At 30.9% G+C, this 141,513-nt stretch overlaps 2 protein-coding genes across 3 annotated transcripts; one reads left to right on the plus strand and one right to left on the minus strand.

Annotated features, from left to right (window-relative positions):
* Positions 1–1,200: 1,200 nt before the first annotated feature.
* LOC136977680 (uncharacterized) lies at positions 1,201–2,221 on the minus strand. The gene is made up of 4 exons (XM_067273226.1): positions 2,154–2,221; positions 1,591–2,024; positions 1,450–1,504; positions 1,201–1,364 (listed from the first exon to the last, which is right to left on the minus strand). The coding sequence occupies exons 2-4, from the start codon at positions 1,975–1,977 to the stop codon at positions 1,330–1,332; spliced, it is 477 nt and encodes a 158-aa protein (XP_067129327.1). The 5' UTR covers positions 1,978–2,024; positions 2,154–2,221; the 3' UTR covers positions 1,201–1,329.
* Positions 2,222–11,294: 9,073 nt separating this feature from the next.
* Positions 11,295–116,850, plus strand: LOC136977663 (alpha-mannosidase 2C1-like). Of its 2 annotated transcripts, XM_067273195.1 has the most exons (17): positions 11,295–11,731; positions 11,860–11,974; positions 25,706–25,887; positions 33,787–33,917; positions 37,256–37,475; positions 44,826–44,953; positions 52,865–52,993; positions 54,282–54,441; positions 57,417–57,562; positions 59,600–59,997; positions 68,350–68,604; positions 72,939–73,165; positions 73,780–73,953; positions 87,708–87,818; positions 101,964–102,153; positions 111,506–111,666; positions 115,226–116,850. In XM_067273195.1, the coding sequence occupies exons 1-17, from the start codon at positions 11,486–11,488 to the stop codon at positions 115,490–115,492; spliced, it is 3,240 nt and encodes a 1,079-aa protein (XP_067129296.1). In that variant the 5' UTR covers positions 11,295–11,485; the 3' UTR covers positions 115,493–116,850. The 2 variants fall into 2 exon arrangements, with proteins under 2 accessions (XP_067129296.1, XP_067129297.1); XM_067273196.1 differs by lacking the exon at positions 101,964–102,153 and having other exon boundaries at positions 115,226–115,362.
* The last annotated feature ends 24,663 nt before the right edge of the window (positions 116,851–141,513 follow it).

The following is a 141,513-nucleotide window of genomic DNA, read 5'->3' on the forward strand; positions in this document are numbered from 1 at the left end:
AATTAAAAAAGTATGGTAACTTAAAAAGTGCGATAACTTTTTTATTTTTCGTCTCCGGTCCAAAAATAGGGTACCGTTGAACTCGTCTCGGTCCCGTGAGTTCAAATATATAATCAAAGTACTGAAATTCCATAGGGAGTAATCTATAGTACACCCGTCGTCTGTGTGCCTCCTTTCTCCCAGTCAACGCTCTACCGCATTTTTCGTCGTCTGAGGTCCCCACCGATGACTACGGTCACCCAACATATAATCCAAACGACGAACACTCTACTCAGTCCTATACAGCAGATTCCACCCATTAGCCACTGGTAGAGAGCCATTTGACTAAGTTTGAATTGTTTTAAGATTAAAAAAGATGTTATGTTATTTTTATGTATGTTTCTTTACAAAGCTATATTTAATTATAATTCTCTTTAAAAGTATATTTGTACAATTGAAGAATATTTTTTACCAGTTATGTATATCCACCGCACATTTTATTTCACCAAGTAAGTTTTTATAATTTTATTTCTAATCATGGCTTATATCATGGCTAGCGATATCATTTTTAATCATGGCTTATATCATGGCTAGCGATGCAGAATGTAATTGCGATATTGAAAATTTATTTTAAAATAGCTTAGGCTCAAGACCATATAATGAAAAAGAAAACATTATTAAAAGAGAAAGACCAATGCCTTACCGTCGTTCTAGAAAAAGAAAATGAAGGAAGACGGTCACGTGATCGGGCGGGCGAAAGGCCATTGGTGGAGAATAGCGGTTAAGCGCGTCCACAGTCGTTGACGTTTCGGAGTGAAACTGATCGTCGTACAACTTAAGCTTAGTTCACACTGAACGTGATTCGCTGGCGAAAGCGAAAAACAGAGCGAATAACACGTCAGACATGACGTCGTTTCCGGCGAATTTTACCATTTCGCGAATCGCTTTGAAGTTTGGAACCGTCGAGCTTTTTCGCTAACGAAAAAATTTCGCCACCAATCGTATTCCCGCTAGTTGTCACGTGGTTCTTGTTTTCAAGATGGCTACAGAAACTTCCTACAGCAATATAAATTTAAAAAATATATGGAGTGTTAAGCCTTAATCCCGTCCCTCTCCCCCGTGGGGAGGAATTCAGTAAAAATGTATGTTATATTTATTTGCAATTTAAGTCACATAATATCAAGAAAAAAATTATTTTACTGAATTTTAGCGTTTATTTAAATGAAGCGAATCAAAATGATAAAACTTAAATTTTGGTGAAATTTTAAATAAATTTTTTAAAAAATAAAAATTAAATGATTTTGATTTCTGCTCATGAAAATTTTCGTGAAATAATTATATTTCAGGCCATTATAGATTGCACATATTGGATGCATCTTGTACAGCTGTAAAAATAAATAAAAATAAATTAATTTTAGTAAAATCTACAAGAAAAAAAATAATGAAAGTAGTAAATATTGATAAAATTACTTTCTAAAAGAAACTCAATAATGTTTATTCCAAAATATATTTCAATTCCTTGGCACTGAAAGATAATTATATTTACTCAAAATACAAAAAAAAATTAATATAGATAAATACAGTAATTGCTTATTTTTTCATTTTACTTACGATTAAAATAGTAACCAATGCAATGATTCCGGGTATTTTCCAAAATTCGCAAAAGTCACTCTCTCTTACAGTATTATATTGCTTCTGTCTTGGATGAACAATTTTTAGATCTTCGGGCTTTAATTTTTGCTTCATTTTTGCAATATTTTCTTCCAAAATACATAATAATCTATAGATCCATTCTTTAATAATAATCCAGGTTATTTGACTCCATTGGCAAATGATACTCGAAGCTACGTGCATCCATTCGATGAAGTATTCTTGTGCAATGAATGTGTATACTTGCAAATGGAAAAGAAATTTGCAGAAAATATATTTTGTATTATCTAAAATACAGCTCAAGTTTTCTGTAAGCTTACTGTAGAGTGGTGCGAAATAACTCTTCATGCAAGTAAGAAAGCTCAAAATGGATCTTTTAATATTTTCAAATATATCTAGAAATGTTAACTATTATAATTTGAGATTTATATTTAATAATTTACAATGTTTTAAAACAAATGTTTAATTCAAAACTCTGTAAAATTAATTTAGATAATATAAAGAGTAAACATTTAAAGTCTAACCATTAAAATCATCGCACGGCAGCTTTTGACTTTTGCACGAGAAGTAAGATCGTCGTTTTTCTGTTTTCTTGCCTATATAATAATAATAATGTAATTGTCATTATTATAATTAATGTTTATGAATTTGTTTGTATCAATAATCGTTTGAAATATATATATATATATATATATATAAATCACCTGGGCATCTCTTGAAAAGAAACTCAATGCCACAGCACAGAATGAGAAAAAAATTAACAGAAGAAAAATCTTTTTCATCAACTTCATTTTCTACATAAAAATAAATATAAAATATTTATCAAATTAAAAAAAAACTTATATATGAATGTATACGACTGGATGGTGATGCTGTTAAGGCGTCAGCCTACCGCCCTGGGGCAGCCAGGATTGAATCGGAGCCAGCAACATCCAGGAACGTTTCGTGGGTGATCAAATTCCTGATAATTTGAGTCTCGTACCTTACCGCCCGCTGCTCCCATTGTGGGCCTGACTGGACAAGCCTGACTGAATGGGTAGGGAATTTTTTTCGAACCCATTGCCAGTTCGGTCAAGTCCACCTTAGGGCGTTTTATTGCCCATAGGGCGAAAAGAGTTTTTAAAAATACGTAAATATAGTGTATAAAAGTCCAAGGAAAAATATTTTTGAATAAGTTTTATAATAATTTGAACAATTACGCTAACTTATATAGGGTAGCCTAAAGGTCAGTTAACAGTGAATATACATCGAAAACTGAGTTTAGAAACATGCGCTTTTCTTTTACAAAATCGGTGAAAACAGTTTAAACGCAATTGTTTTTTTTTTTTTTTTTTAGTTAATTTAGTTAATTGCAACCCTGCAATATTAAAAATTAATTAACGAGTTTCCTTAGAAACGAATATAACAGAAAACAATTCAATGATTTATATTCATTCCGTATTGGTGAAAATATTAAAAACTTTATTCTTTAACTCTCTTTTAATCCTGGTAATGATAAAATATTCATAGTCGCCATTATTTTTTTCTTTATTGAAATGTATGGATTTAAGTAAGCACCAAAGCATTGTATTAAGGTAAGATTTTAACGCACAATATATTAGCTTACATCTATCTCAAAGACATCTCGTCTCACCTTGATGCCTACCCTAATAAACCCATAGCACAACACTATACATCAAAGCTGACACAACCACGCCTTCATTGATTAGCTCTTTGTTTGCTTTGGCAATTTCTTGTTTCTATCAACTCCTCCCACGACACTAACTCTACAAAGTCCAGATATTAATTCCCATGAAATTTCTCCAACTATTAGATCGAAACACCCTCAAAACTACGTTAGTTTAACCCGTTTATATCGAATTTATCATAAATCCAGCTTATAAACTACAGTCAAACCTGTTTTTATGCGGGGGATAGGGACCGCATTAAAAAAAACGCATAAAAAAAATCTCACGAAACTTCACGAGGGCTATAAAAAATAGTTTTCGCAACACAATTAAAAAAATATTTTTTTACGCGGTCAATAGGGACCGCATAAAAAAAGTCTCACATAGAAAATAACTCAAAACCGTATGAAATAGAATTTATTGACAACAGATGTAACAGATGTCAGCACTTGACTGCATCGTCTGGTCTATCGTCTGTTTTACATATTTTTGTCCAGGTGGTGTTTTGTTGACTTAAAAAGTAAATAATTTCATTTTTCGCATATTAATACAATAATATTACTATAATAAGTGCATTTATGCTATAATAAGTTTATTTAGCTATAATAAGTCAACGTGAGACATGACAAATCGCACGAGACTAGTCGCCAACTATACCACACAAATGAAAAATCACACAAAAAACACCGCACAAATTAAAAATTCGCATTAAAAAAATCGCACAAATAAAAATTGCACATAAAAAGAGCGCATAAAAACAGGTTTGACTATAATCTTTAGACGAAAAATTAAACAAATTCGTATTATTTTGGCTCAACTTAACCTATTATTATCCCAAATTTATTGTAAATTAATGCACGTTCTATGGAAGTAATTAAGTCGAATTTTTTCTTACCTTTTATAGCTAAAACAACGAGATTCGCCTTCAATAGAACCGGAATTTATTGTTATAATCAACACTAATATATTTTTATTGTAAGAAAAGAATTAAAGAAACTACAGTCAAACCTGTTTTTATGCGGTCTTTTTTGTGCGATTTTTTATTTGTGCGGTATAGTTGGCGACTAGTCTCGTGCGATTTGTCGTGTCTCATGTTGACTTATTATAGCTAAATAAACTTATTATAGCATAAATGCACTTATTATAGTAATATTATTGCATGAATATGCGAAAAATGAAATAATTTATTTTTTAAGTCAACAAAACACCACCTGGACAAAAATATGTAAAACAGACGATAGACGAGACGATGCAGTCAAGTGCTGACATCTGTTGTCAATAAATTCTATTTCGTACGGTTTTGAGTTATTTTCTATGTGAGACTTTTTTATGCGGTCCCTATTGACCGCATAAAAAATATTTTTTTAATTGTGTTGCGAAAACTATTTTTTTATAGCCACTCGTGAAGTTTCGTGCGATTTTTTATGCGTTTTTTATGCGGTTCCTATCCATTGCATAAAAACAGGTTTGACTGTATTATCATTCATTGTTACAATAACAAAGAATACAAACAGACTTAATTAAGTTAATGTACAGTTGATGAATTATGTATAAGCGCTGCTTAAATATGATTATCAATTTTATTTCTGCGTAAATGTTTAATAAATATATCATAATTAACCGTATTTTAATAATTAAAAGCAATATTTCACTGCTAGCAGTTGAAAGTTAAAATCGTAAACTTTAACTGTTTCAATTTGCTTTTGTTTGAGGTGAAACGGAAAAAAAAGGTTTATTTTTAAGTTCTTTACTGATTCATTAAATGCAATTTTCGCTTAGAAACAGCTTTGAAAGTCACCATTCACTATTACATTAATAGGATTTTTTTTCTTCTTCTTCCTCTTCTTCTTCCTTCCTCTGTAGCCCTTTGACGTGTCATTCTAAATGCCATTATTCTTTCTTATTTCAGCATCAAACGATGGAGATGAAAGCTTAAAATTTTCTTTTATAAAAATACATTTCTAAAATTATTATTTTAAAATATAATAAATTTAAATAAACAATTCATTTTCGAAAGTAAAAATTTATAAATAAACTATGCATGTACTGAAAATAAACTGTAATTTACGATAAAATTTGTTATTTCTTAGAGTAAGTAATGATAAAAAATCTTTACTTAATGCTTTATATAAAATTAAAATAGAGTTTATAACAGGATAAAATAATTTTAAATCATTTATAAAGTTAGTTAAAGTCGTTAATTTAATATTGTTTCCATAAAGTTATCATTAGGATTACTGTTATCTTCCACGCATTCTGCACTCATTGCATTATAATTCTGATTTTACTAGCTTATAGTGATGAATTATACTATTGAAAATTACATAAATATTAAATGTTGCATCTCAAAATTATATACAAGTTATTTAATTTATGCTGAACTCTAGAGCTTCTTTTTATATTGGGGCGAAGCTTACTTTCAGGGGCGATTCTATACCTTATCGTGATTCAAAGCCTAAAATATTGTTATATTTACAAATTAATCGTTTGGAAAGATATAATTTCTCATAACCAGTTATTTTTTGTACTATTTAATTAAAAAATTAATAAATCAGAAAATAATTAAATATTTTCCTTATTTTTACCTCTCCAATTAATGCAAGAGTTGGGAAAAAAGTTTTAATTACGGAAGAAAAAAATGTTTCAAGGTAATTAACTAATTTTTGTAAATAATATCAAATTAAAAATCATCAATTTAACCGTTTATAAGATTAATTTTTTTCTTAATTATATTTAATTAAATGACAATTTCCGGATGCAAGTGGCGTAACGGAGATTTTAATTAAAATCAACGAGGGTTTCCCTTTCGGATAACCAATTATATGTTTATTAATTTGCTTTAATGAACATTTAAAAATTTTATTAAACAAATATTTAATGTGCTTAATTATTTGTCGGTTGATTAGAATCTAACTTTTAGCCCCTTTTACGCTCTCTGGCTCTTCACTCTTGACGTTTATGATGAATGATCAGCTTCTGTTTTCGTGCACCAGATGGCGTGCCGCCGTCTCTAGCTTCATCCCATCTTCGTCATCTGCTCCGTTTTATCAATGACAACCTCTGCCACCTTTCATCTATCACCCCGAATATTTTAACGTCACACTAAATTTTGTATTCTTATATAACAATGTTCGACGTTCGAAGTTCGGAACCGTTGAGCTTTTTCGCTAGCACAAAAATTTCGCCACCAATCGTATTTCCGCTAGTTGTCACGTGGTTCTTGTTGTTTTCAAGATGGCTACAGAAACTTTTTACGCAATAGAGTAAATAGAGTAATTACGGATGTTTAATATTCCTTCACCCAGCATCGTTTTCTTTTTGACGTATCATTCTTTTTCAATAAATAAACAAACGTAGTTAACGACGGAATGTCGGAAGCGACCATTTTGTTTTTCGAAATGACGTTTTCTCTCGCTTGCAAATGATTGGTTCCTTAAAATTCGCAATCGCTTTTCGCTTTTGGTTGTATAGGTCAATTTCGCCAAGCGAATAAAAATCGCTTTTCGCTTTTCGCATTCGCTTTCGCTATTCGCTCAGTGTGAATTAAGCTTCACTGTATTTTCTTTAATCGCAGTCGCATTTTAGAAAACAGAGAATCGGGAAGGTTAAAACTTCCTGGACGTTTCGTGGTTTCGTTTATTAAAGTGACCATCGGATCAGCCTTGCATTCGAGGCTGGTGCTAGGGATAGAAAGGAAATAATTATCGTGACACTGATGTCTCAGATTCTTAAAATCATTCTCTTCACTCGGACAAACTAGGGCCATGCATTTGATCATATGTTGACAAACACTTGCATTCACGTTGACAATATGGCCGACCTCGTACACATTGTTCGTGCCATATTTACAAATAAAAAAATAATCGATTTCATTATTTGCAGTCACGTTTCTGTAATTGATTTATTTTAAATATTTAAAGATCGACTATCGTAAATGTGTTTTTTTTTATTTATTTATTTAGTAACGTTATAAACCCGTTATTTTATTTATTAAAATATATTAAACACTAGTAATAATGCGAAACAATGAATTAAAAGACTAGTAATTAATGCAAAATACCGCTTTCTTTCCACTTTTCGAATGCTTATATTGCAGCAAACGCTTTATACAAAATCTTGAAATTTTTCACAGTACCTAAGAAAATAATTTTCCTTCGAACGACACTAGATATTGGAAAATACCATAGGATGTTTGGGGGCAAAAAATCGATCCCCGAAAATCAAAAACTCTGATTCCTGTATATGTTGTCAGTTAGTCACTTTTTTAGTGTCTTATATCAGGGTCACTACCGTGACTCCTGATATAAGACACTAGATTATTGGATCAAATTTCATCCGTTATTATTAAATACAGAACGTCCTCAATATATGTCATACTTAATTTCTTAAAACCCGCCGTGAACGAAACGGTGTACATCGAATATCAATTTCTCACCAAAATAATGTATTATGTGACATTGCCGATCAACTAAAAACAATTTATGTGTAAGTGTCTGCTGTACAATAAGAAACTGTTTATATGGAAGTGTCGCTACTTTCAACACGTAGAAAACAACGTGACAGCCGGATGTTTGAGCGATTAAGACTTCAGTCTACCGCTCTGACATGGAATTCGGGCTGTTGAAGAACCCAGGGCGGTCTGTACCTGATGTGTCGAGTTCCGTTCCATGCAGTCCGGCAGCCCACATTGTCGATCTTAAGAAACCAAAAATGGGTAAGATTAAGATAGTTCTCGATGAACAAAACCAGCTACCATGATGCTTGCAAGTATGATGAAACATACGATAAGCACGAAGATCTTTAACGAGTTAGCAATACTGAAATACGAGCGGGATTTGTGCGCAGATAATTTCTTACCACACTAAATTGAACAGAAAAATTCATCACAAAACGATTATTGATGCTAATGTGTGAAATTCCATTTAATCGATGCAAGATGTGTGATTACCAGAACCCCTTCGGCCGCTAATTTAAAAATGTGATTAAAATATTGCTGCCCAGCATTGTGATGATGCCACAATAAATAATTACTCGTTTTTTAACCACGTTGCATTTGGGAAACGAAGTCGGCAATTTTTTACAGTATAATATATGATAATACAAAGATTCCCAAATATTTTAAAATTGTCGCCCTGTTCTAAGTCAGCAATATTATTTTTTCAAAACTTAATCATTATTCTTTGGGTTGTAAATTCCCACTGTCGTTTGTTTGTCCGCCTTTCATTAATCTCGAAAACGGAGTTAGATAGATGAATATCGAGACAAGGTACGGCAATCTTTGAGGCAAGAAACCCCGATTAACTATAAACGAAACTTTCGATTTATACCGGAAGTTACGTGATTTCAATTCAAAATTTTCTCGAAACCGGAATTAGATGATTGGCATGATCGATTGTTATCAGAAGTATGAAGTACAAGGACAAGACACACTAAAATCCAGATCAAATATGGAAAGCTTAGGAATCGGAGATCCCGATTAACTGTACATACACTTCCAGTCTGGACCGAAAGTAACGTAATTTTTTTTTTAATTAGAAGATGATTAAAAATTGCAGTCCGGCATAATTGCTCGTTATACGCAGGGCCGGATTATCGAATAGGCAAAGTAGACAAATGTCTAGGGCCCGTAATTCGGGGGGCCCGGCTTCAGTGCAGAAGATTTCTCTGTTTGAAAACGAGTTAAAAATTATTTAAGAAATTCGATAGGACAGAAAAGGCTGTATTTAACAATTCTTACTAAGCTCCGCTCGACTAGCCATTACCTAAAAAAAAAAAAAAAAAAAAGTCAACAGCCACCCGTGCGTCAGAAGTAATGTACAGTACGCTACGGGATCTCTCGCGCCATCTAGAAATATTCCTAGGGCCGCGTCTCGTGGTAGTACTGATGTATGGATGGTTATGATTTATTTTCTAAATCTACACTTATACGTCGCGACATCGCATATTCGATATAGCGTTCAAGTTGCTCGAGTGCGAAAATATTACAATTCAATAGTGTTTTATAAAAGAGTTAAAAAGAGTGACACTACGGTGTGACTTGGGGTGAGACTACGACATCCGCACCGGGTGTCACCCATGCTAGCGACGCTAATGTCACATTATATAAGATTTGTTTAGAAGCAACTTATTTAAATGCGGCCGCAATTTAAATTTTGTCTAGGGCTCGCTAGAGGCTTAATCCGGCGCTGGTTATACGTATAACATAATTTTGCATTTAGTATAAGTTAGTATAAATACGTATTTTGGCCTTAAAAAGCATTGAAAAATTAAAATAGGTTATGATTTATTTTATGGCGGTGGTTGAGAATTTAACCCGCCGTATTAACGAAACGAGTATCTTACAAAATTTGTTGAAAACAATATTTAACACGTAAAAATATGTTTCTACTTTTACATTTTTTTTCCTCTTTTTTTCATATACCTTCTAACTTGGAAAGCTTAGGAATTAGAAAACAGCTGAAAACATTTAATTAATTTAAAACATAAAAATAGCTTAGAACGTTACTAAGTTTTTTCATAAATTAAGTCTCATTTGTAATCTGAAGAAATAAAGAATAAATAACTATAATTATATATTTAAGGTAACAAGTTATCAAAGTATATACTTTTCCTTTCACAACAGAGTCGTGCCTGTCATCTATCTCGGTGGTGCGCAAACCGTGGGTCGCGATCCCTCTGGGGGTCGCGAGAAAATTTTTCGGGGTCGCCAAATTCAAAGAAATTTATTTGACAATAAAAAATATAAGGCTTTTCTTCAACAAGTTTAGGTACCAGTAAAATAGTGAAATGAAATTATATTATTTTTAAAAATAGAAGTGCTAGAGTACTCCATTATCATATTCGCTACCAGGGCCGGATTTAGATTTGATAAGGCCCTAAGCTCTTTGAGATATAGGCCCTTTATAAGTCCAGATATTATATGTCAGTGCCAAATATAATTTTCGGATACCTAGAGGGTTAAACTGAAATACAATTAAGAAGTATATAGATAGGCTAGTGAAATAATAAATCTTTAACTTAAAATTGGGTGAAGAGTATGGGACGTTCCGGATGTGCGGCATTGGGACAAATAATGCTGCAGTAAATTTAAGTATATATGACAATTGCTCACTCGGACAATTTTTTTGGGGCCTCCCCAAAAAAGTGGGGGCCCTAAGCTATAGCTTATGTAGCTTATACGTAAATCCTGCACTGTTCACTATCACTATTTTATTCTTTCCTTAATGTGAAGGCTTCGTTAATCGGAAACTGCCCAACGAAAAACGCGTCTTCACCTATTTTGGCATTCTATCGCTGTTATTTAGCAATAGTTCCATGATTGAAAATAATAGCAGTGCTGGGACTAGTAAATATACAGACTATGCCCATGTGTGCACGAGTTAATGCAATATTGAATTTTAAGGTTAAAATTACTAATTTATATATTAATAATATCATCCATTAAATTTATTCTCCTATTATAATATAGTTTAAATTATTAATTAATTAATAATAATTTAGATCTTTAATAAATATTTAATAGATAATATAGATACATGAAAAGGCCGGATGGCCGAGCGGTCAAGGTGGCAGCCTACCGCTCTGGAGTCCCGAGATCGAATCCGAACGGGTCGAAAAATCCCCAGGAATTTTTCGGGGGGTGGTCCGTTCGGATATGTCGGGCACCGTCCCTCACTACCCGGTCGCCCCATTGTGGGCCTGGCCGAACCCATAATGGGCCTACTAAAAGAGGCCCTCTTAATGCCCACAGGGCGGAAAGAGTTTAAAAATATATTAAAAAGATACAAGAAAAATACATATTTTTTATGTCGGCGAAACCTGTAGATTTTCAATAAAGATGTTACTATTTAAAAATAAATTCTTTTAAATCTGAATTTTATAATTTATTAAAATAAATTTTTAAAAACATTTTAAAGTTGCATAAATTTTTGATTTACAGACGAAATGAAATCGAATTTAATTTTTTCGTTTTCAATGTGTAGAGTTTGGCAACACTATGGCAATGGGAGTACGAGATTTTAAATGGAGATGCGTGGATGTTGTCGTATTTACTCCGAGTTGTTTACGCGTTTGTTCGTGATCCTGATTAAATATACAAGAGGAAATTTATAGAATAAACCTATAAAATTAATATACTCCATGTAATTATAATTTTATTCAGTAGAGCGCATCATAACCGATACTTTAACATGGCGGCCATCATGAAAAATAAGAGGACGACCACCGAAAGGATTGAAAAGTTCATTTCTTCTCAATATTTTACCGACGCTAATTTATACGGAAAATTATATCCCTCAAGTGCCCAATTGTCTTATTTATCTCATTTTGCCGCCAGCGGACGGGTTCCTTTCAAAGAATCCGTTGAAATGGGACATTTCGTCGAAACTAAACCCGGGTCTTCGTTTGGACCCACTTGGTCCACTCATTGGTTCAAAGTACGTCTATCGATGAGTTCATTAAGTTATTTCGATAAATGCATAGCATAAGTTTCAATAATTTAGTTTCATTGATCTTGTTTTGATAAAGCTTTCTAAAACATTAAATTACCTTTTCAATTATTTAGATGGAAATTCAGATACCGGACAGCTGGTTGGGGAAGGAAGTGCACCTGAGATGGGATGCGGGATGCGAGGCCATGGTTTGGAGTAATGATGGATTACCTCTGCAGGGATTATCAAGTATGTAGTGTTGATATGCTTCTGATGTTAGTCATTTTATATACAGGAAATGTTCATTAATTTGAACTCTGATAGTTTGAAATCTTGTTAGTTCATAACTATACTTTTGTCCCGGATGATGATATAGAGATTTACATGTTAAAGAACTTGGTTAGTTCGAAATATGGTTAATTCGAAATTCAAAGAGAAAATTCTGTCTGAATTGTGATGTGTGTATATTAACTTGTTCGTTTTGATCAAAGTGTCTCCGTACTATGAAAGAACAACAGACCAAGAATAACTCTAATTTGTCTTTGCTTTTACAGTAACACATGGACTACCCTTTTTTTTATCTCGTAAAATATGGCAGGTATTTGAGATTGCAAGATTGGGCTGCAAGTAGCAGATTGATATATCTGTAGGGTTTTATGCTACTACATTTGGCTGACCTACTACTTTTTGGGCTACATATTAAGGAATTCTGCTTTACTTTACTAAAACCTATCTTGCAACCTGTGAGGTTCTCACTGCATACATACATACTATTATACATTTACCTGCAGTTTATGTATAATAATATTATTAACTAAATATTAATGAAAATATATTATTATGTTGGGTGTAGTGGGTTATACTCTGTTGACACCAGTGGCTGTGTACTATGCCGGACCAGAGTCAAGGCATAGCAACCAAAACAAAACTAAAAGTAAATAAATGTGTCAGTGTCAGTATTCAGGAATTTTCCAACAATATGGCATGTATTAAATATTGTGGCCTTCTGTAGTGTGATGTATGTATTTCTATTCAATTGTAATGTTTCCAGGCTTTTGTGTAGTGTGTGTGGTATCACACCTGTACATGAGAGAATGACAGGTACAATAAGCACTATCCATCCTCCACAGATGCCTTATTTCCTGGGTGAATTCTGTGTACTTGCTAATTTTTCCAGTGAATGTGTTTTGTACATTGTGAGTGTTTGGAATGGCTATGTCTATAATGTACAGTGGTACCTCGTATAACGTACGCTGCGAACAACGAAGTTTCTGTTTGGCCGTTACGTGATGCAAACAACGGACTTTTTGGCATAATTGGTGACTGCTCCATGGGTGTGTCCTTTAATAGCGGTTGCTCTCGCGTCTCCACTACTACAGGAGTGCGCTACTGTTTGTAGGCATTTAGGAGTGACAGTGAAAGAAAGAATGATGGCAGCACTCGCATTATCTATAGTATCGTGATTGAGGAATCTATAATTCTAAATTACGTGCTTTAAAAGGCAAAAGAAGGGTCCCAATTTAACCATAAAACGGATTATTTGTTGAAAGAGCATTCAAAATAGCCTCGAAAAAAATTCGTAAAGACACTTACATCACCGTGTGCGCTAACTCGCGCTTTCACAATTTCTAAATTCTCATTCATAAAACCACATAGTGGACCAGAAACGAAACTATCGTAGCCATGGAGGACGCCATGTTGCTTTCCATCGTAAACTACTGCTACAAGCGGCTGTTTTTGCCGTTCGACAGCGTGCACTCCCACTGGAATTTAGGAACGCATTCCGCAGGAATTTTTAAACGGATGTTGCTCGTGCAGAGTTATGCAGAGGAATAAAAGAACGCACCCCATGTTCATTTTTTTATGATACAGTATGGTATTTTATGCTGCGGAACGAATTAGATGTTTTAACATGTATTTCTATGGGAAAATGTGTTTTGTATAACGGACGTGCACCTGGAACGGATTAAGTACGTTATACGAGGTACCACTGTATGTGATTTTACTGTGTTTGTCAATGAGTGTCTGGTCTGTTGTGGTAAATTGTTTTATCTGTGATTATGGCTCTGTCGTAGTACATTTTGTGTGTGTGTTGTTTTCCAATATTGACTGTGGAATATACTTGTAGTATGGTTTGTGGATGTCTAATAATTTGTGTTTCTTTCAAGTTCTTGGTGTATTATATTTGCTACTTGATTGTGTCTATGTAAATAATCTGTCTGTGTGAAGAGCTTGCAACCAGAAGTGATGTGTTGCATAGTTTCTGACATGATGTGACATTTTCTGCATGTTGTCATTCATGAGTGTTGTATCTTTGAGTATGTGTTTTCTATAGTTTTTAGTATTTATGACCTGATCCTGTATGGCAATCATGAATCCTTCTGTTTCCCCAAAGAGGCATCCCTGAACTAACCAGCTGTTTGATGCAGTTTTGTCAACAAAATCCTGGGCCAGGTCGTAAGGATGCCTGCCATGGTGTGCCTTTTGAGCCCATGATTGCTTAATGGTGTCTATGCTTTTTATATGTTGTCATGTCCATATGTTGTGAGTGTAAATTTAATGGCATGTTATTTGAGTCTGCTAGAGTTACTGCTTCATGTAACTGTGATGTTTCTTGTTTTCTATGGAAAAACTCTTGCAGTGACTGTATTTGTTTGTGGTGAAGGTTAACTATGTCAATCAGGCCACGTCCGCCATCTTTATGTTATTATGGAAGATATTATTATTAATCTGTATACATATTCTGTTTGCTTAATGAATTACATGTGTTACATAGCATTTGGCATATTGTACAGAAATATGTAAATCTCTGATAATTTGTAATAACTCAATAATTTGTAGTTGCAATTATTTTGTTGCTCGAATTTAGAACTGATTACGATTTCTTATAGTTTTTAGCTAACTTGGTCACACATAATAAATAATTTTTAAAAATTGCAATCTCTGCTATTATGATTTTTTAAATGATTACATTTCCTCATATTTAATTCATATATGAAAATAAATAATATAAATTCAACAAATGTATTCTAAGTTTTATTTGAAACATTTTAACAGAAAAACCCAAGGTATTTCCTTTAAGTAGAAATTGAGCAGATTGCAGAATTTTGAACATAGTATTAGAAATTTATTTGGTATAGAAATGTTAGTTTGTATGCAAGAAACATACTGATGTGTCAATTAATTAAAAATCAATTAAATATGTTATGTATTTTACATAAAAGAAGTAATGAATGTCTACTGTAATACTACAAACAGTGCATTTAATATAATTACATTTGAAAGATCCTTAATATATTATCTGAGTGGATCAAAAAATTTGATCTGTAAACAAATCCATCATGTAATGTATTGAGTTTGCTTATTTTCTATAGTAGTAATAAAGATATGATCTTATTGTACAAGTTTTGGATTTTTACTATAGGGGAAAAAATTTAATAAATGATTGTAATAAGAAAATAATCACGAACATTAATATAAATTTGCTTTTCTGTTATATATTATTACAAATTTTATATTACTTTATAAGTAAGTAATAGCAGAATCTTCAGAGTGAGGTGCTATAATCTAGATTAATAGATACTAACATGGATATGCTACATGAAGTGAGGGATAAACTTATATATTGCCTCAATTGAATTACTTAAGATTATGTGACCAAAACAGGAGCTCAAATAACAATATTCTAACAATTTTTTTTATTTTTATACTGTATTTGGAATCTTTTATTTTTTTCCCCAACAGAACATCAATTTCAACTCCTTATTTTAATTAAATTTAATTTCTTAAAATTTGCAAAAATATTCATAGATAAATATAATTAAAATAGAGTTGAAATTGATATAAGATAATGAAAATAATGAGTCCCAGATTTCTAGTTATGATCAAAAAATATAATTAAAAGATTTTGACTCGGAAATGAAATAAATTTCTGACTTTATCATTATTGCATGTTTGGTCAAGGAAAATTTGAAATCTGTTTGTAAATATACATTGCCTTATGTATCATCAGTGCTTGTTTTCTAGAAATAAATTACTGCTGGTATATGTTTGTAATGACTAAAGTTCTGTTTTGGGCAAAATGTAACAATAACTAAAAAACAGTGTTTAATACTACTATTTATTTATTTTTTTATTTATAAATGTACACATTTATATCATAGCATTTAAAATAGCTTCCAAATTTTTTGTATAACTTTATCTGCACTAGGCCTACTTCCTTATTTCTTGTTTTGGATTTAGTGTCAGTTGTTAAATGGTGCCTTTTTAGTAACAATGTTTTTGCCTTTTTCTTTCAAAAATATCATTAATCTGTTTTTTGAGAAAAACATAATGGGAGTAGACAAGGGCATACCCAGCGAGAGGTGGGGGCAGCTGCCCTGTCTAGAAGAAAAATTAAGGTGTAGTAATTGACATACAGTCACAGTTAATACTGCCATGATATTGTTCCTGTCCCGAAGCCAGGCAATCTTGACGAGAGCAGACCCATATCCCTACTGCCTGTCCTCGGCAAGGTCCTGGAGCTGCTGATAAACAACAGACTTCTGTGGCACCTGGAGCACAACTCCATCCTCCATCGCTCCCAATTTGGCTTCCGCCCCCAAAAATCTACAGCCGACGCCATTAACGAAGTCGTCGGCAATATCAATCATCTCCTGGACAATCATAATTATGTCCTGGCCATCAGCCTGGACATTGCAAAGGCGTTTGACAGTGCGTGGTGGCCATTGATATTACAGAATCTTAGGAATATGAATTGTCCTGCAAACATTTACAAGATTCTAAAAGATTATCTTTGTGACAGATCAGCCACGTTACAGTGTGGAGGGCACACTATCAGCCGCAGCGTTGTTCGCGGCTGCCCTCAGGGTTCTGTATGTGGCCCAATACTTTGGGATATCATCTTGAATGACTTTTTGGTGCAGAATTTTGGGCAACACAACACAACTGCATATGCAGATGATGCCATGGTGCTCCTCGGATGCCGCTCTAGGGCAGACATTGAGAAAAACGGAACTTGCATTCTGGATAATATTTTAATGTGGGGTAAGGAACATAAACTAAACTTCAACGTGCAGAAGACTAGATGCATAGTTTTTAACAAACCTGGACACCGCAACCTATATTTGAGAGTCCCCACCATTAAAATGGGGGGCCATACTGTAACTGTTAAAAAGAATATCAGGTATCTGGGTGTAGTGCTCGACCACAGGCTCTTATGGACTGCCCACACGGAATATATAGCGGAGAGAACTGGCCGGATCTTTAATACTTTTGCCGGCTTTGCAAGAAGGTGGGGCCTAGCTTCTGATGCAATGTAAATTATATACAACCATATCTTTGTCCCTATTATCACCTATGCTTGTGGCAGCTGGGGATGGGCTGTCCGCAAGGTTCACATCAAACAGAAGCTCATTGTAGCACAAAGAAGCGCTCTTATCCACATCTCTCGGGCCTACAGAACAACATCCAATACCGCTCTTCATGTTCTTTCCAAAAAGCTCCAATTGACAAATGCATTAATCTTCAGGAAAAGATATGGCATCTTAGGTGGGGCTACAACATACAATCCACCGGCAACACTATTTATCATCAAGACCTCGAATGCGCCGTACATTTTGCCCATACTAAACATCCTTCTTCTCCCCACAATCTCAACTTTCTGCCGTCTGACTTCACAGACATTGAGATTTTCACAGATGGGTCCAAGAATACCACTAGTGTTGGCAGTGGGTACGTTGCCTACCATAACAATAAAGAAATTGCCTCGGGGCAGTACAGGCTGGGGACAGACTGTACTGTCTTACAGGCAGAAATGATCGCCATCCAGATGGCAGTCGCCTGGGCAGACTAACTTCACGCACAGGAGCATCGACATCATCTCAGATAGTGCATCGTCCATCGCTCTACTTAAGAAGAGATCTCACCATCCCATCTCTACCATAATTCACGATACTATTGATAATTCTAGCAATTCCTATCACATACTCTGGACACGTGCACACCAGGGTACGCCCGGAAATGAAAGGGCAGATGCCCTGGCAAGAACCGCAGGGGAAAATGGTAATCTTCCTATCACCTACAATCAGCTGACCATTAAAACTATCAAGACTATCCTCTGGAAGGACCTGATTATATCCTGGCAGCAGGATTGGGATACTTATAACCACCCCACCATGCATGACTTCATTCCTAACATCGAGCATTTCTTCAACTCTCGCTGGTATAGGCCCGGCCAGCATATCAGCCAATTCCTGACCAACCATGGAAGTTTCCACTCATACCTGAAAAGATTCATCAACAAGCCTAACCCCAACTGCTCCATTTGTGGGGTAATGGATGGCAGTCAACATTACATCTATGACTGCCCCATGTTGGAGTTGGAAAGATTTCAACTGAAGACAACCATCGAGGCACATGGTGGCACATGGCCAATTGACTGCGATAAAATCTTCGACAACAAAGATACATATGAAGCCTTCAGGACACTTATTAATAATTATTTTGTAAGGACTACTGTAAGTGTCTACAATTAGTTCCCATTCTGTCCACATTCCTTGACTCTGTAATTGGTGTCCCTGCTTGTTTTTGGTGTCTGTACTTGTCTATACACATACTTTTAGTGCCTGTATATTTGTACCTACATCTGTATACATATCTATTCTACTGTGAATGTTATTTTTATTTTACCTGAGATTCACTCTGTGACTGTGTTTGAATTTCTGCATGTGTATTTATGTATTAAATCATTTGTGTTTAGTTTCCCTCATTACTTTTTTTTTTTTTAATTATTGTAACAATCTCTATGTAACTATTTCTATATAACTAATCTTTTGCATTTTGTATATTTTGTTACAAACTAATTTTATTCTAGTATCTAACCTCCTTTACTCCATTTGTCATGCGTTAATTAAACAACTGTATCTGTAATTTGTTTCATTGTTTTGAGTTTGTACTGGGTTATACTTGTTGTGGCACCCAGATACATTGTACACAATGTGTTCAAATAAAATATATGTCTATGTATATATGTTCCTGTCAAGTCATTCCCTACTTGCTTTGATGATGATCCGAAGTAGTTTGTCCTTGAGTTTAGTTGAGATATTGCTCAACTAAACCCAGTCTATCATTTGTAAAAGTTTTTGTGAATTTTATCCATACCTACAATAAACATCTCAAAATCTGAAAATCATTATTTAAGCCTATTATTGTGTGAAGGTGCTTTTACAGGTTGATAATGTTAGTTTTATTAAATTGAATTTTGCTGGAATTTCATAGATGTTTTATACATCAAATACATAGTCAGTTTATATAATAAGCTGGAAAGTACTGAGATACCAAAATCAACTATTTAACTTAGGATAAGTTTGTATGAATAAGAATGAAAAAGAACAATAATGTAAATGGAAATAAAAAGGCAGATGATATAAGTAAATAACTAAATAAAAATTGTTGTGCTATCTCATACTAATTATCAAATAAACTGAAAAAATTTAGCTAAAATTTCTGCTAGAAAAACATAGAAACTTCTACTTATAGGCTACAAAAGATCAAAAATAGAGTGATGGAGATTGGGAAAGTTATGTGTAGACTGTTAGAAACACTTATTAGTTGTAAGAGGAATTGAGCTGAGCTTAGATGAAGAGAATTATCTGACATTTGATTTTTAATTTTTACATTTGAATGCGAAACAACCAGTATTTATATACAGTAGAGACATGCTACTAAAATGAGAAATTTACGAGGATGAGACTTAGTTTGTTCTTAGACTTGTTACTACAAGTGATATTAGAATCATAATTCTAATTTGAAGGAATATATCAAAAGCAGAAAAAAAAAGAAATGCTTATTGATTTATCTATATCAGGGATTTTAGCTGAATTACTATTTGTGAGAACCCAGGCTAGCACAGATTATTTGATTAGTAAAAACCTGATTTAATTTTGCAAATTTTGTTTTGTCAAAAAATCCATAAAGGAGAAAAGATAGTTCAAGAACTTTATAAACTTTTCCCACGGATAGCACTTCCTCTGTGAGTGACACAGCTTCCAAATAACTACTCTTCAAGGGAAATAGAAACAAAATCATGGATTGGAGCAACTGGCAACTTTACCAAAAATGGACATTAGAATGCCAGAGGGAGGACCTTGAATAAAAGGAAAGAGGTCAGATGATAGCAGAGAATTTGCCTGTCAAATTTTGTGTGCTTATTCCTGCCGTGCTCCACCACCTATCTTCTTGACCTTCCACCATTTTTATTGGACCTTAGCCGCTCTGAACTAATGAATGATTAATTGAAATCCACTGTGAATATTGGGATTAAATGTCTGTTGGATTCAAGACTCACCATAACCAGTGGGAGACTCTGCATCCTTCCATACAGGATGTCTAAACCAACTCTCACCGATCCAGGTATTTACTAACATGTATTCAAGTTTGTAAAGTCTCTCTCTCTGTTTGATGCACTTATAGAATAGGTTTTTTTCATTTATGTTACACTTGTAAAGTAGCGATGATCTTTACGAATAAATTGTCAGGTTTTTTTTTGTTTAATGGCATAGTGGAATGTGTTATTTCCGGATCCCCCTGTCACTCTAACTTTTCCTCCTCCATCTGCTCACATTCATCTTAAAATGTAGCTGCTGGCACACGTTCCACAAGTGTACAGAAAAGTACAATCAAAGGTTTCTGTGTTTGCCAGAAAACATAGTGGTGTCAGAAGCATAATAAGGGGATCACTTCTCAGATGCCACAATTACTATGATAGAGAGAATAACATTGGAATGATTTGGGAGTGAGATGAAGTTTTACAGGAGGTATGTTGACAGTGTATTAATTATTTGGAAGAAAGGTAATATTAAATATCCAAAAATTTTTCAATAAAAGTTTTTGGATATTTAATTGAGAAGTTTCATGAAAAACTAGACTGTAAAGCTAAAGTTAACAATGGAACAAGGATCAGAAGAGAGAATTCGTTTTTATGGATATTTGGATTGATAAAGTGATTGAAGAATATAAATCTCATCCTTGTAAATTATATGGAAAAGACACTTTTAGACCAATTTTTATGGCCAATTTGAAAGATTCTTTTTAACAAATATAGAGTAGCAGTATTTAAGAAGAGCATTAGTTTTATTGTCAATTTGGGCATTCCTAGAGAAATTTAAGGGATTTACAAAGAATGATGGAATGAGAAGAAATGAATTTGATAGGTTGATTTTGAATGAAGAAGAAAAATCTGGCATCTAAGGGAAGTAAAAAGATTGTGAAAAGTATTTCATAGCATTGTTACTCATGGGGACTGGTTTTTGTAAAGATCTAGAAAAATTTATGATTAAAAAGATAACATTAAAGAGGAATGCTACATTTTTAGTAAGCTGAGTAGTGGGAAAGGAAAGAAAACAATGGAAGAGTATAGTATACATGTTAGCAATGGAAGAGAAGTCAGGAGCAAAGATATTTCATACAAGAGTGATAAGAAGGTTTTAAGTTTTTTGAAGATTGTAGGACAGGAAAGATGATGACAGTTCTAGTGGGGAGCATGTTAAAAAAATATAGAGGTGAAATAGGACTCATTAGAATTATTGGAAGAGATAAGAGAGGAAGAAAATATATTGACAGCAGAAAAGTTATGGATTTGGAATAAAAGTTTGAAGTCTAGGGTAGTCAATCTCAAGAACAAAAATCATTGTCATTAACATTAAAATGGATGGGAAAGCAGGAAATGAGAAGAATAATTAAGATCTGAAAAGGAAGTGACTTCTGAATGGGTGGAAAGGTACTAATGAAGAAGAGAGATAAGACAGGTTAAAGTTGATTGGAGTGGAACCAACCATGAGATGGCTCAAAGTCCAGATGGCCCAACTTAATAGCAAGTAGTTTTTCTTTTTCAAGCATTAGTGATCCATTAATAAAAGCATTTTTGGCTCTCATTTGACAAAACAAAGTGATCAGTGCATTGGCAGTTTTTCATTGCAGCTCTTGCATTTTCATTTTCTGTTAATATCATTTTCTAGAGCTTTTTTTTTATCTCTTTTTCATCCTTTTTGATTTTAGAAATGATGCATTTATTGATCCCAAATTCTTTAGCAATATCAATTGGATATTTAATTTTTAAAATATCCAATATTCTCAATTTTTTTTTTATCAACTATTAAAACATTACCTTTTTGTAGACATAGGTAGGCCATACTGATTATTAAACCAAAAGTAAATAATTTTGGTTTCAGTTTTGTTTTAACAATCACAAAGAAAAGGATAACACTTGGATATAAAATTGAAACTTCAGCAAAAAACTAATAAAAGTAAGGAAGTCATTATTCTTGGTGCACATCAGTAAGGTAGTCATAACGTGGTACACATCAGTGGACCAAGTTGCCAATAGGCAATCAGAATCGACTGCATGATGCAATAATTGGCTTCTACTAAGCAGATGATTTTAATATCCGAGTTTCTATTATGTGAAGCATAATACTATACAAAAGATAGGCAAAAAATTGGGACAGAAGAAAGTTTCTTTTAAACAAAACACTAACACTTAAATGCTAATTCCAGCATATAATCTTTAATGTTTGAAATGTTTTTGGCCATTTTTCAGAGGCCCTCACTAGGAAAGAATGCAAAAACAGAAAAAAGAGTTCTATCATTTGAAAAGCCTTAGCTTTCGAACATAGCTGTGTTCCAATTTTTTTTTTTTTAACATTCAAACAATGTTCAAAACAAAGATCGTTACATATTACAACATATAAATAAATTAATTTTTTAAATAAAGCTATAAATAAATTATTAATAATACAATATATGGCATTGTAAAAGTTAGCCTGATGTTTTAATGTATAAAGGATGTCAAAAATTATCATTATGCTTTGTGGCATTGTAAATAATACTCCCACGATTGTGGAACTAGAATATAGTCGGAGTTAATGCAACCTTCCTTCATGCCAGTAAGCCCTTGAGACTAGGGCTCGGAATGCCTCTACCTTAAAAGGGCAAGGGTCTGCTGACTTAGCAGGTATAAAGAGGGGAATGTATGTGGGTTTGCGGTAAATAGTCGTTGGATGTCAGGATTTGTATGGAAAATTAAAATATAACCACGACTATTGTCTGGGAAGCTTATTGCTGCATGGTTTAGCCCTAAAAGCTTGGCTACAGCTGAGGCAGTGAATCTACTGATCCTCCTTTGTAGTTTATCCACGTAGTCCTTTCTGATAGATTAACATTTGGTGTTGGAGCTGTAAATCTCAAGTAATGAGATGTATGTGGATCTTTTTAATAGAACCATCTGCAGAGCCAGATTTGCATTTTTGGAATCCCTAGGACAAGCAATTGGCCCCCTAAAAATAATAATTCTCTGGAATTAATTTTATTTAACTTATTCACATAAGGATTTTTATAAATTCTATCATAAAATGCCTGATCTGATTTAAAAGTCAATTCTAGATTATCGAGTTGAGAGACAGTCGGTGAGGCTTTATGAAATATGAAAACTAACATTTAAAAAAATTTTTATTATAAAATTCAATGTGGTATAAAAATTAAAATACGTTTTACAAAAAATTTTTTCTACATTTTTCTTTGGCAAATTCATTGATTAATTAATAAATCAAAATCAGTGGATTTCATTTTATTAACATTGCAAGGTTATAAAGTGAAATTGTTTAAAGTATTCTGTGCCTTGATTGACCTTAGATAATTTTTGGTTAATTTTAATTTTGGAAAACCTCTCTCATTAAAACAGTTGGTAATCATCAAGCATAAATAAATTATTAAAACTGTTTCAGTGTTTGGAAATGCAATTTCCATATTCTTTTCTCTTATCTTATACAAGAACAAATGAGTCAAAGAGAATTCTCAATCTCAATAATTAATTTTGATGAAACTATGGACTTGCAAAACTTCACTACATAATGAATCATCAATATCTCTCTGATATTGCTTGACGATATTTTGTACATGTCTTCAGTTTTTCAATAGGAAAGTCAATGTTGATTAAAAATCCAAAATTCTGATTAATTTCCTTATAAGATTCATCTCATTGTTCCAAATTCATATTAATCTTTTTCAAGATTTTCAGAAAAACATTGTTTTTAAAGTTTTCTTTGGGACTTAACACTTTTTCATTTTATTAAGGTTCACCTGAAATTCTTTTTTTAGTTTGTTGTCTGTTTTGTATCATTAGTATCAGGAAATAATTGTTTAGCTTCTGCTTCGATTGTGTTAAACTGATCATTCAAACTCATTAGGAATCCACCAAGAGATGAATACGAAGAAAAACATGTATAGCGTGATTTTTGAATCTTACAAGGACTTGAAAACTGCATTAATTCTTTCTAGTATTATGTGTGACATGAGAAATGTTTTATTTGAAAAATTTTTAAAAAGAAATAGCTCTTATTTTTTCTTATTAAAAGTTTATAAAAGTTGAAAACAGATTGATAGTTTTGGGGCCCCTAGAATCATGGGGCTCTAGGACGTGGCCTAGTCAGTCTACAGATAAATCTGGCACTGGCCATCTGTTTGCATTTGTCAGCTTTAATTAACATTATATCATTACATTTTAGCCATTTCTTGCTTTCTTAGATTTGGACCCATGTGTTTTTATCTTTTTGGTCACTCTTTCTTTTTTGCATTTCAAAGACAGTTTGCCATTTTCAGAACTATTTGTGTGTCATTGTAAGCATTTTTAGACTGGGCTAGGATTTTATCTATGTTCGGAATGATGTTTTTAGCTCTTATCTTGGAGAACTTCAGTGCATATATTGGTCCATACTGGCAATCTTTAATTATACAGTTTGGTGGGTTAATGTGATCCCAACAGATGAGAGTGTTGTTAATTTACGTTTTGTTTTCTGACAATAAAAGATCCATTTTAACTTCTTTCTATACTTCTTACGTAGGTTTCTACTACTTATAGTTTAATTATGCGTGCATTTATATTTGTGAGTAAGTTCAATTCTTCATTGTAGATTTGATTCTTTAACTTTATCAGGCTAGAAATATCTGTTGTAGATATATCTTTTGGATGATTGAATTGCTTTTCAGAGGCATACAAAACATATTTTTGGGAGAAGTGCTTCACATCCGTGTAGTAGTATAATTCAGTATGTCAACATAGGATATACCTTGTTCTTTTTGCATTCAAATAGAAAGTTTCTTTCCTTCTAAGCTTGAATTCCAGCACCACTTTGGGCTGATTCTTTTCTTCCAGAGTATTCTAAATTAAATAAAAGTGTCAGGGTACACTGCTAGTAATTTCATAAAAAGGACTGGAAATTTAGAATAAATAAATAAATAACAAAAAATAAAAATTCAGAGAACAAATATTTGTTCTTAGGAAAAACCACAGGAAAAATTTAAAGAATACGGGTATTTAAAAAAATTATGAATTAGTGAATTCATCCATAGGAACATTGAACAAGTTTGAAAATTATACATGGTTTCATTAGTTGGTGACATTGTATCATTGTATCATTAGTTGGTGACATTTGTATCATTGAATAGACTTGTTTCATCACATTTTACAGAAATATTTGTAACTGTTAAAAAAATTTTTCTCAAATAATGACAAAAGCAATTTTTAATAGAGTAATCTGTAACAAAGCAATTTAAAATAATTTATTTCAAGAGGCAATAATTACATTTCAAAAAACTTGAAAGTAGATGGGAAATTATGTAAATAAAAAGAAAAAACTTTTTCAAGAAAATTTGAGGCAAAAGAAGACAAAATTCAACAACAATGCAAATTCAAACACAAACATGTCTACAAATGCCTTACATAGATATAATAGTATGATCGTGTCATAAATGAATAAAGAAAATTATCCTTCTATTTATAGGATATAATTAAAAGATGTAGATAAATTTTATTAAATAAATTATTTCTTAATTGATAATATATATTAAAACTAATAGGAAAAAATATTATGAACTGTGCAACTATTAACTTTTCTTATATGAAATAGTTATTTTCAATATTTACAGGTGAAAGGAAGGACTTTATTATTTCGTATAATGTAACTTTAGAAGATCTCAGGCAAACTTATTATATAGAAATGGCATGCAATACATTAATTGGTGCTGGAAAACCAACAATGATATCACCACCTGATCCTGATCATTATTTTACTCTGAATATAGCAGAAATTGCTGTTTTTGATAGACAGGTAATTAGTTTTTGGAATATATTTCAAATTAATTTCAGAAGTAACAATTCATAATTTCATACATAGTTGAAACAAAATCAAAAAATTCATATCAAAATTAATAAATTATATTTTAACCAATTAGAAATTAATTATTCATGAACTTGACATTAGAAATAGGATATGGTACTATTTGTGATAACTTGATTAATTTTAATTAATACAATTTATTTAACCCTTAGCCTGCCGTTTGCCACGCCCCCTTATTTTGTAAAACGGCCAAGGTCAAAATAGGTGAATCAGGCAATATTATTTTAAAAATTCACTAAAAATTAAATTATTATTTTATTCATATGAAAAAAATCACATATATTTATCAATATAGTTAGTTTTAAATACGACACATTTCGATAATGTTTGTTTGAAAAATTTATGAGAAAAAAATATATATATATGATAACTGACATTCAGACTTGAAAATTTGTTACTATTTGTCAAAATTAACATTGTCTGGTTACTTCATTCTTATTGTCACTAAGCCAATACGATGTACAATATTGTTCTGTACAATTTGATATAACATTTATGCATGTACGTTTATTCATTGTGAAATAATCGCACATTATATCAAACATTTGTTTGAAATCTGAACTTTATTCTGCTTTCAACTAATATAATGAACTAATATACTTTATTCATTTTATATCAAACAAGATTATTTATTTTTGTAATAAACATATGATTACCAGTAGCAATAGATGTAACATTTGCTGATATTTTAGATTTAAAAAATAATTAAAAATTAAAAATTAAAAAAATATATAAAATATCGGAACTGAAGGTCATAACTTGAATATTTATGATGCATTAACATATTATAGCCGAATAAACTTATTATAGCATTAATGAACTTATTATAGTAATATTATTGTATGAATATGCTAAAAATAAAATAAAAAATTATCAGAAAATGAAAAATTAAGGAAAAAACATTGATAATTAAAATTTTTTACATCGACAAAACACCACCTGGACAAAAATATGTGAAACAGACGATAAACAAGACGATACCGTCAAGTACTGACATCTGTTGTCGATAAATTTTATAAAAATCGATTTTTAACAGGGTAACGATGAATCGGTACCCTGGCCGTTTTGCGAAACAGTTAGGGTAACGATAGATCGGTACCCTGGCCGGGAAAGGGTTAATAAGAAACTAACTATTGTTTAATTCTTAAATTATAAGATAGCATACCTAGTGAAAATGCTATTTTTTCCTTTTTAATTAAATTGGGATTTATAGTACATTAAATAATATATGTAACTCTTCTGGCTCACTATTCTGGAGAACTTCTTACCAGTTCTTTCCTTAAATTTTAGTTGCTAATAAACATCATTCGATTCTTCTTTCAACTTTTCATTTGCCAGAATGTATGAGTACATACATTTTTTACATTTTTGACCACTGTCCCTCATCAGCTGGCTTCATATATCTGCTTTCATATTAATACATAATTTAAAAACACCATAAAACTTTTCTTAAAATTTTAAAATTCTTAATTTTAAAATCTTAAAATTTCTTCAAATTTTAATTTCCTTGATTTTCTATTTTTTTTCAATGTTTATTTTTAATATTGGGTACCATGTGTATTCTTTATAACACAGTTGTTATTAATTTTGTTTTTAAATATTTTTTTAATAGTCTAAGGAAGACAGCTAGAGGTCAGGATCAAGGAGCATGTAAGAGCAATTAAGTATGTATGCTTATCACAACTTTGTAGTAGCAACTCATTGTAATAGAGAAAGTTGTGAAATCAATGTAAATGCTATCAATGTTTTAAAATCAGAATGTAATACATTTAGGAGAAAATTATACAAATATTTAGAGATTATAAAAATTAAAAACAAAGTGGACAAACTGTGGTATGAAGATGGATAATACATGTTACACAATATTAAAAATAGATGTTGAAAAAATAGAAAATCAAGGAAATTAATAATTATTTTAGAAGGAAAAGTTCTAATTTTTAGTGTTTTAAGAGTGTTTTTTAGGAAAAATTTTTCAGAGAAAGCAGGTAAAAAAATTTCACATGACCAAAAAGTTATTCCTTGAAGTGTTCAAAGGAGGGAATTGGTTAAGTGTTTGAGGTTAGGTTTTAAGAAAAAGTTTTATGGTGTTCTTAAGTTATGTATTAATGTGAAACCAGATGTGTGAAGCCAGCTGATGAGGGACAGTGGTCAAAAATGTAAAAGATGTATTGTACTCGTACATTCTGACAAAAAGAAAAGTTGAATGGAAAATTAAATGATGTTTATTAGCAACTAAAATTTAAGGAACGAACTGATAAGAAGTAGTGAAGATCCTTACGTAATCCGTTACGATCTTTACGATGATCCGTCTCGGGTTAGTTCTTACAACCCGAGAATGCTCTTACGTTGGTTCGTAGAAAACCAACGTAAGAAACCAACGTAGAAAAGTACACCTCCACACTCAGTTCAGTGAATATTTACAGTTTATTTACAAAACAAATATTTACAGGATGTACAAGTTTGACAACATTACACACACGATGCAACAAAGGTGTGATATCTCACGTCGGCTTGTCTATTGGGGACTGTTAGACTCCGGGAAAACTCAGGTTGCTTTGCAGAGTTGGCTCAACCGTGTGGCCGTCCGGTCTCTACACTAACCCTTCTCAGAGGAATTCCTAAGAGGAGAACGCTCTCTCTACACCTCCCGGGCTTCCTAAGTGTCAGAGACTACCATGTATCCGGTCTCTCGCCCTTCTCCCCGTTCCTCTCGCCACCCTTACAATTTAAGGGATTCCACGGCGACAACTTGCGACCATTCGGGTCCTTCCTTTCCCCTGGGAGCTTCCAAAGACGTCCGCCCTACTCCCGACGATGTAGCTTACAGTCGCGTCCGTCCCTTGTTTACATTTTTTCCAAGCCGACCCACACGTGGCAAACACATTTACGTGTACCCCTAAACGTAGACGCTACTCCTTTGTTCTTCCCGGCCGTTTATAGCCCCAACGCCAGGTGGGACCAATTATCTCGGTCGCGTGACTTTTCGACCTTCTACGCTAAAAGCGGACCTTTACAGAAGTCCTTCAGAATAGTGAACCATAAAGGTTACACATATTATTTAGTGTATTACAAATAATAACATCTTAAGCCTGATGAGTTTATAATATATCACCAAACGATCGCCTAAATATCAGACTACAATATGGCTAGTAAATGATTAGCGCAAAGTAATTTGTCACTAGAGGTAGATGTTAGGCACCATCTCTTAAGTAAATTAATAATTATAATTAAATAAATAAATAAATAAATTTAGAACCTTCTGGAATAAAAGAACTGACCCGGAGCGGGGCTTGAACCTGCAACCTCCGCTTGCCGTGCGGTACGCTTGCCAGTTACGCCACTCGGACCCCAAGCGAGTCTTCGCTTCCAGAAGTATAATAAACCTCTCTGGGTAAAGCGATAGCTGGCTGAGTGCCATTGTGGAGTTGGTATTAGGCCGTGGGCGTAGGAGTCGTCCCCAGCCAGCGCCATATTTAACCAAGTAAGGTTATATCTAAATTAATATACTTCTGGAAGCGAAGACTCACTTGGGGTCCGGGTTGCATAACTGGCAAGCGCACCTCATGGCTAGCGGAGGTTGGGGGTTCAAGCCCCGCCCTGGGTCAGTTCTTTTATTCCAGAAGGTTCTAAATTTATTTAATAATTTATTTATTTAATTATAATTATTAATTTACTTAAGAGATGGCACCTAACGTCTACCTCTAGTGACAAATTACTTTGTGCTAATCATTTACTAGCCATATTGTAGTTCGATATTTAGGCAATCGTTTGGTAATATAGTACAAAAGAAAGAACAACCAGTAAATTATAGAATGAGATATATAGTTTTGTTAAAATATCATATTCAAAGTTTATGATTATAATTAGACCTGCACAAAGTGGTAATTCTTATTGAAATAATTTTGAATTTATTCTTTTGCAGCTAAATTTTTACAAGAGGAAATAAGCTACAGTGTTTTATAAATAAGATTATAATTTTAAAATGCTTATTTAAGAAATAAACTATTTGTAATGAACAATAATTGCATGTGATACAACAGAAATTACACTCAGCACAGATAAATAATCAGAAATAATACTTAACCACCTTATGTTTGCTGAGAAATATTTATTTAAATATTGACAAACATTTTCAACCTATTTTATAGGCCATCTTTAGGTGTGGAAAACAGAATATTGACCATTACAAAATGGAGCATTCAAAGGATTTCAAACATTTTCATTTAAACATATATTTGAAATACAAATATGAATCATATCATTTTCTAGTTGAATAAACTTATCAAAATAACAAATAAATAAATAAGAAACAAAAATAAGATTAAAAAACTTAAATAAATAAAGAATACAAAGTATTGGGTTGTTCGGAAAGTTCGTAGCGATTTTTGATAGCCGACAGTTGAGACACCGATTGACGCAAAAATGATTAGAATTGTACAAATCAATGAATATTACAATAAATGACCTTGAGACGCGTCCGTTACAAAAAAACCGTTAAGATTATTCAAATAGCGTTTAATTTGGCTCATTGCAAAAATGGATGCGAACAACGTGCATTATCGACACTTGTTTCTTTTCTTTTTTCGTAAACGCAAAAATGCTGTACAAACAGCAAAAAAGATATGTGATGTTTATGGTGGGAGTGCTGTATCAGAATCAACTGTTCGAAAGTGGTTTGCAAAATTTAAAACGGGTAATTTCAGCCTTGAAGATGCTCCTCGCTCAGGAAGACCTCCTGTTATTGAAGAGGACCAAATCAAAGCATTATTGGATGAAAACCCTCATTACACAACTCGAGAGATTGCAGACATAGTGAAGTCATCAAACAGTACTGTATTTCAACATCTAAAGAAGCTCGGATACGTGAATCGTTATGACATTTGGATACCTCACGACTTAACGGAAAAAAACTTACTGGATCGCATCTCCATTTGTGATTCTCTTGAAAGACGAAATGAAAATGACCCTTTTCTGAAGCGTTTAGTGACAGGTGATGAAAAGTGGATCATTTATAACAACATCAGCCGAAAACGATCGTGGGGTAAGAAAAATGAATCACCATTAAAAACTCCAAAGGCCGGTCTTCATCCAAAGAAGGTCATGCTCACTGTCTGGTGGGATTGGAAAGGAATCCTGTACTATGAGCTGCTTCCACAGAATCAAACAATTGATTCTGATAAGTATTGTTCCCAATTGGATAAGCTGAACATGGCAATTAAAGAAAAACGTCCGGAACTGGCCAATAGAAAAGGCATTGTGTTTCACCAAGATAATGCCAGACCTCACACGTCTTTACGAACACGCCAAAAATTATTGGAACTAGGCTGGGATGTTTTACCCCAACCCCCTTACTCACCCGACCTTGCCCCGTCGGACTACCATTTGTTCCGTTCTCTACAAAATTCCCTTCATGATAAAAACTTTGATACTTTGGAAGCTTGCAAAAACCACGTGGATCAGTTTTTCGCGGAAAAAACTGGAAAGTTCTACGAAGAGGGTATCATGAAGCTGCCCCATAGATGGCAACACGTCATTAAAAACAATGGCGCATACATAATGGAATAAAAGTATATTTTTAGTATTAAAACAATTTCTTTTATTTCTCTTAAAAATCGCTACGAACTTTCCGAACAACCCAATATATTGTAAAAATGTAAGGGAATTAGAGGTTTTTATATCTGAATTTTTATTTCTTTTTTATGATGTATTTCCAGGCTGAAGATAACCCTTGTGTATGTGTCGCATACCTGTGTAATGGACAGATGCCTTAAAGACAACAGATACAGTATAGAAAGGTTATCTTCAACCTGGAAATACATCATAAAATAGAAATTAAGATATGAAAACTCCTAATTCTCTTACATCCTCACAATCTACTTTTAAAAACTTAATAAAATAAATATTACAATCTTACAAACTTAAAATAAATGAAGAACACAATCTTATTTTTAATGATCAATAGGGTGTTTCCCACGCCAAATATTATATTGTAAACTGAAGAAAAACACTGAGATCGGCGTTATACTTAGTATGTCCTTTTTCCGCAAGCACTTTCGACACACGAAAACGAAAACGAAACTTAGTGAAAAAATTGAATGGAAAATAATCCGACAAAGAACAGAACACTTAATAATTTGAATTAAAACTTTTTTCCAAACCGTTAGGAACACGCATCAAACCTTCAAAATGTTCAAACTAGAACGAACTGCAAGCTCCGTGACAGGCGTAGCGGCGCATGTGTGGATCCAGGCTCACCCTACGTGTTTGCTGTGGGATTTTTATCGTTGTTTAATCTCTTGTACAGCGTGACCCATACACTGGATAGGTCGAGTGTGGGAGAGTTGCATGCCTCCAAGGTGGTAGTTAGTAGAGATTCCCATATAAAAACAATTTTCCGATTATTACATTTCTTGAGTATGATTGACTGGGGTCATAGCGGGTTGTAACCCTGCTCTAGCACCTTCCTTGATAGCACCTTTCTTGAAACCACACAATATATCGGAGCCACTACTAGAATGCTTGCCAGCCGGCTTACGGAGCACCAAGAAGATATTATGAGGGGAAGACACACTGGAGAGCTATCAAGAAAGGTGCTAGAGCAGGGTTACAACCCGCTATAACCCCAGTCAATTATACTCAAGAAATGTAATAATTGGAAAATCGTTTTTATATGGGAGTCTCTACTAACTACCACCTTGGAGGCATGCAACTCTCCCACACTCGACCTACCCAGTGTATGGGTCATGCTGTACAAGAGATTAAACAACAATAAAAATCCCACAGCAAACACGTAGGGTGAGCCTGGATCCACGCATGTGCCGCTACGCCTGTCACGGAGCTTGCAGTTCGTTCTAGTTTGAACATTTTGAAGGTTTGATGCGGGTTCCTAACGGTTTGGAAAGAAGTTTTAATTCAAATTATTAAGTGTTCTGTTCTTCTTTGTCGGATTATTTTCCATTCAATTTTTTCACTAAGTTTTGTTTTTGCCTGATGATGACGTCCATAAGTGCGTCGAAAGTGCTTGCGGAAAAAGGACATACTAAGTATAACGCCAATCTCAGTATTTTTCTTCAGTTTATAATCTTATTTTTTTTGTTTCTTATTTATTTATTTATTTGTTAAGCTTATCAATTATAAAATCATATTAAGATTCATATTTGTATTTTAAATATATGCTTAAATGTAACATGTTTGAAAATTCCATTCTTCAAATGTTTCATTATGTATTAGTCAATATTCTGTTTTCCATACTTGAAGATAGCCTGCAAAATAGGTTCAAAATGTTTGTGAATATTGAAATAAATATTTCTCAGCAAACATAAGTATAATTGTTGTTACTGAACAGTTTTGACCTGGTCACCCACACAGGGAATGTTGTTTCAATGTGTTGCTGTTCTCTAAGACAATGGTCAACTTGTATTCTCTGCAGATTAGAGAAACATTAGCTTACAAAGCTAATGGTAACATAGAGAAGAGAGTGATCTCTACAAGTTTTTAAAATATACTATTGTGTAATGTGTAACAAAAACATCCAGCTTTACTACATTATGTTGTCGATGATTAATTATTACAGCTTGATAAACTTAATATCCAACACAAAAGTAAATGTTATTAGTTAACTAAGTAGTCATAATCAAATTTCAATAAAAGAAATAAGATTCTAATTTCTATCTTCTTTAATTAGAACCTTCTAATGGCTAATTAAGTTGGAAGAAAATATTGTTGTGTGTGTGAATTTTATATTAGATATTAAGTTTTAGTTGAAATTTGTTATTAAAAAGTTGTTATAATTATAACAACATTCATACATGTTATGTCTCTTGTTTCTAGGTATATAATCTCATTATTGATTTAGAAGTCATGCTGGACATGGTGAAAAATCTCTCATCAGATAATCCTCGTGGATATGATGCAATGCATACTGCCAATGAAATGATCAATATTATTCAAACTAATGAAGGGTATGATGCTAATAATTTTATCTAAATTTATTAAAATTTAGATAAAATTTATTAAAATAATTTATTATTAATTTATTAAATTTATTAAAATATTTGAAAAAGGAAATATTTATAAATACATTCAGATTGCTATTTTTGATTCTTAAAAGTAATTTATTTTCATTAATATATATTGAACCTGCATATCTCAAACATGTTTATCTTGAAAACCTCTTTATCTCAAAATTTATTTTTTCCTTGCATTTTCAGCCTAAATTCAATATATTTTCCAAGTTTATTTCAAATAATTTTTTCCCAAAACTTTTATATCTCAAATTATGGAATGAAGTGTCAGTTACAATTTCAAAGCCCAGCAATTACATTTTGATAGCATAAACTGTACTTGAGAAATATCTCTTGCAGTACAGTACATAGTTGCAATTAATGCTGCTTTTTCTTCTGATTGGCTATGTGTTTAGGTTGTTTAGGGCAATGTGACATATGGATGATGGACAAAACATAAGTAAAATTACAGTCAACAAGATACTACTAAACCCTGTCCTACTTGAGAAAGAGAGTTTACAAGTTTAAAGATATACTACCTCAGCTTGTGTAGCTAGAGTTGATTCTTGGTCGCATGCGGGACGTTGAATGGCGGTAAACCAGCGGTGAAAGTTCAGTGAGGAGGATGACTATGGGTCTTGGCGGGAACTGCGGTGCACAAATTAGAAGATTGTGTGATGAGTGACTTGGATTCGGGAGTCAAGAGAAATCTTGGCAAACTCCTCGATCGGAGAAAATTGTCCTTTTTCATCCCCATATTTCGACCAATAACAAATCTTGATTTTTGACTGCTAATGGGATGTGTTGGGGATGAGTAGAGGAGGTGGACAGCCAAATGGTGGTCAAACTTTGAAGATAAGGGATTGTAAAAGAGAAGTTATTTCCCTTTTTGTCATAAAAGTGAGAAATGTACAGTAGAGCGTCATTTATCCGAATCAATTGGGGACTGGAGTTGTTTGGATAACTGATTTTTTCAGATAACCGATTATGTACGAAAAAATATATTAACCTATCCGATGTTAGAATTTTTCTCTGTTGCGTGTTGCTTCGTGTTGAATTTTCATCGATTTTAAGCCTAACGAAAATTTTTATAATAATAATTGAGGCTATTGTATTGTTAAAAATTATTTATTTATTTTGTACAAACAAAATAAATATATTGAAAAATATAAAAACAAAAAAATTATATTTTAGAAGTTAATCTAGTATCAAAAACATTCGATTCAGCACGACACAGTCCGACTGGAAAGCTTTTGGATAACAGACGTTTCAGATAACCGGTTTTCAGATAAACAACGCTCTACTGTACTTTTTTTAACGTAAACAGCATGTGGGCGAAATTTATTTCTCATGCTAATTTAATACCAATTTTGAAGAAAAATATTACTTTCTCATGTAAATGGAGAAAACTATGATAAAATTTTTATTGAAAAAATAATGAAGGAAATGATGTAGAGTCTCCATTATGGGGGAGATTCTTGATCAAAACGACTCAAAAATCTAGGTCAATGTATTTAACTTCTTATTTAATTAAATTAATTAAATAATTTTTGTGCTTATTCTCATACTTTTATATTTTAGGACATCCATTTCAAGCCTTATTATGCTTTTATACAGTGAACATTAAGAAACTGACTGATTTTCAAAGTATGCTTTGGATCATTGGCATGCTGGAAAACAAACCCTTGATATCTTAATCTTACTCTGACTTTAATTTTCTTACTGATTTCTGAACATTGTTATTTAAAATCTATTTATACACATATTGATTCATTTTGCTATTTGCTATTGAAGAGTTCCAACAGTATTTGCAGACATACAACTCCAAATAGCACTAAACTGTCTTCACATTTCACTGTAGGGATCAGATTTTTCATTTTTAAAGATTCTCCAAGTTTTCTCTGTACTTCCCAGCAATCATTTGAACCAAACACATTGAATTTGGATCATCTGACCTCAAAATTGATTTCCAAAATGTTATTGATTTTGTATAAAACTCTTTTACAAACTTTAACCTCTACTGCTGTTTTTTTATAGCTATAAAATTTCTATAGTTACTTGCTTTTAAAGTTTTTCTGACAGTTTCTGCAGATGTACTCCACATTCTATAGATGTCTCAATAGCAATCTTAGGAGCAATTATTCTTGGATTTTTCTTCACTTTTCTGACAATTACATGAGACAGCCAACAACAGTTACATAGGACAGCCAATTCAAGCCTTATTAACTACACTATTTGTTGTAAGGAATTTCATAATGGTATCTTGAATTGTGGATTTTGGAATGTGAAAGTATTCTGCAAGGTTTTGCACAGATTTCCTCATTTGCTATTCCTTAATAACAAGCCCTTTAATTTGTTTGTTTTCATTGTTCACAATAACAAAATAAAACAATTTAAGTATGAAATAAATTCTTTAACTCATTTGTTGTTACAAGTTATTGTAAACATGTTTTTAAGCAAATGATATGACACAGATACTTTTGTGACCTAGTGTAGGTAATAGTTAAATCCTTTGGCATTACATAATAAAAATTAAATTCAAATAAAGTTTATAATAATAAATTACAATATTTTTATTGATAAGATTTACAGAAATATTCTTTTAGCAATGAATATCCAAAACCTATCATATCCACTATATATATCTTTTATAATAATAATGGGAGTTGGCAAATTGTTAATATGATGAAAATAAATCACCATTGAACAAACTGCACATGGACAGCCCAAAACCAGGATAATTTTATTATGATGATTTACAAATGAATTTTGAACACATTTCCATGCCATCCTTCTTCTCTATTAAAAAAAATCAGTAATAACCTTTGTAAAAACCTATTGTTACAACATTTTTTAAAGTAGTGTACAAATAGTGTTTTAACCTAATAAATTCAATGACAGTATTGATCTCAAAATACCACAGTACAATAAACTTTCTTTAGACATTTGTATGATATACTACTATTTAGTCCACTCTCAACAAAACTCTAGTAACATACCACAAAATTGTTTCTTTAAAAGTCATGGAAAACATTTTTAAAGAATATAGTTGTGATTACATATGAAACTCAACGATATGAACTAAAGACTGAATATGAATATGAATTTACAACTCTAAATTTACCAAACTCCCAAATTTTTGAATTTTTAAATAAAAGAAATTTTTTACTTTTTGTAAATTTTGTTTGATATGCCATATTTAATATATATTACATACATGTATATGTGCACTAAATTTTTAAAAATTAAAATAATAGAACTTTTACTTTATGAAATAAATATTTTTGTTATTTCAGTTCCACTGATAGTTTTGACAAAGCTAGGCATATAGCCAAACTGTTTTTCTCTCAAAGAAATGGTAATTCACAGCATACCATACTGGCAGTGGGAAATTGTCATATAGACTGTGCCTGGCTCTGGCCATATGAAGAGACTGTTCGAAAATGTGCACGAAGTTGGGCCTCTGTAATAAGGTTGATGGAAAAGTATTCAGATTTTAATTTTGCTTGTTCACAGGTAATTAAATTTGTAGAAATATAACTGAAATTATTCTGTTATTAAAAATTATTAAAAATTATGAATTTTGTAGTGCATTAGAATATTTAATCTAAAGTAACTTAAAACTAAAAGCTGTATTTATAACAAAAGTTTTAGGTTTACTATGATTCTAGAATTTAAATATTTCTGGAAATAAAAGTATTCAAATGCTTTCACAAAAATAAAATTCAATTTCTTGCTTAAATTTGGAAGATAGTAGGAGTGTTCAAAAAGTTTTGGAAATGAGTCAAAAATTAAAACAGGTTTGGATATAAATAAATTTATTAACAGTTTCCAAAATAATGCCCTTAAGCTTCACAATACACTTTCTCCAACAATTTCCCTTATTCAGAAACATTTAGAAAATTAAACTTTCTTAAGGATTGCAAAATACTCTTAATTTGTCTTGTATGAGTTCTATTGGCTCAAATTTTTATTTTTGAGTTAATAGAATTTATACATTTGTTAGTTTTGGGAAAGAGAAAAAGTCATTAGGAACTAGTAGTGAAAATTTAACCTGCTTTTTTCAAAGTTGAAAAAAGTTAAAAGGAAAATGGTTTCAGTCAATAGAACTTGTGCAGTCATATAAGATGAATAAAAGAATTTTTCTGTTCCTGAAAGAAGCCAATTAATTTAGATGTTTTCTAAAGTTGAGAAATTGTTGGAGAGAGTGCATTGAAGTTCAGTGATTATTTTGAAAGATTGTAAAAAATTTATTTAATATTTAACATGTTTCGATTGATTGATTGATTTCTGGAATCTTTAGAATATTTACATAACTTGAAAATAGAAAAGCTTTTATAGTATGTGTAGTATATTTATACAAATATATATTATTAAAAACCAAATTCCAATAACAAAAGTTCTTTAAATGTAGAAGAAAAAAAAATATTACTATAAAAAATATAAAAATATTTCCTGTATTAACCCCTTCCGCTGCGCTTTTTTTTAAAATTTTTTGAATTAATTATGTTTAATTACATTAAAAAATATTAAAAACGAAAAAAAAAACGAAAGAAATGTGTTAATTTTGAAGAAAACACTTCAAAGTACAATTTCCTTTTTCTCGCCTTAGCGCGAAACTTGACACCGATGAGTCATTGTTTACACAGCTGGATGACCTTGAGAACAGCTGGTGTCCTGTTTCGCGGGACATTCTCATGAAACTCTCGGGAGGAGAAGGGTAAAAAGTAGGGTGAATACTAGATGGCCGGATATTTCAAAACTTTTTTTTAAAATTACGATTTTAATTGAAATTTCCGACCCCCCCCGACTTAATTAAACGTAATTATAAAATCTATTAATTAAAAAAATTAAAAAACTATCGGATGTTGTTTTTACATCAGAAAATAGCTTTAAATAACTTTACCGAAGTAAAATCGGTGCGCTAGAAGTTTAGAAGGATAAATAAAGTTCTATAAAAAAATCCCATAAAAAAACAATTAAGCGTTAATTGCCCATCATTAAGGGTTAATTAAAATCGCAATAAAATTTTTTCGCGCAGGAAAAAATTTTTCAAAAAAATTGGGGACTGAAAATACATCCGAAAGTCCAAAAAAACATTTTTTTTTCGCCGATTTTTTTTCTCCGAGGGTCTAAAACACCATTTTCTGTGTAACGCTATGTAAACCGATCGAACTCAGTTCGATTGCGGGTACGAAGGGGTTAAATATTACCAAGTACAGTGGGTGATTGGTTAACAAACAGTTCAGACTACGAACAAATCGGATAACGAACACTTTCGCAAAAGATTTTTATGTTCAGATAATGAACACCTCACAGAACAAGCACAAAAAGTGACGTAAAATAATTAATACCGATTGGTCTTTCCTTGTCTTCAGGCTACAATTTGAGACTTTTTGGTGCACGGGATACGTCAACATTGATGCTCAACCCAGTATATACTGATCAGCAGTGTTCCTCTGACCTTTGAAACTCTCCCTTGTAATTCCAGCCTTTCATTTTTCTGACAGAAAGAATTTTTTATAGTATTCGCGAGACTGTCAGGCGGGCACTCGTTAAGTTTTGCATCGGTTTTTATTTTCGAAAGGTGAGAGTACAATAGCAAAGGTAGAGAGTGAGCAGAAAATGTCTGATGTTACTGGGCAGTATGGCTTGATCAGGTTTACAGTTGGCCACAGTTCAATCTTTTCTAAGAAAGATACAGTATAATCAAGAAGACTCAAGCAGCTAAAGGAGTAACAAAAATCACATCTGAGAAATAAAGAACATTGTAGGGCTCATAATGGAACCTGAAATGGATCTGAAGACAGAAGAATGCCAAGAACTCTTGAATGAAGAACACCAAAAAACTTGGCAAGATATGTTTCCTTCTGAAAAAAAGGATTAATGCCAATATCTGCTATTAAACATCTTTTAAAGAAGTGGGAGGATGTCAGAACAATGATCTTAGAATGGCATCTAAACCAGGTTGAAGTTAATAGGCTTGGAGATCTTTACAATTCCAATGCTATTAATTACTTCTGAAAAATCCTGAAGAGAGACAAGCAATTGACGTTAGACAGATTCTTTAACCCCCACAAATGGAAAAAACATTGCTAATAAAAATGGAAAAAATAAAAATACAAAAGACTGTGCATATATGTATTTTTACTATTACATATAAATAAACATAGTAAGAAAGTATATATTTTTTAATTTTTGGAGTCTCCAGAATGAATTAATCAAATTCCCATAAATAAATAATCGGTTAATGAACAATTCGGATAGCAAACAAAGTCTTGGAATGGATTATGTTTGTTAACCGATCACCCACTGTAATTTTACATAGCATAAAAAACTATGCTGTTAAGCATATATGCAAATATAAATATATTAACACTATATCTTTCACTTTAAATTAGTTTCTGTCAATTATGCTATTTTAAAATTGTGATTATATATTTAGGATTTTTTTATTAAAATTAATGTTTTTCAACAGTTTTCAAGAGAGAGAGAAGGAAAGCTATTACATGATTTCCTAATCATAATTTGAATTCTTTTTTACATAAATACAGTAGTCTCAATTTGTTGAGCTCAAAAGTATGTTAGATAATCAAAAAGTTAGATAATATTGAGTATTTGATAAATTATCAAGTAAACTGGATTTTTATGCATTAGCATGTATAATATATTCTATGATTAGGCTAGATCTATTTATTGGTTATAATGACTTTTAAATTATACAATAAAACAGTTTTATTTACATCCATATTTATTTAAAAAAAATGTATATCTATGATTACAATTAAAATATATATTATTGTAAAAAGTTACCAGAGAGAATTTTTTCAAAATGTCTAAAGTCCCTCTCAAATAGTGCACATTGCTCAACCGAGATTTGTGAAATGAACTGTAATTTACTAAGATTTATTAACAAAGTATTCTTTTATTATTCAACTCAGATAATTTGAAACCTTGATTAAACAGATCTCAGTTAATCAGTATTACTGTAATAATTTAGGATCCTTACTGTATACTAAATTAGAAAATAGTGTTCCAATTTAATGTAGAATTATTTGATAGTTTTCTCAAAGCTAATTCAGTTTGTCCATTTTAGTAGCTATTTAATCTTTATTCTCTTTCTATAATAATTCTAAGTGTGACATTATTATACTCAGTACAAGTAATAAACAATTGGATGAAAAGAATATTGGAAAAATGTAAAGAAATACATTTAAATTTAACCGTATAAACCACACTCGTACCCAGCAGAATTCAATATACAAAAAACTTAAACCAACACCTTAATGTTCGCTGAGAGATTTATTAATTTAACTAACGTTTTCGGCTTACTCAATAAGCCATCTTCAGGTTTTAACTTTCGAAAAAGAAACAATATCGTTCCATTAATAGAATACAATTGTTTGAAAAAATTCAAATCATTAGTAACGGAAAAAAAATAAAAACAGAAAGGATGAACATGGTAATATAAATAAATAAATATACAAAAATAAATAAAAACAAAAAAGGAAGAAAATGGTAATATAAATAAATAAATATACAAAAATAAATAAAAACAAAAAAAGAAGAACATAGTAATATAAATAAATATACAATAAAATCGTAAAAAGATACAACAAATGGTAAAACGTTTTTTTTATCTTACATTTGTTGTATCTTTTTACGATTTTATTGTATATTTATTTATATTACTATGTTCTTCTTTTTTGTTTTTATTTATTTTTGTATATTTATTTATTTATATTACCATGTTCATCCTCTTTGTTTTTATTTTTGTCCGTTACTAATGATTTGAATTTTTTCAAACAATTGTATTCTATTAATGGAACAATATTGTTTCTTTTTCGAAAGTTAAAACCTGAAGATGGCTTATTGAGTAAGCCGAAAACGTTAGTTAAATTAATAAATCTCTCAGCGAACATTAAGGTGTTGGTTTAAGTTATTTGTATATTTTAAATTTAACATTAAATTTAAGTTTATATTTTCTTGGCTTTTTTGATTTAATTAAATCTAAGCATCTGATTTTTCAAAGACATTAAATGAAATGATAAGCCTTCTTACAAATAGAAAATAACATAAAAATTTAGATTTACTATGGTAGAAAATTGGTTTTAAAAATTGAATGATATTACTATTAATAAAAGTGAAGTTTTTCTTTTGTTGTTTTTGTAAAAGCACATTCAAAAATTATTATACTGTTTTTCTTTTATTGATTAAAGAATAAAATTATTTTTAGATCAATTATATTACAATAAATCCTCATCAGTTTGAAATTTAGGGGACAAAATAATCACAACTTCAAAATATTGAGTTTCAAATTATCTGAGATTTACAAATTTTGGTACAATGTGTCAAATGCCATGCAACTGATATAATTTATTAAGAAAATGAATACAGCTATGTATATACAATGCTAATTTTTTAAATTAATAATTAGTAGGAGTAATATAAATACTGTATAATTCAATAAGAACAAACTAAAAAATATCATACAAACAACCTTTTCACTTTCCAGCACATTTATTTAATGATTGGACAAATGCTTTTGACCTGTTTTATAGATCTACTTTAGGTCTACCTATACATGAATGCACTTTTGTTCTGTTTCTGGAACATTAGAATATTGAAAATTTGTTTAGAATGATTTTTAAATTTTGGAATTTTACAAACAAAAACATAAATAAAAAAATAAATAAAATAATGAAATTTAGAATGCTTATGAATATGAATACATGATTCAACCAACAATCCACACCATACTGGAAATAATCAGCTGTTCCACATAGAACACTAGCAACAACATCTGCTTGCCAGAATGAAAAGAGCCATGTGGCCACATCTATCTTGGGTGATGTGAAAATTAAATTTTTTATTTCTGTCAAGATTGGTGTTCATTTAAATTTTAATTTTCAGCTTACTATTTATTGTTCAATTACCATTATATTATTGTGTTACATCAGATTTTTTTGCTACCACCCACTCCTGAAGAAAATTATTGTAAATTAAATGTTGATCAGGAAGACTGACATTTATTTCTTTCAAAGAAAAAGACAAAGAACAATTACTGATAGATAAAAAGAAATGAAAAACTACAATCTATATAGAATATGCTAAGGCAAAACTCTATTTCCAATTCATAAAAAGTATTATTGTTGTATACCAAGAAATTGTGTGTGTTATATTAATAAATTTTATATAAATAAATTTATTTGCTTTATTTTTCCTATTTATTTATAATTTACTGTAACAACAAATTTTATAGCAAATATTTTACTAGGTACAACTCGTGTGTTGTTGTTGTAAAATAAGAATATTTAATATATTTGATCAAAAAAAATAAAATTTGTCAAATTACATCAAATCAATAAGTCATACAAGTGAAAATTGAATTTTCAAAGTCAAAATTAGCATATAATTATTCAAACTTAAAAATTATCATTATTGTGAGAGAATTTATTTGAAGTATGTGCTTTGCCAGAAGTGTTTTATTTACAAATTTCTAATGATTTATAAATTATCTGGAGCAATCTAAAAATAAATTTGCAATCATAAGTACAGTAGACTGTCTATTAACTGGAACTCAGGCAACTGGCAAAAATTGAAGAAATAATAATTTAAATAAAAATCAAAATAAAATCAATTTCTAGCAGAAATTTAAGTTAAAAAAAAGAATTGTTAGTGAAGTTCATTAAGTTGAAGTTATTGACTACTATTTAACTAAAATTGCAGACTGCATTCGCAAAGCTATTTTATAATAAAACTGTGTTAGTCTTTGTCTGAATTTGCTTTTAATTACTGTTTCAATGTTAATATCAAATCAATACAGAGTTTATGATATAGTGTAGTGTGAGGTATAGTATTAGGCTTATTTTTAATAACAACTTTCAAGCAACCAGAACCTCAAGCAACCAGAAGCTACATCAATCTTGCATCTATCAATCCCCATGGATGCTGGTTAACTGAGAGTCTAGTGTATTTTTCTACATTTGAAATATTTTTGTAGCAGATAAAAGTATCAATTTATTCTGTTTAGTTCTTGTATGTTTAATGATGAAAATACTTTAGAAAATTAATTATATATAATAAAACCAGAAGAAATTACAGTGAAACCTCAATTCATTGCTTTTATCGAGAAATCCAAAAAAAATTATGGATATGGGAAAAAAACAGATGCAGGGCCTCTATAAGATGGAAAAAGTCACATTTGCCTGTTCGTATTTATTCAATCAAAACACACACCAATAATACTTTTTTTTACTGTCAGATCCAATATATATAATTTAGTCATTAATCTTCATTTGAGTAGTTAGGACTTTTTATTTCCAAGCTGAACAATAAACTTTCATTAATCATGTTTGCTTGTTCTCATTTGGTAATGTGAATATACAGAAATGCTCTCATGGAGTCAAAAGCACAAAGTACTTAGTAAAACACCATACTGGTTCAGGTTTGTCATTGTCATTGTTATCACCACCATCACCATATTGCTTGGCAGGTAAGATATATGCAAGGTTACATAGCAAACTATATAGAATCCAAACTACTACTTATTATACCATATTTCAAAAACATCAACTTCTATTATCAATGCATACTAATATTTGTGTGTGTGGTATTGCTCTTTCTTAAAAACAATCAGTTTGGTATTAACATTTAGGATTGAAAATTTTGAAGGGAAAATGATAAATCAAGGAATGATTGATGTGGGTTTAATTTCCACAGTTTTATAAGATTAGCTCAAAGATCCTAATAATTGAATAGTGCTATTGGAAAAGCAATACATCCAGGAATGATGGATCGAGGTTTCACTGTAGATGTATTCTATTATATCAATTTGATTTTTAGTATGCTTTTATTTGTTTTTAGGCACAACAATTTATGTGGGTGAAGGAAAATTATCCCTCTTTATATGAAAGAGTGAGATATTTTGTAGCAAAAGGGCGTTTTATTCCTGTTGGAGGAACTTGGGTAGAGATGGATGGAAATTTACCTAGGTATAAATTTAATTAATCTATAAAATTTTAAATGCATTTCATTAAAAATAATAATTGATAAAAAAGAAATCACTTGCAATTATATTTGTGGTTGTTTTTGACTATGTTTTTGAATTTTTATATATTAATGTTATAATTTCTGCACATATAATTTGTAATATAATTGTAAGATATTATAACTATGATAGCTATTTTGATGCAAGATTAATGAATAATAATCATATTTTTGTTTTAGTTTTGCAATCTTAAGTTTTATCAAAAATTTTTTAATTATTATTGGAAATGTATGCTTTTATTTAGCAAGAGGCAGATTCCCATTTTTTTCTTTCTAAAACTGATATCTTACTCATTAAGTTCATGTCCTCTCACTTGGAGAGTTATTTCATGCTTAAATATAATCAGTTTGCAGTTTTATTAATTGTTCTGAAGTTAGAGTTATTTTTTTTAAGAATAACTCGCTACTCACCACACCAGAATTACTTCAAAAAATTATGTACACAGAACTTTTTACGGTGTGATAACACATAAATATCTACAAATAAATGTTTTCGAACCCCTTCTGGACTCTGCATCAGGTTCCAAACCGTTTCTAGATGGATGTTCGATTGTCATTATTTTTTTTAATCTGTTGCATTTGATATGTTTAAGATATTCAAGACAAATCATTAGCATATGTTTAATTAGGAATTGCAAACATTATCAAATACAATCATTCCCTAACTTCTGAACATTTGTGCTTATGAACTAGTGTATGAAAAATTATTTTTGATACACTAGTACAATTTTAACTAAGATTATTTATTTATTGTAAATATTCATTTTTAATTTTCCCATATTTGTTCTGTGTTTCAAATGAGTTCTTTCAATCCTTTTAAAGGATCATCTTCAGAGTCTGCAAAGATAAATTAAGCAAGTGTTGTTATACAATTTCAATATTTCTATATTCACTAGTTATTGCTATTATAATGGGTAACTATTGAATTTGAAATATTGAAATTGAATAATACCATGGTATTCATGGTAGTCGTGAAAAAATAGTATAGGAGACATTTTGATTTGAAAAATCTGTTTCTTCACTTGTTACTTTGTAAAAGCAGTTTTCTATTTCTCTATACACTGTTGTTGGCTGTTCAGCATCCTATATTGTTTGCTTAAGGGATTCACAGATGTGAAATATTTCATTGAATTCTTTTATTACTGTCTTAATCTCATTATTTTCAATGCTATTACTCTGAGCTTCATGTGTTAGTCTGCATGCAGATTAATAAGTTATCCTATTTTGTCCACTAGTACATATCTGTTAACAGGAATTATTAAACTGGCTTTAAGGATACAGCAACTCAGTTTCACAGATTGTTGTTTTATTTAATTTAGCTGACTATTTAATAAATAGAGGACATTGAGGCATATTAATTTAGATTAATAAGTTCATTATCAGAAACCATTATCATGAAACTACAGCAATTCAAAAATAATAAATGTGCTCTCAACAATCATACAACTAATAATGCTGAAAGACAGTGTTTCTTGTATGCTTTTATTGGAAAATGTACTTTAATAATTTCATTAAAGTACATTTTATTTGTATGCTTTTATTGTATGTACTTTAATAATTTCATAAAACATAGCTACCTATGTTTTATGAAGTTATTTATTTGAAAGTACTTTCAAATAAATAACTTCATAAAACTGAAGATAACATTAATACAACATTGAAAGTACTTTCAATGTTGTATTAATGTTATCTTCAGATGAAGAACATACATAGAATGTCAATATAAACATTTTTTTTTTAGTATGTTGACATATTCTAAAAAAGAACACACATTTGAATCATACATAAGTCACAGGATTTTTTTTCATTTGAAAAAATAATAAAGACATTACAAACGATGTTTAAGTCCTTTAAATCCTTAATTGCCCAAAAACTCCACCAGAGACTTTCAGTTAATAAGTGTGATTATACAATGTGGATGCTGTTGTGCAAATTTTAACATTTTAATGTTTGGATCCTACAATGAAAGGTTGATGTTGAGATCATTTTTAATGTGTAATTTTTTTTAATGGTGTTTATTGGTCATTTATGAAGTTTTTGTTTCAAGTCACCTACTGTTTAGTTCCTGAATGGAGTATAAAGGATTTAAAGGACTTGAACATTATATTGCTTTCATTAATTTTTAACATATTTGAATAATCAAATGTAAGAAAAATTTAAAAAGGAAAACTCAATGACACGAAAGAATTTTAAGCATAAAAAATAACATATACAATAAAACAGGTGGTAGATCCCCAGAGCAATAATAAGTAATTATTAATCTTGTATTTTACAAAAGACCTTTTCCAGAATTGAAATATGTCTAGAACAATGATGTATGGCACTTAAAATGTTCCATACATCATTGTTCTTTGCATAAAAAAAACCTTTTGTCTTGATTTAAGAATCAATTTACTTTGAAAGTTTCTGATATTATTATGTATCAGAAACCTTCAAAGTAAATTGATTCTTAAATCAAGACAAAAGGTACATTACTACATTACAGTATTTATAAACTCATAATTAAGTCTTTTATTGAATGTTTCAAAACTAAAATAGATTTAAAGAATGTACTAGTGGAGCAACAATATATTATACTATTAAGGGAAAATGCTATATGTTAACTAATGGGAAAATATTAGTAGTAGTAAGACATACATTTGTAACATTATAAACTTTAAAAATACAAAGGAAAGGCACATAAATAAGGTAATAAATGTAGCATTACAATTTGCAAGTTCTGCAGTTTATTAATAACACACATATAGCTGTACATTGACCACATTATCAATGTAAGTAAATTGATAATACTGTCAATCAGATTCTCACAAACTGATTACTTCAAAATGAGAGTAATTGCTCATAAAATTTCCTGTACTCCTGCTTTTTATGCTGACATACGTCCTTCAAATCTTTCTTTTGTTCCTTTTTCTTATTTGTACTATATATGTTAGTACCCGGAAAATTAATCTCCACTCTTTTCTGATGTACGTCAGAAAAGAGTGGAGATTAATTTTCTGGGTACTAACATATATACAGTAGAGCGTCAATTGGGGACTGGGGTTGTTCCAATTAGTCATTTGTTCCAATTTCCGACTTTGTACGAAAAAATATATTAACCTGTTCGATGTTCAAATTTTTCTCCGTTGCATATCGCTTCCTGTTGAATTTTTCTCCGTTGCGTGTCGCTTCGTGTTGAATTTTCATCAATTTTAAGCCTAACGAAAATTTTTATAATAATCATCGAGGCTATCGTATTGTTAAAAATTATTTCTGCATTTTGTACAAACAAAATAAATATATTGAAGAATATAAAAAACATGAAAATTATACTTTAGAAGTAAATTTAGTATCAAAAACGTTCGATTCAGCACGACACAGTCCGACTGAAAATCGTTCCAATTTCCGGCCATTTCAATTACCGACGTTCCAATTAACGATGCTTTACTGTAGTACAAATAAGAAAAAGAAACATTTTATCTGACTCCATCGGTTTTAAGATAAGAGTTGTTTTGAATTAATTTTTATCTTTTACATTACTTTCTTTTGTTGTTGGAAGTAATCTGTTGTGAAGAGTGGAAAGCTGTAGAGGGAGGCAGAACTTGGTTTGTTTGGCTCTTCTTTTTCTCAGAATGACATATCACTTCCATTGTTGCAGTAAATTGTGACCTTTGCAAACATACACAGCAGAAGATCATCATGTAGAATTTGAACCATATTTCTTGTTTAATTGTATGTAATATTGTCCTAATATTAATTAATGTACAGCATTGTTTCAATCACCTGACAGGGAGGGTTCTTTTTAGCTACTTGTTTTCCTCTTTGGCTTTGGTATGGCTTTCCAGAGTCTCTCAGCATCTTCCTTTTAATATTCTTTCACTCAGACATGTTAATCTTTAGCTTTCTTGACTTATTGACATGTTTTAGGTTGCTGAATGAAACATGAATACTCTATGTTGCCATCTTATTTGCTATACAGCAGTGTTCCAATCAAACAGTTCAAGTGTCTAAGCACAAAAGCCATCTACAGATAGAAATTAGACCTGCTAGTATCTATTCTGTATGAAGAAAGTGCTATACATCAATGTTACATAAAAAAATCACGTTTCCCAAAAATTCGCTATATAGAATTGTTCAGTTTATGAATGCCAGAAAGGCAGTGAATCAAGCTTTCAAGGTTTTAAAGAGCATAATCCACAGCTATGAGAGTTTGATTGAAGGTTTAGTACATGGTTCAAACTTAGACATGTATAAGGTCTTCCAGATAAACTTAGTTGTGTGATCTATATGTTGTTTGAAAAGCAAAGTTACCATCCATAAAGGTACAGTACAAGGTCATATTATAACACATTCCTGAATAGCATCTGTTGTTCAGGATGTTATTGTGATGCTCTATTAAAGGTTTGAGGTGTTCTTGTCATGGCCCTTATGTAATATAGTTTTGAGCCTATATTTGGTTTTAGTAACGGAAAAATGCAAGCACCCAATTTATCTAAGATTGAAAATGTGTCCCTGTCATTTACATAGGATACTTTGTATCCTATGTAAAAGTAATTAAGGTTTAATTGGAAGAATGCCTAAATTTTTAAAAACTGTGCACAACATGAATGACTCTAGATATTGTATGGATGGGCTCACAAATGCTAGCCTCTCTCTCTTTAGGTGTAACATCATGAGTGGAAAGAGTGATTTTTGTACATGAAAATTGATATATTTGAATTTTGTATGTGAATATCCTGTTTTGTAAACTGTGGTAACCATAAAAGGAGTAACAATAGAGGAGCTCACACCACCTTTGTTACTCGTCTTTTTTCAGTTTGGTTCTAATGTTTATTTACAACAGAGAGGAGTCCCTAAGGGTAGTCCCATCTTGGCTGATCTCTGTGAATTTTTTTTTATGTCAGCTTAAACAGGATATTCCTTCTTTTCTTTCAAACATCACACTGTATAGGAGGTACTGTACATCAATGTTGTACTCATCTGGAAGAATAGATTACATTTGAAGGCATTAGTGTTACGCATAAACATTAATTCATGTGGGCTCACACTACAAGTAAACCAGATGAATGACAGGGAGATACATTTCCTAGATTTACTTATGTATTTGAAAGGTGGTAATATCCAAACCACTGTATACTACAAACCTAATTTGATCCATTTTACATTTCAGCAGACTTGCATGATCCATACCACTATAAATCTTCAGCATTTTCAGCACTTATCAAAAGAGCACATTCATCCTGCACCAGCAGGGTGGACATACAACTTGTGATAGACTGTCTTAAGAACATAGTAACCAATCATGGATTTTCTAAGTGAGTCATTGAGAACATTAATAGTAAGCTTTTGGCTGTGAAACCAGTACAGAATGATGATACAACACAACCTGAGAGAAACAAGAGGAAAGAACACTTGATATTGCAATGTAATTGTGCTTTTTTGTCTCTTATATACAACTAGATAGCCAGTTTCAAGAGGCACAGCATCACTTACAAAGGAACTTTGATGGTTTTTACTTAGTAATACAAAGGATCCAATAGATTTGGTTAGAGCCTCTGGGGTATAGAAGGGATGACAGATCAGAAGGAGATCTGATTTACATCAGCTCCAGCAAACAATTATTATCCAATCGTGTTAAGGAGCACAAATACAATATATTCAGCATGGAAAAATCACTTCCATCCTCCTCCATCTATTCATCAGAAGCTGGGATTGTCCTGTTTTTTTTCAACAAGCCTCCATGTTAAAATCATTGCTATGTGGGGAATACATTAAAGAAATGGATGCCCTTGAAATTTTCAAGGTAAACAGAGCAGGAAATTGCATTAACAATGAAGAAGTGTGTGTCATTCTAAAAAATGTGTCAGGCATGCTTTGACAATACATTGTGAACTGCCTATCCATACATTATGTGGTATGTGCATGACAGCTGATTTTAAATTGTATTCAATCCAAAATTACATTTTCCTGTTTGAAGATTCAATGAACATTCCATTATGTTCCAGTTTCCTGATGAAGACTTTCTGGAGTAAGTCAAAAATGTAAGAAAGGTGATAATTTTGATGACTGTTGGACTAATTTTGAAGTTGGTGGAGATTTTACTTACTATTATTGTTATGTCATGTTAACAAGAATAAGCCTAATATGATTTTGTATCTTAAGAATTAATCTGGCAATTAAAAACTATTCTTCTTAATATGTTATACAGTGGAACCTTGCTTAATGAGCATAATTTGTTCCAGAACCATACTCATAATGCAAAACAATTTTTCCCATAGAAATTAATGTAAACTACAATAATGCATTCCATACTGAAAAAAATACTCAAATATCATATTTACTTGCATATAAGACAAGGTTTTTATTCATTTTTCACTGCCAAAAACCTAGGTTGTCTTATATGCACAAGCGAAGGATCTTTTGCATTTTTGCAATAATTTTTGTGAACCGTGTATAGTTCATACTGCCATTATAGCAGAGTACTATCGAAGTCTAGGTGAATGTTGCTCTTAAAGAGATGATCTGAAAATATCTGATCACTTAGAAATGATTATAAATATAGTTATTTCATATTTTTTCTTTATAATATAAAACCATGCTTTGTACTTTGTTGCTTGAAACACAATTGAGTGTTACAAATTAAGGCACTTGGCAGTTTTTTCATCTTTTATTCAGTTGATAGGTGCATAATTACACATGTTTTGGGCCCATTATGCCCTTCATCAGCCAACTAAAATAGTAAAGGAGTATACATAGCATATATATATATACTGTAAAGTATCTAAAAAATTTTTTCTTTTCTTTGTGTATACATTGTTTTGATGTTGGACTACACTCATCATTTCTTTGTTTGATGATATCTGCCATTTCTATATTAATGACACTTTTTCTTTATAATCTGAAATCATGCTTCGTACTTTATTGCTTCATACACAATTCAGTGTTATAAATTAACAAATATTTTTATATTTATTAAATTGGTATTTTTAATGAATATTTGTACATTCTGAATCATTAAAAATAAACTTTTTCCTGTCACGTGCATTATAATCTTTTGGTTTTACTACATGGGTGTCAGGTGCATGGAAAAGCAATCTTCAAAAACTGGTAGCAGTCATTCAGGAAATACTGCATTTTAAGTTTACTCGACAGATCAGAGGACGATGCTTTGTGCAGTAAGAGTGAAAAAGAGGAGAACTGTAGCAAAGCTTCAGAGGGCGAATCCAAGTAGACGAAAGGTGATAGTGTCAAGAAAACATGGTTTTCCTTAATATGTGCATTTGATGATAATTTATTTGTGATTAAATGAAATAAAATTAGAATTATATTAATAAATCTAATTTTCTTTATTTTGATTTTTAAAGTCACACCTCGTCCTATATGCGAGATTGTCTTATGCGCGAGTAAATACGGTATTTTATGTATAACATTTATTCAAAGAAAATTATACAATATACATTGTTAAAGAGTGTGAATCATCATCTTTTCTTCTAGCATGGAATGAACCAACCTGGAATGCAAATTCAATTTGAAGAAAACAAAAAAATCACAGATGATAGCATGATGGAGCATGCGCACAATCCGGGACGTCCCCTCTCCTTGTCACTCGTTATGAAAAATGTTGCTCGTTGTGTGAATCACTCATTTTGCAAGGTGCTTGTTAGGCGAGATTCCACTGTATTTATGAAATGAATTCTTGTAGTTGTCAAATTGAATGTAATAAAAACTATATTGTTGTTTTTTACGTATTTTATTATTAACATAAGAATTAATAAATTTTAATATTGGTGCAAGGATACTTAGATTTAGTAACTTTTTATTACATTTAATAGAAAATAAAATGATTTATATTTTAACAAATGTAATAATTTTTCTAGTGGAGAGTCCTTTATTCGCCAATTTTTATATGGACAAAGATTTTTTGAGCAAGAATTTGGACGTAGATGTAAAGAGTTTTGGTTACCAGATACATTTGGATATTCTGCTCAATTACCACAAATTATGAAGTGAGTAAAATTTTTATTTGATAAGATTTTTTAATAGTAATGAATGAGATTTTTCTTTAATATAATTTATTAAACTAGTTTCTATTTTTATCAGTTTCTTTTATTATTATGTATTTTAATTATTTAATGTCAAATAATCAAAATATTTAATGATGTAGAAAATATAAAAGTTTTAATAATTATCTTAACTTGTTCATTACTACTATAAGAGAAAACAGTACTAAAAATAAATTTATGTATTTAATGCAACTAATAGTGTGCATTAGTTGCATAGTATATATCTAATGTGACTATTTAAAAATGGCACACATATAAATTGGAACTGTGTTGTTCAAACAAATAATACCTAAATGCAACTTCTAGCAAATAACAAGTAACAAATTTACTTGTTCAACGTCTCTGGCCACAATTTATTGGCTCTCATCGGGAGAAAAACCATTCTATCACTTGACTGCATTCCAATTTTTAAACATTGAAAAAAATGTTTGATTGAGACAGTGGTGCACTGTTTACATCATAAATAAAATAAGCAATTTTTTTACAAGGTGTATGATGTTACAAAATGAAATTATTAATAATAAATTCTGTGGCATTTATTTTCATTTAAAAAAAAAGATAAATGATTTATTAATTATCATTATTAATAAATATATCATTTAGTTTAGACTAGTACTGCTTTAAACTATTAATATTTAACATTTAAAGCAGTTGTTAAGACATAAAAATAACTGAAAACGATTGCCTGTTATCAGTTGTGTGTTGAGGCTGAGAGCTACCTTTGAATAATTAGGCCTTTTTTAAGTTCTTCTTTAAAAAGAGAGAGCTTAAAAAAAGGTCTAATTACTTAAAGATAGTGATAAAAATAATCAACTTCTGATTAAAAATAAGCAAAGTTTTTATAATGTATTTTAACCTGTACTTTTTGTAATATTGCTAATAGGCAGAATCTACTGCACTTCTAATTCCTATATTAGATACACAGGCTAAATGAACTCTGATGTAATTTATTCTAATATTGTCTCCTGTCACAAAAGCAAAATTTATCTAAATGAACTTAACTGATTTTACAGTTCTCTGTTTAATGATTTCTAAGTAGTGACTTAGAAATCTGATAAGGCTTCACAGAGTCAAATGCTAAGGCTCTGTAGGGATTCTTAATACTGATTTTAAGCAATTTAATTGGAAATATTTTAATTTATTATAAAAATATATTTATATAAATTAAAATCATTTTTAGTAAAAATTAATTTTTCTCTTATTAACAATTTCATTTTTTTTTTTTTTTCAGGTTATGTGGCATAAAGAGATTTCTTACTCAAAAACTTAGTTGGAATCTTGTAAATAAGTTTCCACATGATAATTTCTTGTGGGAAGGTGTTGATGGTAGTACTGTCTTAGTTCATTTTCCTCCGTCAGAATCATACACATCATCAATTAGTGTATCTGAGGTAAGATAACATTATATAATGCTTTTTGTGTTTATTTTGAATGTGTTTTGTTTTATTTTAGTTTTATTATTAAAGTTTTACTTTTTAATAAATCTGTATATAGTGTTATTTATTATGAAAGAGACTTCTTTATTGTATAATACAATATATCCCAGTGATCAAAAAGTGTCAGGAATGGTTCAATAAAGACCAACCACTGCCGAATTATCAGGCTAGCAAATGGCTATAGTAATATTATTAATATTACTATAGCCATTTGTTAGTTGTTGTTTATTTATGGTTCAATAAAACACAAAATTTGAGTTTATGCATTAAAATTTATTTCATCCCTTTTAAAATAATCTCCTCCCACAGCAATGCACTTATGCTATTTTCCAATCTTTGAAACTTACTTTAAAGTCATTTTCAGGAAACTCCTTCAGGACTCTCAGTAAATTTTGTTTTATGGCATCAATTGACTCAAAATGGTGATCACAAAGTGGAAATTTTAATCAAAGAAACAGGAAAAAGTCACACAATGCTATATCAGATAAATATGGAGCTTACAGAACCCTATTTGTTGAACTTTTAGCCAAAAATTCGTGAACAACAAGAGCATCATGAGAAGGTGCATTATCATGGTGCAAAATTCATGGTTTCCTTGCCACAAATCAGATTGTTTTCTACAATTTGTAAAAAAACAACCTGATTTGTGGCAAGGAAACTTGTGCTTCACACAAACAACACAAAACACTCAAATAATAATCTATGTGGACAGTTTGGCCAGTTAGAAAGAATTCTTAATGCACACCATGACAACAGTCAACATGACCTTGATTTTTGACTGACTTTAATATGGTCTCTTTGATCTTGCTTCATCATTCACTTAATTGTTGAATTGTTTCAGTGTGAAAAGTATAGTCATGTTTCATCGTCAAAAACTTTGCTACATTTCCAACATTTTTGTAGCAGTAATTCCATTGTGAAAACAAAATTTAATGCACATTTTTTGCTCAATTACACTTGACATTTTGAAAAATCGTCAGTACAAAAATTCTTTGCAAGCATTTATTTGCAAACAAAAACAGGTAATGGCATATGGATTGCTGCTAGATGTTGATGAAAGATGTTGTATTAAACAACAATAAAAAAGCAGCAGCAGCACCCTCTTGCATGCATGCAGTTTAAATAATCTATTTCCAAAACTTTTGATCACAGTAGTATTGTATAGAATGATTTATAGATAATGATACAAGCTAAAGAGAAATGATCCTTTTTTGTATAAAATAAAATGAAAGTGAAGAGAGATTTTTTTTAATAGAAAATTTTTATAAGTGAAATGAAATATTCATTTGTTCAGAAAAATTGAAAAAATATTTATATTTTGTAGGAAGTATACGATATGTATTTTCTAGAAGATTTATATGATTTTGTGAGTAATATTATTGGCAAAATGCTACTGTATATTATGCAACAGATTTAATTTTATAATGTAGAATATTTTCATTAAATTTTTATTACTTTTGTTTAAAAAACTATGAAAATGAATTTTTTTCATTTGTCTGATAGTTAGAAATTTTTAATTGAATAGCAAAAGTATTATTATGGTAACATTACCCATATATGTTTTTTTCATTAAAATATTATACTTTTGGTCATATATATAGGTATCTCTCTTATAAAATGGTAGATATGTTCCAAAAAAATGCTATGTTATGTGAATCTGTGCTGCATGAAACAAAGGACTAATGTAAAACATAAGATTATGTTCCAGAAGTTAACAAAAGTATATATTCTTTTTTGTTTATTAAAGGAATCAATAATTTTTTTCCAATCAATAATTTATTAACTAACTAGCACAATTAAAAGTACTATTAATATTAATTTTAGTTAAACAAGGGCATTTGCTTTTTCAAAGTATCGTCGTCATCTGAGCATTTTTGTTGATGCTGATCAGAAATATCAGCAACATCATTGTTTTATTTTTGTCATGATTTTCTACGGATGAAAAAATAAAAATATGTTATTAATTAACAATTTGTTCTAGCAGGTGATGTTTGTTTAGTCAAGTATTAAGCAATTTTTCTTTCTCCAGAATTTATGATCAATACCAAGTTGTTCCAGTTGGGAACACTTTGAGTATGGAGTTACTGCCATATTTCGGTTGTCATTTCTATGAATGATTACTTACCTATGGTTAAAATAAATTTAATAATACTTACGTAAAAATGTGAAAATAATTTTTACTAAATACTAAGATTAATGTATAAAAATAAAACACAGTGACAGTCTTAAGTGTTAAAGTCTGAAAGCAACAACAATGACACCTGGTTGATAGGAAAGTTACATGGAAGAAAAAATTGTACTATCAGTTTCCATTAAAGTAAACCTGACAAAAAGCACAAAACAAATTGAAAATTTTCAATATTCTAAAATCTGTGGGCAAATTTGAGACAACATGCATGCTTACTTAAATGAAAAAAAAAAAATCGAATAATGAAGTTTACACTTAAAAATTCTGAAATTTTGTATGGATTTTCAAAACTGTGTTTAGAGCAAAACCATGTTGTAGAAGTACTGTGTTGTATAAGGGATATCTGTACATAGACATATACATGCAGGGGTTCTCAAATTATGCATGAGTTGCATTCTAAATCATGCATTTTAAATTTAATGTAATTTGAGCAAAATTTTGTTTTTTGAAGTAATAATCAATGCAGTAATTGCAGTCTGTGTGTGATCTAATTTTGCTAACACCATAAATATGGATGGTGTTAAAACTGTTTAATATTTTTAATACTATTCATAAGAATTGTCAATTTTACTATTCATATGAAATATTAAAATTAATATTCAGTATGCAGATGTAATGATATATTAATTTGATTAATTCTATTTTAACTTCAGTGTGTGTGTGTGTGTGTATATTTTGTGAATATAGAAAAAATATTTGATTCTGAGAATTGTAAGGTTAATTTTATTTATAAATTTTTTAGGTACTAGATACAGTCAAAAATTTGAAAGATAAAGGTCGTGTAACATGCAGTATGATGTTATTTGGTCATGGAGATGGTGGTGGTGGGCCCACAGAAGATATGCTGGAACGACAACGTCGATTAGAGGATGTTGATGGAATACCTAAGTAATAAATAATAAATATATTTTTAAGATTCAAATTTATTGTTTTTACTTTATTTATTAAACATTTGATAATATATTTTTATATTTAGCATTTCAAAATTAATTGTTATTTGAAAGTGTATTTTTATTTTGATCTCTATAATCTAATTTAGTACTCTAGAACAGGGGTGGCCAACATACGGGCTGCGATTAATTTTTCAATATTAGCTACTTAACTTCCAATAATTGGTCGAATGGATGATTTGTGATACTTCATTTTTTAAAAAAATTCCATTGTAGAGATTTACAACTTTTGTATTCATCTGTTATAAATTATCTGATTTACAACTAATGTATTCGTCTGTTATAATCTATTTGAAGAACGAAAGACCCCACACTCACTGAAACTCATCTGCCATTCCGCCACGTCACTCTGTTTATGCTGACGTGTGATGCACAGTACCGCCTGCCTGTTGACCTTTTTGTTTTGCTTGTATGTTTCTTTGCATTGTAAAATGACATTGCACATGCATCAGGAACTTCTGTTCGAACAAACCTGACCTACCGCCCGGGTCAGCATATTTGTATTTAACATGATTTAATTTTAATATTTCATTTGGCCCGTGAAAAAATTTTTCTTTCCAATTTGGCCCAGGGCAAAAACTGTTGGTGACCCTTGCTCTAGAATGTCAGTCTTTATTGCTATACAAAACTTTTCTGCAGCTTTATTGCTTTATTTACAATGTACAAAACACATGCACTGAAAAAATCAGCATGTACACGGAACTTGCCTAGGAAATAAGGCATCTGTGAAGGATAGCTAGGGTGCTTATTGTACCTGTTGTACTCTCCTCTACAGGTATCATACCACACACACTACACAAAAGCTTGGGAACATTACAGTTGAATAGAAACATACATCACCCTACAGAAGGCCACTATATTGAATACCTGTTATATTGTTAGGAAATTCCTGAATACAGACACACATTGACACACTTATTTAATTTTTATTTTATTTTGGTTGCTATGCCGTGACTCTGGTCTGGCATAATAAACAGCAATCAGTGTCAACCGAGTATAACCCACTAAACCCAACATAATAATAATAATAAATGTTGTAATGGATTATATTTTTTTGTTATCTTATAAAAAGTTAGATTTGAAAAATGTTCTCAAAAGAATAAGAATTTGGAAAAATTTTTAACGATTTATTTTTATTATTTTATTTATAATTGTGAACTATTTAATATTTACAAGTTTTACATAAATAACTTCTTTTGTCATGTAAATAGAAATATCCTTAATACCATGAAAGATTAAATAATTTTTGAAAAATGATTTTCAAAAAATTATTCTTTCTTTGAGATGCTAGTTAAGTGAGATACACAAATTGATAGATTATAGGGTCAAATTTTAACAATTTTCTATGAAATATTCTCAGTAAAAATTGAAAATAAAATAAAATTTATATATAAAATATTGTTTTCTACACTAAATATGTTTTGATAAAATAAAATTTTAACCTTTCTTTGTTACCTCTAGCAAAATCCAAAGTTTTGCACTCAATTACAAGATTGTTTTATCAGTTACCATATTCACAGATTTACACAATAAAAATTAGAATGAATTATTACTTCAAAAAAGTTAAAATTTTCTTTTTTTAAACTAATGTGGACTTTAATTAAAATTAGAAAAACTGTTAAACATATAATTTATTTAGAATAAGATTTTAAATTAGCAAGCAGTGAGTACGAATATTTTCTTAATACATGCAATATTTTCATTTATTACCATTTAAAATCTGTATCTTCAGTACTCTGTATAAATTAACTGAAGAAAGATTTTAAACAAAATGTGATTTTTTCCCTCCTCCAATATAAATTATGAATCATAACTTGCAATTTTGTTTTATTATGTTTTATTTTTAGTTTACTGTCAAAAAGTTTATATTATTTTTCCATTAGTAACATAGCTAAGTTATGCTTAAAGTTGTTTTTTTTTTTATTGGAATTTATTTTTAATTTATTGAAATCTTTAATGAAAGTTTTCCTTTTAGGGTTAAGCATTCTACACCTGACTGCTTTTTTAGCCACGTGGAAAAATATGATATATCAAAATTATGCCGTTGGGTTGGAGAATTATATTTGGAGTTACATAATGCCACTTACACAACCCAGGCAAAAATGAAACAGTTAAATAGAGAATGTGAATTTTTACTCCGTAATGCAGAACTGTTTCACAGTATTCTTTTGGCTGCAAGCAGAGATGAAGAAAAGAAAGCCTATCCTGAACTTGAAATAGAACGTCTCTGGAAGATATTATTATTAAATCAATTTCATGATGTTCTCCCAGGATCTTCTATCGGTGAAGTGCATAAGGAGGCTGCTTACTATTTTGTTGAGGTCCAAAAAAGTGCTCGGAGCCTTGTCTCAACAGCAATTCATAAGTTATTTGGTATTTATTAAAGCATTTATTAAAACTTTTATTTTAAAATTTTATAGAAACTTCAATGTTAACAAGAAAATTGACTCCAAAGATCACATTTTAATCATAAATATTTTTGATAATATGTCATTTATCAAAAGTATTTGTAAGTAAAATGTGATTGTTTTTTAGTCAGTTTTGTTATTAACACTGAAGACAGTTTCTCATTATTCATAATCATTTTTTCTTACAAACTTTTTTCAATGAAATATTCTCAGTAAAAATTGAAAATAAAATAAAATTTATATATAAAATATTGTTTTCTACAAAACAAATTTTTTCTTACAAACTTACAAAATTAAAACTTTTATTATTTTCTACAATCATTTTTTCATATGTATGAATAAAATACTTATATTCAGTCATTTATAGAATAACACATTTTCTTTCTTTTTTGTTGACAAACTTTGTATCTGTCTATATAACTAAAATAAGACCTAAATATTATATTTATATTATTTTGATGTTATCCTAAAATGTAAGAGTTGTTAAAAATGATCTTTCCAAGAAATATATTTGTCATTGTTTCAATTATGTGTGTAATTTTCAATTTTTTGTGACTTTAATTTCAAACAATTTAATATTCTTAAACATCTGCAGATGTAAAGGACATATTTATCAAAGCACAATTTTGTAACACATTACAGTTTGTATTTAATGATGTCTTATGTATAATAGAAAAATATAGTGATTTTATTTATTTATTAATGGAAAAAATGTTTTTGGGAAGAAACTAAAATGATCTTTTTAAATAAAACAGATATATTTAATGAACACTAAAATTTACACTATTTGTATTTACTTTATCTCACTATTCCTCAAGTTTATTATTCCATCTGCATAAAAATGTTTTGGTTTTGACTCAAAAATGATTGTATATTATATTTATCATCATTATATTTATTATCATTATATCATATAAAATCATGAAAGAACTTGACAAAATTTATTTAAATTTTTTTAAACTTTAAATTTACTCTGCAATCTACCCCATACTTATCATCCATACATTGTCAGGTCTAGACTGGGTTTTCTGATTTTTAAAGAGCATATCAAATACTTCAACTGTTTGCACGTTCTATAAATATTTTAACAGAAATGTACAGTTGGAGTGGCTATGTTTAAGAATTTCTCAATGGAACTTTTGTAACACATAATGTGTTTTTACTCCCTTCTATAGACAAAGCATTTCTCAAAGATCATACTTTTATTGCATCTCTTGTAATATGATAGATTTTGAAAATTTACTACACAAAGATTTTAGTCATTTTATAATTCTTAGTGTTTAATATTTTTTGGTCCTTTTGTTATCTTATCAACTTTTTTAAAAACATTTTCTTTATTTTCTATTTACACTTGTATTTTTATGTATTATATTTTGTATCTGGGTTATACTGTTAATTGGGGATGGAAATTTTTCATTATATACACATAGGATTGATGGAAAGACAAAAAAATCCATAACAGTTGCTAAATGTTATTTAAAATTAGCAAATTTTTTTAACTTAAGTCTAGGCAATTCAAAATGATCCAAGTTCTACTAAAAACTACTAACTTTGATTTTTTTTTTTTTTTTTTTTTTTAATAAACTTTATAACATTTTAAATATTTCTAAATATCTAAGTTGCGCTACTTTAATCTTTCTTTTCTATTGACAAACTTTGTGTCTGTTACTAAAGTAAGTGTCAGAGTACTTTAAATTGCAAATTAATAATTAAAGATCAATGATTATTGGGCAACTGTTTAAAACTATTTGACAACATTTTTTAACTATTTTTAATTAATAAATATTTAGCAGTATATAAAATTTTCCATTTTTTTGAAAAGGTACATGGACTGAATGAGGTTTGTCACTGCTGATCTAAAATTTCCAAATTCAATTTCTTTATTTTTTATTGCATAATCAAACTGATGAAGGCATGTATTATCCTGGTGAAAGATTATTTTCTTTCAATTGACTAGATTTGGAGGTCTTTGCTTAAGATGTTGTTTACTCAATCTATAAGTGCTGACGATAGATATCAGAATTTCTTGTTATATTAGGTCTAGAACCTTGTAATAAATTATGCCATTTATCTCCCATATGTTAGTTTTTAAGATCGTTCATCATGTGACTAAGACACTTCCTATTATGATTGACCAATGAAAAGTGTTCAGAATGATATTTACAAACTTTGTTTATAATAGATTTTAATTTAGGATAGACTATAGGATGATTCTCTTTGTTTAGGGATTATTTTTCATTCTTTTTTAATTTAATCCTCTTTCAGTTTTGTACATAAAAATTTAAAAATAGTTACATTCTGAAAGCAAACATGCACAAAATTTGGAGTCTTTTTACCACTAGAAGCACCATACCAGTCAATTTGATGATTTTATATGCTTCTCAAATCTTCATCTTTCCTTACATATAATTGTGTCTTTCTGACTTTTATTGTCTATTTTTTTACCTAGAATAAATTTCTAAAACATTTTGACAAAATTTTTGATAATTAACAAGTATTACACATATTTACCTAAAAGTGACAATTATGGTCATAATGACCAGTATTGAAAACATTGTTTCTATAGCTGTAAAGAAGGGTTAGACAAGTTTAGGTATGCACATCAGTATATGTACAGTTCATACATTAATATAGGTTGAGTTTTCAAATGGTATAATGGCAATGATGAATAGAAAATGATTACTGGATCAGCATTTACAATTATTGCAAAATATTGATAAAGGGGATTCTGATGATGAAGTAGAAGAAAATTTTTATCAGGAAAGTAATGAGCTAGCAAATTTTTCTAGTACAATTTCAGGTGATGATAGTGACACTATATCCTGGTCCTTCTAAAGCAAGTCAGTATGGTCATAAGAAGAATTTGAAAAATTTAGCAATTTTTAAATTTGGAAGTCGACTAATCAAAACATACAAAGGTTTGGGAAGTTGTAAAACTAGAAAATTTAAGCAGGATTGATAGGATAAGGCAATGTGGGCAATTTGCCAAGGGAATGCCTCCTGGGAAGACATTCTATGGTTGTTTACTCAATCTATAAGTGCTGACGATAGATATCAGAATTTCTTGTTATATTAGGTCTAGAACCTTGTAATAAATTATGCCATTTATCTCCCATATGTTAGTTTTTAAGATCGTTCATCATGTGACTAAGACACTTCCTATTATGATTGACCAATGAAAAGTGTTCATGGAGATTCCTTCATGTTAGACACATGAAGGAATCTCCATGCAGCCAGACTCTTGACAGTGAGTAGTCAAAAAAAATATTTAGTGTATTTTCTCTGAGGTTTAGTTCTAAACGGAAAATGCATGGTTACAACTATAACCTAAGTAATTTTTATTGTTTTATAAAGAAATGTTTATAAAAGCATGTATTGTGCAATCAATGGTGTTGTGTCAGTTATTTAAAACAAAAAATATTCTGTATATGACTGTTGCCTATGTTTTTTTTTTTTAATAAATGGAACATTTTTATACTGGTGATATTGACTGGTATTGTCACTTTTATTCCATGGGTAAAACAATTTCATAGTATTTCTAGTGTTAATATGTTTCTTTTCACATGAAAATATTAAGAGTTTTTCTTGATTCTCTTTTGTTATGAAAAATATCACATTAAGATGATGCCATTAAGATACATTATTTGTATTTGTTATTGAACTGCAAACATTTTTGAGTAAATCTCTGTCTTTTTCATTGTTGTATAGAACAGAAATTATTCATATTTATGGAGGAAAGTAAAAATGTAAAATTCCTTATGCTTTTACTATAGTTTAAATATAAACAAGTTAGAATATAGAACAGATCAGGCATATACCCAAAATATTTTTCACAAATCAAATTAAAAATAATAATTATTTGTATTCAGTAATACCTGTGCTGGGAGTTTACAAAAGATTTAGTTATTACATAAAAATATAATTAAGCATAACATATTTGAAAACTGAAAATTAACAGTTGATCTTAATAGTTTAAGCAGATTATTAATAATAAAAAGTAACAATGAATAAATCTATACATTTATATTAAATCAAGAGATAAAAATCTCTGGTCATTTTTTTTGATCAATTACCATACTTTTCCTCTGTTATATATAACAGTTGGGAAAATAAAAAATAGTTAATAGCTTGTGTTCACTTTTTTAAAAATAACTTTTATAACATATTACTATAATAATAATAATTTTCAATAATAATATAATTTAGAAATGTAAATAAGGTTAAAAATGAAAATGATGCAGTTTTTACTGAACTACATTGTACATTCAGCTGAAGTCAGCTAATGTACTGTACATCATTGTACATGTTTTAGCTGAATTTGAAATGTACATTCAGTTAAAACTAAAATTAGCTAAAAATCTATAAATTGATAACATAAAAAATTAATATTATCATTTCAAATTACAAAAACAGAATTTAACATTAAAATAAAAAGAAAAGTTATGAGAGTTACAAGCATGCTATAATACTCGTGTCTTTAAATAATATAGATTTTAAGTGTCAAAGGATAGTTATCAGATTGTGTCCAGAGTGGAGTTTAGCAAAGCTCAGCTCAGCTATTTGAAAATACCAAGCTCTGATGTGAATTTGGGCCATAGCTGAGAGCTGACAAGAGTGTGTAGCAGCAAAGCCTAAAAATTGGCTTTGCTGCTACACACTCTAACACCCCAACTCAGCTCTCAGCTCTGGCCCAATAAAATTTCATCTGCAATAATAACAAATATAAAGTATGTCAAACATGTTTTCATTTATCTGTTGGTAAAATGAGAGCATTCAAATAAAAACTACTTGAGTATTAAGTAATTGAACCATAAACAATTTTTCGACTAAGAAAACTATTAAAAGTAATAAAGGATATAATATTTTAAAATAATAACAATTATTTCTAGCAAAAATGTGTAGTACAGTTTTGATAATTCAAAGTGGATAGGACTGAGATGGCCTCGAATTAAAAAAATCTCAGAATTTTATAGAAAAACAGGAAGAATCTGAAGAGATGTAAGGAAAAAAACTACATATTATAAATTCAAAAACTAGGCAATAAATTGTATTTACTTTAATGAATATTAAAGTAAATACAATTAAATATCAGGTTGTGTAAGCATAAAGTAAAGAAATTCATCTTGAGGTGAGCTCAGCTGTGAGCCAAATTGCAATTCTGGATTCCAGTTGAGAGCTGAGCTGATTGTCAAATTTTCAGCTGTAGCTCAGTTCAACTCTCCTCATTTGGTCGAACTCTAGTCCGGGCTTAAACATGCCAAGAAGCTCTAATGACAGAGTCTTTGGATCTTAAGATACAAGTTGTTTAGAATCCATGGGTACTAGTGAAGCATCTTTTTATTTAATTTCAACATTTTTAGGTTGCAATCAGATAGGCATGATTTCTGCCAAGGTTGCTATAAACTTTTGGTTGGATAAAAATTGCTTTGGTCTTACCAAGACAATCCAGCTAATAGTAAAGATGTGAAAGTTTGCATTGGAGATCTCTGAGTGAGCCAATGTCTAAGCAATGATTATTAGAGGATTTTTTTTGAGCAGTCTTTTGTTATTAGAAGTGAAATTGTCTTTAGTTTTTTAGAGAATTAAATCAAGAGCTAAATATATAGAATCTATACAATTGGAGGTTTTATGGTTGGATAAAGATCAAATAGATTTTAAAGAATAGAGTTGCTAAGTTGGAGAACTTAGATAAAGATGCAGCTTAAGGTATGGATCATATCAAAACCATATCTTTCATACTTTTTTAGGTTGGGTTTATTTAAAATAAATAAATGAACATTTTAAATTTATTTATAAACCTGCTTCAGGTTTAGCATTAGCATTCGAAAAAGAATCAAATCAAAAAATACATCAGAATGATGTATTTTTTGAATTTGATTCTTTTTCTAGTGCCTGGATGTTCTTTGATAACTTCTATAAACAAGGGGCAGCTTTATACAGAGAAATAAACTATAAAACACCAATGGAGTTAAATTTTAAGGATTACATTTTTAGGTTTTTATGCAAGGAATTATCAGTGAATGATATGCCATAGAAGGAAGATGTATGTTTGTTTGTTTTATTAAGTTATTGCAATGCAACACTTGGGCAATCTGCCTAGGGGTATGCCTTCTGAGAGGTCTTTTTAAGGGTAACTGGCCCCTATTCAGGCATTACAGACATGGAGAAAACCAGGAAAACTCCACGTGGCCAGCCTGTCCTGGCGAGGTGCAAACTCACATTCAAACTCCCAGTGTTCAGGGAATGGAACTGCTTGGCCACTGGTGGGTCCCATGGAATGAAAAGGATGTAAGAGTTTTCAATTTAACCAGTGATAAATTTATGGTTTATTGAATTAAGGTTTCTTTTGTGAGATTGAGAAATGGTTTTCTAAGATGCTTCATAATTCTTTAAGATCATAAGTTTAAAAATAAAATTATCATCAGAATATATAGAGTTCTGTTCAAGAGTGTATCTTTAACTAAAATTGATTATTTCAGACTAGTGGCAAATTCAAGTTGTTTTATTTCTGATTAATGATAAAAAATATTAAAACATAACAGTAAAAAATTAATAAAAAAAAATAGCAATTTAATTGTTAATTTTTATTATTCTACTAAACTCCATCTCAACACCGGAAAATAATAACAACTACCTCTTAACCTTTTACCGGTGTGTAATCCCTCTTCGCCTAAACTCGTAACACAAACAGGTTTATACAAACGTTTTCGAACTACAAACATCAGTTCTTCCAGAATTTCGTTGGAACTGCTGTTCGAATCACTTCAAATTCGTCGAAATTATGTTCGAATTCACGTTTCCCGTTTACTTAATACTGACGCATGCGCATTAGTTGACCAACTTGGCTAACATAAACTATCATTCATAAGGGCCTGCCACGCTAGTCAAAGCGTAATCTCGTCCTTATAATTAATGCACCGATTTTCCTTAAGGCTGGCTAGGTATATGGTGGCCACCTCCAGCCATTTGATATGTTGTGGGTGCCGTGCGGTGCAGATAATTCTGGCTTTAACTAATTCAGGGTGAACATCAAGATTGGATGCGTACGTTGCCAGCGCTGTCGTGTTTCTTTGCCTCTGAATATCCGTGGCGTGCTCTTTAAGTCTAATCTCAAGAGATCATCTGGTGGAGCCCACATATATGAGCTAAAGATCAGAAGGCTGTCTTTCGACTTAGCCCTTATATGAAAAGGAAAGGAGGAGGGGTGTAGAGGGTTGGATAAAAGTTGAGAAAAGTTTGAAAAGAGAGGGTTGGGAGGGGTATCTCATGATTGGGAGCCCACATATAGAAAGTTTCTGTCCCATCTGCTATCCATAAGCGGATTGGTGTAGACTCCGGCCAGCTTATCTCTATTTGGTTCATTCTTTTTGTTGGTCAAGATGTTAAATCAAGATGGATCTCTTGAGATTAGACTTAAAGAGCACGCCACGGATATTCAGAGGCAAAGAAACACGACAGCGCTGGCAACGTACGCATCCGATCCTGATGTTCACCCTGAATTAGATAAAGCCAGAATTATCCGCACTGCACGGCACTCGCAACATATCAAATGCCTGGAGGTGGCCACCGTATACCTAGCCAGCCTTAAGGAAAATTGGTGCATTAATTATAAGGATGAGATTACGCTTTGACTAGCGTGGCAGGCCCTTATGAATGATAGTTTATGTTAGCCAAGTTGGTCAACTAAGGCGCACGCGTCAGTATTACGTAAACGGGAAACGTGAATTTGAACATAATTTTGACGAATTTGAAGTGATTCGAATAGCAGTTCCAACGAAATTCGTATTACCTGAGGAAGAACTGACGTTTGTGGTTCGAAAACGTTTGTATACACCTATTTGTGTTATGAGTTTAGGCGAAGAGGGATTATATACCGATAAAAGGTTAAGAGGTAGTTATTAATTTTTATTATTCTCTAAGTAATAGCATCTTGAATAATAATCACTTACATTTTTTCTAGAATATTATTTTTAACAAATTCAATTGAATTGTTATCTAGGTTCAGTTAAACATTTTGTTGTTATAATCACCAAACAGGTAAGATGTAGCAATTAATATATGATTATAAATTACAGTATAAAGTCAGAAAATAATATTTTTGTATACAAAATTCAAAATAAAATTATTCAGTATTTGTCTTTTATTAAGATACATTTCAATTTATCTTGAAAATAATTTTTCCAAATTAAAAATTTGTTTCTTGGGTTTTTTAATATTTCTGTAAAGTTAAATTTAAATGAGTTTAATATTAATTATTTAATACTATAAATTTAGCTTATTGTATTTTCCTATATTTATTCTGTTAATATTCTTGTAGGTTTAACTCCTGGTACAAGTGATGAAGATGAGCTAGTTATGGTAAATGTATTGTCTTGGCCTCGAACAGAACTTATTCATGTACCTTGGCCTCAGGATAAAGTGTCAAGACGTGTTTGGATTGAAGGAATTGGAAAGGCAATGCAGTGTATTAGGACTGAATCTGGAGAAGGCACTCTTGTACCTGTTGTTGTTGGGCCTATGGGTTATCAGTTATTGAGAGGAATATCAGCTACAAAAATATCTGTTTCTTTAGGTAAAATAATTCTCATTTTAATGCAATTAATTATAATTGGATAAGAAATTTTTGGTTACATTTATGTCATCTTTAAGTTCAAAATGTAAAATAAAAAGCAGAGCAAAGAAGTCGCAATGTAGAATATTATATGGCAATTCCAGCAAACGTGTCTGTATTCAAGTTAAAAGATTAATGAAGACCAATTGAAAACAAAAATATAAGGTTAACATGTATAAATATGAATATAGACCATAAAAAAGTGAAATGGCTATAGGCCTAATTATTGTTATATACATGTAGATAAACTGTAGGCTTGTAATAACTTTCGTGTGTTAGACAAAAACAAAACTATGACCATAACAATTAGTAGATGATGTCTACAATACCTTAAGTAGGTGGGTTTGGTGATTTGGTAGCACTAATGTTGGAGAGTTTATTGACTTTAGTTTTATTAAGAGTATTAATCAAATGATGTAGCCAGTGATTGTGTCATGATATGAATATGGCTGTATCATTTGATTAGTAATATTTGAATAGTTTGTATATACAGTGGGTGATCAGTTAACGAACATAATCTGTTCTAAGACCATGTTCGCTACCCAAATTGTTCATTAACTGATTATCAATTTACCATACATTTTTATGGGAATTTGATTAATTTGTTCTGGAGACCTCAAAAAATAAATTAAAAATTATATACTTTCTTACTAAGTTCATTTATTTGTAATAATAATATATACATGCACAGTCTTGCATTGTTATCAGTCATGGTTTTTTCCCATTTGTGGGACGTTAAAGAATCTGTTCAATATCAATTGCTTTTATCTTTGGGATTTTTTGGAAGTAACATTATCATTGTAGAGATCCCCAAGGCTATTACCCTGAACCTGGTCTGGATGCAATTCTAAGGTTGTTGTTCTTCAATCAAATGTTGGAAAATTGTATTTCAATGTTTTACTGGAGGTTCTACGTGATTCAAACAAGATTGATGAGAAATGTGCTGTCAAAACAAAAGAACAGTATGATATACTCTGCAATAAAGTGTCCATAAAATCCTATTCTATAAAGTTTGAGGACTTCATATCTGAAAGTAGTGATGATAATGGTCTGGACATATTTTATTGTGAAATTATGAAGGATGATAGGCAACTGCAAGATCTATGGTCTGTTATCAAAATTTTTCTTTTTTTCTCACATGGGAATGCAAGTGTTGAGAGTGGTTTCTCTGTTAACAAATCACCATTGAGTGAAAATCTTAAGGAAGAAAGTTTAGTTGCTCAATGCTTAGTTTATGATGGGAACAATTTTGCCAGTGGTATTGATCAAATAAATATAGATCAGAAAATGTTGTTAACAGTCAGAGGATCTAGATGTATATGCTATATATTTCATCTCTGCAACAGAAAAAAGATATTCAGAAGCAGAAGGCATTGAGGGCTGAAGAAAAAAGAAAACTTACACAACAACTTAAGAATTTAAAGCCACACAAGAAAATGTTAAGAAAAGATCACATAAAGGAAGAAAAAGAGATTGAAATGAAAATAAATACACTTGATGAGAAAAAGCTAAAACTACATTAATATAATAGTTCTTGTGTTTTGTGAATTGTAATTAATTTTTTTATTTTCTAATTATCTGTGTTTTGAAAAAGAGAATTAATACTAAGAAATTTCTCTGTATTTTGATTGTTTATTTTGTAAAAAAATAAAGAGATTTTACAATAAATTAGATGCATTTGTTAGAGAAGCTATAGTATAACCTTACACCTATCCCTCTTCATATACAATCTATTTTTATGCAATTTTGAAATAATGTGGTTGACAAAAGAAAACTAATTCTCTTTTTACACGATCGGTTTTTTTATGTAGGAAAAAATGCTTTATTTAAAAATTTTTTAATTTAACTTTTTGTTAAAATTATGTTGCTGTTTAAAAAAAGTTACTTTTTTTGTTGAAAGATTGGTTTTAAAATTACATGTTTCTAAGTCAAGAGTTCATTTTAAGCACAGTACAGTACTATTTGTATATCAAAGAATACTGTTTGTTGATTTTATGCTACCTTGTATTTACTAGATACAAATAATAATAATAAATGATGATAAAATAAAAAGCTCATGTTTTGTTTGTAAATTGCTTATTTTTTTATTACATTGAAGTTGTGGATTCTATCAAATATTTTTCTACAGGATGTACGTACTGTATTTTTTTTAATGTGGCAGTCTTTGAAACATATCAACTGTGCAAAAAGAGGGATAGATGTACTCAATGTTCATAGTAAATGTTGTTTTATTATATCGATTATATCCACATTCCACACTGTAAGAAATGTGAGGGTCAGAATTTGGACAAAGTTGGTCAAGGAAAGTCAGGAATTCAAAACAAAAATTTGAGTATGAACCCTGTATGTAAGATTATAATATAATACTCTTCTTTTGATTAGTCAAAAAGTATTGCCTAGAAATACCAAATTTAAATACAGTAGTCACCACTGAACTTAGACCAGGCTGCAGTTAACATGTCATCCAACAAATAGGTTTTAAAAAAAAGTAGCTTTGATTCATTGCATGAACGTTTTACATAATTTAAAACAAATATACAGTAATTAATCTTTATTTTTGCTAAATATCAACATGATATCTTGCAAATTTAACAAAATTGAGCCAGTTAAACTTGAGTCATAGGCATCAAAAACATAGACCGCTGCATCACCCGTGCCAATGAACATAGACCAGCTGATAATTTGAATTTAAATAATGTCACAATTGCAGTATTTCTGAGAGTATTTTAGCCACACTTTAGCCTGCAGTAATCCTGTAAATGATATAAGGTGTTTTTTTAGTTTATTTACAAACCTTTGCATTATGTCTACAATGACCAGTGGAAAAGCTATTCCAGAAGATTTAAGGAATGCTATCATTACTAAACAGCGTCATGGCATGTCTGAGAAAGTTATTAGAAAAAGAGCTAATGCTAAGCAAGACAACAGTGCACCGGATTATTGTTTATTACACTAACCATGGCCATGTTATACTTAACAAAGCTGCTGGACATCAGTGAAAAACTTCAAAAATTGATGATAGGAGTTTTAAAAGAATCGTAAAAAACAACCACCATGCCACAGATATTGTATGTAACTATAATATGGAATGATACAACTGGACAGAATGTATCTGTTTTGGCAACACACAGGAGACTGCAAGAAATGTATTTCCAGTTCTATACAGCACATAAAAAACCTTTACTAACAGCACATAAAAAGAAGAAACGGGTACATGAACCAAAGAACATCTTTCCTGGTCTCAACAAAAGTGGTATGAAATTCTGTGGTCTGATAAACAAAACTTTGAATTATCAGCAACAGACAAAAACAAACGTGTCATTCGATCTGCCAGTCAAGCTAATGATACATCGTTGTTAAACCACTCAGTGAAGTTTCCTGCCAGTGTCATGGTTTGGAGGTGCATGAACACCAGTGATATGGATCAGTTGACATTTGTTGATGGAACACTTGCTTCAGAGCAATACATTAACATTCTACAACAGTATTTACTTCCATCCATAGCAAAGCTATATCCAAATGAAACCTGCATTTTCCAGCAGGATGGGGCCACATGTCATACAAGCAGAAAAACAAAACAGTGGCTTGCAGAAAAGAACATAGAAGTTCTTTCTTCGCCATCCAACAGCCCAGATCTTTCACCAATTGAGAATGTATGGAACGTTATGAAGAGACATCTGCAAAAAAACATGCCCTCGGACAGTTGAAGGAGGTTCATTTATAACTAGAGTATATATGGTAATTTTACAATCATAGTGATGATTAGGTAAATTGGTTGAGTAGAATCAGAAGCTAGTCAAGAAAGAAGGGACAGTCCCCAAAAGGAAAGTAAGTGATAAATAGACCTGTAATCTAAGCATGTAGTAAACTAATTATCCAATGGTCATAAAACTAAGTAACCTCTTCTAAGAATTTAGTATTGCATTTCTTACTTCTTGAACAATTAAGAATGTTCAAGTTCATAGCTACTGAAAATTTACTTGGTATATCCATGAAATACCCTTGTTATAACAATGAGAATGTGTGGAAATACATGTAAATTAAAATTGTTATGGCATTTTTCTTGTTACATTCATGTTTGTTATAACTGAGTTTGACTGTATTTCAAATATGTTTAAATTTTTGATATCCTATATCTATACAATTTAAATTTTAAATTTATAATAAATTATTAAATTAATGGAATGAAATGTTAAAAATTTAATAAATTACTTTTGAATTTTGTCAAATTGAGTTAAATTATTAAATGAATTATTGAAGCAAAATAATAATTTTTCATTTTTTTGTTTTTTTAGAACAAAGAAAAGATGGTTGTTTTGTTATACGAAATCAATATATTGAAGCAACTATTGATGAAATGGGTTGTTTGTTATCATTAATACTTCAAGGTTGCAGGAAGGAAGCAATCTCTCCTGGATGCCGAGGAAATCATTTTGTTTTATTTGACGACATTCCATTGTATTGGGATGCTTGGGACGTTATGGACTATCACTTGGAAACTAGACGGTCTGCTGTGTCAGAGGTATTTTAATCAAGAATTTTGAAAAAGTTTTAATAAGTCACTACAAATCATAAACTATGGGCCTTATCAATGTAAAAATAAATCCAAAAAAATTTTTTTGTATTGCTTAATCAGTTGGTTTATTAAATTTTAAATTTAGTTATTCTAGTAATGCTTGTTTATATACACAAAATTTTCATGTCTAGAAAAATATTTGTTTTTTTCTAGGTTTGAAAAGGGGTTTTTTTTATAACTGTTAAGAGATGGTTTTTTTTATAGATCTTTTTAATTGATCTTAATTGAAAGAGATGGCTGCTTCAATTAAGATTTATTGTAAAATAGTAGTTCATATTGAAAATTACTGTTTGAAATAAAAGATTAAATATCATAGTAATTGAATTTAAAAAAATAAAATTTTAAAATATCATTTTTGTTTTATCTCTGGAACATTAGATAAATTTCTAATGATTATTTTTCATCATTGATAAACATATTAAGATTGTTTCCCAAATGTGTTTTTTTTTTATTTTCTTTTTCTATGTATATAATTATATGATTGTTTTGTTTTTATGATATAATGATCAACTTATATTATTCAAATATGATGCATTTAACCTTAGTCTATATTTTTTTAGATTACCAAGAGTGCTAAGATTGTTGAAAATGGACCTCTTAGAGCTTCACTGAAATTTAGAGTTAGAATAGGAGAACATAGCAAACTTAGCCAAAAGATTACAATTGATGCTATTCATCCTTACATTCATTTTGAAACTCATGTTAATTGGCAAGAAAACCATAAGTTCTTAAAAGTAAGTTTATAATTTTTTTTTATTGATATATGTCATACTTAAATTTTGGTTAATTTTTCTAAATTTGGTTAAATAATTAAAATGTGCTACTACATTACTTCCTCACAGAATGTTCAACTCAACTTAGAGCAGTAGACTTATTTCAGATTTACTGCCTTGAGTAGTTCCTAGTCTCAGTTCTCAAATTGTGTGTGTAATAACACAAATCAAGAATTTAATCAAGAATTGTGCATGTGAGGATTTAATATGATAGGAATATGTTTGTTGAATTGTTTAAATAAACCTGATCCTGTCACGATATTCTCAATGTGTTCATGTTGCTATGTGTATAATTCAAGACTAAAGGCCTTCCTAAGCAGATGGCCCTTTTTAAGGCACTGTGCACACATTTGTGCTGACAGTCCTGATATGACAGTTGCTGTAGAGTGCCCTTAGTTTATTATATGGTATTTGATATTTGAAAAAAATAGGTCGAGAAAAAAAATTAGAAATTATGTTGTATAATGAAAAATTAGGAAAATAAGAAATTTAGAGTCACAGATATGAGATATAATTTTAATTTGAAAACCATGCTGAATTTTAAATTTTATTTTTATAAATTTAAATCTTATAATATAATAGAGATGGGTTGATAATAATAATAAGTGCAGAGCTCAAACGGTTAGGAGTTGAAAGTTGAAATTTGGTACACAGTTAGGGTGTGTCGTGAGAACGTACACTAAGAAGGGATTTTTCAAAATTCCCCATGGGGGAGAGGGACAAGTTAAGGCTTACCATGAAGAACTCTGCTTCTATTAGACTATTTTAGATGCGGTTTTTTGCGTTTTTGATTGCATTTTAATAGAGTACGCCATGAGAATGCACGTTAAGAAGGGATTTTTCAAAATTCCCAACACGGGGAGAGGATCAAGGATTACCCCAAAGAACTTGGCTTCTACTAGCAATATATTGCTAGTAGAATTAGATAGCTATTTTGGAAAGAAAACTTCAAAGATGGTAAGACTAAGGTTTAATGAAGATAGATATAATGGTCGTTTTGACGTATTAATACCTGAACAGGAAGTGGACATGGGAATGAAAGAAGTGTATTCCTTAACAATGGAAGTGTTAAGAGAAAGCAACTTGCAAGATTTACAGGTGCTGGGAGAAGAACTTAGCTTCAACTGTACTATTTTAGATGATGTACAGTACTGTATATGTCAAATTTAACTGTGATTGCTGTATCAGACTGCAGATCTCTCAGCACTAAAGTATTTAGAAGCTTTAGAAATATATAAGGCAAGAACTGGAAGGCAGTTAATTTTAAAGACTGATTTTCTCTCAGCAATGTAGCAAGCATGGTTTGAGCTCCTATAGTTCAACTTTTAATCTAATAAAATTATCTAATAAACAGAACATTGACAAATATATCACACTAACCATATAAAGCTTTGCAGAAATTTTTTTAATGTATCACAAACATTTATGGTCCACCCTAGGAACTTCTTTAGGTGGAGTTCTACTAGAGAAAACTTTTTCTGGTGTGATTCCGTTCTAAGTTCAGAAATTAGAACACATCGGAAATGGAATAGAATGGAATTGCACCAGAAAAGGTTTTTCTCTAGTAGAACTCCACCTAAAGAAGGTCTTAGGGTGAACCATAAACATTTGTGATACATTAAAAAAAATACCTGCAAAGCTTTATAAGGTTAGTGTGATATACTTTTAATCAATGTTGTTGTTTACAATATTTACATCTTATCCTTGTTAAAAGATATAATTTTACATTTTATGTTGTAAGTATGCATTTTTCTAAGGACTCTGCACTTATACTACTAAACATGTGCAGGTTTCCACTATCTGGAAACTTTTTATTTTTAAAGTAATTTGATAATTTTAATTTGTAATTTCTGTTCTGCATTCTATGTTCCTTATAACTTGCCTGAGAATGTTTGTTTTAAATGGACAAAAATGTTCATATTAGTAAACCTTATTGTAATATTGAATTGGTATTGGTAATTGAGTGAGTTTTTTACAAAATATATATTAAAATATTTTCAATTTCAAAAAATCTTATGAACATTGATTCTTAATCATGATAAACTGTTGTTAGGCAACTGTGATCACCATTTAATTATAAATTATTATGAATTAAGGTAAGACAAATTTAATATCTACCATTATTTCCTGTGTATAACTCACATCAGCATTCATGGGTATCTGCAGTGGGGTGCAAATGAAGCACTTGTTCCTCGTGGGATTGAGTAAAAAAATTCCGCAACTTATAATTGTAGAAGTGATTAAGATATGTACCCTTCATCTTGAAAATGGGATACTTTGTCTTTTTGTATTGATGCAATACTGTATTCTATAATCTTGTGAAAAAACCCCAATGTGATAGTTAAATAAAATGAAATAGTTAAATAAAAATGTATTGATGTAATTATCTGCCTCCAAGCTTTGTCTCCTGAAAAATTTTATGCAGATGCCCATGTCAGCATATACTCCATAGAAAATTGCAAAACAAAAATAAAAAATTTCATAAACATGCACTGTTGTACTGTACATCTCACTTCTCTAACATTGCCATTGAAAATGTATCATTTAACTTGTGTTTGTAGGTTAAAATGAATTGTCTCAGATATTATTTTTTTTCCCTGTTTCTGTCAATTCATTTTTGTTACTAATTCATTGTATCAAAATAAATTTTTTTAGTTTGCCATTTGCAGGGATGTTTATTACAGATATATAACATGATATGGACAAAGAGACATTATTCTACTATTTTTTGACAGTCTCCATTGACATTGATGCACTTGTCATACCACTGCACAAGTTTTAAGGATCCCTGTTCACAAAACTGTATCATATTCATATTCATGGATGAATGTGCTATGCCATCTTCAGTTTCCACATTGGTGCTTCCACATTCCCTTCTTCAAAGCAGGGAAGAAGTAAAAGTTTCTGGGTTCCAGGTGCTACCAGGTAAAGATGGCAAGATGAATGACTGTTGCTGCCACTGTGTGTGGTCTCACATTGTCATCTAGGAGGACAACACCTGATATCAGAAGATTAGAACTCTTTCTTTGAATGGTAGTCTTCACTCATGAGAACATCTGGCAGCACTGTTCAGCATTGATGATTCCCCTCTCCAAAAATTTTAACAAAAGGACATCTTTGTCACTCCAGAAGATGAGTCAAAAGCAGCTTGTCTTGAAGTTCTTTCTGACAGTGGATGTCATATGCTTCCACAGCCTTCAATTCAGGAGTGAAATGGTGGACCCAGCTTTTGTTGCCAGTCACAATCTGGTAAAGAAATCATTTTCCTCCCTCTCATCAATATGAGAGAGAGGAAAATGCTTCATGAGACCTGTACCAACAAGAGATGCTGCAGGGCTAGTTCCATTCTTTGAGACTAGTGGTCAGGAGTGAGTTGGCAAGGCACTCATTATGATGAGAACAGAGACTTTATGGTACTGCAAGATGTCATGGATGATTTCATAGCTGATCATGGCTGATACCAAGTTTAGTGGCAGTATCATCCACAGTCAAATGCCTTTTTCTTTAACCTTTCAACAGTGGGATTGTCAGGTATGCTTCTACCCCAAAGTAGTGGAGAATAAATGTGGGAAATTTTTTCACACATTTTTTCTCATTACCATTTCAGAAAAAGATTTTGTAAACAGTTATGTCTAGTAAAGAAAAGTCTTTTTTATTGTTACGTAATTCATTTTTTATGTGAATTTTTTGCGGTAGTTTTTGGCGATACCCCCAAAAGGATTTAACGGATATATCTATCCCTCACCATTGCCACACAATCACCCTTGACAGATATATCTGTCGGTCACTGCAGAGTGGTTAATCAGCTCATCAACTCATTTGATGTTCTCATCCATAGCAGCTGTTGATTGCTTGCTGGGTCTCATCATCTGTCACACTGGCACACCTGCCACAGAACTGCTTGGCACCATCACCACACCATTTGCTTTGAAATTATGTTAGGTGTGTACATTTCCACCAGGTGCTTGTGATTTTCAGAACAGGACATCCCATATACTTATTCATAGGAAACAACAGCTTGCACTTCATATTTTGTCTATGATCGCAATAAAGGTATGTTTTCCATGCCTGCAGGACACGTGTTGCTAAGCTCTTTCTCTCATAAATGCAGCACTATGCTAATGTCATTAAGTTTAAGATCATGAGTCATATCACAAATGGGGAATGATGGTTTTATCACCTCAATGTTTTGCCAACCCAACATCTCTACAGGTTCTGGAAATATGACTCACAGGAAATTTATTTTCCAACTGTCCCATATAGATATAATTATAAAAGAAGTGAAATGGGAAAAAAAACAGAATATTTGATATTTTCTAGTTCTTTAGAGAAATGACTAATATATGTGTACTGTGTTGATATGTTAACTTTGGAAATGGATATAATTTCTGTACAGTACAGTAATTTTTTTTATAATTGTGAAGTGGTTATTTAACATATCCTTTCTTGTAATCCATGTTGATCAGAGACTAATACAGAATGCAAAGAAACTGTTGAATTAATGTATTATAAGCCTGAAGAGGGATTGAAGAAATAATTTATATCAGTCCAAAATGCATTTCTGAATAAAGGGGGGGAAGAGTTTATTACATGTCTTGGTCTCTGATCAATACAGATTATTGGAAAGGATGTGTTAAATTATTAATCCACAGTTATAAGAAAAATTTACCTAGAATATTTGAGACAAAATTTCCTAAATTATATTAAATGTTTAAAATGCAAAATGGTGTTGAACATCATAATTTTTTTATTGTTTCTTTTCATTTCTATGTATTTATCAATTATTAATAATAATAATAATAATATACAAGTAACAATATCTCAATGCCCAATGAGTATATAATAGAACACCAAACGATCGCCTAAATATCGGGCTATAATATGGCTAATTAAATGATTCGTATATTTATACCAATCATTTAACTAGCCATATTATAGCCCAATATTTAGGCGATCATTTGGTGTTCTAATAATAATAATAATTAATAATAATTGCAAAAATAATATGCTCAGGCTGCTAGCCTTCCAAAAGTTAACAAACTGCCTGTAGAGAAAAAAGAAGTGTTGCTTATTCAACCCAAGTCAGGTGATGGGGAAGCTGAGGAAACTAAACAAAAAATTAAGGAATGCATTCAGCCCCATAAACTGAGAATTGGTATTAAGGGAATCAGGAAGCTCAGAAAGGGAGCTATAGCTGTTGAAGTTGACAAAGCGGTCGACAAAGCTGTTTTACAGGAGGCTGTAGGTAAAATTGATGGTCTAGAGGCGAAAGAGGCAAGAAAACGCTTGCCCAAGATCATTATTCATGGTGTTCCTCGTGATATTCAGAAATCTGAATTGACCGAGTATATATTTGAGCAAAATGCTGAAATAAAAAATAGTGGGTATACTGATGAGGAGTTTGTTAAGGTGTTCAACCCTCAGTTTCAGCTTGGTAACAGGGATAAACCTATCACTAGCTGGGTGGTGGAGGTTGCACCTTCACTCGGGGATCTTGATGGCCCTGAAGAAGATAAGCCTATACTGGGTGAGGTGTAATGTCGAGGACTTTATCCCTGTGATCCAATGTTACAATTGTTGCAAAATGGGCCATTTTGCAAAGGATTGTACTGAAGCAAAACCTACATGCAGTCAATGTGGACAGGACCATCGGTTCAGGGAATGCCCCAATAAGAATACTATCAGAGTCTGTGCTTACTGCGAGCACAAGAAGTATACAGACACTAGGCATAATGCGCTAGATAGGAAATGCCCTGTAGTGCAAAGAATGAAAAATTTGGTCATTAGCTGCACTGATTATGGACAGTAATCACAAGCCGAACTTGATGAGTTATAATGCGATTAAGATAGTTCAGGTTAATCTGCAGAGGGCAATTGCTGCAGGCTCCATGCTTAATAAAGTCATGGAGTCTAATGACATTGCTTTAATTCAGGAGCCTTATGTTGTTCATGGCAAGGTGGTCAGCTTGGGGCTTAGGCTAACAGTTATTCATGCTAGTTGCGTTAAGCCTTTCGCTGTGCTTGTTTGCACCAATAGCGACATAGATATCCAGTTTTGTCAGGATTATAGCGATGCTAATGTGGCTTGCGCTGAAATGATTATCCAGGGTAGGCGGACTGTTTGGGTGAGTGTTTATCACACCTTTGGGGAGCCTATTAGGCGTACCCTTAATAAAATTGATAATATTGTGCGGCAGTTTCGTGAGCACGATATCATTATAGGCGGCGACTTTAATGTTCACTCCTCAGTTTGGGGCGGGGAGGAGCATGATGAGGATGCAGACGATTTGCTTGAGTTTCTTGCTGAACATGGTCTCCACATTATTAATGATCCTGATTCCCTGCCGACTTTTGATGGCCCGAGAGCGGCCAGTTGGATAGATCTCACCATGGTGCTCTCCTGAGTATTCAGGACTGGGAGGTTAGTGTGGAGTCGAGTATGAGTGATCATAGGATTATTCTTTTCCAGTGGTGGGCTGAGCCTACTAAAGAAAAGAATGTTCGTACCCTGTATAACACTAACCGTGCGAACTGGGAAAAGTTTAGTATTGCTTTAACTAAAAGCATGCTGGAACTCCCGATGCCTGAGATGAAGGATGGCAGGCAAGTCGTGGATTTCATTGATAATTTTATGTGTGTTCTTGCTGATATTTGTAAGGACTGTATTCCGGGTAGGAAGCCCGGTAAACATACAGTGAAATGGTGGAATTCTGATCTGACTTATATAAGGAAGCAGAATATATATCTCAGGCGGAGATATCAGCACTGTTATGATCCTGTAGAAAGGAACAGACGAAAAGATATTTACGTAAAATTTGAAAAATTTTACAAAGGCAAGATTAAACAGTACAAAGTTGAATCTTTGAGGCGCTTTTGCACTGACAATGTGTCTGATCCTTGGGGACTTTGTATAAGCTCAGCACCAGTCGTATTAAGACTAGGTCGGTTCTGACTTCCATTAGGACTGCTGGTGGTTCCACTAGTTCTTTGGAAGATACTGTTGACAAGCTTATGTCGCATTTTTTTCCTATGGATAATGAGAGTGATGATGAGGATTGCCATAGGGCAATTAGAGATGAGCTTAGTACTGATTACATCTCAGGTGTCGATCCTCCATTTACTAGTGATGAGATTAATCACAGTATTATGAGGATAAATGTTAACAAGGCCCCTGGGGAGGATGGCATTGATTGTCATATCCTCAGGGCTACCTGGGATGTGTGCCCGGGGATTCTTGAAAAAGTTTTTAATTGTGCCTAGAGTTCAGTACCTTCCCCGAGATATGGAAAAGGGCCTTGGTTGTGATCATTCCGAAGCTTAATCGGACAGATCGCTCTGATCCATCTAGTTTCAGGCCAATAAGCCTGCTCCCGTCTTTGGGAAAAGTGTTGGATGATTTGATGATTAATAGAATCATGTGGCACATTAATGACAACAGCGGTCTGAATAAGACGCAATATGGCTTCAGTAAGCAAAGGTCTACTGAGGATGCCATCAATAAGGTTGTCAATGATATCAATAACTTATTGCAGGACTACAAATATGTCGTGGCTATTAGCCTCGATATTATGGGTGCCTTTGATCATGCTTGGTGGCAAGGCATTCTCATTAAGCTCAGGAGGATGAGGTGCCCAAGAAATTTATATTATTTGGCTGCTGACTACTTATCTAATAGGTTGGCATATTATGAGACTAACTATGTTAGGGTACAGAAGCATTTGGAGAGGGGATGCCCACAAGGGTCCAGGTCGAGTCCTATCTTCTGGAATATTGTCTTTGACGATATTCTCATTAAGATTTGAGAGTACGGCATCCAGCCGTACTCTCAAATCTTAATGAGAATATAAGCCGGTCATATCATCGGCATATGCCGGTCAAGCCACGGCATATGCCGATGACTTGTTAATTGTCGTTCCCGGACAGACTTGTAAAGATATTGAAAATAATGGTACACTCATTCTCAATAAAATTTCTCAATGGGGCAGAGAGTTGAAGCTTGTCTTCAATCCGAGGAAAACGCTGGGGATAGTGTACTCTAATACTGGCAATACGTTGCTTAAACGGACACCTCTGATCAAGATGGATGATGCCTCCATTAAGATTGTTAAGAGGATGAAGTATCTAGGGGTTATCCTGGATAATAAGCTTAATTGGATTGAGCATATCAAGGAAGTTAAGCTTAAGAGTATCAGTGTTATGAACAGGCTGGCTCAAGTGGCCAGGAGCTCGTGGGGGCTCAGTTCAGAAGCCCTCGATGTTATATATGAGGGGCTTTTTGTCTCAATGTTGGCTTATGCTGCTTCAGTCTGGTGGCCGAATGCCTTTAAGGCAATTCAGGGCAGGCACTTGGCCAGAGCTCAAAGGATGGCATTGTTGAGAATGTCTAAGTGCTACAGAATGATTTCTAATGAGGCCTTGCAGGTTTTAACCGGAAAGCCACCCATTGAGTACATCATAGAGGAATACGCTAGGCGTTTTCTAACACACAAAGGCAATTTATCGATTACTCTTGATCCTATACAAGATACAGCCAATTGTGAGCTCAAAGTGTGTTACTGGAGGTTGCCCAAACCTAACATTAACTTTAGTGTTACTATCGAAGACACGGACTCTACGGCTGGTATCCACATATATACAGATGGCTCTAGGTCCGAGGATGGTGTCAGTGCGGCTTTTGTCGTTTACCGACAGCGTATGGAAGTCCATTATCAAACCTTTAAGTTGGAGAATTTTTGCTCCAACTTTCAAGCAGAGCTTCTTGGTATTCATGAGGCTATTAAATGGTGTATTATGGAATACAGGGACCAGGATGTATGCATCTACACGGATAGTCGTAGTGCACTTGAGGCCCTGCAGGATTGCAGGGCGCTACATCCGCAAGTTTATGATATTAAACGCATGCTTTTGGACAATGGTTCCTTCAGCCGCATTAAGTTCAAGTGGGTGCAGGCGCATGTTGGAATCATTGGCAATGAGAGAGCCGATTTTTTGGCCAGCAGCGGTCAAAAAAATCGGCGAAAAAAAAATGTTTTTTTGGACTTTCGGATGTATTTTCAGACCCAAATTTTTTGAAAAATTTTTTCCCGCGCGAAAAAATTTTATTGCGATTTTAATTAACCCTTAATGATGGGCAATTAACGCTTAATTGTTTTTTTATGGGATTTTTTTATAGAACTTTATTTATCCTTCTAAACTTCTAGCGCACCGATTTTACTTCGGTAAAGTTATTTAAAGCTATTTTCTGATGTAAAAAACAACATCCAATAGTTTTTTAATTTTTTTAATTAATAGATTTTTTTATAATTACGTTTAATTAAGTCGGGGGGGTCGGAAATTTCAATAAAAATCGTAATTAAAAAAAAAAGTTTTGAAATATCCAGCCATCTAGTATTCACCCTACTTTTTACCCTTCTCCTCCCGAGAGTTTCATGAGAATGTCCCGCGAAACACGACACCAGCTGTTCTCAAGGTCATCCAGCTGTGTAAACAATGACTCATCAGTGTCAAGTTTCGCGCTAAGGCGAGAAAAAGGAAATTGTACTTTGAAGTGTTTTCTTCAAAATTAACACATTTCTTTCGTTTTCTTTTCGTTTTAATATGTTTTAATGTAATTAAACATAATTAATCTCAAAAATTATAAAAAACAAAACGCAGCGGAAGGGTTAAACGCATGCTTTTGGACAATGGTTCCTTCAGCCGCATTAAGTTCAAGTGGGTGCAGGCGCATGTTGGAATCATTGGCAATGAGAGAGCCGATTTTTTGGCCAAGCAAGCGGTCAAAAACTTGATGGTTAGCTATAACAAGTTCCCGCTGAGCTATGTTAAGTGGAAGTTAAAAGAAACCACCTTATTAAGGTGGCAAGAGAGGTGGACAAATGGCAGCAAAGGTCGTTACACCTACAGGCTTTTGCCTAACATTGAGGAATGGACTTTGAACTGGGTAGTTCGTGATAAAGTCACAATGTTTGTGTTAACAGACCACAATGGCCTTGGAGATTATCTTTCTAGGTTTAATCTCAGGGATGATCAGGTATGCATTTGTGGTTATGACACTGAAAATACCGAACATCTTCTCTACGATTGCATTGCTTTCCAGAGGGAAAGGTTATATCTGTCCCAAGTTGTGGACAGTGTGGGGGCTAATTGGCCTTGCCCCCTATACAAGCTTATTCGTAACGAAGCTATGCTTCAAGAGCTACGGAAGTTTGTTCATGTTATCTGGAGGGCAAAGTCTGCCCAAATGTGTACTTAACTAATGATTAATTTCTTTTCTTTTAACTAATGTGTTTTTACTAACTTAATGTCTTGTAACATGCATTAATAAAGTTTCTTTTTGGTATTCTAAATCTCCGCTATGCTTAGCGGTGCGGGGAGTACTGATCCCTGTACAGGGAAATGATGACCCCCTAAATGAAAAAAAAAATGAATGAAAAAAAAAATAATAATTAATAATAATTGCAAAAATAATATCAGAAAATTTTTAAAAGATTTTAATGTTAATAATGTCTCTAGTATACTATACAGTAAGAGCTATCTGGGATTGAGCTGAATCTGTGGTTGCAACATTACCAATATTGCTCTTGGCAGAAGTGATTGTTTAACAGATATAAAATAAATCAGTGGTTAAATAAAATAATTTTTATTAATTTCATTTTGTTGGTTTTTACTAAGAAAGTTACTTATAATTTCAATATCCAACAACAAAGCTTTTTTTTTTTAATTCTTTCCATCTTATGAGCATTAAGAGGATTCAGTCCTATCAAAAGTTTGTCCAGATCTGTAATGAGGCAGCCAGCAAGTGAGGGTCAGAACTCAGCATATTGGGACAGACTACCTCTTGAAAAAATTTCTGAAGATTTTGACTTTGGATTTGACTCCAGATCCTCCAGAGCCATAAGCTGATGCCTAACTGCTTCACCATCTGGCAGGCTCAACAACAAGAGTTTGAGAGTTGCTCAATTAGCTCTTATTCTCTATAGCAAAACAAAATATATTAAAATCAACATTTAGCTTTTAAATAGTTCTCCTTGAGTTATTATATAGAAAAGGAAAAATGGAAATTTATCAGCTCTCATGATACAAGTCTTACTAGTAGTGTTTAATATCAATTAAAATGTGGAATGACATATAGAAAATGGAAAGAATTAAAGATGTGGTTTACTTATGTATTTGTTTGGTGACTTCCAGAAAAATTTTGATGGTATGTGAATATCAGCAATATGTAAAGGATTCTTCACATTTTTTAAAAGATGTTTTTGGTAAGTTTAGACAAAGGAAAAGCTGTTGGATAGTTCATAATTGCAGTTTAAAACAAATAAATAACCTTTGAATAATCCATTGCATTTCCCACATCCTCTTTCAAACTCCCATTTAAACACAGGTAACCTGCAGGTTATCCATAGGAAATTATGGAAGAATAATAAAAATCTCAGTCTGCTTTCTCTGCCATCTATGCTTAACTCATTGCTTTTCTTACTAATTTTTTCCTTATAATTTATTTCAATAAACATTGATATTTTCTCTTCCTTAAATATTCATTCCAGTTTTACATTTTATAAATATACTAGATGATCAAATGAAAACATTACTTTTAAGTTTAAGGAGGTAATGAATGAATGGTTATTCTTGTTGTTGCCTTTTTGTGTTATGGAGAAACCATTTTTCTTGACTAAATAGTAAATAAATGTTCAAGGCTTAATTAAAAATTGAACCTTGTAAGTAAATAAATCAATAGTACTTGATGAATCAGTCAGGTACTACTGACTTCTAAGGCTACATCCTACGTGGCAGCATCTGGTGACCGCAGGCAGAAAAAATCATTTTACGTGCTTCCAACTCACAAGTGACTTCTGTCCAGAGCGGACGCGTGTTGTTTACAAGATGGTGGCAAGAAGACTTCGTCGAATGCTACTATGGAAAACATGACAAGCATTAAAACAGTAAATTTGAAAGGTAAATGTTATCGCTAACTAGATACACAGCAAATATAAAGAATCTTTATAGAATAATAAGTTAAAAAAAAGTTTTATTTTTAAAACGTTACATTTATACAAAAAAAAATCAAAATTATTAAATTACATAAAAGATTATTAATTAAAGTACATACAACATATATGTACAGTACTATTTATTTGTCATTCTGTTTTTATTTATCTACAAAATCAGCATCAGCCATTTTCTTCTTTGGAAGCATGAGCAGTGGAAGCGGCAATCAAACTTGCTTGGTAGCTGCTTCTTACATGTGCATGTAGAAGCATCATCTGGTGATCTCTGCACACTAAACGTGGCTACTCCAGACATGCACATTTGCTTGAATCATTATACCTTCTTAAGCCTTTTTTCGAATTTCCGGTACTAAGTACTAACATTAACGACCACTTAACTAACGTTTTCGATCGCCTCCGCGATCTTCGTCAGGTTTTATTCGACGGTTTTCGAGATAGAATGCAATAGAATTCTTTCAAAGTTCAAACAATCGAACCTCTCGCCGCGTGCCATAATTGCAAACGATCCAACTTGTTTTTAATGCCTATAATATAATCATAAAAAATGACTGTGTACATCCGTACATGAATAGTACACTACTCTGATATGCTACCATTGCGGGTGTACTTCGGAGACATATCTCCACGCATATGATAAAACGTTTCCATCTTTGAAATTAATGCATTTCCCTGATTTAGACGCCTTGTAAATCTCAAGGATCTCCAAGGCCCTGATGCGGTCCGTGTCGAATGATGTTTTAATTAGGCTGGTTTTATCAAAATCTGCCTTTATATCGGGGTCGGTGGCGTAGGTCGAGAGGGCGGTGGTGTGTCTTTTCTTGTTGACGTCATACCTGTGTTCCGCGATCCTCTTTTTCACGGATCTCTTAGTAGATCCGATGTATATTAAATCCGTTTGGGACCTGTGATCCCTTACCAGGATGAATCAGTTTGTTTGCTCCACTTGGAAGCACGTTCACACTCGCGATTGCTGGATGCTGCCATGTAGGACACACCCTAACATAGCCAGGTCTTTCTTTTCAGTTAAACTATTAGTGTGATCATCCTGTGTGTGTGTATTCATGTTTTCTTTATCCCAGAAAACAGTTTTCTCCTGGTTCTTAATTTTGTATAAGTTTAACCTCATCTCATAACAATTCACTTTTTTTATTGAACGTAATATTTGTAATGTTGTTATAAGCATATTTATCAGAATAGAAATTAGAATAGTAAATGAGGAGGAGAGAACTTTACTAGCTCATTTTCTTTAGTTTATTCACTAGTTCATTTTTATTAGCTCATGTTATAAATGAAAATTAAAGAAAATGAGTTTATTATAGATGATGGAGAGAGCAGACTCATTTTTATATTTAGTATTTCATTATTTTTTAGTTAATTTAAATTTTACATTATCCTTGTTTTACTTAAAGAATTAATTATAGATGCCTGCAGATGGTTTATTGTGATTTAAAATGATAAAAATGAGTTTATTCGAATTTGAGAATATTCTAATATATGTTTAATTATTTTATAGCCTGAAGATGAACAGAAATATTTGAAAGCATTTGGATTTGTGATATTTTTATTAATTTTATTGCTCAATAAAGCAATTGGGTTGAAGCAAAAAGAATAAAGCAATTTTTGTTGTTAGTAGAATTGAATCAGTGTTTATAGTTAATGTGACCAAAATTTATGAAATGTTCAGTAAAAAATTTTCTTTATTTGTATTAGGTGGAGTTTCCTGTAAATGTACTCTCACGCCAGGCAACATTTGAAATTCAATATGGTCATATACAACGACCTACTCATTTTAATACTTCTTGGGATTGGGCAAAATATGAGGTATATTTCTATATTTAATTAATTTTAATTTAATTCAAATAAATTATTTTAGATGATGATAGATATCCAATAATTTTTCTGTTGCTAAATTTGTAAAGTTAAATAACTTTACAAATTTAATAGTTCTTTCCTCTATAAAAAACCAATTTGAAGTTTAACAATCTATAACATTAGATGGTTTTAGAGCTGGTATAATAATGCAATACTTCAGTCACTGTAATCATATAGCAGAAAGTTCAGTATTGGGGTTGGACAATCAAGCAACATTTACCATATTGTCCAAATTTCACTGATTACCAGTTATTTTCAACCAGTGTGTCATAAAATTTTTGAAGGTTATTAAATAAATTATTTTTTGAAAGAAGTCAAAGAACAAGTGAACATATCAAAATTAAAACCTCTTTAAATTGATTATACGAGTTTTTATTAAATCAAATAAAAGCAATGGGATCGGTTATTAAAATCAATAAAATTAAAAGGTTTAAAATACTTAAACAGCGAGTTAAATTCACTCAATTTTTCTGACTTTGAAGTAGTTAACACAAGACAAGTGGAAAGACTCTAAAGACTACAATACTTTTTATTAAACTTTTATCACCATATGCAATATGCCTCACAGCCTCTTCAGTAGTTATTCTGTTTAACAATGTTCGTGCTTTTATATTCAACAAATACATCCCAGCATGCATCTGTGCTGACTCCCATATTCAAATTGATAGTATTTGCATAACTACAGATACAATAATGTTTTACAAAGCATCTTATAAATACATTTTCTATTTTATGCAGTATCTTTATATTATTACGGTCAATAGTACAAATTTTATTACAACATGCTGGTACCAAGGAGATTCTATTCTTTTTAGACGTACTGCTGCTTCATGCTCCTTCAGTCTTATTCCGAGTTTTCTACCCGTTTCACCAATGTATATCTTCTTGTCTGGACATGTGCATTGTAGCTTGTAAACAACACCAGCTGTTTCCAAAGGATTCTTCACTGTTGCAGTATTTCCTTTATTAATTAAATAAACAAATTTACCAAATCTATTACATTGTTTTCTTATCAATTCTGTTGGATGATTATACAATGAGCATTTATATTTTTCATACAGATTTTTAATATAAGGTATATCGATAAACACTTTATCTATTTTTTTATTTTTGACATTATATCTATTATTAATATAGAAGTTATACCATTTATATAAAAGTTGTCGCGGATAATCGTTTAACAAATATTTTTTAAAAATGTTTCCAAGTTCAATATCTATATATTTCTGTAAAGTTGTTCTACCATATATTTTTTTGCAATTCCATAACAAAAACATTATGTTTAATTTTTTCGGAACAATATGATTTATAATTAATTACTTTATTAATATTGCATGTTTTTTCATACTTATGAAATAACAATTTTTCTTTCTGTCTCGTTATTATCACATCCAAATATTTAATCTCATTATACATCTCTCATCTTCATAGGTAAACTTGATATCATCATTCAATGTATTCACATAACTTTCAATATTGCTTGTCGTAGTAATGTCAGAATCATATAGAATCAGTATATCGTCAACATACCTTGCATAAAAGACTATACCGTTTAATTGAAATATTGTTTTGTTGATCAGGATCATACAAATTTCCGCCAACTTCGGGCCAACGATCGAACCCATTGCTATGCCATCTTTCTGACGATAATACTTCGTTGAGACTGCAAAATAATTGTTTTTAAAGATAAAAGATATAAACTCCAAAATATAATGCGGTAAATTAAATCTATTTAGATTTTCTATTATGAAATCCAAATGTATGGAAGGATTCATAGACTTCACATCTAAACTTACTAACCTGAAACGATCCTTAATTTGACCATATGATAGTCTTGAAATTAATTGATCAGTGTTTTTAACACTATATTTAGAATGTGATATACATTGTAAATAATCTTTAATATATTGTTCTAAGTTATATAGTGCAGTATGTCAGAAAAATCAAGTGAATTTAATTTGCTGTGTTTAAGTATTTTAAATCTTTTAATTTTATTGAATTTTTCATTGTTACAATAAATAAACATATATATTTTTTATTACATTATGTATATTCATAAGCAAAATTATATGTGCATAACACTGGGGTATTTCATTTAAACAAAATTTTTTTAAAATCAAAAATGTATTTATAATTGTCTATATTTAGTTCAAATTATTTTAACTTAGAAATTGCAGGACATTGGGCAGGTTTCTAGAGGCAATTATTATGCCAATTTTAAATGCAAATTAAGACATTGCATTAATTGCTTTTCTTATGCAAATTTTCATTTACATAAGAAAAGCAATTAAAATATTAATTACTTTTCTTATGTAAATGAAAATTATTAATTTAAATAATATTTGTTTAACCTGCTGCTATTTTAAGGAAATGTTTTATTTAATTTGCAAAGAATGTAGACAAAAAGAATTAGATTAAGTGGCAAGTAATATGGCAATAGAATGTTTAAAACACAACTTCATATCACATGATATTTTTTACGTAAATTTGTGCCACAGAAATTTAATTATAGGTTCAAGTGTTCCATGAGAAAGGTTGAAAAACACTGCTTTAGACTTTTAAAAAATTGCTTTATGGAAAACATTCTCCTAATGATGAAGTTCTAGCAACAGTGTAAACATGGATGCATGTGCAGTTTGAAGATTTCAGTGACAGTAGGATACAAAACTTGGCAAAGAGATGGAACAAATATTTAAATAAGGTGACAATTACTGTACAGTCAAACCTGTTTTTATGCGGGGGATAGGGACCGCATTAAAAAAAACGCATTAAAAAAATCTCACGAAACTTCATGAATGGCTGTAAATAATAGTTTTCGCAACACAATTAAAAAATATTTTTTTTATGCGGTCAACAGGGACCGCATAAAAAAAGTCTCACATAGAAAATAACTCAAAACCGTACGAAATAGAATTTATTGACAACAGATGTCAGCACTTGACTGCATCGTCTGGTCTATCGTCTGTTTTACATATTTTTGTCCAGGTGGTGTTTTGTTGACTTAAAAAGTAAATTATTTCATTTTTCGCATATTCATGCAATAATATTACTATAATAAGTGCATTTATGCTATAATAAGTTTATTTAGCTATGATAAGTCAACGTAAGACATGACGAATCGCACGAGACTAGTCGCCAACTATACCGCACAAATTAAAAATTCGCATTAAAAAAATTGCACAAATAAAAATCGCACATAAAAAGAGCGCATAAAAACAGGTTTGACTGTATTTACTTGCATATAAGATGAGGTTTTTATTCATTTTTCACTGTTTCAAAAACTTAGGTTGTCCTGTACATGCGAGAGAAGGATTCTTTGTGATTTTGCAATAATTTTTGTGAACCCTTTTTTTCTTCTTTTTTTTTTTTTTTAACTCTTTCCACTCTGTGGGCACTAAGAGGGCCTCTTTCAGCAAGTCTGTTATGGTTTGGTTGGTCCACAATGGAGGGTGGTGAGGGATGAGGGGCCAACAAATCTGATCAGGCCACTTCCTGAAAAATTTCTGAGGATTTTTCAATCCATCTGGTTTCACTCCTGGGTCTCCCAGAGTGGTAGGCCTTGACTAGTTTATAAGAAACTAGAATAGGAGACTAGAACAAGGAAGAAGAAAAATTGTACAATCAGTTTTCATTAAAGAAAACCAGGTGAAAGGCATGAAACAACATTGAAAATTTCAATATTCTAGAATTCATGGGCAAATATCAGACAACATGCATACTTGCTTGAATAACAAAATATTGAATTATGGTGTTTGCACTTAAAAATTGTGACATTCTGTACAGGATTGGCTCCAATTCTTGAATCATGTTAAGCAAAATTGTGTTTTACAGAGGATTTCCTTAATTCTTGAACTGTGTTGAAGTGAAACCATGTTATGTGGGAATGTTGTGTTGCATGAGGGATAACATGCTGTATGCCTGTGAAACATGGATAATAACAAAAATAAAAGACACTGTTATAGAAAGATCCTACAAATAGGATGGATGCAGAAAGTCACAAACAAAGAACTTTATAATAGGATTTATGAAAAAGAATCTCTTACAAAAAAATTATACAACAAAAACTTCAACTGTTTATCATTATAAGAATATCATAAGAATGAATGAAAACAGAAAAATTAAGACTCTAGTCTATGGTATTATGGTTGGATCTAACAAAAGAGGCAGACCATATAGAGAATGGATTGATGACGTGAGAGAGTCGTGTGGAGCAAATATACAGGAATTGAGAAAATTGGCAATGTATCTAGAGAAATGGAAGAAAATAGTGGAAAAGGCATATATATAAATATAATACACATCTCAAAGCCTGATGAGTTAATATAATCATCCAATGATCGCCTAAATATTCAGGCTGTAATATGGCTATAATCAAATAATTAATACAAATAAATTTGGTACTAGAGGTAAATGTTAGGTGCCATCTCTTATCTAAATTAATAATAATAATAATAATTTAATAAATAATTTAGAACCTTCTGGAAGAAAAAAACTGACCTGGGGCAGGGCTTGAACCCACAGCCTCCGCTTGCCATGCGATGCCCTAACAACTGCGCCACCTGGATCCCAAGCCAGCCCTTGCTTCCAGAAGTTTTTTTTTTTTTTTTTCATTGGGTAATCATCATTTCCCCTTTCGGGGATCAGTAACACCCTTGTACCGCTACTCGCACCACAAGGGAGACATTTTCTTTATTCGAACTTCAATTTAACACATAAAGCCATAATACATACATAAAAAGAGTTATTTACATATAAAACGTAGGCATCCTGCCTTTACAAAATTGCAGCTCTTGTCGCCAGGGGAGCAACTCACTCCCTCATTCACGACAGTACTTTCTGCGATGAAGGTTCTCACCTCTTGGATCATGTCTTTGGTCCGGATTATCATGTATAAGTCCAAGTTAGTGGTATTAATGGTCTCTTTAGCAAGGAGCTGTAACTGTAGTCTTTCTCTCTCATACTTTGTACATTCTTGTATAACGTGCTCAAGGCTGTGGTCACCTTTACCGCATTCACAAGATATTTCTTGTTGCTTGCCGATCTTTCTCAAATATTCTTTTGTGTTACAGTGGTTTGATAATAGCTGTGTAATGGTATAATCCTGTGGAAGCCATCTTAATTCGTTTATTCTCTCTTCAATATTTGGGAGCAGCCAGAATGTATGCCGTCCCTTCTCGCTATAACTCCACTCCTCTTGCCATTCATCAATTGATTCCTGCCGTAGCAGTCTTTTAATATATGACATTGGGATTTTGTCATAGGAGACATCAGTAAGTAGAGTGGCTTCTTTGGCGAGAGCATCTGCTCTCTCATTCCCTTCAATTCCAATATGGGCTTTTACCCATCTCACTTTGATTTTAAGATCGTGTTCCTCTATGATACTCTTGACTTCCATGGCCATTATGTTTTTATCAGTGAATTGCCGCAGTGTGTAGATTGCAGCTTGACTATCTGTGTTTATTATCACTGGGCCAGAAACACTGGTGGAGAGAATCCATTTTATGGATTGGAGAATGGCGAACAGTTCTGCTTGATACACAGAGCATCTATCGTCTAATCTATATTGAGCTTGATGAATTTTCTCTTTATCTTTTATTACAATGAACGATGCTCCCACTCTGTTCTCAACCTTAGACCCATCAGTGTAAATTTCTATTTCATCTCTATCCTCTTCTTCCGCAAGTTTAATAGCTTTGCGATTATAGAGTTTTGGTAACATGGTGGCCGTTGGCTGCCTCTCGTAATCCGTCTCATGATATATCTGGTCACTTATGCTTATTGGGTGTCCTCTTCTACACTTATAGCTTTTAGCTTTTTCCCGAAGAACTAAGTCTATTGGTGTTGTCCCGGCAATCACCATCAAAGCTTCCGTGGAGGTAGTGCGGAATGCTTTAGTCATTCTTAATAGTGCAACCCTCTGTGCACTCCTTAGCTTTCTTTTGATGGTTCCTTTTTCAGCGGCTTCATACCAAGCACCCGCTGCATAAGTTATCTTTGGTATAAATGCCCCTTTATAGATTGTTGCAATAGCTTCACTCTTTAGTCCCCACTTCACTTTGGCCACTCTTGCTAGAGCGTTAAATAGGCTTGTACAGATTGTCCGTACGTAAGTAGCATGTGGCAACCATGTTAAACGGTGATCCAACACCACTCCCAAGTATTTCATTTCTTTTTCCACTTTTATGTTGTGTCCTTCCATCTTTATTATTGGTGGTCTCTTATATAGGTCGGGAGTTCTTCCTCTTGTAAATATGATCGCTCTTGTCTTTTGGGGGTTAAAGTAGAGCTTGAGTTCTTTACCCCTCTTTGTTATTAGATTTAGAACTTTGTCTCCAGTGTTTTCTATTTCTCTTCTTGAGTTTGAGCCGTATATTATTATTGTATCATCAGCGTACGCTAACTCAGTAATGCCTTCTCCTTTGTTCGTTTTCAAGTAACTGTCGTACACTATATTCCAGAATAGAGGTCCCGAGTTAGACCCCTGAGGGCAGCCTCTGCTGAGTATCTTATGTATATTTGAGCCGTTAGCATTATAGATGACTTTTCTGTCGCTTAAGTAGTCATTGACTACTTCGTAGATGTTCACGGGACAGCTTGCTTTTCTCAGCGTCTTTAGGATAAGGGGCCACCACGCATGGTCAAAGGCCCCTTGTATGTCCAAACTTATACTGCAACAATACTTATTCTTGTCTAATGTACTTTTTATAGCATCGATGGCCTTGCAGATGACGTCCTCCGTTGACCTATTCGGGAGGAATCCGTGCTGCTTTGGACTGAGGAAATTTACGTCCTCGAGATGTTGAGTTATCCTCTGGCTGATGAGGAAGTCCAAGACTTTTCCCATCTCTGGTAGCAGGCTAAGGGGCCTGTAACTTTTGACCAGGCTCTTTTCTGCTTGGTCGCTCTTTGGTATGATGACCAACTTGGCTATCTTCCAGATTTTAGGAAAGATTCCAAACTTGAGGCATAAGTTGTATATTTTGCTGAGGTAACTGGGGTTGATATTCCAAATTTTGTGCATTATTTCTGCCACCACACCATCATGTCCAGGTGCTTTGCCTGGTTTGAGCCGTTGTACGGCATTGTTAATCTCTTCTTCGGTAAACATCGGGTCCATCGACCCTGTGTATGTAGTGCATACTTCCTCTCTTATTTGTATATGCTCGGTCGTGTCGCTTGCGGGGTCATCCTCCGGGAAAAACCCCGTCATCAACGCTTGTACTGTTTTCACATATCCCTCTGTATACTCTTCGTTTACTTTCAAGGCTGTAAGGTATTGCGGTAGCTTCAGCTTTCCCGCGCACGCCTTATAGATGTAATTCCATGGTTTGGTTGAACTGCTAGTGCAGAACTCTCTCCATGATTTTATTTTAACATCCTTTATCTTCTGCTTATAGGCCTGGCAATGGTCCATATATTCACTTCGCTTTCTATGTCTTTCTTGGTTGTTTCTTGTTCTCTGATACCTTCTACGGAGTTGATTGTTTACTCTCCGCATCTCGCCCAGTTCTTTAGTCCACCACGGGACTGCTCTCTTCTTGTTTAACTTTTTCGGAATAGTCTCATTGCATATGTCTATAACCCTGTTATGAAACTTAGTTATGCTGTCTTCTGCTTCTTTACTATTTGATATATTGTCCAGACTTAAGTTTTCTATCGTTTCTTCCAGTTTCATCTGGAAGAGCTTCCAGTCGGCCTTATTGATGGCATAATGTGCCGTTTGTTCCTCTTCCATCCAATTGCACTGTCCGATTTCCATAAAGATGTAATTATGGTCGCTTAGGCTGGTAATCGGAGCCACGACCCAACTTTGGATTAGTCTTAAAGCTCTGGTGTTGCACATCGTGATATCAATCCAGCTCTGGCCCCTTGGGCCATCAAAAGTAGGCTGGGAGTTTGGATCATTCACTATGTGTAGTTCATTAGCGCTCGCAAAGTCGAGCAAAAGGTCAGCTCGCTCATCGTTGCCGGGATCGCCCCACATTTGTGAGTGGGCGTTAAGGTCTCCTCCGATTATTATACTCTTATGTTTAAAGTTTCTAATCAGTTCATCTAGCTCACTTAATAATGGACCAAGGTCCTCTGTTATCGGGCAGTATACGGTAACCATAACGATACTACTTCTTCCGTGTCCCACTTCAATACAGGTCATGCTCTTGTTACTCCATTGTGCGTAGTATAGCACTGGGATTGATCTGTTGTTAACTATCATCAGAGTTTTTGGTGTCTCACTATTGTCAAACAGCGTCCGGTACGACGTTCTCAGGCAGCCCGGAGTGCCTCTACGACAGTAGGGCTCTTGAACAAGTGCGACATCTACCTTCTCCATTATCTTGCACAACGCTGTAGTTGCCCCTATTGATTTCTGCGTATTTACTTGTAAAACTTTGATCGTTTTAAACTGTTCTTGATTAGTTACAGCCATAGTCTATCTTAGAAATTATCATTCGTCTTACTTTTTGTATCAAGGGACACTTTTTGTCGCACGCATTGTGACCTGTTTCTTTAAGTTTCTCCCGCCTACAATTGCAGCATTCAGCACGGCCCTTATTCGGGCAGTCTTTGTACCTATGGTTTTGTCCACATTGGCTGCAGACTATATCCTTTTCCGTGCAGTTTTTAGCTATATGCCCGATTTTGCAACACTTATAACACTGGGTGACATTTATATATTCTTCCAAGCCACATCTAGACCAGCCTAGATTGATTTTCTTTTTGGGCAACAGTACTTGGCGGACCCTTGGGCTGACTTCAGCCACCCAATTGACTGTCCGTTTTTCTCGGCTACCATATTTAAATTTCAGTTCTACTTCACTTTTAAATTCATCAGTATTCAGATTGCAGTTTAGTATGTCATTCTGTTCATACAAACATTCCAGTACTTCTTCTTTCGGAGTGTCCCTGGCAACTCCATAGATAACTATTCGGGGTCTTCTCTTCGCTGGCTCTCTAGTCTTCAAACCAGTCTTTTCTTCTATTTCTTTTCTTAGCTTCTTCTTTTCTTCCTCAGAGCCGACTTCAATTGCCACGCCGCCGCGTCGCAGTTTTCTCATGGCTTGAATTCCCACTCCGAGCTGTCGTGGGTCTACGTTCTTCTTTAAACGATCTTTAGTTCGTTCTGGATCTTCACCCTCTTGTTCGGGTTCTACTAGTATTATTTCTTTGGGCTTCTGCTTCGCTGTCTTCGCAACCGCTTGTGCATAACTTTGCACTGGTGCTGCTGTTGGCGTTGTAAGGATTTTGTCCAGTTTTTGGTTAATGTCATCCATTGCAATTCGCAGCGGATCTTCTTCGCTCCGCCTTACCAAATCTATGATCATCTCGATCTTCTCGCAGATGAACGCTGTGTGCTTTTGGGTCATCTTGCAAGCGCTGTTTTCCACCATATATTCCTTGATTTTATCGCGGATACTTTCCGCACGAATCACTCTCTCTGACTCGAGAGACACTTTCATCTCGAGGGACGACGTCTCGTCGTCCGTTTCTGAAGATTTTGGCCTTTTGGCCATAGTCCTTAAAAGGACTCTTTTCAAACGTGTTGAACAAGCGCAGTTACTGATTAGTTTCGCCCACTAGGGGCTACTTGCGGGCAGGACCACTGGGAGGTTCAGTAACCGCTTCCCCTGAGGATTCGTTAAAGCGCAAAATGAAAGAGCGCAATCGAAAGGCACAATAAGCCTAAAATAGACGCACAGAACTCACTAATAAACGCAAACGAAACAAGCTGGGGCACCCTGCCCGCTTCCAGAAGTATTAAAAGTTTGATATAACCTTCCATGGTTACTAATAGTGCTGGCTGGAGACAATTCTACATGAACGGCCAATGAACATCTCCCGCCACAGAGGAGATGTTCATTGGCCGTTAGTAACTGTGGAAGGTTATATCAAACTTTTAATACTTCTGGAAGCGAGGGTTGGCTTGGGATCTGGGTGGCGCATTGTTAGCGCACTGCATGGCAAGCGGAGGCTGTGGGTTCAAGCCCTGCCCCAGGTCAGTTTTTTTCTTCCAGAAGGTTCTAAATATATTATTAAATTATTATTATTATTTTTTTTTTAAGTGAGAGATACTCGGTTAACACCGGTGGCTGTGTACTATGCCGGACCAAAGTCAAGGCATAGTAACCAAAACAGAAATGAAAGAAGTGTATCAGTGTGGTGTCTGTATTCAGGAATTTTCTCACAATATGACATGTATTCAAAATAGTGGCCTTCTGTAGTGTGATGTATATGTTTCTATTCAATTGTAATGTGCCCAGGCTTTTGTTGTAGTGTGTGTGGTATGACACCTGTAGAGAAGAGAACAACAGGTACAATAAGCACCCTATCCATCCTCCACAGATGCCTTATTTCCTGGGCGAGTTCTGTGTACTTGCTAATTTTTTCAGTGCATGCGTTTTGTATATTGTGACTGTTTGGAATGGATATGTCTATAATGTATGTGATTTTATTGTGTTTGTCAATGAGTGTGATGTCTGATCTGTTGTAGTAAATTGTTTTATCTGTGATTATGGCTCTGTCGTAGTACATTTTGTGCGTGTTGTTTTCCAATACTGTCTGTGGAATGTATTTGTAGTATGGCTTGTGGATGTCTACTAATTTGTGTTTCTTTACAAGCTCTTGGTGTATTATATTTGCTACTTGATTATGTCTGTGTAGATAATCTGTCTGTGCCAAGAGCTTGCAACCAGAAGTGATGTGTTGTATAGTTTCTGGCATGACATGACATTTTCTGCATGTGTCATTTGTGAGTGTTGTATCTTTGAGTATGTGTTTTCTGTAGTTTTTAGTATTTATGACCTGATCCTGTATGGCGATCATGAATCCTTCCGTCTCCCCAAAGAGGCATCCCCGTGCTAACCAGCTGTTTGACGCAGTTTTGTCAACAAAATCCTGGGCCAGATCATAAGGATGCCTGCCATGGAGTGCCTTTCGAGCCCACGATTGCTTAATGGTGTCTGTGCTTTTTATATGTTGCGTTGTGTCCATATGATGTGAGTGTAAGTTTAATGGTGTGTTATTTGAGTCTGCTAGAGTTACTGCTTTATGTAATTGTGATGTTTCTTGTTTTTTGTAGAAAAACTCTCGCAGTGACTGTATTTGTTTGTAGTGACTGTTAACTATGTCAATCAGGCCACGTCCGCCATCTTTACGTGGAAGGGTTAATCTTTCTGTGGCGGATTTAGGATGATGTTGTTTATGCTTAGTAAGTGTTGTTCTTGTTTTCCTTTGGAGTTGCTCAAGATCTGTGTGAGTCCAATGTATAACTCCAAAAGAATATGTGAGTACTGGGATGACATATGTGTTTATTGCTTTAACTGTGTGTTTTGCATTTAATTGTGTTCTGAGAATAGCATTTAACCTACTTTGGTATTCTTTAATTAATCTTTGCTTTATTTGTGTATGTTCTGTTAGTTTGGCCTGTTGGAATCCTAAATACTTGTTGAACTCGCCCTCTTCCATGGATTCAATAATGTCTCCATTTCCAAGTGCAAAATCTTCTTTCTTCAGGATTCCTTTTTCTATGTGAACTGTTTTGCATTTATCTAGGCCAAATTCCATTTGTATGTCCTTGGTGTATGAATGTGTGATTTGTAGGAGTTGATGAAGTTGTTTTTGTGTGGATGCATAAAGTTTTATGTCATCCATGTACATGAGATGTGACAGTGTAAACTGTGTTGTTTTTTCGTGTCTGATATTGTAACCATATTGCGTGTTGTTTAACATGTTGGATAATGGGTTCAGGGCTAAGCAGAACCAGAGAGGACTCAAGGAATCTCCTTGAAAAATTCCTCGCCTAATAAAAATTTGGTTTGTTTTGTATGGAAGTGTTATGAACCCTGAGATGTAGTGTTGTTCTCCAGTGCTGCATAGTGTTTTGAAAGAATGCAATGAGTGATGGATGTATTTTGTACATGTGTTAGAATATGTAGCAGCCAACTGTATGGAACGCTGTCGAATGCTTTTCTGTAGTCTATATATGCCATGTGTATGTTTCTGTGTTGTTTGTGTGCTTGCCATAGAATGACTGAATCTATGAGTAACTGTTCTTTGCATCCCCTGTGGTTTCTACGACAACCTTTTTGTTGTTCTGTTAGAATGTCGTGTTCTTCAACATGTTTGTATATTTTGTTTGCAATACAGGATGTCAATAATTTGTAGAGTGTTGGAAGACATGTAATTGGTCTGTATTGTGTGGGGTCTGTGGTATTGTTGTTTTTAGGTTTCGTGTAGGTGATGCCCTGAGTAAGAAAATTTGGCATGTCTTGTGGATTGAATGATGATATGTGTTAGATGTTTAGCTAGTTCCTGGTGCAGTGATGTAAACTTTTTGTACCAGAAATTGTGAATGTTGTCTACACCAGGTGTCTTCCAGTTGTGTGTTCTTGTTAACAGTGTATTGGAAATCATGTATGTTTATTTCAACACAGGGCATAGTTGGTATGTTGTGCAAGTTTCTGTTCTCCTCCTCGATCCAGCCTGCATCAGCATTATGCGTGACAGCACTGGACCAAAGAGAAGACCAATATGTTGTGAGTTCTTCTTCTGTTGGTGTGCCACTGTGCTGTGTATCAGTGTTTGCTTTGTTATTAATTTATCTGTAAAAGAGTTTTTCATTGTTTGTAAATAATTTATTTTGTTGTTTTCATAGTGTACATGTTTTGTATCGTTTGAGTCTACGTGCTTTGGCAGCAAGTTTTTGTTTTAGTGTATCAATGTATTCTGTAATGCGTGTGTTTGTGATGTTCATGTTTTGTGTGTGTTTTTATTTTCTTGAAAATGTTTTTGAGCTATTTCCTTAATTTGGGTGTTATGTTGTTTTTAGTGTATTGTATCAGCCTGCCTAATTGCTGTCTAATGTCATTTATTTGTGTTTCTATTCTTCTCTGCCAGGCAGGCTTGTGATAGAATTGTGTTTTCTGTGTATTTGTCTGTGATTGTACTTTCAGTCCATGGTGTGTCACTACTGTGACTGCCCCAGCATAAACTAATGTATGAATGTCTGCGAGTGTAGAAATTGAATGAATGTAGTGTGGTAGTAAGTGAGTGTTTACGTAATTTAGTGTTTTTCCTACTTCCTTTGACGTGTTGATTTTTGGTATTTGCGGTATTCGTGGTCGTTGTGTGGGATCTGTACCTGTATATTTAGTGAGTGTTTCCTGAAATATAAGTGAGAGCGTATTAACTAAATCCAAGTCTATGTTATCAGTGATGGATGAGGAAGTGTCTGTAGTATCATTAGTGGTAATTGTTGTATGTGTGTTATTATCAATGCTTGTTGCTGGATTATCCTGACAGGTTACATGATCTTCATTAATGTTAGATGTTTCTGTCTGTTGATGTATTTGATCAGCAACCTGTTGTTTGATAAGTTCAAGTGTTGTTTGTGAGATAAGGTTGTTGTGTATAATTGTTCTTTTTTGATCAACAACCCTTTGTTCGGTAACAGTGAGGTGAGGATATTGTTGTGTGAATTTATGGTGTAGTTGTTGTCTGTATTATTATTATTATTATTATTATTATTATTAATTTAGATAAGAGATGGCACCTAACATTTACCTCTAGTTCCAAATTTATTTGTATTAATTGTTTGATTATAGCCATATTACAGCCTGAATATTTAGGCAATCATTGGATGATTATAGTGGAAAAGGCATCAGACACCAACAGGCAATGAGCCCAGGGATGATGATGATGAGGGATACCTGTAATCACTAATGATCGACTTAACTCCTCCAAAATCATTCTTCTATATTGGTAGTAGTTTCCAAACTGCTGAGATATTCAGACTTTTCAAAAAAAGAAAAATAGTTTATGAACCTTACATACATGCTTTTGTGTGTGGGTGAGACAATCAAACTTATTTTTGTTTTATCAATATATATTACCAAATACCTTCTAAATGTAATCACAGACCCTCTACAAATAATCCGAGGATTTAGTTTGAGAAATTCTGTTCTAAATGTTCGTAATGTATTGAACAATTTAATTTTTATTAATTGCGAAATATTTCATTGTATTAATTGTAATAAAATTATTTTATTTTACATTTTCAAAATATTTATTAATAAAAATTTCAAATCTGTTATAAAATAGGTTTATGCTCACAAATGGATTGATGTCTCAGAACATGATTGGGGTGTGGCACTTTTAAATACAAATAAATATGGCCATGCAGTTCATTCCAATGTAATTCGGCTTTCTTTGCTGCGAGCCTCAAAGAGTCCAGATCCAACAGCAGATATTGGAGAACATAGATTTTCATATGCCCTCATGCCTCACACAGGTTTGTTTAAAGTTTAATGTAGAAATCATAATTAAAGAATTTTTTATCAGAAGTAATATATTATATAAAAATGTATCTATCTTTAGATAATTTTTTAATGCTTTAAAAAATGTATCATCATATTATTTCTGATAGTTTTGCTTTGTGAACACTAAGAGATTTTAATTGCTTTTGTTATGGATTTGGTTAAACTTGCATTTAGGTAGTTAGGTAGATGAAGAAACAGATCTGATATATCTGGAACAGCTGAGAAATTCTCAAGTACTCAATGTGAATTAAAACTCCAGCAGAACAATAGAATAGGCAAATAGCTGTGCATCCAACTTTTCTTTGTATTAATTATATTTTTGTGACTGAATTGAGTAAATTTTTATTTCATAATAATACTAACTGATATGTTTGTAAATTATTTATTTAAATTAGTTATATTAACATATTTTTGTTTGCATAATTTATGGCATCATATAATCCACAATGGCATACATCTGCAGAAAAATACTAAAATAATAATCAAATCTTCATATAAAATGCATCATCATATATCTCTGCGTCTTCAAAGGAGCAGACATTGAAAGCATGATATTGGTATGCAGTTAGAAGGTATATTCTCAAATATTAAAATGTTGTTTTTTGTTCTTCTCCACTTTGTTGTACAGTAAGACTGTGCTTAACGCTACCTTGATTAATGCTGATTCGATATAACACGATTTGCTCAAAGCCTAAAAAAACTCAAAATTTATGCTAATTCAAATTATCATGGCATTTCATTGATGCATATATAATACAATTATTTATGAACATGAACCAATCAGAAAAAGGTGACAATTTGTTGTAGTGCCATACTTCCCTTAAATCTGTTTTTGTTCAGTTTTGGAAAAAAATATAACATTGTGGATGCCATAGGAAATATTGATTTTGCTTGGCAAGAATTAACTGATAAATGTATGAAAAAAGTGTGAAAGAAGTTATGACTGAAGGTATTCAAGAATTCTCAATGAGAAGAGCCTATCGCTGTACTCGTTAGGTTGACCAAATTGTCAACTTAATCGATACAACAGGACTAGGAGATGTAGATGAGCAGGATATTGAGGAGTTACAGCAGGTTTCTGGTGAGAGCCTTACCCAACAACCTTCAAGAACTGGCAGAACAAGGAATTCGTGTAGAACTGGAAAATAATGATTCTGAAAATGAAGAAACCAAAGAATTTCTCTACAGATTTTCTTAGTAAAAGTTTGGTAACAATAACAGAAATCATTGATCAAATTGTAGCGAATGATCCAGATTTTGAAAGGAGTGCAAAAGCAAAATGAGATGTTTTGGATGCAGTCTTCTGCTTCTGATATGACATTTGCTTAAGGCAGTGGTTCCCAAACTTTTTGATTCTAGGCAGCCTTGCTAAATGCAGATTTTCCCAAGATGCCCTATATCAAATTCTAACAAGTACATTATACAATTTTGTGATGCCCCTGTGAGGAAGCCGCGCACACACCTTGGGAATCGCTGGCTTAAGGAAAGAAAAAAGAGTTACAAATGAAGCTACATGACTTTATCACAAAAAACAAGAATTTCAAAAAAGCCAGGACCTTCATCACAAAAAATGAACTTTACATTTCTGTTTTAAAGTACTATTTTTAGTATCTCAGAAAACCGACACTAACTGTGGCCAGTAAAACTTCCATTAGCCTAACAGGTACAGTACTTTACGCGGATTCGAGATTAGTTTGCCAGGCCTGGGCTTTTACGCATGCACCGAGAAAATTAGTAAGAATAACGACAAATTTCAAGTCATAGAAAAAAGTTTCAAATATATTTAATTAGTAAATCGAATTTAACTATGTACAAATGTCTATAATCCAAAACAAAATTTATTAACGAAAATCAACAAGTCAACCTGACAATAAAACTCAGCTACTTAGCTTAACTTAATCTTAATTCCCCTTTGAAAATTCGACAAATCAAATACTTAAGAACTATGAACAAAATCTCTTACGAACTAAATGCCTGTCTGTCACCTCACTATACTAGGAACCTGTTTCCTCAATCCTTTCGCTATCGTCAAATCGAATTCCTCTTTAAACACCTTGGATCGCCTAACTTTCAATCTGGACTTTTCCTCGAATGTTTCACTCAGTAGTACACCTTGATCAGGAATCACCTCACTCTGAAAATCACCTTGTTCTCTTCGGTTAGCGAGCTGGTTTTATGCTGTGAGGTGACGTCACAATTCAGCTAGGTTACTCCCCTTATTTACATACTTGTCTAACATCAAATTTTTTTCTGGCAGCTTCAATTCTTCGACAAAATCTTATAAACCGTTTACAAAGCATTTAGCACAATTTTCTGGGATGTTTTATGACGGTTTAGTAAGTATTTCTTTTTTAGTGAGTGTGGGGATTCCCCCTGCATTTTTTTTCTGCGGGCTGTTCATTTCCGCTGGGCAGCGCAAGTGTGCGTGATTTTTCCTACAGCACTCGTTCTTTCATGAGTTGGTTTATTATTATTATTATTATTTTTGGTTACTAAGAGAGTGGTGGGGAACCTTTGTCCTAACTAAATATAAGCCCCAGACAAAATATAATAAAACGAAAAATAATAAAATAAAAATAACACTCGGACTCGGTTCCTTACACTGTGTGCATATGTTTGTTATTTAACATATATTATTATGCAAATTAATATAAAACTAACTTAAAATTAAAATAAAATTTGTTTATTTTTGGTCATATGTTCCCTTTCCCTATTTACTTTATGCTAAAATGATCTCATTTAATGCTGTTTCATTTAGCACTTTGTCATCTAGGAACGCATCCCTTGCGTTAAGAGGGGTCTTACTGTAGATATTAATTAAAAAAATAAGTGAAATGAAAAAAAAATGCTGAGAGGGAACTTCCTATTTGTAAGGCACAAATGCCTATTCAAAGACAATTCTTTTACCATATTACTTCATTTCTACTCTATCAATTAATAACAATAAATGTTAAAATAAGCTCAGAAAAATTTAAATAGAAAATAATTTCAAAGTTTCACAATATCTAATGATAGAATGGAGAAATGATCACTCAGCTTTTGTGTACACATGATAAAATCATGTATGAGCAAAATGATTTTAAAAAGTGATTAAGTCATAGAAACGTTTAGTAATCTTTTTAACTGTTCTTAATTGAATATTTTTTTCAATGAATTATAGATTGAAAAATTGATCTTTTAACCTGACAGCTGCTAGTCTCAATAACCTGAAACAAAATTGCTGTTGCATATACGTTTTGTGGTTTTTATAGTGGTTTTTCAATTTGTGATATCTTTGTTAAAAATTGTTGTAGATCTGATCTATTTTTTGTCTTTTATCACACACATATCACACTTTACGATTGTTCACTTTAAAATAATATGTATGTTTTAAAAATTTATAAAATTTGAGATTTCAAAAAATCAAAAAAAATTTTTTAAATAAACATCCGATTAATCTGTTATATATGTTAGATAGATAGGTCTATATTCTCACAAATAAAAAAAAAACTGCAGCTTTCTAAACTGATGTAGAGAAATAATACAGCCTATAGATTATAATGCCAATCGGCATGGAAAGGAGTGGTGGATTTTCTAAATCTAGATCAATTCACTTTTTAGTATTGATGATATATATTTGATTCTACTAGCAGTGGTATATATCAAATGATTATTACTTTATTATATTAACGATTATACACATATTTTTTACATATTACAGAAGTACCACGATAACCGGAAGTACTTTGTTTTTTAAAAGATTTATGGCTGAATGGTTTAAAAAACATGCTTATTTGTTAAATAGGATAAATATACATAAAAATTTACTAAATTTGAGCTAAAAATAGATGAAAATAATGATTTATAATTGTTTGTTAACGTTTGTAGCTGACAATGTAGCTTCGAGAAGATATAACTTTTTCCAAGAAAGTTCCCACCTCACAAATGCAAGTTGATGCTTATTCATTAAAGGATAGTCATTTAACTAAAATATATCAGTTAGAGCTCAACAGGCATTCAAATGAGGATTTTATTATACAGGCATTCAAACAAGGATTTTATTGTCTAATGAATGAAAGAAAGATCTCCCATAGACTTAACATAGAAAGGAGGAGTTTTGTTGGTAAATTTAAAAATATGGGGTGGTAACAAATATTTTATTCGTTGAAACAGACAGTCTATGTAGATCAGGAGTGGCCAACCTCACGCCTGCAAGCACAAGTGCACCCATAAGCAATTTATTACGCACCCATGACACGATTCCCGATAAATTAAAATAATTTTTTAATTTTATTTCCAATCAATTTCATGATCCAGGTTTTAAGCAGAATTTTCTTGAAATTACTTATCACAGTAGAGCGTCGTTTATCCGAAAGCCGATCAACCGAAACGTCAGTTAACCGAAAGCTTTCCATTCGGACTGTGTCATGCTGAATCAAACGTTTTTGATACTAGATTAACTTCCAAAATATAATTTTTTTGTTTTTATATTTTTCAATATATTTATTTTGTTTGTACAAAATAAAGAAATAATTTTTAATGATACAATAGCCACGATTATTATTATAAAAATTTTTGTTAGGCTTAAAATCAACGAAAATTCAACGCGAAGCGACATGCAATGGAGAAAAATTTCAACATGGGATATGTTAATATATTTTTTCGTACATAATCGGTTATCCCAAAAATAAGTTATCCAAACAACTCCAGTCCCCATTTGATTTGGATAAACGACGCTCTACTGTACTTATTTATTAATTGAAATTTTCAAGTAATTATTTATTGAGATATTAAAAAACTCTATATAGATGAAAATTAGAATGATAGTTTAAGAGTAGCAGTATCAAATTACTCTCCTGATTTTGAAAAATTATGTCTCGAAATACAGTCTCAACCTTCTCATTAATTTTTCATGTATTATGTAATAAATGTTGTTCAATAAAATTGTTATTACACATTTTTATTATTATTTTAACCTATAAAATGAAATCAAAAAGAATCAAAATTAAAAATGACAAAAATTAAATGAAAAAAAATTTAAGAAAGTATAATTAAGAATTAAAAAAAATTAAAAATAACTTTAACAATAAACATATATGATGTTTTGGGTTCTAGATGAAATAAACACAGAATTTAACAGGTAAAATAAATTTATTTGGAGCTCTAGTGCAGAGTGTGTCAGCTGACCAGGAGACAGGGAAAAATCTAGGGGCACGGTAAGGTGTTGCCAGGTTGGCCACAATGTCATTACATATTGTTGTGCCCGCAACGTTCGTAAAAATTTTTAATTGCGCCCTTGCTTCCAAAAAGGTTGGCCACCGCTGATGTAGATAAAAGCCAATCAGTGCTTAAATCACTACTAATTAGTTAATTACAAAAAAATTGACACTTACTCCAACTGGAGTACTGCGCAACAGTTTAACTAAAAAAAAGTTGTTTGCGGTTTCTCCCATGGAGTACCACGCAAACAACTGGTTAAAAATTGAAAACAATTTTTTAATTCTTTTCTTTTCTTTCGAAGACACAATGTAGTGACGTAAACTTAAACACTGGGCGAATTTTTCATCCTTTTTATTCAGTTCGAATAAAAAGGATGAAAAATTCCAACCGAATAAAAAGGATGAAAAATTCGCCCAGTGTTTAAGTTTATGTCACTACATTGTGTCTTCGAAAGAAAAGAAAAGAAAAGAAAATACAAAACACGGTTTCCTCAAGATAGAATTTTTTAATTGATTAAAATATGTTTTTAGAATTGCCAAACTATTAAAAGTTTAAAATAAGATATTTTATTATAAAGAATAATTTATCCTATTAACTATAAAATTATCTGGCTTCAGAAAAGAGAAAAAAGTAAATTTTTTAATTTACTGTTTATTAGTAAATTCATGTATCTCTCATTACCTTCATTAATAAATCCTGTAATAATTATAAAAGTATAAATTTATTAAGTTTGTCTCTTAATAAGTGAATTGTAATAATTTCTGATTAGATTTTCTTCCAGTTTAACTTTTTAATTGCACAGTCAAAATTATTAAAATGATAAATATTACTGTTCAAATTACAATTACAGTATTTATCATTTAATGTTATCAATTTTCTATATTTGTTTCTAATCTGAGGACTTATCACACCTTTGGGGAATGTTTTCAGTTGATACCGAGAGACTTTTTTAGCTGTTCTATTTTATTAGATATGCATTTCAGACAGTATTGAAGTAGATACTTTTCAGGTTACAAGTTCTTTTATAATATTACTTTTTTTAAATCATAATTATATTACATCTATATATACAAAATTTTGATTTTGCTACATTGTATAAAAATATATTCACATTTGGTGAAGATTATACATTAAATATACATTTTTATTTTTTATTTTTATTACATTCATTTTTATTGGGTTTTTCCCTCCTGAGATCTTTTCTAATGATATCTTAGATCTATAAATATATATTATAAAATTGATTTTTTTCATTTCTTAATAAAATTAAATTTTAAAAACTACTCACATTCTAAAATAGAAATTTTAATTTTTATTTATTAAAACTCCAGAACTTTTCCTATAAATATGTAAATTGTGGTATGTTATAAACACATTTGTTCCAAGTTATTGTTTATGGTCTACTCATATTTTTACTTTTACAATGATCTATGGATCTTATTATCTTTTATTATTAAAATACAGGTCCCTTCATTACATGTATTTTCTAAAAGACATAAGACTTTAAAAATTATATTATTTCTCTCTCAAAACTTCTCATTTAATAAACTATTTATGTCACCTGAGCTTCTGTGATGTTTAGTTCTTTGATGATTTCTGTAGTTTTCTTCACTTTCTTTCTATTAATTTAATACTCATTTACATAGCACTGAAATTCTACTTAATTGCTTCTCCTTTTAGTGACAGAAGGATACCATGAATCATGCATTTGAAAATCTATATTGTCATTTATTCTTTTTTTTTGATTTTATTTTCATAATTTCTAGGTATTCAAATTATTTTCTTTTATACACATTTTTATTTCTGTTGAGTGTCTCTTGATTTTGCATTTAGTATTGTTGTAGTGTTTTGCTTCTGAGAAATTTATCATTATATTATATTTTGTCTCTTGATAACATTAAAAATTTGTTTCTTGTCCTTCTGTTCAAACTTAATTAATAGTATTTATCATTTTTTGCATTTTTGTTTTTATTTTTAGACTAGTTCATTAACATCTAAACTGAGGGTGGGAAAGGTAATTGTATTTATCTTTTTGTTTTAAATTTTGTCTATTCTTTTACGTATAAATTTTTATTTCAAATTCCATTGTATATAAATTTTGTATATTCTATTTAATGTTTATATTTTTTGTTCTTTTACTTTTTGTACTTTGTAATTATTAGTTTGTTAACTGAAGAAGGCCATTTAATTTGGTTTAAAATGTTAGTATTCTGTTAAACTTGTTACTGGAGTTAATAAGGTGTGAATTTTTTATTCCTAGGAGCATTTTTGCTATACTCGCCTTATCTTACATTTTTATAATAATTTTTCAGGTAAACAACTAATATTGGTTTTTAAAATTATTTGCAACTGTCAATAAAGAAATAAGCATTTATATTAATTATGAAAACATAAAAATAACAAAAATGTGCAGAGCATGATTTATCCAGTCTAGTTTTGAATGATTTAAAATAGTATGATGATCTTATAAAAAAAAAAAGAACAATAACTGTCATCCTACTTGTGTAAAAACTAAACTAAACTCATATTGTTGTATTAAACTAAATTAGATTTTACTGCATAAAAACAAAGAGAAACATTGTGCAGTTAAGCTAGAGTTATTGTTTAAAAATATTTTATAAATTATTTTAATTGTCAAAATTTATCTTATCACAATTAAAAAAAGCAACAAGTTAAAACTAATTGTTGATTTTATCATATTTTAAATTGTTCTCTTAAATGATGAATTTATATACAGAGAAGAGTTAATTGAAAATTTATCATCTTTCAAAATACAAGTTTAAGCAGATGTGTTTAATAATACAGTAATACCTTGAGTTATGTAAGTAATGCGAACTATAGACCTTTACATAACTCGAATTTTAAATTGCTTAAGTGTAACTATGTAATTAATAACTCAATACTGTATTTATTATTATGTGTGTGCTGTACATATATTATTTATTATTTTTTTGTATAAAAGAACAACAGAAATAAAAAGTACATGTATAAATGAAACAAAGAATTTTTAAAAATTTTTTTATAAAGTAATTGCAGACTTTTTTTTGTTTTGCTTTATTACCAATGAATTTGGTTTGTCATTTTGATTGCATTTTAATGGTACAGTACTGTAAATAAACAATGAACATTATGTAAATGTAGCTGTGGTAAACAGGTTAGTGTAGTTTTCCTTGAGTGATTTGTTTAATACATAATGACATGAAACAATACATATAGAAAAACAAGCAATGATGTGCTTGGTTTTGCTGCTCAGCCTTTACTGAGTACTGTAAAAGAGTCTTGTTTATGAGAAAGAGTGACTGGTACACTTACATACGTACTTACAATTAGACAGAAAAGGAAAGGATTAGCAGAGTAATAAAACAATAAATCAGTACAGTGCAAAAGAAAGAAAGGAAGAGAGAGAGAGAATGAATAAATGTTTGAAATAGAATAATTCTTTGTAAAGTTACATGTTACTCTACTACTAAATTTTTTTATTTTTTTATTTAGATTTACATTTTACGTAACTGTGAAGTAATAATAATAATAACAAGTCCATATCAAGCATTTCTCTGATTTGTTTTCATGACATTTGCAATCAACATTTGAGAAAGGATATAGTATTCCTTCCATCTATCTTATTATCCAAACCTGATATTGATTTTCACTCATTTTGACTATTGAAACAATATATGTAGAAAAACAATTATAAACATATAGAAATAATCTTAAGTATGAAAGTAGTTTTGTAATAACTTAGACATGGTTGAATATACATAATTGAATAAGCAGTTGATTTTTTTGAAACTAGAATTAAAGATATTCCAAAATACTGAAAGATGTGCACATCAGTTGAAGAGGATTATATTGAAAAAATTAGTGTAATATCAAAATTGGATGGAGTGAAATTTTGGTTTATACAATTAATAAAATTTTTAGTTAGGTTTACATTTATATTTAAATGATTTTCATATGTATGTATATTTTATAAACACTCAAAAATTCAAACACTACATAATTATCTATTTCATATGAATTTTATATTCTATTTATATTAAAAGCTTTTTAAATAATAATAATAATAATAATAACAATAACAATAACAGTTTGAAATTGTACCTTCCTTCCATTTTTATTTTTTAGGGTCATTTCAACAAGCAGGTGTTATTCAACAATCATATCAACTTACCTGTCCGCTTCAGTTATACCTTACAAACAATCCAGGAAGTCATCATCCACCTCCTGGCTTTACAATGCATAGGGTTTTACCTTTGGAAATACACGAATCCCTCAGTTGGTTTCAGGTTTGTAATTAGCATAAACTGAAATTAATATTTATTTCAAAATTTTAACAAAACAGTGTTAAAAATTTGATATTAATAATCTTCATTTTACCTTCTACCCTGATATAATGAAAAATATTCAATTTATTTAATGAAATATCCATATTTTTTGTAAATGTGTTTATAAAAATAAATTCATTGTAAGGTATACAGAAAAAAGTGCACAAATTTGAATATACTTTTGGATTCATGATGAGTAGAATTAATTTGTAAGTAAGAACATCGAAGTTTTCTACTTTCAACTGATATTAAATATAAAGTTATTTTCCTCAGAATTATCACAAAACTGGAGATGAACAGTCTGCAAAAAGTAATTTTTTTTTTTTTGCTTATTTCAAGCAGAGGAGCATTTATAAGATTCTGGATAGACTATAAAAAAATTATGAAGAGTAGAAAGCTAGATTTGAGTTGAACAAAGGTGTAGTTAGAATGCCCTCAATACTAAAGTTGGCTTCAGTTTTAACTGATTTGTCAAAAGATGGGGTATCAAACAAAACTGTGAAAAGGATATTGCTTGATATGTGATGATAAAGCAAAAATATGCACCAGAAATGAATTTAGTCGAGAATGAAGGTAACTGCAACTATTGTCCACACTCTTCAAAGGCACCAGAAATACTCTTCACACTTATATAATCATGAATAACAAGCATTATTACCCTTTTCTGCCTACTCATTCTACAACTTATTTTGTAAAGAAGGGAGAACTACCTGATGAAATAAAAGATTGTCCACAAGGTAAATTTTGGATAAAAGCTGTTGGACTACCTGACTTACAGTTGGGTCAAAAGGACTATCAGAGCCATAAATTAAGACACTTATATAACTGAGTGCATTGAGAATAGATCAGTTAATTTTTTTGGATCTAAGAGATCAAACAATAAAGATACTTTTTTTAGTTTAATTTGTCCATTATTTACTGTGCACATCAGACTTAAGTAAAGCTGACTGAGTTGGCATCAATTTGTGTCCAAAGAAAACAACCCTCTAAATATACTCCAACTTTGACCAATTGAAAAATTTAATTCAGACTTATTATAAAGAACTGATCTCTGCTAATGGATGGCATGCAAAATCAAACCAGAAATTGGCCAACTTTATCTTCGCCTTGTTAATCAAAATTCCAAATAGATATTAATCACACCTCATATTGGGAGTTCATTCTAGGGTTTTCATTGATAAACAATAGGTCCTTATCATGGATCTATGAAGTGACTGCAGGAGTGTGTCTAATTATTTTGTGTCAGTGGTGTAAAATTTATTTGTTAAAACTTCAAAACTTTGTTTTTAAACATTTAATGAAACATTAAACATCTTCCACTGCTGAGAAATGTTTATTTACTAAAACACTAATGTTTTCAGCCTCATGGAATAGTCCATCCTCAGGTGTAATTGAGTTTGAATGTTTTTTTAAAAATTGTAACAATGGAACATTCAAACATTATACATTCAAATTTAAAACAAAAATAATAGATAAATTAACAAATAAATAACAAAATAAAATGTACTAAATACACTGAAGCAACAATGATATAAATATTATAAAAAAAATAAAATAAATACATAAAAATGCATCAGAATATAAGGGCAGGTACTGACTAAGAATTTTTATATTCTAATTTTTCTTTTATGTAGAATTTCCAGGAAAATTTTTTATGTATTGTATTTTATTTTATTTACACCTGAGAATGGCCTAAAAACATTAGTGTTTTATTAAATAAACATTTTTCAGTGATGGAAGGTGTTTAATGTTTCATTAAGTGTTTTAAAAACACTGAGTTTGATATTTAGTTATTTTTGTTTTTAAAACCTTTATGATGAAAAATATAGTTTTTTGGACCATCCACAATACATCTGTCTTGCACAAGTTAATAAAAGTTACTTATAATTATTCAAATCTTTTTAATTTTTTGATTTAGTCTCCTTTGGATTTTTCTGGATCCATGACTGGTCCTTTGTATCATTTTATCTTACAGATTTGTTGCCATTATATTATGCTATTCACGTGATTGATCTCATCAGTTTATGCTAAATTTTGAATAAATTGTACTTTATAATGAATATGCCTCGTTTTTCCCAAATACATTATACCATATTTCCTGTAATAATTACCCATATTTTCTGTTATAGTCATCTATCTAGCTTGTATTAATGAGGTAAACTGCACTGGTTGGTTTAAATACCAGTATATTAGTGGTGCACTATGATCAAGTAATTGACTATTGATATGATATTTTCCAGTATCAAAATCAGAAAAACAAATACTGGCTAACATCATTATTGATGTTCAATATTACTGATATCAGGAATTATTAAAACTTACAAAGTTAATTAAGATAATTCAAGTACTTTTTCAAATTAATTTTTATGTATTTATTACAATATTCCAATTTAATTAGTTTACATCTCTCTCGAAATTGTGCTTTTTTCCTTTTTATAATGTCAATATTTTTTATTCCAACAATTGTCCACTAAAAAGGAAAAAAAATCACCCAGTGGGCAATTAGTCTTCTAAGATTTAACTTTTAGAATATTTAAATGAATAAGATAATAAATATTTAACTCAGAAATGTCTCTTGAATTCTTTTTAATAAAATATTCAAAACAAAAGTTATTGTTGTTTAACAATGATGTTTTAATCTTTCATAAAAGAAGAATTAATTCTGCAAAAATCAAAGGCAAAAAATTTAGGATTTTAGTAGGCAGCATTAACTCAGGTCTTTTGTTTCTTTCTAATTTAGAATACATATGTACTGTACCAATCACTTTTCCTTCTTCTCATCCTCACTATGTTAATATTATTTTAAGAAGTACAGAAATGGTTGCTTTTATGATTTACAATTAAAATTATTTTCCTGGCATTCTTGATTGCTGTGTTTTGATAGTTGAGTTCAAAAATGGAAGAGATGGAAATAGGATCTATTTTGGAATGTTTTTCTTGGAAAATGTAGAAGTAATAATATATTACTCCTGCATATTGCAAGAAAGAGTGAAAGCCTGAGAGACTGTACTGCTAGTTCTCTCAGGTTGAGATGCTTTAGTATCCTATCCTGATATGACATACTCACAAATACCTTTTAATGTAACTTTTTTTTAATGTTTTTACATTTATGTTTTCTTCATAACAAATTCAAGTTGTTGATTAGTGATATTGAAACTTGTGCTATTTTACAAGATGATAAAACTCAACGTTCAATGCAACAATTAAACTTTTTACAGTGTTAACTATCAAAAATGTTTCATTTTACTTATGAACATGCACCACCCTTGTTTGTATTTTTATACCAATGGATGATACAATCATCAGAAACATTGTTGCAGTAGAAATTTGTGAGATTGCAATTTTTATGGATGCTACTTTTTACTTTTATATTTTTATTTATATATTTATATGCTCTTAATAGATTGTGCAACAAAGCTAAAACTAAATATGAAATTAGATATAAAATTTATTATTATATTGAACCACTTAATACAATAATTAATTAAAAATAAATGAAGTAAAATATCATTATATCTAGGTGAGTGACTCTGCAGTTATTATTGATGCTGTCAAGAAGGCAGAAGATAGAGAAGGATGTTTACTTGTAAGATTGTATGAAGCTTATGGGAGTCGAGTGAAAGTAACATTGAGAAGTTGTTTGCCGATAATAAAAGTAACGTTATGTAATGCTTTAGAAGATATAGTGAATGAACCAGGAGGAGAAGTAATGTGGAAAGGTGGTAGTGTTGAATTAAATTTTACACCATTCCAAGTGATATCCCTACTCCTATATTTAGAAATGTAATTCCTTTTTTAAATTGTAATACTATTATTTTTATTGATTACATAACAATCCTGCCATTGTAGATGATGTTAATATATACCAGAGGCATAATGAAAATTAATTTATATATGATTAAAATTGGGAATTTTTAAAAATAATTGCATTAATTGTATAATTTGAATTAAACAATTAATGTAATGATGAAGATTTATAGTGATAAAATTTTTGAATTATCAAAGATTGTAAAAAAAATCATTTATATAGCATATGAATTTGTTTCTAAATTATTACAATTGTTTTGGAGTGAAATATTATTTTTGATTTTTTTCCAGTCAATCATTTGTAAATTTTTTGTATATTGAAAATTAGCTACCATAATGTACATATTATAAATATATATAAATACAAACACATCTATCCATTTGACTAAACAGTTTTAAAATCATGCTATGGTTGTAAATGCAAACTGAAAATTCCATATATGAAATTTAAGCATATAAGTAGAATTATTTAGAAAAACATTTACATTATTTTAAAATGTACATTTGATAACAATGAATTTTCTAGTTTATATTTAAATATGTTTTACATATTTTAAAATGTTTTCAAAACTGTTGTTTAAATACATAAAATATTTTATAATCATGTGTATACAGAAACAAAACATTCCCAGAAAATTGCTAGTCAGACAAATGGAACGTAAGAAGTCCTCCCACGATCATAAAGAATTAAATTTCAGACCTGATTCAACTTTCAGAAATTTCTGTGCAGAAATTGGTCTAGGATAATGTTTTCTACTCTTCATCAAGTTGTCAGATTCATTGGAGTTTATAGGAGGTCTGTCTATTAATGAAGTTAATGTTTGTTATTTCAATTTGAAAAAGTTTCACAAGAGAATCCATTCCATGAAATTGCATTGATAAATTCATTATTATTATTATTAATTTTTCCCAAAGATTTACTGTGTATTTATACCTGTAGAATTATTTTCAAATAATTCTACATAAATTCTTTTTGCAAGTAAGTCTTTAGTTATAAACTAACTTGATTTTATTAATGCATTGTTTTATTCTTAATTTTTTACAAAATTTTTTATAAAAACAAATTTCTTAATATTGTTTTGATTATTTAATTGTTGTTTGGTAATATATATTTTCATATTCAATTTTACAGTTATTCTAAATAGTTATCTGTTCTGAACTAAAGTTATAAAACTAATCATTTGATATCTATATAATAGAACAGCAGTTGCCAACATTTCTGATCTCACAGACCACTAAACTCACAATTTTGAATCCCGTGGACCACTGTCATGAAATTTTTAAAATGATACGAACATCTATAGAATAATGATTGTAAAAGTTCCGTTTTACTTTATTAATATGAAATTCACTTGCTTAATTATAACAAATAAGTTTGAAGTTTGTTGTCTAAGTTTTATAATCTTGAGTTGATCAAAGTCCAAGGTTCTCCATGAACCACCAAAATTTTCTTGCAGATCATCAGTGGTCCAGAGACCACTGGTTGGCAACTGCTGTAATAGAATACATATAATATTGAAAATATGTATAGAATATGTTTATTGGAAATACAATGTTTATGAAATACAAGTATTAATTTTTTGAGAGAAAATTTTGATAAAAGATTTTAGACATGTAAGTTTAAGAAAAGCTTTTTTCTTTCATTTGGTCTTACATGATTTTTTTTTCATGTTGAACATTTTTCATTTGGGAAAAATATATTGCAGTTAATTTAATGCATTCCTATGTAAAATTGTTAGGAGTCCAAATAAATAAATAATATGTATATATACATATATATATATATTATATAAGGTAGTTTACATCATTTAATAAAAGATTTACATTTTTACGTGCAATTTTAATACTGATGGAATGGAATAATAGTAATTTATTTTATCAGTTTTTAAGAAAAATAAAAATATTAATTGAAAAAGAAAAGAAATATTTCCTCATAAATTATTCATTTAAAAAAACTTGCACGAAATACTACTTTAATAATGTAATTTTTTTGTTTTTGTGTTGTAGAACATTAAATATAACAGCAATGCAAATATATGCTGTAAAGTATTATTAGTTTGTTAATTTTACAATAAAATTAATAATTAATCTGTTCCAAAATACAAACAGTAATTTGCTTTGTTTGATTTCATCTTCAAATTTATTTGAATCTATATATCAATTTAGGAATATTGTACTAAATAATAAGCAAGAAAAGTTGTTTGAAAATTTTTGTCAAGCCATACTTGCCATTTGGAAGAAATTTTATATTTACCAAAACTTATTTTTTAAAGGAAAATTGCGAAAATTTTATAAATTTATAAAATCAAAAATGTTATTTAATTATAAAAGATTTCATATTGTAGAATATATGTTCTTAGAAAAATTTAAATAGAATTAATATTAATAAAAGCTACAAAATTGATTGTATACAGTTTATTTAATTAGTCTAGTGTTGAAATTTGCCAAAAATAGTGGTTGAACAGAAATTCAAGTGACAAACCTACAGGATGAAAACTCATGGGTATAAAACCTCATTGGACGAAATAATATATATGTGTCTTTAATATTATAACTATTGTTTTATAATTTTTATTCAGTTATTATTTATTTTAGAAAAATATAAAAACTTATGTTTTCATGGAAAATGAAGTATTGTGAGAAATGCAACATATGGATAAAACAAAGTAATAGTGGCTTTTTCTCTCTGTAGGACTTTTCCAGTACGGTTTTAACATCACGAGGATAAGGAATCATGTGAAAAACTTCATAAATTTTAGTAAATATTATATATAATGCATATAGATCAGAAATGGCGAACCAAAATAGGTTCATATAAAATTTCAAAAAATTCAAGCATAATATTATGCTGCATGTCACACAAATTTTAAAGATGGAATAACAATTAAATTTTGAAAAATATTAAAGTATGAAGTATAAATTAATTATCAAATAATACAAAACCTATAATAATAAAAAACCAGCATTAATATTATGTTTTATTAATGTTTGGAAAGGTTTTCATAAAAATTGCTAAAAAAAATGAAAAAGAATCTACAAATAACAAAAATTAGAGAGATCATTGTAGTTTCTTTGAGAATTTTATTATTTCAGGATCAAAATAATTTTTTCATGACAATTACAAAATTATGGAATTGTAATTTTGTAATTATTCCATAATTTTCTTTAGGTATGATTTTTTTACAATGATTAAATATCATAAGATTGTTGTAAAAAAAATATTCATACTGTTTTGGAAGACTTATGGCAGTTCAGGGGTACATTTTTCATGGCCTCCAAAAACCACAATGTAGGCATTTCTTAAGCTCTGACTAAATCTTCCACTTCAAGCTTTTGATCAATTTAAGCCTGTAATTATGACATGGATTTGTCTTTTTAAATTTTTCCAGAAATCTTCAACTGGGCACAACTTGGCAATGCTAGGAGAGTTTTGATATTTGTGCACAAATAGAATCTTTAAATTTTCTAGTTCATCCAATGTTTCATTTGCATAATGGGAGCTGGCTGACACAATCTAGCCAGAATACAACATTTTCACTTTAGTGTTTTTCCTTAATGAATTTTGCAGCTTTTAGTAAACACAACTTTAACATTCAGCATTCATGGCCAATCTAGATTTAAAAAACTATGGTTTGGACATACCTTGCTTACTGATGGTCAAGCATAGCATCACCTTCTTTGGATACTTAGATTTCATAATAAATTTGGCTTTTTCAGTGGCAGATTATTATGTTGATTATTTATTATGAACATGTTGGATGTTCATAATCTTTTTTCTCAACATTCATTGCCATCCAGCATGAAATATGTTCCATCATCCATCAGATAGCTCACCATGTTTTTGGCAGAGAATGTTTCTGGCACAAGTTGTTTCAGCTGTTCTTTTTGAGCTTTACATCTAGTTTAGTTTTTCTGGCTCTTCTCTTTGTTCCCATATCTGCCAAATGCTTTTTTACAGTATTTTTTTAATCACATTTATACATAATATTTAACTTCCAAAATGAATTTGTTATGCTACCTGCAGTTTCGGTTTTCAGTTTCCATTTTTCTTTAGGATTGTTTAATGTGGATTTGTGACCACTTCTAGATTTAACTCATTCTTCAATCTTCTAAAAATGTTGTACACAGTCCATGTTGTTTCAGTCCAATTAACTGAATTGAGTTACAAAATGTTTTATATCTGACTTCTTCCATGTCAGATGTTCAATGTAAGATTTACATATCATATTTCAAAAATTATGCTCTTTACTATCTACCATATTTTTATTGAACAATACAATTCGAATTATGTTTTTATACATATTATTTGGTCATGTATAAAGCACATAGGTGATGCAAGCATAAGTACCTGTACATGTAATTTTAAAGCAACTATATTTTGTGCAGATTTTTTTTCACCATTGTAAAATTTAATAAACTCACTTATGATGCTAAAAATATTATAGGGAAGAAAGTATACTGTCTTTTGGTATTATATTTATTTGTTTGCTGAATTAAATGCAAGTACTTTCGACATTTCAAAATCTCTCTATGTTAATCAAACATACGAGCATTTTTAACCAAAATGTGTTAGTTTCTCCATGTGTGCTATAAAATTTTTCACTTAAATTTAAAACAAATATAGAAATTATTTTTGATATATAAAATGTTAATAAAGAATAAATAAAATACAAAAGTGGATAACTGAGATAAGGCTAAATAAAATAAAGTATAAATAACATTATAATAAAAGTAAAATCTAGATAAAAATTGAGGTTTTAAGTTTTTTCAAAGTGTTATCCAAAGTGTCAGGAATTTTGAGAGTGGAAGAATTGAGTTTTAATAAAGATATGTATAACATCTCCCAGATAAACAATGTTCTGAGATCTGATCACCATACATTATGCATGTCATTTTGGCAAACTTAAGTTCTCATCTTATTTTTCAATAAATTCTAATTGAGCAAAGTTATGAAATAGTTGTTATAACATTGTGTGTCTTTATTATTTATGTTTTTGTCCAATGAGGTTTTGTCCACATGAAATTTTTGTCTTTGCATGTTTTGTGCATTGTAGTTTTGTCTTTGAGCTTTTATCCTGAAATTGTCAAAAACAGATATCTAAATATTTCAATAATTATATCTATTATATCTAAGATATCTATTTAAATAAGATATTTAAATAGATATCTTTTTAGCAATATCTTTAAATAATACAAAATTTTAAATATATTAATATGATTGATAAAATGATCATTCTTAGCATGCTGATTCAAAGAATTTAATAATATAAAAAGATATTGATATATTTCTAATCAACCAGTTTTTAATTAAAATACAGTGTATAACTATTTAAAATATCTGAAAAAATATGTTAACTTCTGTAAAAATAAAACCATGATTATTAGAAATAATATGCATTAAATGGAAAGGTGTTTTCATAAATAATCTGACATTTATTTATATATTCATTTAAAATTTTGAATCAATAAATATTTGTTTAAATTTATCTTGTGTTTCTTTAATCTTCTTAAAGCACTCTACATTTTTCTTATGGAAAATGGATTTAGATGAAATTGGTTGAAAATGAAACATGTATCAATAGTTTGAGGTCTCATCAAAAATCCCAATAGGCAGACAACTCAAAAGTGAACAGTTTTTTGCTACAGACTGTCAATGACTGAATGTTACCATGGGATCAGTAGATTAAAATACTTTAAACAATATATGATCATATAAATTATTTGGAATTTGTTTTTAGCATTACCTAAGATTAATGACATGAACATGACAGAAGTTTAATCCTTTAGTTTGCTTGTACTTTGTTTAATATGAGTCTTTCCTCTCACTTTTAGGGTGTTGATATACTTGTATTAAAGTATGAATGATAGTACATAATCTATGGTTTGTTATCTTCTCACTTTATCAGCTCCAAACTGCTTCACAAGATTCACTAATCAGGGAATCATGCTATTTGAGAGCCTATAGCAAAAAGTTGTCTATTTTTGAGCTGTCTGTCCACTTTTGAACAGGACCTCATAAACTATATTTCATTTTCAGCCAATTTCACCTAAATCCATTTTCCTTAAGAAAGGTGCAGATTCCTTTTTTCTTCTTCAGAAGACTCACTGTTTAGAAATAACTGTAAAGGTTTTAAAATGAATATGAAAGTACTTTTTAATGAAGAATTTTGTTTGTGTTGAAGTTAAGTTAAAGAACTGACAAATTTCAGACATTTTAAGCTATCATGGAATTCATTTTAATAGTAATTAACTGTAGTTTATTATAAAGTAATTTTCATGTGATTACTAAACTAGCTTCATATTTTTAGTTGGAACTTTAAAAACTCTATATTAGTTAATTTTATAGCAAATGGATTGAATTTAGAATAGATGTATTGTTAAGTTACATTTATGAATGCCAACTTTTAAACATAATTTCTTAATACTTTTGTTTAATGAAATGTACAAATTTTCTTAGTCATTGCCATTTTTTTATTTTTTGTATGAATAGTATAGTATCCTAATGTAATTAAATAAAACAAAAACTCAAATTGCTTGTTAAGGAAATCAAAAATAGATTTATTAGAAATGTTTTTTACCTACTACCCAGCCAAGTTCAACTACACTCAACTTAGTGAAATGAAAGTTCTTCTTTATTGAATGTAGTTAGCTAAAGTCAACTGAATGGTAGGCTGAAAACATTTCTATTATATCCTCATTTTTGGCTTCTTTAACAAGCTGTTTGAATTTTGTGTTTATTTAACTATGGTGCCAAGTTTCATTTATTTCTCTTAATATCATTAAATAATAATTTTAAATTAAAAATTTTGGATGTAAAATTAACAATATTGTGACTTTCTTTTTATGTGAATGTCAAGCTATTTTTTTTAAAAGTGATTGTGTTGAATATATATATTTTCTAAATTATTTGACTAAAAGTCCTTGTTAGGCAATGTAATGATTACTAAATTAAATGAACTACACTATGTAATTAATGCTATAAAAAGTTTCAAAAATGTTCCATATATAGAAATTTTTAATCAGAAAATCTAATCCAGTTTGCATAGATGAAATTTATATTTTCATAATTTTAATTTGTAGCTGTCTGCTCTAAATTCCAAGTTATTTGTAGTTTACATGTAAGAGATTATGATAAATTAATTAAAAATGATACATCTAACTTTAATCTAGTAATATTTTGATTCTTACTGAATATATGATTACTACTATTACTAGAATATAAAATGGACTTTAAAAGAATTTAAAATTCACACTGATATTAAATAGAAAATAAATTCACACCTTAGAAATCAACTCCAGCAAAAAGTTTAATGAAAAAAATCATTTTCAACCTAATTTAACAATGAAAATGATTTTTTTTCATTAAACTTTTTGCTAGAGTTGATTTCTAAGGTGTGAATTTATTTTCTGATATTCTTCCAGTTTCTGTATTTTTTTTTACATTGGTGTTGAATGCAAAATACTAAAGCCACTTCATTTATTTTAACTCTTAGTGCTCCTAGAGTTAAGATATTTTTTTAATCATACTTATCATGAGTTTAACCAGGCTATAGTGGTGATTTCCAGTTGGTGAATGATTGAGACTGATCTGTGACACATCACTTGCAAAAATTTCCTGATATTGCAAATCCAGACTTAAACAGTGTCTCTAGAGTGACAGGCTGATGTCTTTACCATCTTAGCTATCCAGCTAATTATTTTGTTAAGAAATTGCAATTTTTTACTTTCCTGGCTGCTATGTGTACATAACAAAGGAAAGTATTTGAATCATGTCAAATTAGTGTGTGGCACGATTTTGTTCACCCTCTTTGAAGCTTAATAAGTCCTGTGCTTTTTGTGAAAAATTTCTGAAATTTTGCAGACAGGTTTGTGAATTAGGAAGATTAATGCTATGGTTAAAGGTCAACAGGTAGGGAGATAAAGAGGGTCATGTGTCATATCTTGAGTACGGTTGGGCTTAATGGAAATTTTACTCATTATTAGCATTTACAATTTTTGCAAAATCCATCTCTATCCTCAAAATTAAGTTTTAATAATTAAAATATAAAAAGTTTTTGATAATAAAATATCATAACAGATGACACCACACATGCAAATTGCATGTGTGGTGTCATCTGTAAATTTTGTCAGGAAAGTTAAGCAACTCATTGCTGGATATTTTAAAATTAATATATGATTAAAATTACAGCTTGGCATTGTGACAATGCCACAATAAGCAATTGCTCTGTGTTTATAAATCATATAGTTTGATAATTTAAAGATATGTCACACAGGAACACATTTTATGTAGATGGATAAATCAAATTCTTCAGATAATGCATAGTACAAAATGTCTATCTGAAGAATTTAATTTTTCCATCTATAAAAAATATGTTCCTGTGTGATATGTACTTAAATTGTCAAACTGTATGATTTTAAAAACACAACAATTAAAGATCAAGAAGCTTCAAGTAAATTAAGTAATTGCTCATTTTAATATTAGTATTGAGCTTCAGTTCTTTTTATAAGAAGTGAATGTCTTTATCTGTGGAGGATATGGATCTTTTGAGCAGTTTTTATAAATTAGACAGTAGATTTAAATTTAAAAGCAGTTGCTTTCACACTTTTTTTTCTATTGTAAAGTGAATGGATACTGCGAAAGTTTAGTGGATAAGGCTTTGTTAACATTCATTACAGTAAAGCCTGCTTGGGCAACATTTATTTGCCTCAGTCTATTGACAGAAACAAAAGAATATAAAATTACTGTAAAAAATTGACAACTTAAGTGTTAGTACTTTGGGAAGAAATTTGAAAAGTTTTTTGTTTTTTTTTTTTTTGCAAGCCAGATCTTGAAAATGAAATGTAATTTGAAAAATGTTTCTAGAGAATTTTGAACTTATTTTTGAACTTTGAATCTATCCCTAAAGTATTGGCAGAGTTTTGTTACACACTGTATATTTAAAAAATGGCTTTGTTTGAAATTATCTGCTCAAAAATTTATTTAAGTTGAAATAACTAATGACAATGAAATTGTTTTCATTGATGATAAACTATAAAGACACCAAAATTATTCAAAATGCGTATCTGTTTAAGTATTTTTAATTTTGAACTTTTTATAGCATTTTTAAAATGACATATTAGAAATTCATCTCACATATACAACTTTGGGTTAGATACATTTCTATGATTTATGATTAATACATCTTTAAAGTAAATAAGCACAAAAACATTTCAGAAAAGTTAATGCACTGTAAAACAGATTTTCTGTCAAGTTTTATTTAAAAGCCAAAATACATATTTTAGAACAGACCTTATAATACTGTTAAAATTACTAAAACAAACAAAATATTAATCTTTTTTTTACATTTATCATTAGATACAAATTAAAAAGATTAATGTTAAAATTTAATGTTGACTGAATTCATGGAATTCTTAGACAAATTGGGATTTCATTTCTGTTGACGACTTAAAATATGAATTATGTATTTTCTTTGTGCATAAAGTAGCTTATATTAAAAAAATTACATTTAAATCTTAAAATGAGTCCAAAATAAAATAAAAAAATGAATTATATTACTCAAAGTATTATAATTATTAAAAGATAAAATATGTATTTTGATAAATTTTGTTATTAAAATTTATGTTACGGCATTTAAGATGCTTAAATTAATATATTTTTTAATATTATTAAAAAAGAATCTTGTTATGACAAAATTCTATTGCCAGATATGCTTTTGCACTTATTATTTTTAGCCAGTTTGCATTTGCATGATATTCAGATGCAGCTCAAATTAATGTGCCTTTGCATGAAGAAAGTCATGTGTTTGCATTTTAAAGATTAATATCTTTAGCTGTTACAACTGAATGAAAATCATTTAAACTAGGAAAGACAGATTTTATTTTATGCATTTAAATCTTTATTAAAGAAGCATGAAAGGACAATCATCATACAAAATTTTAAATAATAAATATTAAGTAATTTTTTAAAAAATTACTTAATATTTGGCCATCCAAGAGTTAAATAAGTGAATTCTAATTAAAATTTCTTTTGTATATAGATGATATAATAATGTCCAATTGCTTTTGATGTCAGAGATATGTATTACAAATGTTAAAGAGGAATATTTCTAAATCAAAGGCATAATTGTTAGTCCTGTTTTATAAGTAACATGATTTATTATTTTTCTCTATTATTCTTTATTGCACAAAATAAAATTCTGTCCATTTTACAAAGAGTTTATTGATAAAAATGTGTATATTTATCATTAAAATTGTACTTTGTGTCAGATCTTACAAAATTAATATGAATCAAAGATAATATAAAATATGTATGTATATTGTTTATAGCAATTCTAATTCTTTTATGCTTTTATTTGAATGATGTTTATATTTTACAAAAACTTATTATTATTGAAATGTAAACTTTTGGTTTTATGTTTTGTTTAGTCAAAGTGTCTAGTAATATGTGAGATTACAGAATTATATCTTTTCACAAATAATCTGAATTTTTGATAATTCTGCATCAAAATTTCTGTCATTGTTCAATTATGTTGTAAAATTTATCTGGTATTTTATGAAAAATATATTCAAGCTATCTTATAGTAATATTTTGTGTTGTCATTGAGATAATCCATGATATTGATTTAAATGATAAATTTTTTAAATATTTTGATGTAGAAAGTTGAAGTTAGGAAAAACAGTTCTATATTACATTTATTGATCAATTTTCAGGTAACTTCAGAAAACATAAAAATCAATTTTTTTTTGCATTATGCTTATATATTGCTGCTCCAAACATTCACAATATACAAATTATATTGATAAAATTAGCAAATACTCAGAACTCACTCATGAAATAAAGCACCTGCAGAGAATGGACAAGATACTTGTACTTACTATGCTTTCTTGCACAGATGTCATACTACATGCACTACACAAAAATCTAGAAACATTAGGCCTTCACAGCAGCACATACATCAAATTACAGAAAGCAACCACATAAACACATGTTACTTAGGAAACTCTTAAATATAAACAGTCACAAACAGCACATAATCACAGTAACAGTTTTTCTGTAGCTGCCTTGACTTTGGTCCAACAGAGCAATGGATATTCACTGAGAAAAATACAATCCACATATACATAATTATAATAATAAAACTCTTCAGTAAAATAAAAGATTTTTAAAGAATTTCATAAAAATAATTAAAATAATAATTAAGAATTTTACAAAATAAATTTTATAAGAAGTTTTAATAACCAAATATTTTATTTTAAAGATATATAGATATTTATATTATAAAGATATATATTATATAATTCTTACAGATTTTTACAGAGTACTAAAAATTGTTTACTTTTTTATAGTAAGAAATAATATACAAGGTGTAAATACAAACATTGCATCAGACTACTGTATATATATTGCTTCTGCTACAGAGTAACTAATTGCACTGGAGTAAATGAGGTCCAATGATTTTGTGGCCATCCAATTGTGGGTCTGGCCACAAAATTGCCAAGAAAACCTCTAAACAGACCTGAAATTCCACCTAAAACTAACAGAGTTTCTCTTAAATAGGTTTTATTCCAGATTCAATGCATATTTGAAAAATATTAGTCTTAATATATCAGAAAAACAAATTTTGATTGGACACATGAATTAACCTTACTTTCATCTTGACCAGGGATGTCTAACCCACAGACAACACTGCAGATCACTTAATACTTTTATGCGGCCCACTGCACCCTAAATTTTTTAGGTACATTTTTATTTATTTTGGTAAAATATGTCATAAACTGGATACACTTTGATGTTGTAATGATGTAATTGGTACTAAAAACCTGTACTGCCCCAAATGCATAACATACTGTTATAAACAATTTGTTTCGTGCATGAAAAAGATAAAAATTGCCGAAAGAGTTGGGAGTGGTTGTTTATAATGTTCTAGAGTTTCATTTAGTTGGCTTGGAATTTTCATAAAGATGTTTTCTTGGACATCACCATTTAAGAATGCTGTTGTAATAAATGAAAATCAACAACTTTAGTGCCTTTGACCGGTGTGCTTCTCTCTTCTTTCTCTCGTAAGACGAAAACGTTATTAGAACCAACGAGGTTCGAAAACGTTTGCGTTTTACAGAGAAAGAAGAGAGAAGCACACCGGTCAAAGGCACTAAAGTTGTTGATTTTCATTTATTTTCACTCCGCTGTTGTAATGTTGAGTTGGTGGACTTCGAGGTCAAGTTCAGCTGCCAGTGCCATGACTGTTCTAATGGAACTGAGTTGGGTTACAGGAGCGACTGTTTCTTCGTAATCTATACCGCTTTTTTGAATGTAGCCTTTGACTACACTCAGAAAGGCAGTATAGATTACGAAGAAACATGCTTTGCATTGCTCCCAGTGTTCTGTCGGGATTGAACTTGTTTCGTAGGACAAGTCTGCAGCCAATCAGTTTTCTGTTAGATGGTATTTCAACAATATCTCAAGAATTATTTTCAAGTAATGAGCTGATTTCCTTTTTGATTGCTGCTTTACATTCATCAGCTTCAGGGCTATGTATTGCCTGATGTAGCAGAACTTCAGCAAAGTGATGAGTGATGCTGACTTGTTCATTACCATCTTGTGGATTGACTGGAATCATGATATTGTTTCGAGGGTCTATCATGATTTCTAGTTTTTAATTTGAGTGGTTGTCAGTCCTCTTCGCATAGATGGTTGTTCTTCCCATATCTCAGAAACTTCTGCCATTTGCGGGTGGATGTTGACAGGTTGATGTGGGACATCAGTTTTTGTGTTATTGACTTGGGTTTGCTGGATAGTTACCTCTATTGAATCAAGTTGATTCGTAGTGGTGAGGGAGTTGTTTTTTAGAGTTGAATCATTAATGAAGTCTTCGAAAAGATCAGTATTTGAAATTTTTTCTATGAACTTGATGTCTCGAGAGGTGGTCACACTCTTTTTACCATCAAGGATAACACAATATGCTTTTGAGGTTTCGGAGTAACCTACGAATGTGCAAGGTTGAGCATGTGGATCAAATTTGCCTTTATTGGGATTTTTGTTTAGAATAAAGGCTTTCATTCCGAAAATGTGAAAATGGCTGACTTTAGGAATTTTTTTCTTTTGAATAATTTGTATGGAGTCTTGCCATCTACGCTTTGTGACGGAGATCTGTTGTGAATATGGTTGGCTGTAAAAATGGCTTCAGCTCAATAGTAGGTAGGAATGTGTGCATGGATCATCATGCATTGTGTCATTTCTATCAGTGTTTGATTTTTGTGCTCGGCAACTCCATTTTGTTGTGGGGTCCTCACAGTCGATGTGAGTATAATTTTTCTTTATTGTCAATAATACAGTATTTTTTGTAATTACAGTAGAGAACCGAAAATCGGAATCAATTGGGGACTGGGGTTGTTCAGATTAGTGATTTGTTCAATTACCGATTATGTACGAATAAATATATTAACCTGTCCGATGTTCAAATTTTTCTCCGTTGCGTGTGACTTTGTGTTGAATTTTCGTCGATTTTAAGCATAACGAAAATTTTTATAATAATAATCGAGGCTATTGTATCGTTAAAAATTATTTCTGCATTTTGTACAAACAAAGTAAATATATTGAAGAATATAAAAACATGAAAATTATACTTTAGAAGTAAATTTAGTATCAAAAACGTTCAATTCAGCACGACACAGTCCGACTGAAAATCGTTCCGATTACTGGGGTTCCAATTAACGAGTCTCTACTGTATATATTTGTTATTAAAATTTAATATTTACATTTTGAACTTTTTTAAAACATATATTTATATAAAGTACCTTTGTGGTCCTCTAGAATATATGTCAATTTCTAATTTGGCCCATTAGGAAAAAAGGTTGGACAACTCTGATCTTGACTACACTTTTACAAACAAGCTTGTTTGTAAAAGTGTAGAGTCAAGATCACTCATTACACTAAATACATGATCATGATCATCATTATCAGCAGCAGCATTTGGTTTCTGATCATACATGGTAAAATTAAATTTTTTGAGCATTTCATCACTGGGCTGGAAGCTAATGCAAATGAGCCCTTTAGTTGCTAAATAAAAATGAACACTCATTATTGATTCTAATAGTTTCCAAGACATTTGGATTTGCAGTTTGTTTTTTACAATTTCTTACATGGAGAATGCCCTTTTTACAGTTGCATTTGATATTAAGATAGCTTAGAGAGATTACCAAAATGTTTCTCTCCATTAGCCCCCATATCATTTTCTACTTTACATTTTTTTCCTAAATTTCCCCTATCTTGCAGATTTAAGAAAAATTCACTAAGTTGGCATTATTGTCCGGCCAAAACCCATAATGCATTTGCTGAAAAGACTCTTTGGAGCCCATGGGTGGAAAGAGTAAAAAAAAATTCAATTATCTATATTCTACAAGGACTCAAGGCCATGCAGAGAAGCCTCACATGGTTTCATCATTCATTTTTACCTACCCAGCTGTTATAGAGAGGAAAGTATGGTGAGCCGACAAAATTGACCCCCTTTAGATTTTTACATTTTTGGACTTAGGACACCTTGAAACGTCGAAATGCAAAAAAAATTCAGGGGGTAGTTTCAGTATGTATGGATGTTAGTGTGTGTGAGGCATGGTTTTGTTCACCCTGTTTGAAGCTTAATAACTACTGTGCTTTTTGTTGAAAATTTCTGAAATTTTTCAGAAAGATTTGTTTATTAGAGGGATTGATGCTATTAAATTTTGGTGGTCAAAGGTCAAGGGGTGGAGGGATAATGGGTGTATCCAGAAGGGTCAGACTTAATGATGATTTTACTCATTATTAACATTTACAATTTTTATAAAACCATTTCATAACCATATCTGTAAAACCATTTGCCATTTCATAATAGTAAAAAATATAAAAAGTTTTTTAATAAAATATGATAACAGATGGCACGACCAAAATTTTAAATGTTGCCAAGAAAGTTGAGCAACTTGTTGCTGGTTTATTTTCAGTGTCCAGTCACTTTCCCTTTGAGTATTTTAACCAGATAAAAAAATTTTTTGGTGAGTTTTGAGACTCTTTGTCTTTGTAATTTAAACTATGTTGTTATATTTCATAGAACCAAAATAAGATTTGTCCTTGTGAAGAGGATTGAATGGCATCCAAATCAATGAATAGTCTACTATTTAGTTATTATATAACAGAAATGAGAGATAGCCTAATGCAATGTTTGCATCTACACCCTATATATTTTTTACTGTTACAATTAATGATTTAAATTCATTTTTGATATACAAGATTTTTCTTTTTTTTCATTTTATTCAGAATGTTAAATGTTTGAATTTAATACATATTAAATTACAAAAAAACTTTTTAAATTTTGTGAAAGAAATATACTGCAAATGCAGTAATATCTGATCATTCAGTTACATTTTATAACTTTGTAAATACTGTATTATCTTATGACCTTTATATCTTTTAATCTCTTCTATTTACCATTGCTTCTTATTTTCTTCAGCTAATGTCGATGTAGCTTACTAGAGAAAGTATTAATTTTATTTAATGTTACAGAATATCTTTCACTTTCAGAAATATATGAACTAAAATTCAAATTATTGTATTTTAATAATAAATAAATAAGTATTTAATTTAAAATACTATATAATAAAACATGATGCGTTCCAGTTCATCATAGGTATCAGATGTCTCTGAGCAATGCGAGTAACCCTTGTAATTATAGATTTACAAGGGCTTTCTTGCATTGCTCAGAGTATTATAGAATTATAACCACAAATATTTACCACAAACAACACAATTCCCCTCTTTATACCTGCTAACTCAGCGGACTCTTGGCCTTTTAAGGTATATAATAAAACATAATTAAAATAGGTAAATCTTTAAAAAAATAAATTGGAGTTTTACATAATATATATAACAACATTATATAATAATTTTTCATAAATATTAAAATGTTTGCCTATTAATTTTTTATCCATCAACTGCATTCTTTAATCAAGAGTCTATTAAAATAAATTTTGTAATTAAAAATTAACTTTTTGCTTTTAACTGTAGCCATATTTGCATCAGTGGAACTCTGGAGAATTATCTTATTTTAATGTGCATAATTCTCAAATCATAGAAATTGCAATTCAAAATTATTTAAATAAAATTAATGATTAATAGCAAATGATTGACATTAACCTTTTATATATATTAGTAACTGTATGAAAACAAAGTATTTACAGTATTTTATTTTCATACAATCATTCATATTTTTCAAATAGCCTGTTTCTTAAGAACATAATCTATACTTGCCATTATCATTGCATTTTGTAATAGCAAACTAAATGTTTTAATGATAAATTATGAAATGATATTGCTAATTTTCTGTTGCTGGATTTTGATTTAATTTGATAATTTAATAGCATTCCAAAATATATTAATTGCCTGAAATCCTATAATTTCAATTGAATATTGAATGAATTCAATTGTCTGAAATCAAATTAAATCCTATGAAAAATAATGCAAATAGCATTGTTCAATTAACTAAATGAAAATTAGTGATAATCTTCATTCTAGCATCTTCAAATACCATTTTAAAACTTAACAAAAATAATAAATCATCAATTTATTAATTTGTGTCCAACAAGAAATCATTTTTGTTTACATTGATTTCAATAAATACAAACTGATATTATATTCTAGTTTAGTTCTTTATGTATGCTGTAATTTATTTCTTTAATTCTCTTTTAAACATTATTTGAATATTTTCATAATTCATCTTTTGATATTTATAACTCCTAAAAAAGAAAAAAATAGAATTTATTATATTTAGATTTTGAAAATAATTTAAAAATGAAATGTGTAATTGCAGCTTATCATTGTAATATTTAGCAAATGTAAAATTCTAATTTGTTTTTGTTTGTTTGACAGATTTATTTGGTAACATTCAATTGCTTTAAAAACAATGTTAATAATAATTACGGTATCACCAGATACTTCAAAAATTACTTTTATTTACGTTTTAAAATTAAAATGTGAATAAGAAGAATAACATAAATTTTGTGATCAGATATAATTTTATTCTCACTTTTGAATTAAAATAATTTGATACTTACATTTAAAAAGCAGTGCATTTAATTATATTTATGTAAATGTACAGTACAGTACTTAGTTTGTCAGCATTCCGATCGGTATTTTTTCATTTGTTTGGTTATTTCTTTATACAAATGTAAATTTTTATAATAATTCTAACTTCTATTCAAACGTGCCATAATGTCGTACTTATTCGTGGATCTATGTGAAACCAAGAGAAATGTGACGACTAACGTCGGAATTTTTTTTAAATATAGTACAGTATTACATTTTTTTATAGCGTGTTCCCTTTTGATTGATTTAAAGTCCTTAATAAAATATACATCAATGTCAGGAGGTATTTTTCGATGATTGTACGCGTTATTTATAAAATGTTTGCTACAATGAGTTATTAACGATAAGATCATCGGACGACATCGTCATCAAATCATAATAGAATCACGTAATTCCTAGGCTTTTCGCCCAAAATATTGTGACTATAATAAATGTTGGAGATACGTTATTGTTTTATATCTGCGATTTCTGTACATTTTAAAATTGCCGTTAATGTAGGACATATCAGAAATCGACACTCGGATAAAATCTAAGCATCTCCTCGTTCCAGATTCACCAGTCTCCAGTTTTTTATGGTTAATGGCAGTATATATCATTATTGTGATTTATTATATTGGAATCTACCGCATTTTATTGTACGACTTTTTATATACACGAGTTTTCATTTGGTATATTGTAGTAGACACGATATAACAATTTGTAAGAGAAATCTAGAAATATGCTTCTGCAATGTATTCGATCTATGTACAGTATATACAGTATATTCGTTTTTGTGTCATTGTCGGATAAATTGTAAAGTACGATACAGATGTAAAAATAAAATTATGGTACTAGTGTGCAATGAAGTTCTCGCAACAGATTTTTGTTTTCTGAATATTTCGATCGCGAGTAATTCTCAGAAAAATAAAAAGATCAATTATTTATTAAAAAAATGATCGTTTTGTAAATATGGACGAGCTACCGAAGGCATTAATTAGCGCGATCAAAATTTAATCAGAATTTTGAGTTTTACAAAATGCAGAAATTAATTTGTGTTTCAAGACGTTTGAAATACTAAATACAGTAGAGCGTCGATAAGTGGAATGGCCGGAAAGTGGAACGATTTTCAGTCGGACTGTGTCGTGCTGAATCGAATGTTTTTGATACTAAATTTACTTCTAAAGTATAATTTTCATGTTTTTTATATTCTTTAACATATTTATTTTGTTTGTACAAAATGCAGAAATAATTTTTAACGATACGATAGCCTCGATGATTATTATAAAAATTTTCGTTAGGCTTAAAATCGACGAAAATTCAACAGGAAGCGATACGCAACGGAGAAAAATTTGAACATCGGACAGGTTAATGTATTTTTTCGTACAAAGTCGGAAACTGGAACAAATCATTAACTGGAAGGACCCCAGTCCCCAATTGGTTCCACTTATCGACGCTCTACTGTAATACTAATGGCTTATTGCAGCGGTTCTCAATCCGTGATCCGCGGAACACGGGTGTTCCGTGACCCACGGAGCACACTTCAAGTGTTCCGCGAAAAAACAAATATACAATTAAAAATTGTTGCAAAAGAAAAATCAATACAATGTAAAATAGTTTTTGTATGGGAATGTAATTAACAAACGCCAATGTCGTTATCTACTACACCGAGTGCGCTTTATTTCAAAAAGGTTTGCTACCCCTGCATTAAAGCTGATGTAAGTGTTCCGCGGAAAAAAATGTGAAAGTTTAGTAATCCCCGACTTCAAAAAGACTGAGAACCACTGGCTTATTGTATAATGTACTCATTGACAAAAAAAAATTACGCATCTAGATTGAATTGTTTGATTACTGCAAAATTTTGTTCATTGAAACGAATTCTCAGATCATTGGTGCGTTGGTGCCAACTTTAAATATGAGTATTTTGGATGGGCTCAAAGAGAGACTAACCTGACTAAAAATTTGAAAGAAAAATAAACATTCTTGCAAATATCCAATATGGTAGCTGTTTTATATATTTACGTAAATGTCTGTCTCTTTAATCCGAATAAAAAATAATTTCAGTAGACTATCACACAGCCTACTCAGATTAGGTACTTTATTCGATTAAAGAGACAGACATTTACGTACATATATAACTGATGGCTGTGTGATAGTCTACCGAAATTATTTTTTATTCGGATTAAAGAGACAGACATCTTCCGAAAAATAAACACAAATCAATCAGTTCCGGTGTTAATATGTATTCGCTTACATACAGTGTATATATATATATATATATTAATTTAGTTAGTTATGGAGTATAATTGTTTAACACTAAACAATGTGATACTCAAAAAAGAAAAGTTACATTTCTTTAGATTACTACATATTTAATGTTTAATTTAAAAATTTTGCATTTTTTTTTACTAAAAAAGTAAGTTAAAAGCAAATGGTTCTAAATGACAAAGAATTGAATTATTCTGTGAGCCTAAAATATTGGGTAGGCCTGAGCTCCATAAGCCCATATAAGTTGGCGCTACTGCATCAGTGTGACAAAAATATATGTTGACGCGATGCCAGATGACAGAACGTATATGTATGCAATAACATAACATTTATGTTAAATATTTAGTATTTTTTATCGTCTATAGTGTTACGAAATCGAAAAAAAATTATTACGTTGTAATAATACATTGTAAGCTTATTTAACGTAACCACTTTATTATAAGCATAGCAAAATTCTTTTTTTGAGGGTCATTAAAAGAGATATAGGTACAGGGTATATTTAGGTCTACAATACTGTAATCATTTACTATGATAAAAATTTTTATACATTACAATAAATCGAAAAATCAATAGATATACAGAAATTCATTTATGAAACTAATACTGCTGCTATAAGCAGCGTGAAATCATCAATTGCAGGAAAAAAGACCAGTTATGGAGCAATATTTCTTTCGATGGACAAGATCGAAAGTGAAGAAAGTCTCTCTCGACACTGTTGATCGGAGGTAGATGTCAATCAGTTTTAAATTTGATGATAATCTTTTTTCAAAATATTACGACCAGGCGGTCTACTATTTATATTTGAAAAGTGATTCGTGTTAGACAGGTTGTGAGGGCCCTGCAACAGATTGTATGAACTACGTGGGAAGTACTCGTAAATATTTTGTTTATAGAAAAATTATTGGGCTGCAATTTGAAAAAAGTTGTGGTCTATAAATTCCGCCTGTCTGACTATCCTTCCTTTATCTCGAGAACAGACTTAGGCAGATGAAATTAGAGACCGGATATGGAAATCTTAGGGGCAGGAGGCCCCGATTGACTATAGACTAACTTCGGATGCAAACCGAAAGTCACGTTACTTTAATTCAAAAATTTCCTCTGAAAATAGATAACCGGTGCGATTCTATTGCTAACGGGAAAAGTGTGATATACAGGGACAAGCTACCGCTAAAAGAATTGAGAACATTGTGACTAAAAATTGCAGCCCGGCATTGTGAACCATGTCATAATAAATAATCGCTCGTTAGAATTAGTTGGTTTATTTGGTTACCACAAATCAACATGTGAGTGATCTGTCGAGGAGGATGCATCCCGAGAAGACTTACGGAAAGCTGGACCCTACTTAGATGCTACTAACGTGAAGAAAAGCCGGAAAACTCCACGTGGCCGGCCCGTTGGCCATTCCCGAACCCACATATAATTACTACTATTCCGTGGTTTTATCCATCTGGCGGGCGCTTATTAGAATTAAGAAAGTACCGTTCAGAAATAAAAAAAAAGCCCGAGATGTTAGATGTGGAAAATCAAATACTGACAGTATAGGTTATTTACAGGTTTTCATAGGCTTATACAATTTTGATTCCACGAAGGAAAGTGCTATATGCTACCTGTCTCAGTAATGTTATAGCGTGTCTATTTCGCGCTATATCAGTGTCCCAATAATTCTTACAAAAAACAAATATAATTTTTAATTACAGTCGACTCCGCATAAGTCGACACCCGGATAACTCGTCACCGTAGGTTAATTAGTCAATTTTCTGTGGTCCCGGCCGACTTACATAGGCAATAATGTTATTAATGTTAAAAAAACTTGGTTTACTCGACAATGTTTAATTCGTCACCACTGGATAAATTAACATACTTTTTCTGTTTCACACTTTTTTGACGTCTGATAAGTCGACTTTCCTCCTGAAAAAATGAGTTCACACCGTACAAGAAGCTGTGTGGTGTGAACTCATTTTTCAGGGGGAAAGTCGACTTACAAGAATTCTAAAAAGTGTGAAACAGAAAAAGTATGTTGATTTATCCAGTGGTGACAAGTTAAACGATGTCGAGTAAACTGAGTTTTTTAAAGTTAATAATATTAATGCCTATGCAAGTCGGCCGGGACCACAAAAAATTGACTACATAACCGACGAGTGGCGAGTTATCCGAGTGTCGACTTATGCGGAGTCGACTGTATATGCTTTTTGTAAGAATTATATATAGTTTATTATTTTAAATTTTTGCCGATAGATGACACTACGTGTAACTCAGGAAATTAATGCATAGGAATTGATTGATTTATAGAAATGCAATCGATGTTTTTGGATGGGATGAACGACATTATGCAAGGTAGATGTATTTGAACGTAACTGTCAAATTTTGTAGCAATTGGTCGAACGGCCTAAGAGGGTATAGCGAACAAATAAGCATTTTATATATATAGGCCTATATTTTAAAAAATTCGAAATTGGTGCTGAAATTTAACAGCAATTATATAACATGAAATAGCATATGCATGAAATTAAAATTAAATTGAAGCAATTACTAATTAATCTATTTATCTGTTTTTAATTTAGCGTAATTTCTAATAAATAATTTTCAGTTTTTAAATACTCAGTTTAGAGAATAAATTTTTAATTAGGAAAATTAGATCGTTATAAAAAGCCTAAAGTAAAATATATTATCCGGAAATTTATTTATATAGAATTAATAAGCTGAAAATGGCATCTCTTAGAACTTATCAACGTTAATTAATCATCGATAAAAGATCGATACAAATTCAAGAAATTACTTTTCTTAACAATGACTGACAAACATGTTACTGACATTATGCAATATATAGGGAAAATGCTATAAGGAAATATATTCAGTCAAAAATTTTTTAAGGTATTTAAAAGTTAATAATAATATATCCTATCTGTACGTCACCAGTTCTACGCAAGCCACTTTTTATTAGTGGAACGTGTGTGTGTTTCAAAGAAATAATGTTAAAATTCTAATTTTTCTTAGAATAATCCTAATCGTGTTAATCGCGTCGTTTTAGTTTTATGTTGTTATTGTTCGAAAAAATGTAATAATAAGTAAATATTGTTATTTTTCTTATCATTTGATAAATCTTAATATTGCGTTTGCAATATATTTTAGTTAATTTTAAACGGGGTAAAACGTCGAAAGTAAAACATGGTTTTCTCGAATATAGTAAGTAAACCGAAATTCAAAAATGGTCATATCTTGAATACGGAATTGACAAAATTCACTCCATAATGTTGTCCGCGGTAGACGATATTCTCTAACATAACCTAAATATAGCAGTTTTGCTGAATGGTGCATGTTAAATTCAAAGATCGACAAAATTGGATAAGTTAGCATCACGTTGAGAACTTAAAAATTTATTTTTTGAGTTTGAAACAACGGGGCAATGACAAATATTAAAGGACAATATATTTTTGATTAATAGTAGTAAAATCTGTGTTTCTTATTATAGTTTTTAAAATATATAGGTATTCTGCTAATGGCTAGGTTTATCGATCACACAATGAATCTACAAAAAGCTTAAGGGATAAACTGATCAAAATATATTTAGAGCAACAACAACGCTTGAAAATTTTTGTGTGGGTTCTCGTGTTCTTCGCTTTGATGATAAATTTACAAGAGTGGAAAGAAAACGAACCGATAAATTTCCTCTTATTCGAAATATTTGGAAAAAGGGTAGCAAAATTTGTTCCAAATTGTATAATCCCTGACCAGCTATTTAAATTTATTGGGATGATGTATTAGCGATAAGTAATGATAAATATAGAAGAAAAATAATAGCCGCAAAGTTCGGTCTGCTGCCTTATGCGCAAATATTCCTGTTCTCTTAAGGATAACATTTGAACTTGCGATTACGCTTTTCCATGAGTCCATTGTCAATTCCAGGTTAACCGATTCACAATAATATTTTCGAATTCGTTTCATTCATCTACGTATATAATATGACATAGTAAATTAAATTGACTTTTTTGCAAGTTTCCCCAAAATCTATTGTAATGTTTTTTTTTTCCAGAAATCTAATTGATCAAATCTTATTAAGTTAGGTTATTTTAGGAATATTCGGAATATTCTCTTAATTCAAAATACAAAATGCACTCGTAACTTTAATTTAAGAACGGCAAAATATGAATTTATTTATTGTAAATATAATGGCTATGTCATATGATTTCTTAAGAGTAAGAGGATTCGACTATTTCTAGTAACAAACCATGCAAAATATTACAGATTACTATTCAGAGATTATGTTAGCACCCATAAAATGTGAAACTCCCAGTATTGAACCAAGAAAATATACAGTAAACTCTTGCTAATTCGGACTTTGCATAACTCGAACAATTTTTTTTTAAACAATAATTTAAAATTTCTTGACATTAGATAATTATAATTAACAAGTGTTTTGATATCCGGAAGTTTTACGATGCCGTGTATTATTTCACTATAGTCGGTGAAAGACTGAACATTGTTGTGTACTATACTTTCATGGAATTTTCTGGGGTTCTTATCCCGTAATAATAAATTTGGTAGTATATAATTTTAGCTCAGTAAAACTTCTGTATAGAGCCGATCGAAATAAATTATTGTACTCTATATCATCATTCTCGATTTTCATGTTGTCGGAGAAAGCACTCCGCTAACTTGGACTTTCGTAAACTTGTACAGCTTCCACCTCCCATTAATCCGAGTTAACGGGATTTACTGTAGGCCTATATCACGTGAAGTGTTCTATCACAATTAGGGTTTCCCATTTCCCGATCTTTTGCTTGTCCCGGGATTCCGGGATAAAAGTGAACTGTTTCCCGGAATAGAATTAATTATTTTTAAGATATACAAATTATCATGAAATCAAATTATATAATTATTTTTCATCTTTTAAAGTAATTTAATACGTTCCGCAAACCTCCAAAATCATATTTATAACGCTGTGTAAGATATATATTAAAAAGTTCCTTTAAATTACGTAGAAATTTTCACAAATAGAAAAAATGTATTAAAGTTTGCTGGGAACTGCATACAACAACAAAATGCTTTGAATTGAGTTGAAAATTAAAAAAAAAATGAACTTAGACCAAACTTCTAACTTAGAAGGTAATTTTCGTTTTTTAAATAAAATATAATACAAAATATTGTAAATTTTTATAGGATGTTAAAAAGCAAAGATGGTCAATACTCCGATCACTCAATCTAATTCTTATTTTAGTAATGAAAAGTCTTGCTACCGAGAATGCGTTTTCCGATTTAATTGATGCGATTGGAATCGTGTTTAATGCATTTAAGAGAAGACAAATATGTTTTTCACCTGTATCCTGAAAGATTTCTAGTTCGTTTTCGAGATTGTAGTACTTCTTTTGTTCTCTATTATTCTTGATTTGTCTACCTAGACTGCTTTAATAGAAACATCATAGCCCAATAACTCGGCAGTTCGTTTGTCTTTAATATTCAGGTTATGAAGAAAAACTTCATACTTGCAGACTTCGTACTTGTTTGTATCCCTGCCCAATTTGCACAACTTGGCGTTACGCAGTTATTGAAGCTACCGGGCATGGTTAAAAATTAAGACAGCATAAGCACAACTATTCCAGATATTACAGGTAAAGAATTTTGAGAGTCCTGCCACAAATAAGCTACGTATTGATTATTGACCATTTGTGACGAGCCATAACGAACAAAAAATTGAAAAAAAAACTAATAAGTAGGTTTAAAATTAATAAATACAAATTTTTTCTAGCAGTTTATGAGTTAATTATACTTTCTATTTGTAAAATTTCATCAACCATACCATAAAATTAAAAAAAAGTGAATTTTTAAGAAATTTGCAGGATTTCCCGGGATAAGAAAAATTTTCCGGGTTAAAAAAACAACCGGGATCCCGTTTGAGAAACCCTAATCACAATTGATTCAACTTTCACGATTCACTACTAGAGTGCCGATAGAAAATCGATAATATTCTGAATATTTATCAGAGTTCCCTTGTCTTATTAATTATATTTTAGACATAAAAATATTGTTGATATAGAGCCTTAGGCGGCTAACTCTAAATTTTACAGTTTTTCAATAATAGAGTACTGTATTCCTATTATTTTCAACGTGTTCCATTTGGAGCCAGAAGCAGATATGTAAAGTTTCAAACGGTTATACAAAATAACAAATTTTTGGTGAAATTTTTTCCACCAAAAATTTTATATAATCAAAAATTACGGTTTTACAGTTAACCGCGTATGGTTCTATATCTACGTTATTATTATTAAAATGTTTTACTAATATATATTGTAGAGATTTGATGAGGTTTGTATTCCTTCTGTATAATCCGTTTATATAGAAATATAAACGGATTATACAGGATACATTTGCAACAAAATGCTTTTATGTTAAATGAAGTGCTTGTTCCTTCATATTCTATGAGTGTGTTTAATCTATAGTGTTACTTAAAGATTCGTTAAAGTTCATTCCTGTATTTTATGATTAAGGTAGAAAATTTTATATTTTATAAGTTATGAATGTAAATAGTTAATTTAAAAATATTGTCATCTGTTCAGTAGTGAGATTTTCTCTAAATTGCATTTTCATTTCAATAGAGAACAATCATCGACGTAACGAATATAAATGCTGGTCACGAAACTAATTTATCGGTG

The sequence above is a fragment of the Centruroides vittatus genome, unplaced genomic scaffold, assembly GCF_030686945.1.
Source record: "Centruroides vittatus isolate TY-2023 unplaced genomic scaffold, ASM3068694v2 contig_466, whole genome shotgun sequence".
NCBI lineage: Eukaryota > Metazoa > Arthropoda > Arachnida > Scorpiones > Buthidae > Centruroides > Centruroides vittatus.

Excerpts from the sequence above, each read along its gene's own strand:
- LOC136977663 (XM_067273195.1), top strand. The coding sequence starts at position 11,486 with ATGGCGGCCATCATGAAAAATAAGAGGACGACCACCGAAAGGATTGAA. Across the intron at positions 37,476-44,825 it reads TTAATTTTGCTTGTTCACAG|GCACAACAATTTATGTGGGT; the intron begins GTAATTAAATTT and ends ATTTGTTTTTAG. Across the intron at positions 44,954-52,864 it reads ATGGATGGAAATTTACCTAG|TGGAGAGTCCTTTATTCGCC; the intron begins GTATAAATTTAA and ends TAATTTTTCTAG.
- LOC136977680 (XM_067273226.1), bottom strand. The coding sequence starts at position 1,977 with ATGAAGAGTTATTTCGCACCACTCTACAGTAAGCTTACAGAAAACTTG. Across the intron at positions 1,505-1,590 it reads CATTGGTTACTATTTTAATC|TGCCAAGGAATTGAAATATA; the intron begins GTAAGTAAAATG and ends ATTATCTTTCAG. Across the intron at positions 1,365-1,449 it reads TATTGAGTTTCTTTTAGAAA|CTGTACAAGATGCATCCAAT; the intron begins GTAATTTTATCA and ends TTATTTTTACAG.